The following is a 144,179-nucleotide window of genomic DNA, read 5'->3' on the forward strand; positions in this document are numbered from 1 at the left end:
CACCCTCCCTTGCAGTGGTTCTCTATATGGGGTGATGATGGCCACAGGTACTTCTATGCACGGGTAGCCACCATCACCCAAAAGGAAGAATCCTACAAAGAGAGAGAACATCTTTAGTATACAGTCATTGATGGATTTTGATGTGTTAACAAGAATCTTTGGCCTCACCTGAGGGAGGATACAGAGCCCCTTTGTAGATTGCGCTGTTCTTCAAGACCCTGGTGTCATGGACTGAGCCAGGATACCCAACAAAGGTGTTGAGAAAGAAGCCCTTCCCATCACACACTGCCTGCAATTGTATGGATGGGAAGAGCTTCCTGTTGAGGTCATCCTGGCCCTGAGGTCCTGGGGGGGTCTTTATGCGGACATGGCAGCCATCAATGGCCCCCACACACCTGGAGAATACTGGGCTGTTGGCCAGCCTTGCAAATGCTTGGCCAACCTCCTCCAGTTCTCCAGGGGGGGGCAGTTTGATGACCTCCTGGCGAAGGGCTGCTATCTTCTCTACTCCAGTGTGCACCAGTCTGCAGACGGTAGACTTGGGGACATCAAACGCCCGGGACACCACACTGTACGATAAGCCGTGTGCCAACCAATAAATTGTCATTAAAATATTGACCTCATGTGACCAGCCTTGTGTGGTCTTTGATGGCAGGATCCTCAGCAGGGCCTCCAGAGACTGGCGCCCCAGTCTGTAGTCCTGCATGAGGTCCTCCTGGCCATCAAAGAACACCGCAAGGACTGGCACGTGAGGGTTTAAAATGGCATGGATGGGATCGACATCCATCTGCAAAATAAAGATACCTGTTACCTTCAGCACCTAGCTTTTACTAAACTCCGACAATTAATTGATCTTACATTAAATTGCTGTTGTTGGTGAAACCATTCATACTGCTGCAGACTAGTGTGATGCTTACCTCCATGAAACCAATAGCCTGTTGTAGTGTAGCCCGACGGCGCCTGGACTGTTCCTGGTCTTGTAGGAGCGCATCATGGACCACAGTAAAACATGCAATGTGTGACATCTTGTGTTTGGTAAGGTTGAACCTCTTTCTATCCAAAACTTATATAGGCCTGGCACCTTCTTCCTAGATGAGCTTCATGGGTTTCAGCTGGTAGTTTGTCATTGACCTGATTAGTTTTTAATTCAGCTGGCAAATCGCAGTCATTAAGTAGGCTACTATTTAAAATGTGAATTTGCTACATATCCACACAAAGTGTGCAATCCAGTTAATGTTAATCTAACTGGGTTTTGATAGATAACATATCTCTTTTTCTTCTCACAATTATTTTATTTATATTGTGCACTGTAATCAATATTAACCAAACTAATAGTTCGTTTATACATTTTAAGAATGGCGTTTATGTTTTTTGTGAATTAGTTCTTATTTTATTTTATTTATTTGGGTCTACAACAGATGATACACATGTTTGTGTCAGTAAATGTGTACTAACAGAGGCGGGGGTGTGTGTGAAAATAACGGGGACAGAGCTGGCTGCTGTCAGACGATCAGCTGTGCAGCGTCATCACAAACGGACGTCGCTTCACGTGACGCTCCGGAGGAAAGGACGTCCCATTGCCCTTAAAACTCATTTCCCTGCTTCTCGTGGTTTCCTTGCGTCTCTCCATGCTTCCCTGGTGGGAGGGACTAGTCACAGGGAAACGACGCAAGTGAGGGACGCAAGGAATCCATTTAACCGAAGTGAAACGCAGCCAAGGTCCTCAGCTCGGTGATTTGATGGTTTAGCCGCAATGCACGTTGGGAAATGGTGTTTATGCGATGTGAAATCCGAAAACATTTTTTAAAAATAAAATAATACTTTATTCCGAGTGTGCTTGCTTTTCTCTTTGAAAGTCATCACATAACGGCATTGTAATACACGGTTCGGCTGCATTAAATATGACATATCTGCCGTAGTTAACTCTATTTATAGAGCCCTGATGAGAAGACTTCTGGACAAACAGGAAGCACTGCCGCCAAAACTGAAAACCTGACGTGGATCATAAATATATCAGCAATTAAACAACATCTTACATTTCTTTTCACACAATACGTCTCCTTGCAGTATCAATACTAATTCGGCTGGTGGTTAAAGCACGTTATTGAATTTTATTATTTTATCATTTTTCACAAAAATGAAACCATCAATAGCAAAAACAGAATTAACTGTCATTAGTAAACCACTCAAAAAAAAAGTGGTTTTGTTTTACATATATTTTAAGGATAATAATAGCAATGTAACACTGTCTATGACACTTACTGTATAACACTGATTTGAAAAACATACAGAAAAAACGAATTCACTGCCCTTAATAAAGTATTTAAATATACATTTCAGGTGTGGCTGTTTTGTTTAGATCATTAACATCTGGAGCTCTTTTAATGTCCTTTTTGATTATTGTTACACTAGGTCTTGTCAAAACCTTTATTCCATATTCAATATCCATTACTAAACAAAACAGCAATTCTACTCCACTACAATTCAGAGGTTAACCTGGTATTTTTACTCCACTACATTTATTTGAGTTACTTTGCAGATTCTGATTAATGATGTGAAATATAAACAACCCTTAAATCAGGCTTCAGTGTGCGAAAAAGCACACGTCCCACCGTCCGGGACGTGTTATTTACAATATCGGACAAGTAGATCTTTAAATTGACTTGTCCAACGGACAAGTGACGTTTTTCGCCCTGATTTGTTGACAAATTATTGATAAATTCAGTTTACAAAAGGCAGAACTAATTCGTAAATTGTCCGTGTCGGCCATTGTTGTGGTTTTGCTTGTCGATTCCTAAGGAAATGCATCTCGCCGCTTTTGTACTGTTAGACGGGGGCGGGGCGGGACATGTAGCACAGTGGCAGGCTTGGGAAGCAAAACTCGGTTCCGAGTAAGAACAAATAAGTTAATAACAATTGTCAGCTGATTCGCTGCCCGTTTAACAGCCTCATATTTGTCAAACTTTCTTATGTTCTTTCTCTAACACGTAATGAAGGTTATTAAGCGTTTTAGCTCCTATATTGTTAATATTGACCGCCATTTCCTTTATGAATTAAATCAGCCTCCCTGTCTGTGTCCTTGCGCTGTCCTCACATCCCCGGACCCCCAGACTCGGAGGAGCACAGGAATGTCAGTATTGTTTATGAAGACTCGAGTCACATGACTTGACTCAAGTCAGACTCGAGTCGCATATTTTTTGACTTGAGACTTGCTTGACTAACATTGATAAAAGACTTGACTTGACTTTGACTTGGTATTCATGACTTGAGACTTGACTTAAGCTTGAGACAGATGACTTGAAAGGACTTGACTGTTTAAAATAAAATATTTGCGTTTGTTTTTGTAGTGAGATATTACGTTTAGTTTTTTCGAAAAAGGTTTTGAATTTACCGTTTTTTCTAAATGTTACCAGCTAAAAACCGGTAATTACCGGCTAACGGAAACCCTGGTCGATAGATGTCGATAGATGTCTGGCCGTCGATGAGCGTCCTGTCGCCCTACTCAGATTGGTGTGTCCTGCACTGTCGTGTCTTTTCGGCCGTGCCGACACCTTCCGCCGCCGAATCGGTAGGCTGTCGGCTAAAGGCCGTCGGCAAAAGACATCACTCTGATTGGCTGTTCAGCTTAGCAAATCAGTGCATGAGAAGCGAAACGGAAGTGAGGGACCCCAACAAACTATTAAGAAGGCAAATATGAGATTTCATTTAACTCCAGCTCTCGACACAGGTTCGGGAAAGCCCCATGAGCTTCTCGCTGCAGAGTGAAAATGAAATGCACACGCTATTGTTGTTTGTTTATATCACGCAGTTCTGTTCTTCTTCTCTCGGTGTATCACGCAGTCTGTCTTCCGGTTGTTGCCTCTTTTGAATGACGAATAACACACTACCGCCGCCTGCTGGCAAGGAGAGTTATTGCCACTCACGCATGCGCAGTGCGTACTTGCTACTTGGCCGACGGCTGAAGTCTTTGCGGTGTGTTCCAGTGCGACTGTTGGCCAAGACGTAGGAGACGTGAGGCGGACACAACAATCGGGTCCGTCGGGACGTGTTCTTTGGTGTCAGTTTGGTGTGTCTGGGCCTTTAGACCACGCCAGACAGAAGCAGAGTCATTTGCTGAGAGCTGATGTTGGAGTTTCTCAGAGTATTGTCGTTTAGCATCTCTCACCGCCTTGCCAAAGAGGGTACTTCGACTCTCTAAATGTGCCTTATCGCCACTCCTAAACGCCTCCTCCTTTTGCAATCTTAGGTGTGAACCAGGGCTTGTTGTTGTTGAACTCACCCTGGTGCGTGTTGGTACACAGCTGTCCTCACAGAAGCTGATGTATGAACGTCACAGCCTCTGTATATTCATCCAGACTTTGAGTTGCAGTCCTAAACATTTGTCCCAGTCAGTACAGTCCAAACACGCCTGAAGTTCCTCCATAGCTTTATTGCTCCACTGCCTGAATGTCCTCACTACCAGGTTTACACAGCTTGAGTTTCTGCCTGTATGCAGGAATCAGGTGGACATGGTGTGGTCAGAGTGGCCCAGTGCGGCGCTAAGGACGGCGTGATAGGCTCCCTTGATGTGGTGGTGTAACAGTGATCCAAAATATTCCCCTCTCTGGTGGGGCATTAATAAACTGTTTGTATTTTGGGAGTTCGTGGCTGAGGTTTGCCTTTGTTAAAGTGGAACCTATCATGCTATATTTGAATAATATAGTGTAGGACCATACCTATATAAGGCATATTTATACCTTTTTTTTTTTCAAAATACCAAACAGATCATGCATTTTAGCCATGCCTCATTTGCTCAATTTGACATTTTTTAGCTCTGGATTTGCAAGGGCAGATTCTGTGAGAACAGCACCACCTACAGGCCTGGCATAGTGTACTACAGCGTCTCCAGCACTTTTCGAACGGCAATGGCCGTGGCTGTCTCCTCCTGATTGGTGGAGTTGCCCAATAGCCGTAGCGCCACTGTCCTGACGTCAGGACAGTGTTCAAATCTGGATCAGTTTTATCAGATCCGTGCTGCAGCCCCTTTTTTAGAGATTTGGGTATGGAGGAAAATAGAGAGGGTTGTGTTTTCTGACACTTGGTGAGTTCCCTGGAACACCGGGGACACATATTCATGTATAAAAGACGTACAAAAGTGCATTTTGCATGATAGGTCCCCTTTAAAGTCACCAAGAACAATAACTAGGCAGTCCGGATAGGTCCTCTCCACACACAGTATCTGGTCGGCGAGTGTGCGCTGCGCCTCCTGCACGTTCGCATGCGGTGAGATGTAAACACCGACCAGTATGAATGAAGAAAACTCGCGGGGGGAATAGAAGGGTTTGCAGTTGATAATAAAGGTTTCCAGAGTGGGAGAACAGTGCTGCAGAATCACTGTCACATCGTTGCACCAGCCACTGTCTTTTATTGGTATTTTATCGTATGTTTTATCCTATGTATTACCTGCTGTTGTTTTATGCCTTTTTATGCCTTTTATTCTACATTTTAGTTATACTGTGAATTGTGTACTGTACTGTAAAGCACTTTGTACATTCGTGTTGAGAAGGGTGCTATATAAATAAAGCTTTACTTACTTACTTACTGTTAGTGTAAACACATATTCCTCCACCTTTTTCAATCCACACAGCCAGGTCTCAGTGAAGCACAAAACACAAGATGAAGAAAAGTCTCTCTTTCTACTAACCAGTAGCTGAAGCTCGTCCAGTTTATTGCTTATGGAACGCACGTTGGAGAGAAATATTCCGGGTAGCGGCGTGCGAAGTCCGCGGCTCCGGAGGTGCACAAGTGTCCCGGCCCGTTTCCCTCTCCTGTGGCGTTTCAGTGCTCAGATGCACGTGAGGGTACCTTTTACAAGAATGTCCAATAATTCCACGGAAGAACAGAGAAAAGTGGGAAAGTAATCCGCTGAAGTTGTTTCTCTAATGTTTAGGAGCTCTTCCCTGTTGAAAGAGTTTGGTGCACTGTATGTAAACACTGAATTAACACACAAAACAAGACAAAACAGAGCGCACCAAAACACAGAAGCAGCCATCTGCGTTTTGAATATTCCACTAATTCTGCTATAAAATTGTACTTATTTTGTTTTAATAAACAAATGAAGGGTCCAAATTCAACAACACTCAAATAACTAACCCTACTAAGTGTTTAGAGTGGTGCAGGGAAATGTAAGGGCAATATTACAGGGCAATTAATATACACAAGCTGGAGAGACTTTTTTGGAGATATTTATGTGAGTGTTATATCATTTGTTTTTTATCGAGCATATTTTCTATAATGTTTCAAAACCCAATGGAAATGGCTTTTTATGGAGGGAGCCCTTGTGATGATTACTTCCGTGACTGCAAAATGACATCATCACTGTGCCACACTATCAGTGAGTACATTTTAAAGATGTAAATCTTCAGTAGGCACCAATTAAAATATAAAATTCACCAGCCTTAGCATAATCATTGAAAGTATAAGAACATTTTCAAATTATGTTGACAGCTGCTTTTCAAATGATGTTTGTTGACTGCATCATGACAGCGGTGTGTGTAAAGCCAAACATCCCCACAGATATTTATTCAGAGACGGGGGCGGAGCTCAGCTGCCATGCAGGGATTATGATTACACTTCAGTGCCTTGCTCAAGGACACTGGCATACTGTCAAACCAAACCCATCATAAAAAATCACATGGGAACTGAGCCAGACCGTCACTCAGAAATGGAGGGGGGCTTGTGCCCGGGGCCTCAGAAGCCCTGGCTCCGGCCCTTTATTGGGTGGAGCGGGGGGTTGTGTTTAAACTGCTCCACCATGTCGCTGAGTGGAGTAAAACGTGATTCCTATGATGAGGTTTTTATTTACAAGAGGGAGGAATAATCTGCCTCTCTTATTGTGTCATGCCAGGCTGCAAATAATCCCTGTGTGCGTGTGTGTGGGTGTGTATGTGTGTTTCCCCCCAGAGTGTGTAGGCTACAGATGTTCAGCCCCTCTCTTTCTCTCTCTCTCGTGAGGATGAGTGTGTGTAGCCTCCCTCACACACTCCTCTCCTCCTCGTGCAGCAGAGTCTGATGCCATGACCGAGGACACATCCTCCCTGTGAGCACCATGCGCTGCCGGCTGCTTCCTGCTGGAATGATCCGAGAGAGAGGGGCTTTCAAGGTACCCACCTGTGGATGTGCGCCGTCAAGATGCCTCATCTGATCAAAGCCCTCGTTTTCCTGCTGTGTCTGCTCGTTACCGGGGAGTGCCGTAAGCTAAGGGTGCGCAGATGGACCGGCACCGTGGAGACCCAGAAGCATGGCGCGTAAGTGGAGATAAATAATAACTACAGAATGAACACTCTGAAAAAAACGTAAACGTTGACTTCTATTAAATATATTATGTCGATGAATTACACGTAATTGTATTAGGTTAGTTGAAAGCAATTATATTAAGTTCAACCTAATATATTTAAACTTAATATTATTGCTTTCAACTAACATAAAATGAAAATTAAATGAAGGTCAAGGTTTCAGATTTGTTCAGTGTGTGCAGACATCCAGAAGTAAAAATAATATTTAAACAGAAATGTCATGAGAAAGTGTGTGTTTAAATGGACATTCAATCATTAAGATGCTTGAGAGTGGTGGAGCTTATTGATCACTTGTTACATCATTTGGAATGACTTACATTCCTCATATCAAGCAGAATCACCAAAAGAATGTGATGTCAGTAGAGGAATATTGAGCCAAATCACCTGCAGGTAGTGAAAGATGCATTAAAGATAATATTTAAGGTTTTATCAGGGGGAGTAAAGGCATCTATGGCTCAGGAGTTAGATGGTCGTCCTACAAATAGAAGGTTGTTGGTTTGATCGCCCTGCAGTCACCTTTTCCATGTGTCCTTGGCAGATACTCAACCAAAAATAAATAACCCTCATCCCAAGTTCCACTATGAAGGGTTGTCATGGTCGGTTCTGGGGGGGGTCCAAGCCCTCTAACACTGAGCTTGGACCCCCCCATGGCCCCCCTCCAAAAGAAAAGTCTATGATAATAACATTAGTGTGTTGCAGCAAAGTCAGTGCTGTAACTTGAGCCGCAATACATATTAATGTGTTTTCCATAAAGTAATTTAATAAAATAAAATTACACAAGATCTCTTCCGAACCCAATACCAATCATAAAGATTTTATGTTTTTTTTCCCATGTGCAATACTATACTGAATGTTGAAATCTTGAACACTTATTTTTATCAACCCTGTAAAATTGTTGTAAGTGGAAAAGCTCTATTTAAAATGCAGTTCACTGACCATCTGTGGTCTGCCAGACCTTCACCCAAACTCATTCTCACACTGATGGTGTTGAAGCTGCCTGTAGGACCCTGAGCTGCTCATCAGGAGGACTTCAGGGTTCACAGGCATCCGTCATTCGTTTAAAGTCTAGAACAGGAAGCATTTATGATGTGTTTCCAGACAAAGACCTCTCGTGAATTATGACATTGATGTCAATAGCCTCCAAACCTTGTAGAGTGGAAGTCAGGGTCCAAGAAGAGACCTCTCTTTAATGTTGGGAACACTGAAAGCTCCTCCAATCAGTCAGCTTTGGTGTGTTAGCTGTGACCATGATCTCTCTCTTGAGACCCTAACCTAGTAAGGGTTTTATTTCATAAAGAGCAAAGGTAATGAGACACATACAGTCCTGCTGCCTGAGACTTTTTGAAGCCTGTTTGTTGCTCAGTCTGGTGGATTTTAAGTATTATTTGGAGTATTAGAGAGGTTGCTCTCCCAATCTGTTTAGTTGCATGTAGAGAACAAGAAAAAAGGTTGCTTAATATAAGCAAAATCTGACGTTTAAATCAATGTATCTAGATGGGTATTGATAGAAAGGATAAAATCCCTGTGCAAGCTACTTAAAAAAAAGTAACATCTTGAACAAAAGTTACAATTATTCAATCAATTAATTAATTTGTATACCTTTATCAAAATAAAGTAATGCAAAGCACAAACCCCATGTGTTGGAGATTGAAAAAATGACTTGAGTTTAGAGTTAAAGGTTAGTTTAGAAAAAAATTGAATTTCCGAGTCTGATGCACATCATCCCAAAATACTGCCTATAGAACCCAAAATGGAGGGCAGGCAGGGCCCCACACTTATCTGGTCTCTCTGCTCACTGGAGGAAACGTATATCTGTCTGTTGCTGCTCTGCATGGAGACGCATGTCACACCCATCCGTCCTCAGAGGGGATTTAACCCAGCATGAGGTCCAAACAGCTCCACCACCATCACTGTTAGACTCACTCTACCACCCACTATTATCACAGCACGACAGACCATTCAAGCAGGACACAAATACACTCTGGAGGTGCCTTTCTGCAGTCAGGCTGACTGCTCTGCTCCAATTGAACACAGGCTTGATCTCTACATTTCTAAAGCACATTGCATTTTCTCAACCATGATATAAGGATAAGCTTCAGTTATGTGAAGTCAAATGAAAGTGTGGAATAAAGAGGTTGAAAGAAAAGAGAAGAATGTTTTTACCTTGCTCCCTAATGCTCTAAAAAGGTGAGGCAAAGAAACACGGTGCAAAAAATGATTTGTTTATGTAGTTCTTCTTCAATCGGGTTTCTCTGGTGTTGGTGCATTGCTTTCATCTCTTATCTTATCTTAAATCAAACATTATCAGTTGCCCACCCTCTGATGGTGATTTTCATCTTCCTCTAGCTCCTTGGCAAAGAAGCCTCCGGATGTGACCAAGGCTCGCAAGACAAAGACAGAGCAACTGCTCAAAGTGGACGACCATGACTTCACCATGAGGCCGGCGTTTGGAGGTAGGTTTGGAATGCTCCCCGCTCATTTTCATAGACATTATTATTATTTTCCAGACATTTGGTAATGGTCACAAACAAAAATTCAAGATCCACTAACCAGCTTTTTCTAGAACTCTTTACCACACCTCATCCTCCTTAATGGGGGGGTTTGATTGTAAACTCCATTCACTGATGAAGACCATCATTAGGGCGGTTTAAGGTTCTTGGAATAGCTGCGATTTAAAGTAGACTTTGAAGTCAGGCTTTTTTTTTTAAATAGTATTAACATGAATGTGAGATGCTGTGAGGTAGTTAGACTCAATAAGAATTCTTGAAATAAGATTTTTCATTAGAACATTATTATCAAAACAAGTTCAGTAATGTATGAATAGACATAGGACCGTAAGTCTAAGCAGGATTATTCGTTTTTGCTGATGTACATCTCCATCTGTCTCTTTGAACACAAATCTGTCTGTGAAACAGTTAGGCCCTGATGCCACGTGGGTGTTCAGTTTTTCGCATTATATTACCCTTTATTACATGTTTCTTTATTTTTTTCAAATATACAAGAACATTTCCCTTCATAAAATAGATATCACTGAAAAGAATCATATAGACAAAATGCCATTTTAATTTAATTTCCACATTTTGGCATACCAGTGGGCACCCTTCTTTAGATGCTAGATCTAGACAGATGTATTTTATATCAGTTGAATTTGACTAATTGCAAATATTCTGTTGGCGAAAAAGTTATAATTGTCAGCTCAGAACTGCAAAAGATATATTTTAGTTAATTAAAAAACATTTCTCCAACACATAGTTTGTTATCACTGACACTAATGTCTCCGGGGGTAAATGTTCCTCTCACTAAGCATGTTGGTCACAATTTATTAAGAACCAAATATCAGTAATACACATCAAACATCTTTGATTATGATTCAGGTTTTATTCTGAACTAAAGGGGAACATCAGCCAATTAATTAAAATATTTTGTATTCAATAGATTTCTTAACAATTTTATCAGTTTTTCATAACAGGGCATATGGTTGAGCTTTCTTGAAATAAGTTGTAAAGCCCCACCCCTACACCCCCCTCCAGGTGCATACCCCAATCAATGTACATACAAACATAAGGTGGAGTTTTTATTGGGTACATTCATACACATATACACAGACGTACATGTTTACACATATACACAGACATACATGTCTACAGATTGGTCCTCTTATCAATAGTAATATTGAAAAGATTGTTGTAGCTCTCAAATATCAGTATTAGTATTTGCCTAAACCTTTATTGGTTGGACTTTTTAATAATATTGCTTGTCTGGATCCTACATTTCCCATAATGCATTTCAATGTCTTGTAGCCCAGGTGTATAACATTGATACCCTTACTATAATATCATTAGGGTAGTACTCTGCGTGCCAAGAAAGCTGACCTTTATGTGTAGAAGGGTGGGGTTGGAGCCTTTGGTAACAAAATGGTAGCAGCACAAGCCTCATAACCGCAATGTTGACAGTTCTTCTCCAGTCACCGACCTCTGTCACATGTCATACTTCTCTCCCCACATTTACACTTCAATGTCAAATGCCAAATAGAGGCAAAAACTGGCGTAGTGCTCTTTAAATCTTGTCTGATGTAAAGCCTGGAACTTTAAGCGACCTGAAGGTAGGGTCGGAGGGAAGAGGGTGTAGATATTCTGTTGACCTGAGAGCACCACCTGTCCTCCCTCAAGCTTGAAAAACCAATTGCATGTCTGCCCTCATGTCTCGTAACTGATAAGTATTTGGTGTGCAGAACCTCTGATATGTAGGGCTCTTTGATGTTATACCAATTTTAAAGAATCCATCCCTCTCCTGGAATCTTCAAAGCAGGAGCCATCTTCAGCCGATATCTGTTTTGACTGCAATTAACGGTTACATCTTTTAATTCTGCTGAATCCCAAGTAAAAACTACATCTAAAGCTTCTTTTTTTGCCAGGTGAGCAATGTCAATGTCTCTTCAAAATGTATTCAAGTCACCCAGGGGGGCCACTCCTAACTGCATAACTTGTAATCTTTAAAGGAATGAGAACTAATTATAGTGTTATTTTATCATTGGAATACTCATTTGATATGGGTCTATCTCTTTCGAGCAATCAAAAAGGAGATACAGAAAGTACCTTGTTGGGAGCAGAAGGTGAAGCCGTCATCAAGTGAGCTCCACTTCAGAGGGATTGCGACTTCAGAGAAAGGCAGAGCATGTAGCAGGAGGTCACAGTGGAAATGGGACTAAAAATAGCCCGGGTACAGACACCAAGTCCCAGCAGAGGATCCTGGATCGAGTCGCATTTGTTACGGTTTGTATTTATGTTTCATTTTCCACCTTTGTTTTGAAATGTTTCCTCCTTGTGTCTTCTCTGTTCCTTCTTCCTGTGTTTGCCTTCCTGTCGTTAGTTTCCCTGGTGTGTCTGATTGTCTGATTGTGTTCACCTGTTGCCCTTGTGTTTCTGCCTCCCTTACCCCAGCGGTGTCTTGCCTTGTGATTACCCCTCTCTGTATTTAGTCTTGTCTTCCCCTGTGTGCCTGGTCGGTTCATTGTTGGTTTTTCCTGTCTCCCTCCATGTTGGTCACGGTCAGTTTTGTTTGTATTCGCTATCTATGTTTTTTCATGCCATGTTTCTTGTCATCAGCTTTGTAAATAAAGCTCATTTTTGTTTATAGACCTGTTACCCTTTTTGTAGTCTGCATTTGGGTCCTACCTTTGCCCAACCCTAACAGAATGAACCGACCAGCTTTGGACTCAGCAGACTCGGATCGTTTTGCTCTACAGGCAGAATGTCTTGGGTACTCTCTGGAGTACATTTTTTATACTTGGAATGGCGCCTCTTCTAGACGTGGTAGAGAGGCTGCGTTGAAGGAGGCACGTCAGGAGGTTGCTCGCCAGCCCTGGCTTAGGAGCATGTTGCCTGAGTGGCTACAACTTTTCACAAGTAGTCCTGAGGACTTGTCCGAAGCCTCTAACCCTTTCCTGGGGTATGACCAGGCCTGGGGAGGCCCACAGATCCTCCAAAGAATCTCTAGTACCCCTTTCACACCAACGCAACTCCGGTTCAAGCTCCGTGCTAGAGCTTTTCAGGTTCGGAACCGGTACTTCGGTTTAGCTCCGGCTCTTTTCACACCGCTCAGTGACCGTGTGTTTCAGCGGCATTTACCGACCGCTGCAGTGCTGGCCGGCTGCTCTTCCACGAGTGTATTCTCCCGTTAGCTCCGGGTTAGCTCACACGGCTCTAAAGTATTCACTGTCTGACTGTCACACAAGCAGCTGATACATATCCCCAGTTCCCCTTAAGTGAATGTGTGTCAGTCTGAATTGACGCTGTTTGGTGTCAATCTGAATTGACGCTGTTTGGCATCACAACGCTGTTATGAAAGTTTCTCTGGTATAACATGGGTGATGTTAGCATAGCAACCGAAGCTAAACTGACTACTTGCTAAGCCGTGTTCTACAGGCACTTTTTACCGACGTATTTTTCATTATGATTCTACTTGTGATAGTCGGACATGACAACCTGTGCAGCCCATGTATTGATTCCATCCGATAGCTGCTATAATAACAAACAAAACGTCTGCCTGCTCTCCACAATGACCAATAACAGCGAACGGATGGTCAAAGTAAGGTACAAATAAACAGAATCACACGAAGCCTGGTTAGTGTTGCCTGACTTTATAAAGCGTGTTTTTTTTTTTACAAGTGTGTGGTTGCGTTCTAGTCACTTTGCTCAGCACTACTGCTGGTTACAACTTTTATTTGCCGTACTCGCCTTAACTGTTATCTCAGGTTAATCTCGCCCCCCTCCGACGTAAGCGTGACGTATGCGGTTCTTGCTTCTACACGGACAACTTTTTGGTGCTCGAAACGAACCGGATTCCGGAGCTTAGAGGCTGCTCCGCTGCGGTGTGAACAGGAAAACCCGGTGCTTTTCAAGCACCAGCACCGAACCGGCCCCGAAACACCGTTGGTGTGAATGGGGTATCTGAGACGCAAGACCAAGATTCCAGCCCGTGCTCCAGTGGTTCCAGCTCCAGATCTGGCCCCAGCAGCCGTTGTTCCAGCCCCAGTTCTGGCCCCAGCAGCCATGGTTCCGGCTCCAGTTTCGGCTCCAGTACTGGCTCCCCGGCCCACTCCAGCCCCCCGTGTTTTGTCAGTGGTTCAGCCCACTCCAGCCCCCCGTGTTTTGTCAGTGGTTCGGCCCACTCCAGCTCCTCGTCTCCTGTTGGCTCTCCGGCCGACGCCAGCCCCCCGTGTCCTGTTGGCTCTACGGCCGACGCCTACCCCATGTCCTGTACCGTTGGAGGTCCCGCCGACTACTCTTCTGCCGGGGGTCCTGCCAACCCTATGTCCTGTGCCGTTGGAGGTCCCGCCGACTACTCTTCTGCCGGGGGTCTTGCCAATCCTATGTCCTGTCCCGTTGGGGGTCCCGCCGACTACTCTTCTGCCGGGGGTCCTGCCAACCCTATGTCCTGTGCCGTTGGAGGTCCCGCCGACTACTCTCCTGCCGGGGGTCTTGCCAACTCCATGTCCTGTCCCATTGGGGGTCCCGCCGACTACTCTTCTGCCGGGGGTCCTGCCAACCCTATGTCCTGTGCCGTTGGAGGTCCCGCCGACTACTCTTCTGCCGGGGGTCTTGCCAATCCTATGTCCTGTCCCGTTGGGGGTCCGCCGCGACTACTCTTCTGCCGGGGGTCCTGCCAACCCTATGTCCAGTGCTGTTGGAGGTCCCGCCGACTACTCTCCTGCCGGGGGTCTTGCCAACTCCATGTCTTGTCCCATTGGGGGTCCCACCGACTACTCTTCTGCCGGGGGTCTTGCCAACCCTATGTCCTGTGCCGTTGGGGGTTCCGCTGAGGGTCCTGCCAACTCCACGTCCAGTATCGTTGGGGGTCCTGCTGACAACTGTTCCGCTGTGGGTCCTGCCAACCCCATGTCCTGTCCCGTTGGGGGTCCCGCCGACTACTGCTCCGCCGGGTTTCCTGCCAACACCAGATCCTGTCCTGTTGGGGGTCCCGCCGACACCTGTCCCGCCGGGGGTCCTGCCAGCTCAATGTTCTGTTCTGTTGGGGGTCCCGCCGACACCTGTCCCGCCGGGGGTCCTTCCAACTCTGTGTCCTGTTCCGTTGGGGGTCCAGTCGACACCAGCCCTTGCTCCATCTGGGGTCCCATTGACACCAGCCCATGTCATGTTCAGGATCCCGTCTACGCCTGTCCCGTCAGCTCCAGTTCCTGTCCGGCCGATACTGGGTCCTTCCCGTCCTCCGGAGTTGTCCCGTCAGCACCTTCCTGCCCGGCCTCCGGAGCTGTCCCGTCGGCGCCTTCCTGCCCGGCCTCCGGGGCTGTCCCGTCGGCGCCTTCCTGCCCGGCCTCCGGAGCTGTCCCGTCGGCGCCTTCCTGCCCGTCCTCCGGAGCTGTCCCGTCATGGCCTTCCTGCCCGTCCTCCGGAGTTGTCCCGTCAGCACCTTCCTGCCCGTCCTCCGGAGCTGTCCCGTCAGCGCCTTCCTGCCCGTCCTCCAGAGCTGTCCTGTCGCCGCCTTCTTGTTCGCCCTCGAGCCCGGCCCCCTGAGTGCCGCGGTCTTCGCCCTCGAGCCCGGCCTCCTGAGTTCCCCAGCCGCGGTCTTCGCCCTCGAGCCCGGCCCCCTGACTCTTCCAGCCGCTGCCTTCGCCCTCGAGCCCGGCCTCCTGAGTTCCCCAGCCGCGGTCTTCGCCCTCGAGCCCGGCCCCCTGACTCTTCCAGCCGCTGCCTTCGCCCTCGAGCCCGGCCCCTTGAGTTCCCCAGCCGTGGTCTTCGCCCTCGAGCCTGGCTTCCTGACTCTTCCAGCCACTGCCTTCGCTCTCATGCCCGGGCCCCTGAGTTCGCCCGCTGTGGCCTTCGCCCCTTTTTGGACTCTGCCTTGCCCCCGGGCCGTCCGCCCGGGACCCCTTCCGGGCCCGTCCTCCGGACCCCCTCCACCCACCCTTTTGGTCCTGGTTGTGCGTCCCTCCTCTGGGCCCCCTCCGCCCACCCTTCTAGAGGTTTTGGACTTTTTGGTGTTTTCTTGGGACGTCTGGAATCCGTCCCTTGAGGGGGGGGTTCTGTTACGGTTTTGTATTTATGTTTTCATTTTCCACCTTTGTTTTGAAATGTTTTCTTCCTTGTGTCTTCTCTTATCCTTCTTCCTGTGTTTGCCTTCCTGTCGTTAGTTTCCCTGGTGTGTCTGATTGTCTGATTGTGTTCACCTGTTGCCCTTGTGTTTCTGCCTCCCTTACCCCAGCGGTGTCTTGCCTTGTGATTACCCCTCTCTGTATTTAGTCTTGTCTTCCCCTGTGTGCCTGGTCGGTTCATTGTTGGTTTTTCCTGTCCCCCTCCTGTTGGCTCTCATTCCTAGTGCTACCCTTGCTATCAGCTTTGTAAATAAAGCTCATTTTTTGTTTCTAGACCTGTTGCCTCTTTTTGTAGTCTGCAGTTGGGTCCTACCTTTTCCACGCTACCTAACAGAATGAACCGACCAGGCACACAGGGGAAGACAAGACTAAATACAGAGAGGGGTAATCACAAGGCAAGACACCGCTGGGGTAAGGGAGGCAGAAACACAAGGGCAACAGGTGAACACAATCAGACAATCAGACACACCAGGGAAACTAACGACAGGAAGGCAAACACAGGAAGAAGGAACAGAGAAGACACAAGGAGGAAAACATTTCAAAACAAAGGTGGAAAATGAAAACATAAATACAAAACCGTAACAGCATTAGCACTAAGAGTCCCATACTCCACCCTGTTTCCCAAGATACGCCTGCCTCCTCCAGATGTGTTCAAACCTAAACATTTTCTATATATTGAATTATACTTTAAAATGGTTCTTGTCCACCAAAGAAGAACAGCAGGCTTACTGGCTTATCCGCATCAGAATGACAGGAGCTGGAAATTGAAAATGCTCCAAACACATTCCTCCTCCAATAACTGACAGAGCAAAGAGCATGAATAAAATGTTCTTTTCAAAAGTGGAGACTTTACAGTATGTTTTCAAGTTAAGATAAAGACATAAATATTGTTTATTTCACCTTGGGTTATACTTTTGTAGCTGCAGTTCTCTGAAGTTATTACAGATAATGTTTAACATAGCTTCATTGCTAAATGTGTCAGATAAGACATTGAAATGATCAGACAGCTTTCAAACGAGCCAACAGTTTACCCAGATTATAATAACCACTTTTGTTGGGCCTGGGTAAGGATCTTAATGTTTTCCTTTAATGTTAGTAAAAAGGTAACCTTGGGTTTTTTTCTACACCTGTTGTATTGCCTATGCTTTGTGCCTCATCAGATTTATCTCCACCAATGAATCTGCGTTCCAAAATGTCAGTTATTACTTTAGCTGAGTAAAAATGTTTCATAAGCAAAAGGACAGATGGCTCAAACTTAAATAGAGAGTTAATTAAAACCCTTCCTTCTTTTCCTTCCCTTTCCTTTCTTAGTGGTAGATCTGGTTAGTGGTAGTAACACAACTAACAGTAATTGTGCTTTTAAAAGTAAATGCTGTGTGTGTTTGATGAACATGAAGGTTATCACCGTTCACATTTTTTATCTTTTCATATTTAATGCATAAAATGTTCATGGCATAAAGCTGCATTCATATGATCTCAATTTGCTATTTGCTCACTGTGAGGTTGGGCACAGAGCCTTGCAGTGAAAACAGCTAGCTAACTTTAGTTTCTATGGTTACCTCCCCTGCTAGCTTGCGCGTTACTGTTATCTGCTGCAACGCCGAGGTTTCCTAGGAACTCAACAGCAACACAAGCACAGAGAAATAAAAATTCAGTCAAACAGGTTGCTAGGATGTTTGTGGCTACATGGAGAACAGTGTGCAATAACAGTGGAGAACAGGTGAGAGGGATACAAAGTGAGCGAAAAACCAGATTGCTAGTCAGGGAGAATTTGTGACCCGATAATTGTGATTTAGGTTCAGGGGACCTTGAATCCAACAAAATGTAATTACTGTCTAAGACATTTTGTCCATTAAGAATGAAATATCCCAACATACTCACTAGTAGTACATACCTCCAAAACACTTGGTCCAATATTTCCTTTAAAGGTCTCCTATCATGCAAAATGCACTTTTCGATGTCTTTTATACATAAATATGTGTCCCCAGGAGACTCACGAAGTGTCAGAAAATACAACCCTCTCTTTTCCTTCGTACCCACATCTCTAGAAACGGGGGTACAACGGAGCTGATCCAGATTTGCTGCGGTCATGACGTTATTACTAAAATGTGGGCTGGCTTTACGCCCACGGCCCTATCAGAAACGTTGCTGTATCAGAAACAATGCGCGACGTGCTTTGGAAGTATTATGGTCTTTGTTTACATTAGCAAGCATCGCTAACACTCAGGGCTAACCTGTACTGGAGAGAGCATGTGTAAGAAGCCGGATATAAAAAGGTACTCACCTTGTGGTAAACCTGCGAGAGAAAAAGCATTTGAGCTCCATACTGTTTCAGAAATAATGCTTGATTATTGGAATGGCGTTTAATCATGGCAGCATTTAGCTGAGTTTCTGCTTCTCTCTGCTGCATGCGTGATCCAAAGGGGCGTGGCCAGCAGCAGCTCGGTTACATTTAAAGGGCCAGACCCAGAATCAGCCCCTTTGTAACAGGGCTGAAAAAGAGGGGTCACAATGGGTGATCTGTTTGGTATTTTGAGCAAAACACTTCAGAGACATGTTTTGTATAGATATGGCCCTATAATATATTGATCAAATATAGCATACTAGGTGAGCTTTAATTCAACCAATAACATTTTTCATTGGTCCCACCATGCCTGGTAATGGCTTTTACATTTCAAACCCTCAGTTTGTAATGCAGGCCCTTCATTTCCCCATCAGCAGTTCTGATGAGTACATACTGAGCATACACTGCAAAACTCTCACATATGTACATTGTTGTACACTCACATATTCAACATGTTCTGTATCAAAGTCAGCTGTCTCTCAGGGGTAGAGTGTGGGGAGTGTGTCTAACGTGTGGGGTGTATTATTGCTCTTAATCCCGGGTAAAATAACACATTAAGCCTGTTGTTAATCCACGCTGAAAGGAACGAGAGAGAAAACCCAGCGGACAGATCATTGGATGTATGGCTCCATGTAATTATCTGTTTACTGTGTACCAGAGCCACTGTGTGCTTTTCAGAAAATGTGGTGGCTTAGCAGTGTGGCGGATTTACTGGAGGTCACAAAGCCAGGTGGAGTTTCCTGCTGCCTATTGCTTTAATATATTCTCCACCCAACCCTGAAAAGCATGCAGCTGAATTCAATTACACAGAATAGATATAGCCCATACACCGTTTAAGAGAGTTCTAATGAATACATTTCATCATTTGACCTCAAAGCTAAAGCAATTTCATATGAGCGATTGACATGAGCCTTTTGTTTGCAATGCGGTAGGTATTGGTCTAGAAAATACTGTAGATCAAAGCATGTAGTGATTGAATACACTCTCAGAAAGTAATATCACTATTCTCAGAGCTCTGATACAACTCAGCAAATCCTAGTGACGCATGATGTCAACTACTCTACAAATGAGAGACAATCCCTGCGTGTACATGTCATGAAAGGATAGTAGCTTTGTGAAGACTGCGAAGCATAGATATACTCCGTGACTATATTTTTGTCTGAAACCAACCCGCGTCGAGCCGAGCTCCCAATTCGTGCATTAGCCGTTTCATCTGTATTAAATACAATTAAAATATCCTTTTATTTGAATAACCACAAAAGAAGGCAAGCTAGCAGCTAGTTGCATAGCTGTAAGAAGTTCCTCATACCATCCAAATGCTCCTCTGCAAGGCATGGCAATACATTTGAAAATATAGATTGGGTGGATAGAAAATAAGCCGGGGTTGAATTGGGCTCAGCCCCAACACATAGGACAAGGCTCTGACGTCATCACCCTTGCACATTTTTAATGATGTATGCATGCCTACAGTATATGTTTACAAAAAACAATGTTAAAACCTTTCTCGTTCTTAACATAGACTATATTAAAGGTCACCTATTATGCAAAATCCACTTTTTCATCTCCTTTATACATAAACATGTATAAAAGTAAATAAACACTCCGTGTAAAGAGATTCTGAAAGTTTCAGGAAAAAAGATTCGCTAATTTTTTGTCCTGATCCATTTATATAAAAACCTGTCTGAAAATGAGCTGATCAGATTTTGGCCACTTTATGATGTCATAACGATGTTTTGACAATAACCAACCAAGGTAACCCCCCCCCCCCCTTATCACCTGAATCTCCTCCTAGAGCACCATTGTGTTCTTTGTAACCAAATATCTCTCAGAGGGGCGTGGGGAGGGGCTCCTTATTTTCATCTAAAGTAACAGACAGAGAATCAGCACTTTTGAAACAGGGCTGAAACAGAGGGGATTATGGGATGCTGCAATGATCCGTTTGGTGTTTCAGCCAATCACTTCAGAGACATATTTTGTATATATCTGAGACCTGTGATATATTGATGAAAAACAGTATAATAAGGGACAATTAAGGGTCGTTATGTGTTGACTTCCTTTTTGAACAACATATCTCTGCGTTTGTCGGCTTATAGAGCGTGTGTCTCTGCTCCGATCATTAGCTTTAAACTGCAGCCCCCCGCCCGCCCGCATGTTTCTTAAAACATGCCAAATGTATGTGTGCATAAAGCTGAGTGATAATCAGTCATAATAACACTGAATTTGTTTAAATTGTTTACCCTGAGATTTGCAGCATACTTTTGGCCAAAATCGTGCAGCCCTAAAATGAACTGAGATTTCCACACACATATTTGAAGCTATTCTAGTACGCCTGACCAATACAGAGCAGGGTTTTAAGGATAGTATAATGTCACTACTCATGTAGTTGCTTTTAACTGTTCTTTAGTAAGTGTGCAGAGCAATGTTGATTTAAAATGCCAATTTGAAGGTTGGATATTTGTGAAAATGTTTGTGTATATATTAATAATTTATGATGTAAATGAATTCATGTTTAATGTTACTATTAAAAAGACGGTTCTATTTGTAATACTTCCATTTGTATTGTCTCATTTGGTGGCATCAATGTGTGCATATGATACAGTAGGAGCAGTTGCTTTAGGATTGGGCCTCATACATAGCTCTTAAGGTCAAAATAATGTGATCCTTGACCGTTTGCTTTTGATTCAGGGAGAGAGAAAGAGGCAGACAGCATCTTTTCACATGTGTTGTCTCATTATACTGCAAGACAGCATTGGATGTCATACTAACAGAGATAGGATGTGTAGACAGAACATTGCCCTGCATGGGGGGGAGCAGACTGTGTGATGCAGCTGTGGGACCACTTGAAGGACAGTGTGGCATTGACAAGTGGGCTGTTTCAGAGATATTTTCAACGGAGACGTAATCGTGGCAAGAAAACACAAATGTGTTGCCAATTTCAAAGACATCCCACGCCTTGAAGCCCACCGAGCTGCTCCATCTGCACAGCATGCTGATGTTGAGGCACATGACAGGGCCCAGTGTTTTGCTAGCAGTGCTGTTGGTTGTGTCTCAATGTTGAGATACTTCCCTTAGTAAGGCAAGGCAAGTTTATTTATATAGCTACTTTCAACTCAAGGCAATTCAAAGTGCTTTACAAAAAAAAAATGAAAGACATTAAGAGCATTAAGAAACATATTATAAAATGGCATTTAAAAACACTCGTTTAAAAGCAAAGATACTAAAACATGAATAACAATTCAAACAATAACAAAGCCTGATAGAATACAGCCACTTGAATGTTAGGGAAACAAATAATCAGATCAATTAAAAGCAGCGGCAAAAAGAAAAGTCTTGAGCCTGGATTTAAAAGTAGTAAGAGTTGCAGCGGACCTGCAGGTTTCTGGTAGTTTGTTCCAGATATTTGGAGCATAATAACTGAACTTCTCCAGGTTTAGTTCTGACTCTGGGGACAGAAAGCTGACCAGTCCCAGAAGACCTGAGAGATCTGGATGGTTCATAATTTAGCAGTAGATCAGAAATGTATTTTGGGCCTAAACCATTCAATGCTTTATAAACCAGCAGCAGTATTTTGAAATCATTTATTTGACGCAGCGTCACAAGCACGCGGTTTGATTGTCTAGAGCTTGTACTGGCATATGATTTGATTGGCTGACGCTTCCGTCGAAGCTTGAAAAGTTCAACTTTTCTCAACTTTTGAAGCGAGCAACGGAGGCAAAGCGAAGCGACGGAACCACAATGCAGTTCGGCAAAGCGTGACGTCACCCCATTCAAAGTGAATGGGAAGCAGCGTTGAAGCTCCAACGCACGCCGCCGTGTGGACGGGCCGTGACACACAGGAAGCCAGTGTAAAGACTTCAGAACTGGAGTGATGTTATCCACTTTCTTAGTGTTGGTAAGGACTCGAGCAGCAGCGTTCTGAATCAGCTGCAGCTTTCTGATAGATTTTTTATTGAGACCTGTGAAGACACCATCGAGTCTACTGAAGATAAAAGCATGGACAAGTTTTTCCAAATCCTGATGTGACATTAGTCTTTTAATCCTAGATATGTTCTTTAGGTGATAGTAGGCTGATTTAGTAACTGTTTTAATGTGACTGTTGAAACTCAGGTCAGAGTCCATCACTACACCTAGATTTCTTGCTTTATCTGTTGTTTTGAACATTGCAGACTGAAGCTCAGCACTGACTTTTATACCTTCTGCCTTGGCTCCAAAAACAATTACCTCAGTTTTATCGTTATTTAATTGGAGAAAGTTTCTGACACATCCAGTTCAATGCACTTAGTCAGTGTTTGAATTGGAGCATAGTTTCCTGGTGAAATGGTTATGTATAGGGATGGGTATCGTTAAGGTTTTAACGGTACTACTACTTTTATCGATACCGCTTATCGATCCGGTCTTTTAACGGTACTCTTATTGGTTATTCTGGAGAAAAAAAAGAGGTAAATGAACGAAACAATTGTGAACAAAATTAACATTGGCTTTTTATTTAACCTCTTCTACACCGCACCCCCGATATCGGGGGGAAAAACGTGTCATCTGAGGAAACAGTGTCTGAGGGCATCTTAATATTTAATAAAACTATGAATGTTTTATGTCCATGTAACGGGAAGAAACTCATCTAACTGATCATTTTTATTTTGTTTTAAAAAAAACAACACAATGCTAACGCTGAGCCTCTGAATTAGCAACGAGCGAAAATGCTAACAGATTACTGCACAGAAACTCACTCATAAAACCTTATATTTATTTTTTCTGCATATCCAACCCATCAATTCGCATCGTGAGATGACACAGAATCGATCGGGTACATACATTATCACTCTATGATAAGAACTCGCGACTTTATAAACAAAAACAGACATCAAAACATGTGGCGCTAGGTAGCTAAAAACGCTAACATGGCTTACCTGTGTCGTTGTCTGGTCAAAACTGGTCTTCAATGGCATTAAAACGATAAAAACGCTGCTGAAGTTAATCCAATGTGTCTGTGTCCCTTTGAAATGATTTCTGATAATCCATAAGCAATAAAACTGCTTTTCCGTTTCCAGATGTCAGAGCGAGAGATAGCTTCACTCTCATGCAAAACTACATGCGCAAAGCCCCCACCTTTTTGTGTTAATGTTGGAGTCTATGTGAAAACCCCCCTTCGATTCTATTGGCTCTAACGGTCAGAAAGAGATGTCAATCACCAAAATCGACCAATGGGTTCCAGAGAAACGGAAAAAACGCCCATTTCCACCAAAATCACCCCAGAGGTGGAGTTTTTGACCTCTAAAAAGGTCAAATGTCACTTGTTTTGCATCAATCTCGATACAGGGTACTTATTATATGTTGTACTTTTGATTCCTAAAGCTTTTAGTCTACCTTACCATCATCCAAGGGTAGTTTTCACTATAAGTAAAAAAGAATTTTTGGACGGACACTATAATTTACATTTTCTTTTACTATGTTCAATCTGAATTTACTTTAAAATAAAAACATCTATATTGATTCTGACTTTTCTACATCCAACTCACAGGTGTATCATTGCTTTGAGGAAAAAGATTATGAATTTACCCCTTTTAGAAGTGAAGATATAGTCATTTGTTCTGGGAATGTCATTTTCGAGCCTGAGACCTGAAAAACAGGCAAAGGGTGGTTTGGTCGAAAGCCTGACTGGAACACATCCAAAGAGTTATTTAAATTCAAGAAATTACTCAGTTGTTGAAAAACAACTTTTTCAATGTTTTTTACTTAGAAATGGCAGGTTTGATATGGTCCTGTAATTGTTCATTACTGAAGCGTCTAGATTATTCTTTTTTTTAAGAGCAGTTTAATGACTGCAGTTTTCAGGGCCTGTGGAAATACACCTGAGTGAAGAGACTTGTTTACTATATGAAGTAGATCTGAGGCCATGCACTGAAACACATTTTTGAAAAGCCTATTGGTATAATATCAAGGCCACATGAGGAGGATTTCAGATGTTGTATAATGTACTCTAGGTTTTTATCATTAATCTGATGGAATTGTGTCATGGTGTTTGAATTGATTTTAAGTGGACACAGGGACAACACATTCGCTGTACCTGATACAGAGGCACTGACTGCTTGTCTGATTTTCTGAATGTTGTCAGTGAAGAAGGAGGCAAAATCATTGCAGGCCCTGGTGGATAGAAGCTCAGAGGCTACTGATACTGGGGGGTTTGTTAGTCTGTCGACGGTAGCAAACAAGGCAAGTGTGTTGTTTTAGTTGTTGGCAATTATGTCAGAGAAGAAAGACTGTCGTGCATTTTTCAATTCCAAATTATAAAAGCCAAGTCTCTCTTTATAGATTTAAAAATTAACCTGGAGATTTGTTTTTCGCCACCTACGTTCAGCTTTTTTCTTTTTTTTTTTTTTCTTTTTTCTGTTCTCACGGTCATGGCCTATCTCCATGGAGACACTCCCTTTACCTTGGTGGGAGCAATGGCATCTATAACATTTGAATTGTTTTAAATAAAATGATCTACTAGTTAACTTACGGAGTTATTAGGGAGGGCAAGTGTGGAAGAAAAATTCTGAACAACCATTTCCCTTGTGTTTTCAGATAACACAAGCCCCTCTGTCATGGGGGTTGTCAATATGGATGTTAAAATCACCAACAATGACTAGACGGTCAAAGTCAATACACACTATAGACAGCAGTTCAGTAAAGTCATCAAAAAAGCTTGCACAGTATTTTGGTGGTCTATAGATATTTAGGAACATGGCTCGGGAGGAGCATTTCAGCTGAAGGGCCACATATTCAAAAGAAGCAAAGTTCCCATAAGATGTCTTCTTACATTGAAGGGAACAAAATAGCAACTCCATCCCCTTTCTTATGCATTCTTTCCTGACTCATAAAACTCAAGTTGGGAGGGGTTGATTCGATAAGAACAGCTGCGCTGTTATTTTGGTCTATCCAATAATAATAATACATTTTAATTTAGGCGCCTTTCATGACACCCAAGGACACCGTACAATTTGTTAAAAAAGAAAACGCTAATAGGCAACAGAACATGATAAAAACACAAACAGGAAATCATGGAGGAGACAATCAAGTGGACACAAATGAAACATATAATGGGGAGCACTACAGTGAGTAGGCAGATTTGAACAGGTGGGTTTTTAATTGGGATTTGAATATGGTGATTGTGTACTCCTGAAGAAGGTCAGCCAGATAGGGGGGGGCCAGGTTATGTAGGGCTTTGTAAGTGAGCAGTAGGTTTTTGAAGTTGATACAGGATTGAACCGGGAGCCAGTGGAGTTGGATGAGGATGGGGGTGATGTGTTCTGAGGCCTTGGTGCCGGTGATGATCCGGGCTGCAGAGTTCTGTATGATTTGAAGTTTATTGATGAGTTTGGTGGGAATGCCTGAGAGGATGGCGTTACAGTAGTCGATGCGGGACGTGACAAATGCATTGACCAGGACTTCAGTGTTTGATTGAGAAAGGGATGGGCGGAGTCTGGAGATGTTGCGTATGTGGAAGAAGGCAGTCCGGGTGATGTTATTTATGTGAGGTGAAAATGAGAGGGAGCTGTCCAGGATGACACCAAGGCTCTTAACCTGTTACGCACCGCCCCCTCGGTACCGGGCGGATAAACGCGTCATTTGCAGGAAACATCGTCGAAGGAATCTTAATATTTAATAAACTATGAATGTTTTATATCCATGTAACGGGAAGAAACTCAGCTAACTGATCTTTTTTTTTAAATGAACAAAAAAAAACACAATGCTAACACTCAGCCTCTGAATTACCCACGAGCGAAAAAATGTAACCTATCACTGCACCTAAACTCACTCATAACTCCCTTATTACTTATCCTAGATGCACAGCCAACCCATCGATTAGCATCTCCTGGAGACACAGAATATGGGGGTGCCCACCTCAACACTCAGTGATAAACATTTGCGACGCTATAAACGAAAACGTACATCAAAACATGTGGCGCTACGTAGCTACAAACGCTAACATGGCTTACCTTGGTCTTCAATGGCATTAAAACGATAGAAAACGATGCTGCAGTTAATCCATAGGTTAATCCAATGTGTCTGTGTCCTCTTTGAAATTATTTCTGATAATCCATAAGCAATAAAACTGCTTTTTCGTTTCCAGATGTCAGAGCGAGAGATCGCTTCACTCTGGTGCAAACCTGCATGCGGGAAGCCCCGCAACGAGTGTGTGTGGGGGCATCCCCCTTCGATTCTATTGGCTCTAACGGTCAGAAAGAGGTGTCAACCATCAAAATCGACCAAGGGGGGCCAGAGATATGAAGAAAAAAAACATTTTCACCCAAATCACCTCAGAGGTGGAGTGGTTTTGGCTAAACCTCTCTAAAAATGTCAAATGTCACTTGTTTTGCATCAATCTTGATACAGGGTACTTATTATATGTTGTACTTTGGATTCCTAAAGCTTTTAGTCTACTAACCCATCATCCAAGGGTAGTTTTCACTATAAGTAAAAAAGAATTTTTGGACGGACACTATAATTTACAGTTTTTTACTATGTAAAATCTGAATTTTCTTTAAAATAAAAAACATCTATATTGATTCTGACTTTTACTTCTACATCCAACTCACAGGTTTATCATTACTTTGAGAAAAAAGATTATTAATTTAACCCTTTTAGAAGGGAAGATATGGTCATTTGTCCTGGGAATGGCATTTTCGAGCCTGAGACCTGAAAAACAGGCTCAGAGCTTAACAGGTTAACTTGGCCAGAGAAGGGGATGGAGTAGCCATCAATGATGAGGTTGGAGGCAGGGGAGGATGAGGTTTTGGAGAGGGTGGTTTTGGTGCCAACCAGCAGGGCTTCGGTTTTGCTGCCGTTGAGTTTTAGGATGTTCCAGCTCATCCAGCTCCTGATGTCCTGGAGGCAGTTGGTGAGAGAGGTTGGGGGAGGGCAGTGTTGGGTTTGCTGGAAATGTAGACCTGGGTATCATCTACGTAACAGTGGAAATGGACATTATGATGACGGAGGATAGTGCCAAGGGGGAGTAGGTAGATAATAAACAGGAGTGGACCCAATACTGACCCCTGAGGAACACCATGTGGAGCAGCTTGACCGGTGGGTGCTGAGACGGACATATTGTTTTCTGTCTGTGAGGTAGGATGAAAACCATGAGAGTGCAGTACCAGTGATCCCAATGTCTGTCAGACTTTTGATAAGCAGTGGGTGCGAGATGGTGTCAAAGGCAGCTGTGAGGTCAAGGAGGATTAGGATGGTGAGCAGTCCAGAGTCAGCTGCACGGAGGAGGTCGTTGGTGATTTTTACCAGCGCTGTTTCGGTGCTGTGCTTTGAGCGGAAACCCGATTGGAAGGGTTCATGAAGGTTGTTTTTGTCCAGGTGTTGTTGAAGTTGGCCAGCAACCTCTCTTTCAAGGGTTTTTTAGATGAAGGAGAGGTTAGAGATGGGCCTGTAGTTATTCAGGTCATCTCGGTCAGCTCCAGGTTTTTTGAGTGTTGGTGTTATTGCAGCAGTTTTGAGGTTTGGCAGTACAGTTCCAGTTGCGAGGGACGAGTTAATGATTCTTGTGATCAAGGGGCAAGTAGAGGGCACACAGGCTTTAACGAGGGCAGTGGGGAGTGGGTCGAGCTGACAGGTAGTAGGTTTGGATTTACGGATGAGCTCAGTGATGGAGAAATCAGTAGCTGGTGAAAAATTGGACAGGGTGGGGATTAGCTGGTGACTGGTGGAGCTCAGCCACTGTGGGTCGTCTTTGGAGGTGCTGGATGCAGCCAGTTGCAGGTGGATGGTGTTGATTTTGCTATTGAAGACATTCAGAAAGTCATTGCAGTCATCAGATGAGATGTCTGTGGGGAGGGTTGTGGGAGGTTGAAGTAGGTGTCTGATGGTTGAGAAGAGGTTTCTCGTGTTACCTTTTCCAGAACTGATGAGGTTGGAGTAGTAGGAGGACTTAGCGGTGGTGAGGGCGATCTTGTAAAGGCAGAGATGTTCTTTGTAGAGCTGTATGTGGATTGAGAGTCCAGTCTTTTTGCACAGACGTTCAAGACGCCAGCCAGTGGTTTTTAGCTGGTGGAGGGCAGCAGTGTACCTGGGAGCAGTGTGCACAAATGAGACTATGCGAGACTTCAGGGGAGCCAGCGCATCCAGGGAAGATGCGAGACAGTTGTTGTAGTGACTCACCAGTTCAGCAGGGGTTGAGGAGGAGGATGGGGGTGGACTGGGCACAGAGGTAATAAGGGAGTTAAGGTGCTCTTGTTTTAGATAGGGGGACATTTACCTCAAAAAGCACAGATTTATGGTCAGAGATGGAGAACTCAGCATCAGTGAGGTTAAAAGGAGTGATACCGGTGCAACAGACTAGGTCTAATATGTGACCTTTGTTGTGGGTTGGAAAATGTACATATTGTGTAATACCAAGACACTCCAGGAGCGAGATTAAGTCCTTTGCAAAACCATTAGAGGGGTTATCAATATGAATATTAAAATCACTGAGGAGGATGACAGTGGGGGACACAGCACATATTGTTGTTAATAAGGCTGAGAATTCAGTGAGGAAAGCAGCTGAGGGGTTCGGTGGTCTGTAGATAGTCACAATAATGGTATGTTTAGAGCCTGTGAGTTTTATTGCCAGGCACTCAAAAGAGGAGTGATGAGGGACGGTGACAGTGGTGAGTTTCATGTATTTGCGGTAAAAGACAGCAAGGCCACCACCCCTTCCAGTCACACGGGGTTCACAGACATAAGCAAAGCCAGGAGGGAGCGCTTCATTTAGCTGTGAGAAATCGTTTAGCTGTTGCCAGGTCTCAGTGAGGCATAGCAAGTAAAGTTTGTGGTCAAGAATAAACTCATGAACAAGCAGTGCCTTGCTAGTAAGGGATCTGATATTGTGAAGAGCCAGTTTTAAACAGCCAAGAGGTGCATAGCTGTGTGCTTTGTGCAGGGGGAGTAGCACAGTGTGATTGACAGGTCGAGTGGCGTAGCGGAGGGGGGGGGGCTCGGTAGACTATCCAAGTTTCCGTTAAAAACATAAATCGAGATTGTGCTCAGTGATAAAATTATTGATTAAAAATGTTTTTCCTGCCAAAGACCTGACATTTAATAAAGCTAGTTTAAGTTTGTTACGTTCAGATTGGGTTTGGGTTAGGATTATTTGCAAATATTTATGCAGTGTGTGAGTTTTGACTGGGTAGTGTTTTCAAATCACACACAACTTCTGTGCTCTCACTGGAAGTGGCGATTGCCGCTGTTAGTTAACTAGCTAGCAAGCAACGTTATCATTAGCGGTAGCACATCTTTACCAACTGCTAAATAAACCCAATATAATAAATGCTGGCTTCTTATTGACAACTGTATAGTGTTATGTTTATTAAATAATGGAACAAAAGATGGATACTTTTATTTGTACAGTGCTGTGTTCATCAGAGCAACCGCATTAGCAGCTGGTCCTGGTACGTCGCCAAGATGGTGGTCTTTCAGTGTCCAGCGTTCCACACTCAACCTTTTTTTTGTCATACTTTGCATTGGGGTGCACTTATGTACTCAAAACAGCAAATGTAAGAGTACACAATTTGAGACACAGCGAATGTCTTGTCAGTAAAGGAGAGAATCAGTCAGTGGGCAATCAGAAACTTAAGAGGCTTAAGAGGGTGCTCCTGCAAAGAGAAATGGACAGTGTGCTGGAGGATTGCCCAGAACTCAAAACCATGCAGCTGCAGAAGTTGCAGGTAAAGCCGGCGTCCTGACATCACCTCTCACTGCTGTTCTACTAGCTTCTGTAGCACAATGCTAACAAAGAGCAGACTGGATCTTCTGTTCCAGAAATTGAGAAACGTCATTTAAAATACAAAATGACCTAACCTAGCAGTTTGTTGTGTGGTTCACTCCACATGTCTTGGTAATGGTGATTGTTTTTTTTCCCATGAGCCCTAGACCAGAAATGTGCCAAGTGGTATGAGTAGCCATTCTACCTCTGCTCTTTATAACAACTTTATTTGCCGAATTGTCAGGTGTTGTGTAGAATAGATAGAATAGAATAGGGAGGGATGAAACCCTCTTTAATGGTCACACATGCAGAGCACCACAGCACACACAGTGAAATTTGGCCTCTGCTTTTAACCCATCCTAGTACAAGGAGTCTAGTACTAGGAGCAGTGGGCAGCTATTGTACAGCGCCCGGGGAGCAATGGGAGTGGGGGGGGAAGGGGGGTGTGTTTCCCGCTTTCTGTCCCCAAGTGTCCCAACAATTGTTTAATTCAGCTTTAACCATAATTGAATAAAAACCAAAGAGAGGGGAGGGGTCTCCTACGGCATGAAAACTGGCAGCAAACTTGATCTAGAGAAATACTGTCTTTTAAAAACAGTTAAATTCGGGTCAAACCCTTTTCCCTTCATTTATTAACAGAACTATGCGTCTTTTCCAGCAACTCCCTGCTGCACCCTGATCCTGGGAGCTTTGCCACAGAGCAGTTTCTAATCTCTTATTCTTGATGAGAAAGGTTCAAGGGGCATTGATTAATCACTGCAAATGCACGGGAAACCATAACTATTTTTATTTTCCGTTAAGAGGCTCTTAAAAACTCATTGCGAATGAAGTGATTGAACGCCATCCCCCGCAAGTCTTAAAATAACATGGCAGGATATCCAGCAAACATCAGGCCTGTGACTGCTGCTGCCATAGTTTGATGTCAGGAGATTCAATTAGAAGATCGTATCAGGCTTTCCACATCAAAGGAAACTGTAATAATTCATTCTTTATGAGGCTGCTTTATTATTTAAAACCAAAGTAAATGCTTTCACTCTTAAATGTGAGAATAATCAAATAGCACAAGGAGATATTTAGCTTATTAAATGTAATGCACAGCAAAAAGGACATTTTATTTATCCCCGATCACCAAAGCGACATGCTGTATCATCTGTGTGCTCTGGGGAATGTCACAATAATAACAGGAGTTCTCATTCATAACATTCGTTTCATGCGCCTCCCTGCGTATGCCTCAGAAGCATCAATCTCATTACGGCAATCCTGATTGGCTGGTGATCTTGACGACTACGTCAGGGAATCCAATAGGAGCCTGCCTGATAGATAGAAATCAACACGTAATGAAATAAGACCCCACGGTTTGATGGTTGATAGGTGTGTGGGCTGTCTTTCATTCACACAGAACAATGGGGGCTATCCACCCTTATCCACAATGTAATGTAATTCACACAGCCTCTTTCCTCTTCTCTATGTGAGGAGCAGCAGGTTCAGCTTTCAGAACGAAGTAACAAAAAACAAAAATGGCATTCATTTCTTTCGATATGTCGTGTAGTAATATATATATATTTTTTCTTCTCTAGAGAGTATTTTATGTTAGTTTTCAAAAAATCTCCTGGGGGACAATCCCCCCAGACGCCCCTGCAGGGATTGGGTTTTCAGCATGTCAACTCTTTCACCTGTGGGGAAATTGCAGGATTGGCTCAGTGGGGCTTCCTCAGAAGGTGATAAACACTATTCAGAGTGCAAGGGCTTCCTCCACCAGGTCTCTCTATGACTGTAAGTGGAGAGTGTTTGAGGAGTGGTGCCTCCAAGAGGGACACGTCTCTTTTCAATGTCCTGTCGTGTGATTTTGTCATTTCTGCAGGACTTGATTGATAAACACAGAGCTTTCTCTACTATTAAAGTGTACCTGGCTGCTATTGCTGCATGCCATGTGAGTTTTGAGGGAAAGACGGCTAGCCAACATCCCTTGGTCTGCCGTTTTATGAAAGGGGCTCGCAGGCTCCTCCCTGTTTCCAGGTCACTGGTGCCCCCATGGGACTTGGCAGTGGTTTTAGATGGGCTCACTCGACCTCCATTTGAACCCCTGGAAGAAGTTGACATGAAACACCTGTCACTGAAGACAGTGTTGTTGCTGGCTCTGGCATCCGCCACGCGAGTCAGTGACATTCATGCGCTCTCTGTACATCCTTCATGCACTCAGTTTGCCCCGGGGCAAGCAAGAGTGTTGCTGAAGCCTAACCCTGCTTTTGTGCCCAAGGTGGTTGGCTCATGCACCCCCATTGACCTTGCGGCATTTTCTTCACCGTTATGTTCTTCTGAAGAACAGCCGTCGAATTTGCCCTGTCCAGTTCGTGCCTTGCGCATCTATATGGACAGGTCTAAAGAGTTTCGATGCAGTGACCAACTCTTTGTATCCTGGGCTAACCCTCATAAGGGCAAGCCCGTTACCAGGCAGCGACTCTCCCACTGGATTGTGGGAGCGATAGCTCTGGCTTATACGAGTCAGGGTTTGCAGGCACCAACAGGCCTGCGTGCTCATTCTACTCGTGGCCTGGCTACGTCCTGGGCTTTGTTTAAGGGTGTTTCCATCCAGGACATTTGTGCAGCAACAAGCTGGTCTTCACCGCTCACTTTTGTCCGTTTTTACAGATTGGATGTCTCTGCTCCAAGCGTGGCCCATGCAGTGCTGGGCTCAGGGTTCGCGTTGGGACAGAGTTCTACCTATTGAGTACTGGTGATATTCGAGATAAGCATGTCTAGCAATACGGGAGTCTCAATATCCCATAGTGAGACATCGAAACGAATGTTATGAATGAGAAACTATAGGTTACTAGCGTAACCCCGGTTCTCAGAGTAACATGAGTGAGATATCTCACCAGACAGCCCTTCTTGCTGAGGCGAAGCGAGAAGAGGTCCTTATTTTGAATGATGCTGCGTCGTAGCGCAAGCTACTTAAAGGGTGGGTGGATTCCCTGACGTAGTCATCAAGATCACCAGCCAATCAGGATTGGCATAATGAGATTGATGCTTCTGAGGCATACGCGGGGAGGCACATCCCATAGTGAGACATCTCACTCATGATACTCTGAGAACCGGGGTTACGCTAGTAACCTATAGTTTCTGTTTCCTTTTTCTGTAGCTAAAGCTTTAAGCAGTACTCACTGATGGCACCCGGATACCATCTGGAGATATTGGCTTGATTTGAGGTGACTGGACTGTAGCTTTAGCTGCTAGCTTCACTACAGCTTGCCTGCAGGGTTAGCCTAGCTGTGCATGGCAGCCCCTCTCCAGCAGAGATGAGCAGATTAAGCTGGCAGCGGTTCCTCCTGTTTACAGATGAGATTAGCACAGGCACCAATCTGTTACGCCATCAGGCAGCTGTTACCCCACAAATGACACTTTGTCCCAGCTGAAGCACAGGCAGAAAGGGAGAGGGGTCCAAAGCTGGCTGTAAAAGTGCATCCGGCAATTTGAAATTATGGATTAAAAGAAAAACTCTGATATTTATCCATTTGGGTGTTACTGTAACAGGCCCCGCTATTCAGGGCGCGATGACAGATAATATTCTTGCAAAACAGGAGAAATTATGAACAACCACATCTTTTGCTGCTCATTTGCCGGATCTTGCCAGAATTTATTATTCATTTGGCACACACACAATTGTTAATGCCCTTAAACATTTGACACAACACACACACAATTGTTAATGCCCTTTTCTGTCTTCAATATAAACACATGTTTATATATATTCATGTCTTCAATATATTTGAAATAAACACCATGACTTAACATAAGAATTTCTCTATTCAGATATTGATTTTGTAATCAAACCCTTTTAAATACCTTCCCAGGCAAAGCATCAGAATCTATCTAATCTGTGCTAGCATTAGCATCTAACAAGCATTTATGTATTAACTCTGACCATAGAACACATACAGATAATACAAAACACAGACACAAAATACTTAGGATATAAACCCGGAAAATATGTAAGTAAACAATTAAATTAACTTGCATTCACTTTGATCAGGGAGCTCAGTTATGCTACATTAAAATAGCGACCGCCATTACACTAACATGCACACACAGCAACCACGTCCAAACAACACTTCAAACACTAGGGGCCTTTCTCATTTCACTAATTTCCCCTCCTCACATTACATTACATTGCATTTAGCTGACGCTTTTATCCAAAGCGACTTACAATAAGTGCATTCGACCAAGAAGATACAAACTAGAAGAAAACAGAATCATATAAGTACATCAGGTTTCATAGAGCCAAAACATTTAGATAAGCCAGTCCTTTGTTAGTATATAAGTGCTTTGTTAGTAATTTTATTGCTCGAAGTGGAGTCGAAAGAGATTAGTTTTTAGTCTGCGCCGGAAGATGTGTAGGCTTTCTGCTGTCCTGATGTCAATGGGGAGCTCATTCCACCATTTTGGAGCCAGGATAGCAAACCAACGTATTTTTGCTGATGGGAACTTGGGTCCCCCTCGTAGTGCGGGTGCAGCGAGCCGTTTGGCCGATGCAGAGCGGAGTGCACGTGCTGGGGTGTATGGTTTAACCATGTCCTGGATGTAGGAAGGGCCAGATCCATTCACAACATGGTACGCCAGTACCAGTGTCTTGAAGTGGATTTTTTTCCCAAAAAAATCTTAAGGCCGTTAGCACAGAACTCTAGCTATACCGATCGATATACTTATTGGATCTGCACAAACAAGCTTAGATAACATCCTGAGATTCCACAGATTATAGAAGTATAAGGATCATCACTGAGCGATCAGAACTCGTGACAGGGGAAGCAAATACAGACAACACACGACGTAGCGTTAGGTAGCAAAACACGGAGATATGCTCACCTTAGCTGTTATTCTGATCAAAAGTCGTGTTCAATGGCATTAAAACGAGAAAAAACGCGGTTGAAGGTTAATCCATAGGTTAATCCAATGTGTCTGTCACTGAAAAAATGATTGATAATCCATAATTCCATTTGTATGCAAAAATCGGAGAAGAACAATTAGCTGCTAATGGTAGCCATCAGAGGTTAGCGCAGCTTCCGGTTTTTCTACGCGTCACTATCACTCCTTATTTGGTAACCTGTGTGTGTATGTGGAACTTTCCCTCGATTCCATTGGCTCTAACGGTCAGAAAGAGATGTCAATCATCAAAATCGACCAAGGGGGGCCAGAGATATGGAAAATCCACCCAAATGACCCCAGAAGTGTTTTTTTTGTGCTAAATCTCTCTTAAAAGGTCAAATGTCAATTGTTTTGCATCAATCTTGATACAGGGTACTTATTATATGTTGTACTTTGGATTCCTAAAGCTTTTAGTCTACTAACCCATCATCCAAGGGTAGTTTTCACTATAAGTAAAAAAGAATTTTTGGACGGACACTATAATTTACAGTTTTTTTACCATGTTCAATCTGAATTTTCTTTAAAATAAAAAACATCTATATTGATTCTGACTTTTCTACATCCAACTCACAGGTTTATCATTACTTTGAGACAGTGGCGGTTCTAGAACATTTTACATGGGGTGGCAAAGGGGGGGCAAGAGGTCATGCCAGGGTGGCATGGGAGGGCGGACAGTACGTGATATTATATAACCTATTTATTGTTAAATCATGCCCTAACACAAGTGTTCTTAATGCACAAGAGAAACAAGGTGTTCAGACAAATATAGTATAAAACAGCAGAAAATACTCATGATACCCTAGAATTCTGTTTATTGTAAGTACAGTAAAAGTACGTAGTTATAATTAAGTACACAAATGACATCACCCATCTCTTAAGAGAGCTAAAGGTGACCTGTGCAGCAACACATTTCAATAAATATTTGTCAATACTAAGAGCCGCTAGATTGTGCTGCTGTATTGAACTCTGCATGCAAGGAGAATAAAACACATCATGTGGTCCAGCTGGAGTTTCATCTGCCTCCTGATCCCTGCCTCTGTCCTTCTTTCTGACACTTCATCTTTATTCCTCACATACATTTCTTCTTCTTCACTAATATAATGTCTTCATCTCCTCCTGGCTTCCTCCTGCTCTGACCCTCCTGGTCTCTTCATCTCCCCCTGGCTTCCTCCTGCTCTGACCCTCCTGGTCTCTTCAGGGAACTCTCTTTTCCTTTTCCTCTCTCTGTTCATCCTGATCACTTCTCAGATATGTCTTTTTGTTGTTGTTGAGTCACTCCAGCTACTCTGGCCTGCAAGAGTCTACTTGTGAAAAGCACTGGTACAAATGCTTGTATAACTTCACACATTAGGGCCATGTAGCTAATGAGTAACATATAATAAATATAAAATCAGAAAGTATTTATCAAACGCACACAGGCAGCTGTGTTCAGACCCAGTTTGACGGCAAAGGATGTATCCTGGTTTCATTGATCTGGCCTCATTGCTGTGATGTGTAATTTACGTGGATCTAATAGTACCGCATAGTTGATCAAATAAAAGTGATTGATCTCCCAGCTAGCGCTGTCTGCATAGTATTTTGTAACGTAACTCCCCAAACAGCGACCGTCTGTTAAACGCTATCGATTCAAAAAGCAGCGTTTTATTAATATTTAGTTTCAAACTCTCGTCTTTAGTAAAAACAAAACTAGTCGAAGGGGAAATGCTCCCAGGGGAAGCTGATCCTCCTTCAGGTGCTGGGACAGCTCGCTCCCTCTCTGCAGCGGTGTGAGCCGCGGTCTGTGTGAACGCCGCTCCGCAGTTTAATGCAGGGCCGTAGGTGCGTTTTTAACGGGCCCAAGATGATATTTAAAATGATTCACTTTTAATTAATGAACTGCTTGTTTCGTTGCTGGAGAAGCTTGTGGACATAGTGTAGTTTTGTTTCTACAAGTACAGTTTTAGGGAAACAAAAGTTAGGGGGGCAGCTGTAGATCCGCCCCTGCTTTGAGAAAAAAGATTATTAATTTTGCCCTTTTAGAAGTGTAGTTATGGTCATTTGTTCTGGAAATGTCATTTTCGAGCCTGAGACCTGAAAAACAGGCTTGGGGCTTAACAGGTAACAGTTAGAAAATTAGAAAATTTAAATTTAAAAAGCCATGTTAAAAAGAAATGTTTTTAGACCTGATTTAAATGATTCTAAAGTGCTAGCCATTCTCAGATGTTCTTTGAGTTTGTTCCATGCTTTAGGAGCATAGATGCAGAAGGCTGCTTTCCCACGCTTTGAACAGTGAGCTGGCCTGCGCCTGAAGATCTAAAGGGTCTGCTGGGTTCGTACCGCTGAAGGAGGTCCTTGATATATTTGGGTCCTAGTCCGTTTAGTGCTTTATATGTGTGCAATAAAATCTTAATCTTAATCTTAGGTATATAGGTATATATATATATTTACACACTGCTCTGCTTTCTGCACGGACCTCACAGCTGTTCTCACTGTAAACATCGCGTCGCGATGTACACACAATATGTACACACAACTGACCTGCAAAACAGGAGAAATTATGAACAACCAAATTCTTTGGGTTAGTCCGGCCGTGCGTCACAACTCTTTTAAACATCACTGTTGCCGGAAATGCATCCGCGGAAGAGCCGTGGAGGACCGTGGAGGACCCATCAGTGTATCCTCGATTATAACTCCTCCAGAGAGCCTCCTCGGCGCTCGATCCTCGGTCCTCGATGTCCATTTAGAGAAATGAGATGTCCTTCAACATGGCGCGCCGAAAACCATTTCCGGGTCACTACCGGAGGACCGAGGAGTCGAGGAGGGGAAATTAGTGAAATGAGAAAGGCCCTAGGACATCGCGACATAACACTAGCGTGGATATTTATAACACTTGTGACAATATGTACACACAACTGACCTGCAAAACAGGAGAAATTATGAACAACCAAATTCTTTGCTGCTCATTTGGCGGATCTTGCCAGAATGGCAAGCCAACGGCAGCTCCGTCACCACATCAGTCCGTTTATGGCAGGTGCAAATCATAACAAACCCCTTTACGGCAGTGTTACCCTGCCATCTACTACCCCCTGCTGTCCATAGTTAAACAGGTTTTTAAAATGATATTAAATACAAACATAAGATTGTGATCACATACTTTGTGTGGGTCACATTACTCTTACTATGACAATAGGTTTTGATATCATTTATCTTGTATTGTTCAGTGTATCCCCATGTATTGTGTTCAAAATTCTCAGGGACCACTTCCTTTGCTTTTCGAGCTCAGAGATAAAGAACCCGGTGGCACGACTCAGAGACAGGTGCAAAAATAGAAATCCTTCCAAAGAAATCCAGGCTGGTAAACAAAGTACTTAAGGTCCAGGCAGAATCTGGGAAATATGGGCTATGATCAAAAATTGGATGAGGATAAGTACAGGCAGGCCAGCATCTTAAGGTTGAAAAGCAAAGACAATCTGCCAGCAACCTGTTGGAAGGGGCTGATTCATATACTAGAGAGCAGGTGAAGTTATTTACTGACTGGAGGGTAGGCAAATGGGAGTGGCAGGGTCTGAAAAGACAGCAGATAGATGACAAAAACAAGCAAACAGAGTAAGAATGATAAAAAGAAAGAAAGAAGGAAAACCATGAGATTTGCAGATCAAAGTGTTTTTTTTATGGTATTGATGTTTTCTAAAAAGTAGGCCATAAGTAAAATATAAGCCTTTAGCCAGCATGAACCTGTCTTTATTGGAACTATGCTCTGAAAGGGATTGACAGGGTTATTACTGTTCTCTACTACTGGCAGTGGCGACTGGTCATTAGGGGCAGGTGGGGCACAGCCCCACCTAGTGTCAGCAGAAAGTATTACAAATAATGATTACAAAAATGCAAAAAAAAAAAAAAAAAAATATATAAAATATATTTTAAGATCATGTTTAATCATCTGATTCGTCTGTACATTGCTGTTTTAGTCTGTGTTCTTCTAATTAGTGTGTCTACAGTCACAGTGTGTGCCTATTGAGCTGTTTAGAGCCATGTGGGACAAAACCTGATTATGCCCCTTCCTCTCGCTGTGAAGTCAACGTGACTGTAAAACTTCACTGCGCATGCTCAGAGTATTTTGTAATGTAATGTGTGTGACAAAAAAATAATGACCAGAGGGGCACGGAGCTACCATCCCCACCATACGTCATCTCAAATCATTCAGAGCTGATTGGCTGTAAGTACGTGTGCCGCGAAAAGTGTGCTGTGTGAAGAGGAGACGAGAGAGCTGCAGTGGCGCGTCCTAAAACCAGGAAGTAAGCACAAAAAAGCAATGAGATTTCTCCAGAGGATTTTAGAAAATAGCTCAAAATAAGATCTGTGGGAAACGTACCTGTTAGATAAATGCACGTTTTGATTAGCCGGATAACATCCACATGTCTACCCTACTTTTATAATTTTTTTATCATAAATCTATGGATTAGATTTATGATAGACTTTTGAAACTACAAGAAGATAAGGAGGACTTTTACAAAAAAGTAATAGAAATGTTTGTCCAGAAGGATAGGAAAATGGACTTCATCTTCAAGTCAAGGTAAGACCGCCATTTTATTGAAAATGGGATCTTACTAAGAGAGAACAATTCAATATTTAAATGATAAAATTACATTTTTTGGGTATCCTTTTGTTGAACTGTCTGTTTAAAATTAATCGAAGCATCAGACAAAAAAAGCTTTTGAAAATAATATTATATTTTGGTTTAGGTCAAAATATAATATTTCTAAACCTGAAGAGTCAGTGCCAGTGCCTCACCAGCCATGAACCTCACTGCACATCACTGCAGAAGCTTATATATAGACATCTAAGTTGTTTGTGCCCCACCACTTTTGTACATATAAAAACGCCACTGACTACTGGTAATGGTTTGTCACATTTGTGATGCACTAAACAATGCCTGCAATCTCCAATCTCTCAGTTACGTAATACTTCTTAAAATATATCCATGTGCATGTGGTTGCTATCATAAATTCTGTATGGATGGCTTTTGCTGCCATGGCAATGCTGGTTCTTATAACCCAAGGGTAAGTGGCAGGGCAGTTAGAACTCATTAACCTTGAGCAATAAGCAGTGGTACACCAGATAACCACCTTGTGAAGTTATGTTAAATTACTTTCCATTTAGCTGATGCTTTCATCCAAAGTGACTTATTAATGCAATTAAACATGAGGAAACAGACTCACTGTGGCATTGAATAGTGAGCTGTTAAAGAGATATTTTCAGCAACATAATCATTGCAAGAAAACCCAAATGTGTCCCAATTTCAAAGACCCCCACATCCAGAAGCCCACCGAGCTGCTCAAGCTGTACAGCATGCCGAGGCTGAGGCACATGACAGGGTCCAGTGTTTTATTTAGCATTAATAATGTTTCGGTATTTCAATTTGCTTCCTTTCCTTAGGTCACTTCCCTGATGTTCACTGTAAACTCCTATGCAGTGTGTGAACTTTGACATGGTTGTGTTTCCTCAAAAAATACACTGCTGTTGTGCCATTACAGGAAGTGGCAATCACCACCATTAGCTAGCTAACTAGCTAACATCGTAATCGTTCAAAGTAGCAAATAATTACAAACTGCTCAATTTACCCAATTAAATGAATGGTGGCTACTCTCAGACACCAGTATAGTATAGCAACCCAGTCTCACGGTATTTCGTGTTATAGTCACAAAATGTATCTATTGATTCGTGTTCACCAACAAAATGTCCCCATTTTTTTCGTGTCACACAGAACGATTTTAAAAGCAATGTAAATAATAACAAATTAGAAGGAAAAAAAGATTTAAAAAAATACAGATTTCAGTATTCTGACACAGAACGATTTTAGAAGCAATTTCTATTGGTAATATGTTTCGTGCCTGCAGCAAATAATAACAAATTAGAAGGAAAAAAAGATTTAAAGAAATACATATTTCAGTATTCTGAGGCTCTGAGCCCCATTTCTTTTCCTTGCGGACGGCAAAAAAAGTCAGACATTATACAATTTAAAATAAAAACAATAATCGTGGATTGATATTGAGTAAGCAAATGTTTTTATGAACCACACAGCTTCCGGTCTTCCAAGACCTGACTGGACAAAAAGACGTGGTGCAGGCACGAAACATACTACCAATAGAAATACATTGCTTTTAAAATCGTTCTGTGTTACACGAAAAAAATACATAACATTTATTTCGTGACTATTACACGAAATGCCGTGAGACTGGGTTGAGTATAGTTATGTTGCGTTATTTAATTGTGAAAAAACACACATGTGTACAGTAACTTTGTACAGTGCTGTTTACCAGAGCAACTGCAATAGCAGCTGCTCCCCCCACTAAAGTTACATAGCCAAGATGGTGGTTGTTGTCCAGAGTCTTCAGCGTTCCACACTCACCTTTTTGACCGTTATGATTGCACCATAAGGGTGTATATACTACATTACAGCAATTACAAATACAGAAGTATGCAAATTGAGACATAGAACATATCTGGACAGTTAAAGGAGAACTCCAGTCAGCAGGGAATCAGAACAGTGTGGTGGAGGGTTGTCCAGGATCCTTTACATTTAGCTGATGCTTTTATCTGAAAGCGACTTACCACAAATGCATTTAAACATGAAGGAACAATCAAAACATTAGGAATACTGCAAGAACATTAGCTTTCAATAAGGCAAACTATTGTATGTGCTACATACAGAAATGGGATTCTTTGACCAAGATGCAGTCGAAGCAAGAGCGTTTTTAGTCAAAGATTGAAGGTATGTAGACTTTCTGCTGTCCTGATATCACTGGGGAGCTCGTTCCACCATTTTGGAGCCAAGATAGCAAACAGGCGTGTATTTGTACAGTCTGTGAAGAGCATCCATTCATAACTCCCAGGCAATTCTGAATGACTCAGTGCATTTGGAAGAGATATGGCCTTTATATTTTCTGTGGACCTATTTGCTCTGGAAGCTAACTGATGTGGCATGAAGGTGGGAGTGATACATATGATGAAATACATTAAATCTCTGAATATCGGATTTAGTGACTGGATTCACATTATGCCATGGCTCCCAGGATTCCAGCTCCAAAGAGATTTTAAGCAATTCATGAGATTTGCTTGGATAAGATATGGCAGACCTTTATTTAACCCCAGGGAAGCTTTTGTGCTGCAGTAGCAGTACGAAGTAGGGAAGAATGCAAACACAGTTTAAGTGCCTCGTGTTGCAAAGGAGTCGGTTTACACACATTTTAAACATCGTTCACTTGCCTGAAGTGGTTTGGCTGCTGATCATTTCAGGATTTCTGCGTCAAAAGATTAGATCTTGTCTCTTTTTAAGAAAGGTGTCCCTGTTACTCTTTATAATCCACAAAATACTTTTTTTGATTATGTTTTAACAAGTTGGCACAAAAATCTGTCTTTTGAAGTTCTTATTTCCTGTGTGTTTATGTGTTGCTAATGTACAACAGAAACACATACGAAGGTCTCCCTCTGTGTAAAGGCACAGAGATTCACACATTTTGAAGAGAGGCTTCCAGGATTTACACACGATTGATGTAAGGATGGGTGATCTACACAGTGTTCATGATCAGTATATCACAAGCTAAATAAAATAAACTCTCCATTCCATTATTGCCATCTACTACCGACTTCTCTCTGGCCGTACACGATGAATCCACCTGGTTAATATTTAAACTTACCCCTCATTTTTGGTGCAGGGCTGGTTTCTCTCCTCTGCTTCTTGGGAAATTGTTTTTACTCATGGCGTCCCCTGGCCCCCCTGAAGGAATCAAACTTTTGATTTGCTAATGACTTTACAATTTAGAAATTCTAACTAACTTCCCCTTACTTTAATAATATTTTGTGGACCTAATATTATTATTTGCTTAACAGAACACAGCTTTGACTATACACACTGTCTTATCTAACTCCCCATATTTCAGACCTGACACTCATTCACCTGTTTCCACTTCCCCTCATCAGCCCTGTACGTAATGCATGTTTTGTCAACAACTCTTTATAGCATAGCTGTCTAAGCCATCTGAACCTGTACGCCATAAGCCCTGTACCCTGAAATCTGCACCTGCTTGCCTACAGACTCCTCCAGATGTGTCTCCGGTGTGTAGGGCCTCTCTGGCTCTGACCCTTGCCTGAGGGCTTCTGGTGGACAGGTAGAGAATAGCAATGAACGGGTTTGAAGTAGAGGGAATGTTGCTGGAGGGGAGGAAAGAGAGGTGGAATGTAACATAAGAAATAGATTTGAACCAACAGCAGCACTTTAGAGCAGATGTCCACCTGCCATATATCTCTGAAGTAGTTTATAAACCCAAAGCAGCTCTGTTTACTCTGTTTTCACGTGGCTGCATCTTTTTCTGCTTTGGTCTAGTTGGTTACAGTGCTGCTGGACATTTTTACATTTGGATTTAAAACCAATAATTTATTCAAAATGACTTAATCGATCCAATTGAACGTATATCGGATAGTCATTCTTACTTTACTTTATTGTATAGATTATAACTTATATCATGGTATCTGATAATGATGATGTCACATCGTACATACTGTATATGCACAGTTTCAATTTTGGTAATAAATAATTTGATATGGTAAATCTCTACTGCAGATTTGAATTAGATTTTACTTCTCAACTATATTGTGTGGTTGATATCAGTGTATTTTTATACATATGTAAATCAATAATGACATTTCAGATCTGCATGTATTCATGGATCATTCACCTGAACCTAGCTAAAACGGCATAAACACTTCACCTCTACCAGTGCCTGAGATGAATGTACGTGTGATCACCGACCCTGAAGCATACTGGTTTTAGATAAATGAACAAACGTAGACTTGAATGAATTGGGACCCCCATGATGCCTGGTCACCCAAACTACTGATTGACTACGTGTTCATGATAACACCTGCAACCCGTGCATCACTACTTCCAATTCATTCTATTCTATCTATCCGGGGCAAGGTCATGCCAGAGAGTCCCGACCTCCTCTCCCTAGCAACATTATCCAGCTCTTCCTGGAGATCCCAAAGATGTCCTGAAGCCACATGAGGTGCATAATCTCTCCACCTACTCCAGCCCATTGGACGTGATGTCAAAAACTTTAAACGAAAGCGCCCAGGAGACATTTTTGATCAGTTGCCAGAAACCCTTCAACTGGCTCCTTTCAACAGGATGAGCAGCGGCTCTGCTCCCTCTGGATGTCTGAGCTTCCTGAAGCTAAGCGCGCCCTCGGTTCAGAGGAAACTGTTTTTGGCTTCTTGTATCCGAAATCTCTCAAATTCTTTTAGTGAATACCCAGAGCTCATGACAATAGATGATGGTTAGAACGTAGCGCTTGGTGATGTTCAGGATTATAAAGCTGGACAACTGTCTCTGCTAGCAAGTTAGTCTGTTCATAATTGTGTTTTGTCAGTATATTTGAAGTGACTAGGTTTGCTATGTTAGCAAGTTAGCCTAAAGCAGATATGCAATAATATCAGAAAGAATCATGTGATCACATTGTTAAAATAAGCCAATAAAACATTTTAGGTAAATGTACAGTGACAGTTAGCCAATTTTATAATCCCCAAACGTAAACAGGTGTTCCGGTTTTATTTGCATCGTTTTTGAAAGTGCACCGCGCTTTCCTAATGGAAATGTGCCCGTAAGAGGCACTGCAAGGCTGGACATTATCTTGAAGCCGTTGTACACTGGTTGATCACTGTGAGAGCAGAAGACCATTTTTCTCTTTAGTGACAAGAAGTGCAACACTTGGTGGCATTGTCCCAGTAAGTGAATATTAATCCCAGAGGCAGAGATCCCTCCACAGCCCCTCATTTGAGGAGCTTTGATGGCCGTAATCTAGCATTTAGCGTCTCTGGTAATCTCTTTGGATTACAGTATAGATAAGTGATGCAAAGTGGTTCAAACCGCCTCTAAATCTTCCCTCAACTTTAGCTCCATCTATGCAGTGTGTACATGCCGACTGCAGATATGTGACAGGGTCAGGGTGTGTAATGGGTGTAATGCCATTCCTGTCCTTATGTAGAGGTCAGAGGTCATGACAGAGATGGTAAATGGATATTAATCATTTACATGAATCCTGTTACAGTAAAGCAGAATGAAATGCAGTTAGTAAAACACCATCAAAGCTTAAGCTCTAAATACATATTTTGTTATTCAGCAAACATTTTGAATCTGTGGTCCTGGATCCTGAGTCCTGGATCCTGAGTCCTGGATCCTGAGTCCTGCATCCTGAGTCCTGGATCCTGAGTCCTGGATCCTGAGTCCTGGATCCTGAGTCCTGGATCCTGAGTCCTGCATCCTGAGTCCTGGATCCTGAGCCCTGCATCCTGAGTCCTGGATCCTGAGTCCTGGATCCTGAGTCCTGGATCCTGAGCCCTGGATTTCGAGTCGTGGCTGAACCTGTCTCTGTGGTCCTGCCTGACTCTCTGTGGGGTTTCTTTGGAAGTGTTTCCTTGTACGATGTGAGGGTCTAAGGACAGAGGGTGTCGTGTTGTCATACTGATATTCTGTACAAACTGTGAAGTCCACTGAGACAAATGTAACATGTGTGATATTGGGCTATATAAATAAACATTGATTGATTGATTGATTGATTGATTGAATCTCTCATATATACAAAAACACAATGACGGAATGTATCCCCTGCTGTAGGACAAAAGCAGAGACTAAATGTCCTTGCATATATTTGAGTAAATAGGAATTCATTTCAATCCTTCACCTCCTCATATTAATGTACAGAAAGTAAGACAAATGTTCGAGACATTTGACTTATTGGCTTCCCATATCAAAATAGTAAACCAGGAGAGAAGATGCAGAATAGTCAGAGAAAGATGTTAGAATAGGTACAATTCATGTACTGTAAACGCATGGGGTGGTTTCTATCTCTATCGGAATATCAATTTGACCCACCGTGTATAAACATAATGCAACAAAATATGTCCAAGCAGTATTTGCAGCACAGTTATACATATTATTTATAAAAACTGTTGTTTGAATAATACATCTTTGCAACAGATGTCACTTGAATGTCCTCATTTATATTAAACGGAAATCAGATCCTTTGTTTGGGTAACTTTTTCCACTTCCTGTGGATTTGTGTAATGTGTTGTGATCCCTGGTTCTTACACTGCATTAGTGAGACAGCTGCCAATCCCTGGGCTCCACACAAGTCACATCACTCTGGCCAAATTTCACTATGAGTTCATATGGGACCAACTCAAATTGGTGTCACCATTTTATCTAAATCCGATTCATTGAGTTTAGGTCCCGAAACCTAACAGTCATAATTTATGCAATACAGACTAATACAATCTTGTGCATAACCCTGCTATGTGCAATATACACTCTTTTGAATTCTACTTTTGTTAATCTGAATTCTACTTCACTCAGCAAAAATCATTACATACAATCTCAACGTTATGTTCACTTTTAAAATGCTGTTCCTTATTTTAACCATAGAGTATAGTGTATTTATTTGTCTTTATAATTTGCTAACGTGTGCTTGTCTCTATATTTAATACTGTATGTTGGCTTACTTTAAAAAAATTGGATTGCCTTTTATCTGCCTGTCACTTTTGCTGTGACGCTCTAAAATGTCCCCGATGCGGAACTAATAGAGAATTTCTGATTATAATTAAAGAAAGAAATGCAATTAAGTATAGACTCTAGACCAGGGGTTTTCAAAGTGTGGGAAGGTGAGCCTCCCCTCAGAGAACATAAGAACAGCCGCGCCCCCCCTCCCAATTATTATTGCTATTATTATTATTATTATTATTGTTGTTGTTGCTATAATGCAGGGGTATTCAATTGCATTTCAAAGAGGTCCAGTAAGAGAAAATGAAGACTGTTTCTCTCCTCTTGTCTCGTATCTGTGTGTGTGTTTGAATCTATCGTGCTGACTCACTGACTGCACCCATTTGATTGGCTGAGTAGCATCACCTCCTTAAAACATTAAACAATAACTTTTTTAAACCTTTTTATCTTTATGTTTTAAACATATTGTATAAAACTTCCCCACTACTTGGACTATTCCTTGCACCCCAGAATAAGCCCGAATGGTCTCAACCATATTGCATCAGTAACGTGCACTTTGTTGTTATAACAAGATCGCAAGGACAGTGGTAGCGATCGGACAATTGAGTGTTGTTCAGTTTGTGTGTTGTGGAACATGCGTGTCCGTGCATGAAAATATACCACACACCCAATTACAATTGCATGTTCAATTCACTACCCTGGAAGTTAATAAAGTTGTTACAGTTGGAACAGCCTGTGGACAGCCGTTCTTCCTTGCATGCCAGTCGCCGACACCTTCTTACAGAGGACAGGAACATTTAGCTGTAGCACGACCCGTATATTTTTCGCACGCCGTGTTCTCAACACATATTTTTTAAACATTTTTTACAGTTTCAACATCGTGGATACATCCTTATATGCTCCCGGCAACACACTGAACGTTAACTGTGCCTCCTTATTACACTCACCCCTACTTTAGTGGGAACAATGAGTCTGCGTCTTTGATGCACACAGGAATAAACGATCATCCTCTGGCTGCAGCCTTGACCGGTGTTGTGCCAAATTATGCCCCCCTGTCATGCCCCCCTTAAAAATATGCTGACAAAGACTATGTAACATTTGTAAACATATATTTTGATTATTATGTGACAAATATGTAAAATTAAACAATACATTTTAAAGCACGTGTATACAGACAGGACGTAACAATAATAACAAAAAAAAAAGATTTAAAAAAATTTTTGAAAAGGAAGTGACGAATGAATTTCGACACCACTACCATCAAATACGGAGCGAAAAGTTTAACCACAACAATCAAGACTATATGAGCTACCACTAAACAACTCACAGTCTGAAAATTACCATTAATAAAAACCCTGAACGTTTACTTTTCGTTTTAAACATCGTTTTAAGGTGTAAACGTGTCATTTAGAAATGCGCGTTCCCGTGACAAGGGGGGCATTTCATGACGGGGGTGCATAATTTGGCACAACACCGGCACTTGCTTTTGATCAAAGTCAATGCGGAAAACCCGCACTCACACAGGTAGGTGGAGGTGAAGGGAATGAGCACTTTTACAGCCCTTTTGGCGAGGTGGGGGAACTCGGTCTCCACAGACAGCCAAAAGTGTGCAAGTGTCACTTTACTTGTCTTTTTCTCGTTGTTTTTTTTCTCACGCTGCGCCTCCCCTGAAGCTCTCTGGCGCCCCCCAGGGGAGGCGCGCCTCACACTTTGAAAACCGCTGCTCTAGACGTATATCTATGTACAAAATCACAAATATTTGAACTATGTAAAGAAATTACTCAAATAATTAAAAACAATGATATGATATGCAGATACTTTGCATTGCTTTAGATAAGGGTTGGACAAGTCAATGTCAGACATTCAAGCATCAAAAATGTCTGCAGGAAAAGAAGAGGCAAGGCTCAAAGCTTAAGCTCTGAATACATATTTTATTATTCAGCAAACATTTTGAATCTGTGGTCCTGGATCCTGAGTCCTGGATCCTGAGTCCTGCATCCTGAGTCCTGGATCCTGAGTCCTGCATCCTGAGTCCTGGATCCTGAGCCCTGCATCCTGAGTCCTGGATCCTGAGTCCTGCATCCTGAGTCCTGGATCCTGAGTCCTGCATCCTGAGTCCTGGATTTCGAGTCGTGGCTGAACCTGTCTCTGTGGTCCTGCCTGACTCTCTGTGGGGTTTCTTTGGAAGTGTTTCCTTGTATGATGTGAGGGTCCAAGGACAGAGGGTGTTGTATTGTCATACTGATATTCTGTACAAACTGTGAAGTCCACTGAGACAAATGTAACATGTGTGATATTGGGCTATATAAATAAACATTGATTGATTGATTGAGTCTCTCATATATACAAAAACACAATGACGGAATGTTTCCCCTGCTGTTTAAAACATTTTAATTCAGGAATTAGGAATCATATTGATAAAGAAAAGTAAAGGTGGTTCTATTATTAGATAATATCACTGAATGTCTGGAGTGTAGCTTAGTCTCTTGGAAATTGGCATGGGAACCAGAGGTTTGTCGGTTCAAGTCCCAGAATGAAACCCCACACTTCTCCCTAGCTGCTGTATATATAGCTGCCTATCCTAAAATAGGACAGAAGCAGAGACTAAATGTCCCTGCATATATTTGAGTAAATAGGAATTAATTGCAATCCTTCACCTCCTCATATTAATGTAAATTAATGTTAATGTTGAAAAATGTTAGAGACATTTGACTTATTGGCTTCCCATATCAAAATAGAAGATTGCAGAATAGTCAGAGAAAGATGTTCAGGTTCTTTCAACGATTGAAGTATAGGCAATACCAAAGAGCAACTGAATATCAGGCAGACTTTCATATCCTATTGAAGATTTATTGAAAAGAGCCATAACCAGGTTTTATTGGAAGGAAATTAAATGTCTAAAGCACTCCACTGTGATCTGAGTGGGAGAAGGTGGCCCACTGTTCTAATCTTCTTTATGCTCTTTGTGTTGCAGGACCTGCCATCCCTGTGGGAGTGGACGTTCAGGTGGAGAGCTTAGACAGCATCTCTGAGGTTGATATGGTAAGAAAGCCTGTGTTTATTAAAACCTTTCTAGAACTATTTATGTATTTTACTTTTTATATCTTTATGTTGCTTTGTTGGAGGAGCTTGGGATTGCCAACACCTACACTGAAGCTTTTGTGCATAATATGCCGATTAAACCTTTGGATATTTGAGAGCTGTATACAATGTGACAGAACTTTAAAGATGATGCAGGTCATAGTATGAGACCTGCGATACACTTGTATTAATTGACATGAATCCCATTGAGAGTTATTCATTAAATAATACTTTATGTAATATATGTATAACTTGTGGGACAGCATTATCTCCTTTCCTTTCCTAAAGGATGGTCCAGTGTATACTATGCTAGAGGAGATAGCAAAGGAAGCATTTAGGCTCCTTTCCTATCATAAAGGATTCTAACAGCTCCTAGCATGGCTGGCACCTAGAGACTTCCCGGTCATTTCACTCCGTTGAAAAAGATATTCGACCACAATCCTGGAGGTTCCCACCTGAGGATGTGTGTATGCAGTTCGATTGACGTCAGTTAACTGGAGCCATAACAGGCTTTAATTAATGAGTCACATCTCAAAATCAATGTAACAACCGGTCATTATGTGTCTTTGTTGCTGTGGTCTTTACCGTTTTCCAATGCTTTCAAGGCTAGATGTCTTGCAGATAGAATGGTGATGACACTTCAGTTAATTACATGTTCTATCTTGAAGTGACTTCTACTAACAGCAACAGATATTTTTATTTTCCCATAAGCCTTTGAGATCGACAGGGCTGTGACGCTTCCAGTAGATTTTTGTCTCCTGGGCTGTTGTACTTTTAGAATCTACGTCCAGTGGATGTGTAGGATCTATAGTTTGATAGATATTACGAAGATTATTTGAGGTCTCGCCAGGAGAACGTGTATACTACGTCTTTCCCCCTATTAATTTCTATTGACGGCAGCGTCCATGTAAAGTTGGCGTCAACCCTCACGGGGTGAAAACAGTATTTCCGGTCTCGAAGTTTTCATAATAAAACCGGAAGTATTCACCTCACTGTCAAATGATTTTACAGTGATATCTGCAGTACTCATCCACTAAAAAACATCAGTTTATCCTTGTTAATTAAACAACATGGATTGGTTTAAATGGTGTACAATGCTTTTGTGTTTTTCCCCTTCGATTCGGAGAAACAAATAGTTTTTTCGGAGTTTAGGATGGCCGAAGACACTACACTACCCATAATCCTCAGCTATCGTTTGGGACTATGTTGGAGTGGCAGTGCGCCAAGGTTACGCCGAGCATCAAACAGCTCTTTGAAATGGAATGACGCCCATCCACGGCACACTATCCAAAACAGGACTCGAACGTGTCCACCCCCCCCCCCTACACATGCTGGCTATTGTGTTTCGCAACATGTTCTATGGCACGTCTCTACTAGGAATTGTAGTTTTAAAAGACGTTTTCTTATTTCCCATAATTAGAAGTTATTCAACTGTGTACATCCCTGGAGGTTTAGGGGATGGGAAACACATTGGCGTTATCAAATTTAAAACATATAATTAATACATGGGTGAAAATTGCTTGTGTCCATAATGGGCAGCATTAATATATACCCACATGACAGACGGCCAGGAGGGTCCAGCACACAGGTCTGCGCGGCTGGACTTCCCGGCGGTGATGACCCTGGCGGCTGAGCGTGTAGGCTTACCGCTCCCCCCACCGCTGCCACCGAGGCCTGTAAGCCGCCTTCGGCAGGGGTTTTAAGGCCCGGGGTTTTAACCTCTTAAGCACGGTGATCCCCCCATTGGACCCCTCCCACTTTTTTTTTTTGAGACAATGTCTCAGGGCTTCTTAACATTTATGAAACTATTAATGTGTAGCACCAGATCAACCTCTCTAAAAAGGTCAAATTTCACTTGTTTTGCATCAATCTTGATACAGGGTACTTATTATATGTTATAGTTTGAATTTCTAAAGCTTTTAGTCTACTAACCCATCATTCAAGGGTGGTTTTCACTATAAGTAATGGGCTTTTTTAGGCGGAGATTAGAATTTACATGTTTTTACTATGTTCCATATGAATTTACTTTAAAATAAAAACATCTATATTGATTCTGACACTTCTACATCCAACTCACAGATGTAACCTTGCTTTGAGAAAAAAGATAATTAATTTACCCCTTTTAGAAGTGAAGATATAGTCTTTGTTGTGTTAGTGGCATTTTCGAGCCTGAAACCTGAAAAACAGGCTCAGGGCTTAACCTGTTACGCACGGCCCCCCCCGGTACCGGGCGGATAAACGCGTCATTTGCAGGAAACAACGTCTAAGGAATCTTAATATTTAACCTGTTACGCACCTTCCGCCCAGTACCGGGCGGATAAACGCGTCATTTGCAGGAAACAACGTCTAAGGAATCTTAATATTGAATAAAACTATGAATGTGTTATATCCATGTAACGGGAAGAAACTCAGCTAACTGATCTTTTTAATTTAAAAAAAAAAAAAAAACGCACAATGCTAGCACTCAGCCTCTGAATTAGCCACGAGCTAAAAAATGTAACCTTAACACCCAGAAGTGGGGGTTTTTGGCTAAATCTCTCTAAAAAGGTCAAATTTCACTTGTTTTGCATCAATCTTGATACAGGGTACTTATTATATGTTGTACTTTGGATTCCTAAAGCTTTTAGTCTACTAACCCATCATCCAAGGGTAGTTTTCACTATCTGTAAAAAATAATTTTTGGACGGACACTATAATTTACAGTTTTTTACTATGTAAAATCTGAATTTTCTTTAAAATAAAAAACATTTATATTCATTCTGACACTTCTACATCCAACTCACAGATGTAACCTTGCTTTGATAAAAGAAATTATTCATATAACCCTTTTAGAAGTTAAGTTGTAGTCATTTGTTTTGGGCATGTCATTTTCGAGCCTGAAACATGAAAAACAGGCTCGGTGCTTAACAGGTTAATAAAACTATGAATGTTTTATATCCATGTAACGGGAAGAAACTCAGCTAACTGATCTTTTTAATTTTTTTTTCCAAAAAAACCCCACAATGCTAGCACTCAGCCTCTGAATTAGCCACGAGCTAAAAAATGTAACCTAAAACGGCACTTAAACTCACAATAACTCCCTTATTACTTATCCTAGATGCACAGCCAACCACTCGTTTTTGGTGTCCTGGAGACACTGAATCTGTGTAAAAAACCTCAACACTCAGTGATAAACATTTGCGACGCTATAAACGAAAGCGTACATCATAACATGTGGAGCTAAGTAGCTAGAAACGCTAACATGGCTTACCTTGGTCAAAACTGGTCTTCAATGGCATTAAAACGATAAAAAAACGATGCTGCAGTTAATCCATAGGTTCATCCAATGTATCTGTGTCCTCTTTGAAATTATTTCTGATAATCCATAAGCAATAAAACTGCTTTTTAGTTTCCAAATGTCAGAGGGAGAGATCGGTCCACTCTGATGCAAAATTATATGCGCGCAGCCCCCACCTTTTCTCTTTACAATGAGTGTGTATGTGGGCCTCCCCCTTCGATTCTATTGGCTCTAACGGTCAGAAGGAGGTGTCAACCATCAAAATCGAGCAAGGGGGGCCAGAGATATGAAAAAAAAAACATTTTCACCCAAATCACCTCAGAGGTGGGGTGGTTTTGGCTAAACCTCTCTAAGAAGGTCAAATGTCACTTGTTTTGCATCAATCTTGATACAGGGTACTTATTTTATGTTGTACTTTGGATTCCTAAAGCTTTTAGTCTACTAACCCATCATCCAAGGGTAGTTTTCACTATCTGTAAAAAATAATTTTTGGACGGACACTATAATTTACAGTTTTTTACTATGTAAAATCTGAATTTTCTTTAAAATAAAAAACATTTATATTGATTCTGACACTTCTACATCCAACTCACAGATGTAACCTTGCTTTGATAAAATAAATTATTCATATAACCCTTTTAGAAGTTAGGTTGTAGTCATTTGTTTTGGGCATGTCATTTTCGAGCCTGAAACATGAAAAACAGGCTTGGTGCTTAACAGGTTAAGAGGTTAAAAACGGCAGTTGACATTAGCCACCTTTAGCTTAGCATTGCTTAATGTGATGTTTATGTAGTTTGTTTCTAGCCTAACGTTAGCTTTTTCACTTTTGCCGTTGCATTAATGCTTCAAACATCCAAAAAGTGGTGTTAATATATGGAGATTATACTTATGATCAAAACCTGTAAGTATAAGTGTTTGCCAGATATCTTTTCCTCCAAAATTCCCAAAATCGAAAAATGCCATAGCTTTTTGTCCCCTGAGCCTTTGCACTGCTTACAATTCCTCCAAAATATGTCATCCCTGCACAACTCTATGGAAGAGGACAGATAATTAAAATCGGAAAACAAACAAAGACAGGAAGTAAAAACAGATATGACAAAGATTGAGAAACTTCAAAATAAAAGAGACATAATGAGTCTTTAAGTCATTGTTTTGACAAAATAATACCAGGTTCACAGATAAAGATGTCACATTTAATCCCGCTTTCCTTAAACCCCACCAGGACTTCACGATGACCCTGTACCTCAGGCATTACTGGAAAGACGAGCGCCTGTCGTTCACCAGCAGCACCAATAAGAGCATGACGTTCGATGGCCGTCTGGTGAAGAAGATCTGGGTCCCTGATGTCTTCTTCGTCCACTCCAAGAGGTCCTTTATCCACGACACCACCACGGAGAACATCATGCTGCGGGTCTTTCCTGACGGACATGTCCTCTACAGCTTGAGGTGTGTAGCATTTCACCGTCTGAATGTTGGTCACAGGAACCCAGAGAAGCATATTAATAATATAGGAATACCTCCCTCATAGGAAATTATATGATTAAATGGTTGCTCTTGGCTGTTAAATTCCAAGTATTAATAATACCCAAGAAAACATAAAGTTTTGTCCTTTATCGGCTTAAAACTAAAAGCATAGTTTGCAGTAAGCTGTGCTGTATTGTTAGCTTGATTTTCATTAAGTAGGCTTAACATGCAAAACCACTATTTGATCTTGAAACAAAGAGCAGATAACACTCCATGACGCCAAATATCAACTTTAAGATGATTTCAAAATTCCCCATGATTTAGACCACATATGAGTCAGAAAAACATGACAGGACTATCTTTGTGGTAAAAGTCCTTCATTTTGTCTTCATTTTGCGGCCTTATTATCTCCTTCTGTTTAATATAAAGTGGGTCGCTCCGCTAAGCCTAAAGGAATTTCCTAGTCTCTGCTTATTAGAGATTCTTCATGTCAATGCTACTTCAGGGTCTCTCTCAGGAATAACATTCTGGAATAAAACACTTCATTGGAATAGTTTCATTTGGAAACAATGTTGACACAAAGTGATTTTCCTTCAGACTGAGGCCCTGTTGTGATGCTGCCACAGGGACCTTGTGTCTGTAAAGTGGTAATTTCAGAAGGAATTTCCATCCTCAAAGAGACCCTGGTAATTTAAGGACTCGCCAAGACATTGTTTGTTTCACTATTGGACATTCAATACAATAATTCTGGTTTGCAAGGATGTGATGTTTTATGTATGTGTGTTTGTACTGTAGGTAGCAAAGGCTCACATGAAGTCTTATTCAGAGCGACAAAAATGTTATGTTTGCATGTCATACTTAATGTAAAGTCTTCTATTAGCAACAGTTACATACAGTTATATAGCACAAAAAAACACATTTCTCTCTTTTCTAATATATCAACAAGACTGCTAACTGCAAAACCCTTAACAAAATAGGGCAGTGCAGGAATGAGTCCTAAAACCCAGAAATTAGTTAGCATTTACCACTTTCCGTTCTTTAAATGTGTTTTTGGTTTGATGCCTGAAATAAGGTCTGTGACAATAGCTTAAGAAGATTTCATATTTTGTTGTGAGGCATAAAATACGTCAATAAGTGTCTGAAGTCTATGTAAATATTTCTCTATATTTGTTAATTTTAATTTTAAAATGCTTTTTATAATAGTTCTATTTTTGCTACTTTATTTCTCTTACTGTGTTTATGTATGCCACATAGGCATCAATGCAAATTCCTTGCATGTGTAAACCTACTTGATATTCTGTTCTCTATAATTAACAAGTTTAAAACTGATCTGAAATACAGAGGTTAAGAGGAAATAAAATGTCCCTGCAGAAAAAGAGTCCAAGCTCATAAACAAATAAAGATGGACTCCCCTGGAGGAGTGATGATGCACACAAAGAAATACTTCAAATATTAACAATAGAAACAGTTAAATAATTGAGCTTTTTTTAAATACAAAAAGTAAAAATGGATCCTGAGTTTATAACATGAGGTGGGTTCAGGCGGGAGTGGGAACCCGATCACAGTTTGCTGTAAATAGACAGACTCTTCCTACGTGTTGAGAGAAGAACATGGTGTGACCTGTGGTTTCTGCCCTGTCCAGATGAATGTGTCATTCAGTGCCAAAGATTCAAAGATAACATAAAGTAGATGTTTTTACCCAGGTCACAGAAAACAATAAAAAGACTCACAAAAGATAATCATGGAGGTCTTTTCCAGTCACTGTTTGATTAGATTGAGACACTGCGTGACATCATGACGTAACAACCTGTTGACTGTGTGTCTCTGTGTGTCTCTGTGTCTCATCTGGACAGAGTGACAGTGACAGCAGCTTGTAACATGGACTTCAGCCGCTTCCCTCTGGACTCTCAGACCTGCTCCCTGGAGCTGGAGAGCTGTGAGTCCCTCTCTGCTTCGCAAATCATAAAGGCTTCTTCCTGTGAGGGACCCGACCAAAACAAGAGGTCACATGGTTTTACTTCCATTCAGGGGGGGACCAAATCACTACCACATCACTAGACCGTGGTGGAAAGTAACTAAGTACATTTGCTCAAGTACTGTTCTTAATTTGAAGTACTAGTCATGTTTTACTACTTTATACTTCTACTCTACATTTTGGAGCAAATTTCGTACTTTTCACTCCAATACATGTAGTTTATTTATTATTTATTTACTAGTTACTTTATCAATTATTATTTGTACACACAATACTTAGGAAAAAAGGTTTAAAATATGTATATTTGCTATAGATTTAACCATCCAACATTATATTTAAGTAGGTAATACCATACAGTAGGTGGGTTAAGAGAAAATGAAGTGGCAGCAATTTACTTTTTTATAAAAAAATATTTCACAGTTCCAAATTCTTAAAGGTGGGGTAGGTAAGTTTGAGAAACCGGCTCGAGATACACTTTTTGTTATATTCCATGGAATGCTCTTAACATCCCGATAGCAATGAATATCTTAAGTGCTTTGACAAAAAATCCATAAAAGAATGTCATCTGTGGAAGCCGTAATACTGTAAAAAGCACAACCAATCATTTTAGCCGGCCCGGCTAAAATAACTGGATGGCCTACCTGCCTGTCAGCCTTCCATCTGTGCACAAACTTATCTCGTGCCCTCATTGGTCATGTGCGCGTTCGTGTGTGTTGGAGGAGGGGCTCTCTAAGGAAGTGGCAGATTTTTTCCGGTTGTGTATTTTCAAATTCTAGCGATCTCGAGCCGGTTTCTCAAATTTACCTACCCCACCTTTAAATGTGAAGATTTTCTGCTTTAGCTTCAAAATATTTACATTTTTTAAAGGTTTTGTTCTGCAATGCAAAAGATAAAGTATAGGATCATGACAGGAAACATGTCAACTCATGCTTTAATATTCTGTTTAATTTATCTTGTTATATCCGTAGAAACAAAGAATAAATAATCTGTTATTTTTTAACTTCATGTAGAGGTAGGACCCTTTGAATGTTTATAGGGATTAACGCAAACTGTCAGTACAGATATTTGAAATGAGGACAGACAGTAAACCAGAAAAAAAAACACAAAATGAGGACAGGGAACTAGCACGCTACACCCAAACACACAGACACACACACATATACATTCCTATATTACCAACAGTGGACTGTCATGCTACTACAACACGTGTTAACTGCTTTTATTTATTAAGCAGAAATACAGTTAAAGGCAGACTGCCACTATATAAATGGGTGAAGTAAGTAATTCATTGTAAATCAATGTAATCTGGAAAACACAAGCTTCTCTAAACTTGAACAGATGGCATACCATGCTGCAGGTTTATTAAAATGCATGGCCAATGAAAACAAACAAAACAAGTGAATAAAAGTCTGCCGGCACATTGTATGCCATCAGCTATTCTGGGCATATTTCACTGATTCTTAGACTGGTCAAAAACATATTTTCATCTAGTCAATGCATGTCTTGACTCTAAAAACAGACGGACCACCAACAGATTACAATGGAGAGCTGTTCCTATGTACCTGCAGGTTAACTACTTAAAGAAGCCCTGTCCTGCTTCCAGTGGCGGCTCCAGGGTATGGCTGGGGTAGGCTACAGCCATACCAAGAAATGGCTTAGCCCCACCTTAGCCCCACCATGAAAAATTATGTTAAAGTATGCAAACAAAAGTCTGCCAACTCGTGCCAACTCGCGCCGAGTAAATTGCACAGACAGCAGCAAGTAAGATTGATTTGGATCTGGAAATGCCGAAGACTAGAAACGGTTTTGAAAACTTTTGTCACGTATAGTGATCGTCTTCTCAATAAAACATCTTTGCTAATGTCTTCTGGCCAATCAGAATCACGATAACGGCGTGGTGTTGTTGCAGGAAGTCCCGACGGAGAATAATTTTGCTGTAGAACTACTCTTTATACATCCATGGATACAACATTACGTGTTGATTTCTATCAACACGTAATGAAATAAGACCCCACGGTTTGATGGTTGATAGGTGTGTGGGCTGTCTTTCATTTTGACACACAGAACAATGGGGGCTATCCACCCTTATCCACAATGTAAAGTAATTCACACAGCCTCTTTCCTCTTCTCTCTGTGAGGAGAATCCGTGTATCTACCTTCCATTTGCTTTTCTTTATTACACAAGTAAGCGGAAGAGCGTCTGAGAGGCCTTTTTGCTTTTTGCTTTTTACCTTACTAAATGGTCAAATGGTCATAGGAGCGAGGGGCGGTGATTTCAAAACAAAAGCACTCGTTTGCTTGGAACTGTGATAATATTATAAACAAGGTGAATTTAGCGATCACAACGAAAACAGCCAAGACACATTTTGAGCCCAGAAAACTAATGTTATTACGGGCACTTTTTTTCAAATCAGTAGCTCTTCATTTTTCTTCCTGCTATATTCAATGAGTGATACAAATATTATTTATCACAAGTTCTTCATAAAACTGACACTCTTGGACTCGGTACTAGTTTGACTGCTACCAGAAATAAAATAAAGTACTTTTACTGTGTACTTTGTGAGTAATCCTCTGTCAGAGTCCCCTCCATAGTACATAATGCATGTTTTCTGCTGGCTTTGATGAATGATAAAAATAAAATGTTACCATTAGTTCTTAATGAAATTGATAATGTTTTACTTTGTATTACTTAGCCTACTACTAACAATACATTGAAGTACTTTTACTGTGTATTTTTTAGAAATACTCTGTCAAAGTCCCCTGCTGAGAACAAAATCAAGCCACTTCTGCTAAGTTTGATGAGGGAATTATTTTGTGTTGGTTAGGGTTAGGGTTAGGGTTAGTTCTTCGTGAGATTGATCCTGTTGGACTCAGTACTAGTGAAACTATACCCCCACAAGTAGCTACTATGAAGTACTTACTGTGTACTTTTCCAGTAATCCTCTGTCAATGTCCCCTCCTGAGTACAAGAATGCATGTTTTTTTTTTTAATAAGCATTAAAAAAACATTTCTTCCTGAGACTGATATTGTTGGACAGAGTATTTTAAGAGGATATGGTAGACATGATATCAGCAATACTTCTAGTCAGTCCTCCGGCAGCAGCATTTTCACACCTTGGAAAGTCTTTAGAGTCTGGCCTGGAATGGATAGCTGGTCACAACTATCCTTCAGCAAAGTAACACACTCTGTCACATGGTTGCCCTCTTATGATGCTGCTGTCTTTTAATATATGATTATTTCTCAGCCGCTAGTTCGTTCCTCGCAGATTCTTCAGTCTCATCAGCCTCATCCTTCCATCAGTCCCAGTCAACGCCTCCAGCACACTTCCATTTATTTTCTCTCACCTTGTAATTACACAATCAAACAATCTATAATTTAGCTCTGGCCTTCACTCACAAAAAAACATTTTGTTGAATTGGACACATTTTTCGAAGCTCTGTTGACTGACATGCAATGACTGGGACTGATGTAAGAATCTGAGAGGAATGAACTAGAAGCAGAGAAATAATCATATTTAAAAGACAGCAGCTTCATAAGAGGCCAACAAGAGTCACAAGGGTTTGTTACTTTGCTGAAGGATAGTTGTGACCAGCCCAAGGGGTGCAAATGCTGCTGCTGGAGTACTGACTGGAAGTATTGCTGATATCATGTCTACCATATCCTCTTAAAATACTCTTTCCAACAATATAAGTCTCATGAAGAAAGGTGTTTTAACGCTGATTCAAAATAGCAAAGAAACATGCATTCTTGTACTCAGGAGGGGACATTGACAGAGGATTACTCAAAAAGTACACAGTAAAAGTACTTCATTGTATTTGTGGGAGTAGTTTCACTATTACTGAGTCCAACAGTGTCAATCTCAAGAAGAACTAATGGCAGAAAAAATAATAACAAACTCGAGAGACGGCTGAGTTGACCGCAGTGCAGAATCGCTGCATACAGTAGTTTAAATCTCCTAACAATGTTGTCCATTTTAGACACAGGCTTATTATATTTATAGCCCGTAATAACATTCATTTTCTGGACTCAATATGTGTCTGGGCCGATTTCGTTGTGATCGCTAAATTCCCCTTGTTTCCCCTTGTTTATAATATTATCACCGTTCCAAGCACACGAGTGCTTTTGTTTTGAAATCACTTCCGTGAGTTTCGCCCCACCCCTCGCTCCAATGACCATTAGACCATTTAGCAAAAACGCCTCTCAGACGCTCTTCCGTTTACTTGTTTAATAAAGAAAAACAAATGGACGGTAGATACACGGATTGAGGAGCAGCAGGTTCAGCTTTCAGAACAAAGTAACAAAAAACTAAAATGGCAGTAATTTGTTTTCAATATGTCGTGTAGTAATAGATTTTTTTTTTTCTTCTCAAGAGAGTACCAGAATGTGTATTTTATGTTAGTATTTCAAAAAATCTCCTGGGGGATAATCCCCCCAGACCCCCCTGCAGAGGTTGGGTTTTCAGCATGTCAACTCTTTCACCTGTGGGGAAATTGCAGGATTGGCTCCAGGTCGCCCTTTTTATTTACTACAAGACAAATGTGCCTTTTTCTTTCATACAGTTCAATTTGGATGACCATCATCAGTTTAAACTTGTTTAAAAAGCATACTGTAGTTCTGTGAAGGGATATCATCTGCCTTGCATGGCACAAACAATGTTGAGGATGTGGGTTTATTCCCATGGACTACATTTACTGAAAATGTATGCACTGTACTTCACTTTACTTAAGTGGATGCTGAGAAGCATATATTAGTGCACTTTTTTGGGTATTATATCTTTGGGTCGCGATTTATTGACGAAGGAAAAAAGTGGGTCCTGAGGCTTGACCAGTTGAGAACCACTGGTTTAACTCACACCTGTTGCTCTCTATGTAATTTTGCTGATTAATCTAAACTAATCTAAACCTCACGCGTGGCGTTTCACTGTCAAGGGGGGCGATATAGCGTGTATGTAATTACATTGCAAATAATGACTTGAGCCCCACCACTGTATGGGTTAGGCCTACCATAGATTACCCAACAAAGATACTCTGGAGCCGCCACTGCCTGCTTCCCTGTAAAGTGTTATATAGGTTTTTGTGCATGTAAATGGTCTGCAAACAAGGCTAAAATCCCTGTGTTCCCTCCAGAGGGAGTTTCTCTCCCACACATGAAAATGAGCATAATAGTGTCCCAACACAAAAAAAAGGACATTCAGATATCAAAATGGTTATAAAGTCTCATGTTTAAATATATTGATATGTTTAAATTAATAGAAGGGAATGAGCTCATAAATGACATAGCAGTTGGAACTGAAAAATAGTTTACTTCTGAAAGGCTGTTTCATAAAAATGGACAACAATTTGTTATGAGCCATTTATTAGGAGCTTTGTTGGAGATGCGTTATTGCGTCTAAGAGTGAATCTGATTGGTTGCTGTGGTGTCCAGATGCCTACACAGATGAAGATCTGATGCTGTACTGGAAGAGCGGGGACGAGTCTCTGAGCACCGACGACAGGATCTCTCTGTCTCAGTTCCTCATCCAGAAGTTCCACACCACGTCTCGCCTGGCCTTCTACAGCAGCACGGGTACACACACACACACACACACACACACACACACACACACACACACACACACACACACACACACACACACACACACACACACACACACACACACATATATTTCCAGTCTCTCTTAAACACAGTCATTATTTTCTATTTTCTTGATTTTCATAGTTTTGAATTGGCTTGTAAATATTAACTTTCTTTGAACTCTTTTTGGTCTCCATCGTCTCCTGAAAGAAAATATCTTATTTTTAGCTTACACGCACACAAACACAAAGACATGCATAAAAAGCTCAGACATGAGGTTATGTCTTCATTTGTGAATGGTTCTTGTTAGACGTTGTTCTTGCGTGCAATATCAGGATATTATACTAATTATTGTGTCCCAAATAACCATGTCAGAATCAGAATACCTTTATTCTTCCAACAGAGGGGAAATGTACATTACAGCAAAAGTATAGAGGCAAAAGAGAAAAATATTAATTAAGAGGCATGCATAAAATATAAACAAAAGAAATTACACAATTAAAGTTACACATCAAGGTGGTAACAATAAGTAACAGTATTTTAAAAATAACATAAAATAAGTGAACAAATAAAGGTCTACAGTCAACAAACATAAATATTGCGGATATTTTGACACCATGGTCATCCCTCTATGTTACCACTGGGGCACACACGAAAATGATAGGACCCAAATGCACGACTCCTGACAAAAGATGGTTCAAAAAAGGAATTTACTTAAGGTGATAAGCAAGGCAATACAAACACTCATGTAAAGCAAGGACTCCAATAAATGACTTTACAAATAACTAACTTAAATTCACTGTAGCTCAGATAACAACTGGCTGACAAGTATCATAAGGGTCGAAACGATCTGGCACCTGGCACAGAGAAAACACAGAATAAATAGATAGTTACGTCTGTAACTACGGTTCTATGAGTCCCGGATGACCGCCAGAGGCAGTGCTTAGCACTGGATATGTCCATCGCGCGCATGCGCAGCTCGAGTACCAAATAACAACAAAGTCACCTGTGACCCACGTGACACCGGCTACATATGCCGGTGTCGTCAGAGGATCTGTTCCCAGAATCTTCTCGCGAGCACACAAGAATTCTGAGAGACAAGATACTCTGGCGGTCATCCGGGACTCATAGAACCGTAGTTACAGACGTAACTATCGTTCTATTTCGTCCCTACTGACCGCCAGAGGCGGTGCTTAGCACTGGATGACTTATACCAACAATGTCATGAAGAATCCAAGACCTTGCTCACCACTGGAAGCAGCGGAGCTCGGCAAAAGGACCACGCCCAAAGATGGGGAGTGGCGACATTAACCCGATAAAACCTGGAGAATGTGCCAGAAGACGCCCACGACGCCGCGGCGCAGATGGTCTCCAGGGGCGCAAGATGTTGAGATGCTCCTTGTAGAGTGGAATCTCAGCCCTGCTGGCAGGGGGCGGCCACTGGCCCCATAGGCATGTGAGATGGTATCGACAACCCAGTGGGGCAGCCGCTGTTTAGAGGGCCAAACCTCTTTTAGTGCCGCTATGGCAAACAAAGAGCTGCTCCGACTGCCGTATACAGGCAGTAGCATCGATATACGCGCCCTTAGGGCACCCACAGGGCAAAGCAACTTTGACGTGCCGTTCTCCTGAATGTCAAAGTGTGCCAGCTGGGCAGGCTGATTGAAGTGGGTTTGTGGAAGCACCTTGGGCTGGAATGCCACATTTGCCCAAAGGGCAACACCTGAGAGTCCCACCTCGGGCATGTATCGCTTATGGAGAGGACATGCAACTCCCCAACTCGCTTCCCTGAGGCTATGGAAAGCAGAAATGCTGCCTTCGTGGGCAGCCACTTAGGCCCCAGCTGGGCCAGGGGCTCGAAGGGAGGAGATGACAGGGCATCCGGCAGCAGGGTTAGGTCCCAAGCCGGAGCCCTCGGGGTGCTAGGGGGATGCTGCCGTAAAGCCCCTCTCAGGAAGAGGGACACGGACCTGTGGCACCCCACCGTGGCGCCGTCGACCCAAACATGTTGGGGAGAAATAGCAGCCACATACACTCTCAGAGTGGAGTGAGAACGTCCACTATCTAGAAGGGACTGCTGTCTGGGCAACAGTGTACATGTTGTCCCAAGGAACAAGCACATGCTTGCCCCCCAGTTGGGGTAGAAAGTGTGTGAGTGCAAGCTGCACAGCCCGAAGCTCTAGCACATTGACATGGCGTGCACCCTCCTGGGCAGAACACTGACCCTGAACAGTCCTGCCCTGCCGCACTGCACCCCACCCTGAGAGACCTGCACCTACGGTGACAGTCTCCTGGCGGGATGGGCTGGCACCCATGGGCACGCCCATCAGGAGATAGGCCCTGCCCCTCCAGCGTGACAGAGAGTGGAGGCAACGCTGCGACACCCTGACTTCCCTGTGCCTGTGCCACTTGGCGCCCAAGTGAAGGCTGTTCAGCCACATCTGCATGGGGCGCAACGACAGCAGGCCTAAGGGCACAACGGCTGAGGCAGCCGCCAGTCTGCCCAAGGGCCGGAGGAACTGAATATCAGGCACCATCTTGCCCGGCCTGAAGATGGGAAGAAGGTGGGAAATGTCGTCCACACGACGAGGTGTCAGGTAGGCCCTCATGGCGACCGAGTCTAGGACCATCCCCAGGTAAGTGACCTGTTGGGAAGGGTCCAGACAACTCTTTCTGGTGCTCACTGTTAGGCCCAACCGGGCTACGTGAGAGAAGAGGCGCGCCGTATCCTGGGCCACTTGAGACCGGGATGGCGCGCAGACTGGCTGGGGGGCGCCGGTAAGGCTCTGAGGCACGAGGCCACCTAGAAGGCCGGCGACCGGGGGCACAAAAGCCCCCGGGAGGCAGATGAGTGGGCCGCTGGGACCTGCGCAGACCACCACTGTAAGCTGGTGGCTGAGTGTGGCTGGTAGAGGGGCCCCTGGGCCTGCTGGGAGTGGGCACAGGCCTATGAAGACCCGAAAGCTGCTGCCTTGTCCGCCTAGCTTGGGCAGCACGCTCCCCAAACAGCTCCCCTGGCTCGACTGGCACACAGTGGTGACTGAGCAGGCCAAACTGGTGACGAGTCTGCACCAATAAGGCCATAACTCGTCCCAATTCCCTAGACATTAGGGCAAAGGCTTGCAGTGATGCATCACTGAGGCCCAGCAAAGAAGGCTCAGCCGGAGCCTGCTGCAGAGAGGTAGAGACTGCCAGCATCAGATGGGACAGGGAGTTCCCGTTATGACCCGTGCGTGTCGCTGTGTCGTAGGCCCTACAGATCAGCTCGCCCTGGTGTCTCTCCAGCATGCATGGAGCTCCCTCAGGTACTCCTCTGAAGGAGAAACAGTGAGAGTGACAGGGGCAGGGTTATGCCTGAAGAAGGCGCTAGCCTGAGCCGAGTCGACCTGCGGAACCTGAAGCTGCAAGCGTGCCAGGGCCGCACGAATAGTGGCCGCCATGGAGGCATCCTCCATGCCCTGCAGAGCTCTGAGCAGAGGAGTGGAAAGCTTCCTCTGGGGTGAGCGGGGCCCCGTACTCCACCCCTTCATAGAAGAGGTTTAGCCGAAGCCGCTAGTGACATGGCATCCTCAAGCAGAGGTGTGGCAACCGAAGGAGGGTCAGACGGCAAGCTAGTAGCCCCCACACCGGGGCTGAAGGGCCAACAGGAGCGACTTCGTCTGCTCCATGACGGCAGCTAACCGATCCACCTTAGAGGACAGCCTGTTTCTAGTCCTCTACCTGGGGGGTGAACCCATAGCCATCACTCCATCAAGTCGCCGGGAACGGCCAGACTGAGCTGGAGGAAGTTGTGACGAGGAGAGGTGCCACCTCTGCGACTCTAGCCACTCTGAGTGCCCGAGGCATGAAGCTACAGTGCATGCAGGCGCTCTGAGACCCTCCCTCAAATGCTCGAGGCCAAGGCAGAGGGGGGCAGCGGTCATGGCCGTCCTCGGGCTCAAGAGAAGCCATACAGGCGCTACATGAATGAGCCATTCTGTAGGTAGCCAGATGCAGTGTAGCCGGGAGCGGGTGCGAGAACACAGCCTTCCCCAGCTACCTGCTTAACGGAAAGAGTAGAGCAATGCTCCTACTGGCCGAACAGAAAGAGGGATGTAACTACACCCACGTTACCAGCAGAGGGAGCGGGAGCGAGAGCACTGCCCTCACCTAGCTGGGTTAAATAAGGAAGTTTAACAGGGCATAGAGAACAGCACAGAGCCGTAGTTACAGTAGTAAGCATGGCCAGTGCTTACACGGCATAGAACCGTAGTTACAGTAGTAACTATGGCCAGTACTTACACGGCTTAGCGGTGTTTAAAAGTGTCAGCCAACAGCTGCACACTAGATAATATAATATAGGGAGGGATGAAATCCTCTTTAATGGCCACACATGCAGAGCCCACTGTACACACAGTGAAGATTGTTCTCTGCATCTACCCCTCCTAGTGCTAGGAGTCTAGTACTAGGAGCAGTAAATAGCCTACAACGATATAGTTAGGCTGAGCCTAGACCCATAGGCCATGGTTGCAGTAGTCACCATGGCCAGTGTTTACATGGCATAGGACCGTAGTTACAGTAGTAACTATGGCCAGTACTTACCTTACTCTCTACATCTAAGCAAAAAACGGGCAATTATGGCACCCTGGGCTTTCCCTACTAAATTGAACGAGAGACGCAGCTAAAGCTGGGAACTCAAAAAGCTAATGATAGCTCGGGCACAACGCCACAAGCAGAACTTCAAAAGAGCATAATAAGGACAACTTTATGGGAGAGGAAGTGGGAACACTGTCGTCACCAGAAAGTCTAAGCCAAACAATAAACAAGACAGCAATCAGGAGAACTTAGCTGGGAGAGGGTGCGGGAACACAGCCATCACCACAAGTTGACACAAACCTGTCCGTCGAGGCTCTGCACGGCGCACAGCCGGCCACAGCTCCTGGAGGACGCGTTAATAACCCGTGGCTCCGACTGGACCAGTCGCGAAACTGCACGCGGCCAGCTGTATGCAGAGAAAATCCCTCAGATCAAACGTTCAAATTCAACGCTGTAGGCTACAAGAATGTAGCCACGGTACTCTTCGCGCAGCGAGAAGATGAAAGGAACAGATCCTCTGACGACACCGGCTGATATAGCCGGTGTCACGTGGGTCACAGGTGACTTTGTTGTTATTTGGTACTCGAGCTGCGCATGTGCACGATGGACATATCTAGTGCTAAGCACCGCCTCTGGCGGTCAGTAGGGACGAAATAGAAACACACACAAGGGGCTCTACAGGTGCAAACAATAAGGGCGGGGCAGGTAATCAGGTCAGTGAAACATAATACATAATACATCTGACGAGACACAACACTCTAGCTCCAAACTCAGGACAAATGATAGATCTGAGGAGGATATTTACCAAGAATATTTGGGGAAAATTGAAACATTGAGTATGAGTCAAGAGAGAAGCCCTTTAGCAGCCATAGTAATGATACTTTGAGCAAAGTAAGAAATGAGGCGACGTTGATAGAGACAAAGTGTTGGGGGGATATATGAGTCAACAGAAGCAGTCATTGAAAACCATCCCACAATACTCTACTCTACTTTAGTCTTTTTTTTTTACTGTTGACATAATTAATATTACAAAGTAGATAAAAGTGCATTGATTTAACAGTGGTTCAGTTACTAAGCAGAAATCATTGTATTTTAGATCAGGGATTTAAAATAATTTAAACCATGTAAATAGAGACAGAGAGAAGAGAGAGGAACACTGAACTTTGAAGTTTGAAAGTGATTTACATAAGATTATTCAAAATGAATATGAAAGAGGCAGGAATATCAATGACAGACAGGAAAACAAATCAATAAAATATCCTTTAAATAAGAAATGGTAATCAAGTCTTGAAAGTTGTTTTAAACTTAAATTAGACGATCCAATTTCCAATATCACATCATAACTAAAAACATAGTATTTTATATGGAAATGAGGACAGCCAATGGAAGGATAGCAACTGTCCCTACAGCGTTTGGAATCATCTTCAAACACAGAGCAGCTCCCCTGCTGAGGTGGGACGAGATGATTGACAGCAGCAGTGAAGACAAAGAATTAAGGATTCATTTCACACCACTTTCAAATTATACAATCTTCAAAGTAGGACCATGATTTCTCCATGTGCATGAACCCATTCACACAGAAATCTATGTGTGTTTTGGTGCCGTTACATTCATTTAATGTCATCAGAATCACAATCGGTTTTATTACCAAGTAGGTTTACACATATGAATTTGCCTTGGTGTAAATGGTGCATACAAAGACACAGAAAGAAGAATACATGGCAAGAAAAGTACTATTATATAAGCTATTTTAAAAATATATATTTAAGACAATTGTAAAAAATGTATTTTATTTATTTTTTACAGAAAATCTAATAATGTGAGCAACTGAGTAGGGTACAATAGAATAAAATAAGACACATACTATATTCAAAGTCAAGAGCTGTGCAGATTTAAAAAGAGGTAGTGTGGAGCAATAGTAATTACATTATTCTCAAGGTAACGAAAAGGATACTCTGTGTTTTAATAAGCACATTGACCCTGTCTTGTGTTACCAGTTTGTTAATTTTGGAGTCTGCTTGATCTTGAACTTTTTGTGTTTCAGGCTGGTACAATCGCCTGTACATCAACTTCACGCTGCGCCGCTACATCTTCTTCTTCCTGCTGCAGACGTATTTCCCCGCCACGCTCATGGTGATGCTCTCATGGGTGTCCTTCTGGATCGACCGCCGCGCCGTGCCGGCCAGAGTCTCCCTGGGTAAGAAATGTGTTTTTAAAAACTTGTGTCAAATGTCCTTTGAAGAGATTTGGGTGCCCCCGGTCAGATGGGACTGTGGGATGATGGAAGCTGGCTGTGACATGGCTCCACACATTTGGAACAAACACATGTGTGAAGCCTCCCATGCTCCAACACTCATATTTTCTGTATTGGGCTGTGTTTGTACTACTTGATTTTGACTTGACCAAGGAAAACAGAAGATAACTAATACAAACAAATACATGTAAGCAGTCATATTGTATGCCACTATCTCTTCTGCCAAACTGTCCTCGGGTCTGCATATTTTAGTGATTCTTAATTGAGTCTTCTAATCAGAACCAAGCCCCCAGGAAGTGCATTGGACCGCAAAACTAATGTTTGTAGTGGTCAAACGGTGGTACTACAGCTTCCTGTCAGTCCGTGGCCTCATTGTGCCCTAAAATACCTTTTCCCATTGACTTACATTGGGAAAGACAAGTCTATAAATCAGCAGATCTTAGCTAAATAAACCAGTATGATCACTCTTAAAGCCCTTATTTAAAATCTTTAGGGTTTAAAATAACTCAAATTGAATCCAGACTGAATCCAGAGTTATTTTCCTTCTCCATTTATGAGCCGAGACTAGGGCTGTGCATCTTCACTGGTCTCACGATTCGATTCGATTACGATTATCCTGTCACCGATTCGATTCGATTCGATATCCCGATGCATCACGATGCATCACGATTCATACCAATGCGTTGCATCCTCAATTTTCTATATTACTGCACATGGCTTATTTTTCATCAATGAATACATGCAGTAAATACATATGAACTCTCTTTTTATTATTTAGAAAGTGCTTCAGAAATCAATAACATAAATGTCTTGACATTAATTTATAAACCATAATAAATTAATTGTATAGGTCTAGCCTCCCTATATCTGTGTGTGAAGTTGTTCCATCCTCAAAAACAAAAAACTAATGCTTCTGCAGTCTAGCTGCAGCTTCTCGCAACGGTCTTCTGTTAAAAAATGTGGCATCACAAACATGACTTGAGTCTGAACACAGCAGACAACAGGAGTATAACAGCATTATAAAAACAAAAATACTGCATGTGGGTGCACAATTACATTCTTTGTCTTACTGTTACATAAATCCCATGATTGTAGGAGATTAAGTTAGCTTCATTATATCTCAATCAGTGATTAAGTGAATAATAAAGTTTCTAATAGGTTAATCAGCCTGTCACTCATTATTTTCAGGGGGGGGGCGGGGGTTTGGAGGAACGGAGAGGAGACGGTGATCGCGGAAGCTTTTTCCTCCTGCCTTCACAAACTTTACACACGTATATATCGTCTGAAAATAATGGAAGAGGACATTCATACTCTGCAATCCAAGACTTCACTAAATCCACCAAAAACCTGACATGATTGTAACGCGAGTATTTAAAAAAAAAACATAAATCCCTGTGTGCACGGCCCGTTTTTGGTTGCGTTTCCACTAGGCGTAGTACCGGCTAGCGGGTACTATTTCACAGTTTTTCTGGCCCCATAAAATCGAGGTTCTTTCCGGGCCAACAACCAGGCTGATTCGGGCTGAGTATGCTAAACTAGAGAGAGAGAATCGCTGGCAAGGGGGCTACAACTACAACAAAATGAACATATTTGACCGTGATTTAATTGTAATACACGTTTCAAAATGATGCCGAAGTAACAACATACTGATACCGGTTAGTAAAAACCATGAATTAATGCTTTGACAAGTCTGCAGACAGACGGCAGGCGAAAAACCTTTTAAAATGCGTGTTTTCTAAATGGAGATCGGCTAAGCTAACGCAGTATATGCTCCGACCGTCCACACTCACAACAACGGCCTATACAGACATAAATAAACCAGCGACTGTATTCGCCATGACACAGGCAGTCTGTGGTTTGTACTTGTTTAACTTTTGTCTAGTTTCTGAACAGATATGAGGAGCTGTGAGCTTGAGTGCTAACAGCTAACGGCTGATGTTGTTTTTCTGTGGTTCGCATTGAAGATGACGTCACGGCTCCGCCTACACTGCGTTACTATAGTTACTGCCCCAGCTACTAAACTGTAATGGAAACGCAGCATAAAGTGAGCCTGGCCTAACAAGGCCTAACTATACCGTACTAAGCCGAGCGAGGCCCTGCAATGGAAATGCGCCATTAGAGTCCAAAAGCTACAGCTGCCATTACAAGAGGAAAACGGATGATTGTTAGAGCTGATCCTCTTACCTCAGAGAGACACACATAGGGCCATCTCAATGAATGTGCCAGATCCATCTATCGACTGGGAGTCTGTCTAAACATTCAAACATGATTGGGTCAATACTTATATACTATATAATATATACAATACTGGAATTAAAGACTAGTTAAGTAATGTTACTTTTGACCTGCAAATCTAGAAGAAGAAGCTTCCCAGGGCTATTCATTACAGGGCTGTTGGACCACATTGCATTATATTGTGTTGTGTTGTTATTGCTTTGAACCCTATAGTTGAGTTGCCCCACATCGAGTCAGCTCCATGATTATACTGTACTACACTCTGAAATCTCAACCTGCAGTTAGTGAGGACTTTTTGTCTTTGTGTCCAGGCATCACCACGGTGCTGACCATGTCCACCATCATCACTGGAGTGAATGCGTCCATGCCCCGGGTGTCCTACATCAAGGCGGTGGACATCTACCTGTGGGTCAGCTTCGTCTTTGTCTTCCTGTCTGTGTTGGAATACGCCGTCGTCAACTACCTGTCCACCGTCCAGGACCGGAGAGAGCGCAAGATGAGAATGAGAGCACGATCTCAGGTTGGTTTCCGCTCTACGCTGTTTGAGAAAGACTTCAGAATGCCATTAAGTATTTAAATAAAAGAGGCATCCCTCTCTATTCAGGAGCCAGACGAGTCTCTGTAGCTGTTCAGAGGTTCCCCGCTCTAAATGCACTCGTGTGGCTTAGTCATTTCCACTTCAGAGAGCATCTGTCAGGCTGTCTACTGTAGGTACAAAAAGAATAAGCTAGAAACAAAGAGAAAGAACAATGAGAGTTTGTATGCGAACAACATGCTTTAAAGGTGGGGTAGGTAATTTTGGAGAAACCAGCACGAGTGTGCTAGAATTTGAAAATACACAGCCGGGAAAAATCTGCCACTTCCTTACAGAGCCCCTCCTCCAACACACACGAACGCGCACATGACCAATGAGGGCACAAGATAAGTTTGTGCACAGATGGAAGGCTGACAGGCAGGTAGGCCATCCAGTTATTTTAGCCGGGCCGGCTAAAATGATTGGTCGTGCTTTTTACAGTACTACGGCTTCCACAGATGACATTTTTGTATGGATTTTTTGTCAAAGCACTTAAAATATTCATTGCTATCGGGATGTTAAGAGCATTCCATGGAATATAACAAAAAGTGTCTTTCGAGCCGGTTTCTCAAACTTACCTACCCCACCTTTAAGAAAGTTGATCAAGTCATCATAAAAACATCTCATGCCTAAAATATGTTCAATAGAAAGGTTTAAATCAGCTAGCCAGAAATTTTATATTTTTTCAATTGATTCCAATGAGAACCGAGTGCATGCCATCGGAAGCGGAATCTTCCAGCGCCTAGCATGAAGTCGAGGATCTCATTATTTTGACCTTAAGAGACCCAATCCTAGAGCTACGTTTAAGTGTAATTGGAATGTCAACGCGGAAGTGAGTGCACACACGGAATTGAGTGCTGCTACAAAACCTGAGGGATAACTGCCTCAAAACCTGACAGATATCGAAAATAAACATAACAAAAGAGCAAAACTGAAAAGGGGCTTTAAAAATGGCACCCAAGAAAAGTGCAAACCTCCCTGACGAGGTGGAGGAGATTAAGAAATCTCTCGACTTCTTGTCAGCCGAAATCAAAACAGTCGCGGCCCAGCAAAATAAAATCATGGAGCTGATGGGAGAAATACAATCTCTGAAAATACAAAACATTGAAAAGGACAACAAGATCACTTTTCTGGAGAATCGAGTGGCCGACCTCGAACAATACACCAGGATGAACGATCTGATTATCAGTGGTCTGAAGACCAGACATCGGAGCTATGCCAGGGCGGCAGCGGCCTCAGAGGACACCGCCGTCAAAAAATAGGCTTTATTTGACCACGGCACAGGCAAGGTGCAGACGAGGAGCTCAGAGAAGGGAGACGAGGAGCAGGACAGACCGGGGGGAGGCTGGACGTGGCAGGAAAAAAGCAGGGTTAGGAAGGAATATCCTCTCACTAGGAGCATCAAAAAAGTTACTAGGAAAAATGCTAGTAGGCCTGGACGATAGTTTACCACTGAAGAATAAACGAAGAACTGGCAAAGTCTGAGGATGGGAACCAGGGTTTTAAGCAGGTGCAGGTGAGTAGTGGCAATCAGTGAGATGAACAACAGCAGCGGAGGTGAGTTGGCGGGAATCAGAATGTAGGTCAGCCACGCCCAGCCAGGAAGACAGACAAACAGACAAACAGAAGGAGGAAGTACTGCAGATCCTCACAATCACCGAGCTGGATCAGTTTGAGGAATGAAACATCAAAATCAACATAAGGTAACTGAATAGCTACACACTGAAATGAACACACTAAGAACACCCATGATAAGCTTGGACAAAAACCACTCACCTGCTGAATATGAAAAACTGGACTTGAAATGTTTCAAATACACGGAACATAAATCACAAGACATTGAAAAGGATATTGACCCTGAAAATAATTTCTACAATAACATCCATAACCAATGTGAATACTACACAGAAGATCAACTCAAAAGAAATGGAATAATGGATGGATCAATATCAATATTACATTTTAATAGCAGAAGCCTCATTTCAAATGTATCAAAGATCAAACACTGTTTAATAGGGATGTAACGATATATCGAATATCGCGATATCGCGGTAAATAAATGTCTCAATACCGTCGTGAGACTGACAAAATCTACCGCGATTTTAAAAAGAAAATGTTTTTTTTTTTTTAAACCTTTATTTAACCAGGTGGTCCCATTGTAGTGTTGCATGGTGTACCGATACTTGAAAGGTACCGCGATACCCTGCCGTTAAAAACGTTACGATTCCTCCGTTTCATTAGTATCGGTACTTTAAGAATGACGGGGAAAAGTACTCCGGTGAGAAAGCGCTGTTTTAATAAGAGCCGTGTGTGTTCAGCGCTCTGCTTCCACTCCCTGCAGCCGTGCCTGCAGTCCCTCCCCTCTCAAGCACGCTCTAAGTGCCTCCCTTCTCTCATGCACGCGCTAGCTGCCAGAGCATGTGAGAAAACAAGAAGCATGGCTGCAAGTGGGAGTGCAACTGCCTCTGCGCCTCGGCTTGTTGACAAAAAAGACGCCAGAAGCGAAATTTGGAAGTATTTGAGCTATATCTCTGAGAGTGAGGGCAAGCCTACGGACACCACGAGGCCTGTCTGTAAGACATGTTTTAGATCCCTGCAAACCAAGGGAGCCAACACATCAAACTTGGCTAAGCACCTCGCCGACCGGCATCCAAACCGGTGTATTTCCAAATAAAATGAAAACTGCTAAAGTCATACCAATACATACATCTGGAGATAAACATGTACTGTCAAACTATAGACCAATTTCATTGCTCTCACAGTTTTCTAAAATACTGGAAAAGATCTACCATACAAGACTAAATGACTTCATCACCAAACATAACATACTCTATGAACAACAATATGGTTTCAGAGCAAACAGAACCACATCATTTGCAGTTATAGAATTTATGGAACACATTACTAAGGCAATAGAAAAGAAAGAATATGCAATAGGGATATTTCTGGACCTTAAAAAAGCATTTGACACGGTTGACCATGAATTATTAATAAAAAAACTACAGAGATATGGCATTAGAGGTGTTGCACTATCATGGCTATCCAGCTACCTACATAGCAGGGAACAGTATGTTGAACTACAAAGCCATAAATCACAACTACTGCAGGTTACATGTGGGGTGCCTCAGGGCTCAGTCTTGGGGCCATTACTATTTATTCTCTATATTAACAATATATGTGAAGTATCAAAAACTATTAAAACCATTCTTTTTGCAGATGACACAAGTCTACTCTGCTGTGGGGACAATTTAGAACAGCTATTGGTCACAATGGAAAAGGAACTGAGCAGGATGAAGATCTGGTTTGACCAAAATAAATTAACATTGAACGCAAGCAAAACCAAACTCATAATATTTGGGAATCTATCGACCAATACAGAGAAGAAACTCACTATAAATGGCGTCCAATTAGAAAGAGTATCGGAAATAAAATTCCTTGGAGTAATCATAGACAATAAATTAAGTTGGAAACCACATATAAGCTATATCAAAGCCAAAATATCCAAATCAATAGCAATTCTGAATAAAGCCAAATACCTAATTAATCAAGCTTCCTTGTTTATGCTGTACTGCTCCTTCATACTTCCATACATGATGTATTGTGTGGAAGTTTGGGGGAACACATATAAAACAAATACACATCCTATCTTCATCCTGCAAAAAAGAGCCATACAGTACGAGTTATACATAAAACTACGTACAGAGAACCAACAAATACATTATTTATCAAACTAAAAACACTAAAACTACAAGACCTGGTTGACTATAAAACTATTCAAAATATGTTCATTACCTCATAATATCCAGGGACTTTTCACACGGAGAGAAAGCATGCACATGTTGAGAGGAAACTGCATTTTCAAAAAATCACCCGTACAAACAAATGCCAAACTTCATTGCATCTCATCAAAAGGTGTCGTCTGTGGAATAACTGTACTGATGCACTGAAATATTGTACAAGTCTATCTAAACTGAAAGTATTATTTAGGAGCCAAATCATTAATGATTATGAACAGTACCTGTAAAATCCCATTTGTTATTTCTTGTAAAAGTAATTTATTTCTGATTGTTTTGTATAAAACAAAAAACAAACAAATTAACAAGACAAACATGTCGCTGATGACGATGACCTAATATTTTAGGAAAATGTATGCTAGAGGGGGTAGGTTTTTAAGCTTCTTCTTGCCCCTGTTGAACATGACAGAGACTATTTGAGAATTTTTTTTTTTCTTTTTTTTTTTTCTTTTTTTGTACTTTGTTATAATTATGAGTGAGAAAAAAAAAAGAATATATATATATTATTATTATTGTTGTATGTTTTGTTTCTGACATGTTCAATAAATTGACTAAAAAAATAAAAAATAAAAAGCTACTCCTCCTGTATCTGTATCAAATGCACACATTGATGCCGCCAAATGAGACAATAAAAATAGAAAGTATTTTTAATAGTAACATTAAACTGGGATTAATTTACATCTTAAATATTAATATATGCACACAAAATGAATCCAACCTTCAAATTGACATTTTAAATCAACATTTCTCTGCACACTTACTAAAGAACAGTTAAAAACAACTACTTGAGTAGTGACATTATCCTATCCTTAAAACCCTGCTTTGTATTGGTCCGGCGTAGTAGTATAGCTTCAAATATGTGTGTGGAAATCTCAGTTCATTTGTAGGGCTGCAAGATTATGGCCAAAAGGTTTGCTGTTTTCATTCAAACCTTTATTTAACCAGGTGGTCCCAATGAGATCATCGATCTCTTTTTCAAGGGAGACTTGTCAAATCTCACAGTAAACTATTTAATCACCACCACATTCAGTGTTATTATGACTGATTATCACTCAGCTTTACGGTACGTCCACGTTCACGTCGCGTTGAAGCTTGCCGGTGGGCGTGTCTGGCGTGCGACCAACAACCAATCACATTAATCTCCCGCCCCGGGCACACAAACATGCGGTTTGATTGGCTAGAGCTTGTACTGGCATATGATTTGATTGGCTGGCGCTTCCGTCAACGCTTGAAAAGTTGAACTTTTCTCAACTTTTGAAGCGAGCAACGGAGGCAAAGCGACGCGACGGAACCACAATGCAGTTCGGCAAAGCGTGACGTCACCCCATTCAAAGTGAATGGTAAGCGTCTCCGTTGAAGCATGCAACGCTGCCGTGTGGACATACCGTTATGCACACATACATTTGGCATGGTTTAAGAAACGGGCTCTGTATTAGAGGACGGGTGGGGGGGTTTGGCGGCACCGCTGCAGACTCTTTGCACGTAGGAGCCCTCAGCGGAGCCCGGTAAGGGGGGCTGCAGTTTAAAGCTCACGATTGGAGCAGATACACACGCTCACTAAGCCAACAAACTATAGCCGGTCACAGAAATCTGTTCAAAAATAAAGTCAAGACATATCGACCCTTAATATAGTCTATGTTAAGAACGAGAAACGTTTTAAATTTCGTTTTTGGTAAACATATGATATAGGTTTGCATACATGGTTAAAAATGTGCGAGGGTGATGACGTCAGAGCCTTGTACTATGTGCCGGAGCCAGAGTTGCGAAGTAGTGGAATACAAATACTTTGTTGCTGTACATAAGTAAATGTTTCTGGTATCAGTACTTTACTCCACTACTTATTTTTATGACGACTTTTTATTTTTACTTCTTACATTTTTAACACAAATAACTAGTTTGGTTACTTTAGTTTTAATCTGTGTTTGGTGGCGTGATCATTATTTATTATAGTCATTGCGTGCCTATTGATTTTAACACGATCCGTGTATCCATCATTTCCTGGTCTTCTCTAAAGAAGAGGGACCAATGAAAACTTTGTCATTTTGCCGTTGTTCAGCATCGAAACATTCATTAGCTAACAATTACATTATTCTTCTATTAATATAAAGGGAGGTCAGGTACTCTTTAAAACAGTTGGTAGTTATGGGTACTTTTTACTTAAGTACATTTCGAAGCCGATACTTCTTTACTTTTAATTGAGTAAAGAAGTTTAGTCAGTACTTCTACTTTTACCTGAGTATTTTTAAACACGAGTATCTGTACTTGAGAAAAGGATGTGTGTACTTTTGCCATATCTGACCCTGACAGCCCCAGCCCAATTCCACCCCTGGATGTCAGGATAGATGTTGAATATGAAACCATCAGTGAATCGATCTGTGTCCACTCTCTGAATCACTGTTTGATGTCTGTTCTTACTCTCAGGGAATGAATGGACTCATTACACTGACTGCACACTAAACTCTCCTGACACGGCATGTCTCTGCTTATTGCTCTTTTAATTTGATCAAGTAACTCCCAAGATTGATGTCAGGCCTTATGAATTATTCGTGAGCAGCAACATTAACTTTTCATTGGTAATGATTCTGAGACTTCCAAAAACTCAATGAATGTTTCCTACAATGAACACATTATGTTGTTTCATACACTCATCACATACACTGTTCTGCAAAAAATACTAATTTGAACAATAAATATGGATTAACCCGCCGCTGAAATTAGTCCCAAACAAATAGTTAGGGTTAGGGTTGGGACAGTCATATGGCACATTGTGGAGATGTCAGAAAAGCATATATAAACAGTGAAAATGGTTGAAAGAAGTCAAAATGTAAAAGGTTTAGGGAATACTTCATAACAAAAAAAAATGATCACTGATCAACAGTAGCACTATAACACTTCCTCTGCACCACTTATACCAAAGCAAATTCCTCATATGTGTAAACCTTGTTCATAAAACCGCTTCAGATTCTGAGGTCAAATCTAACGTTTTTTATGGGAATCGTGTTAGTATTACTATTACTTTTTCGAGCATTGGTCAAGAAGTGTTAAAACATCGGCCAGGTCGAAAACTCACTAATTTATTACAACATCAATGAGAATTCTCCCTCTGGAGTGTTAATATGTTGACTAAAGTGTAAGGCAAGATGACAAACCTTATGGTATAGTAATGTAGTTGTTGCTCTTGACTAAAGTGCCTTAGCTAGGGCTGTGCAATTAATCGTATTTTAATCGCAATTACGATTTTGGCCTGCCACATTTACGAAAACAACATAATCGAAAAAAACGATTATTTTGCTTTGCTACTGTAGGTTGTGACAGTGCACTGCAACATATTTGATCTAATTTATTTTAGTCTAATTTATTTTAATTTATCATATTTATATATGTTTAGTAGCTGGTGGAAGTGCGCTCCAAAATATTTGTTGATCTTGTTTATTGGTATTTATTATTTTGATATTATTTATTTAAATATAAATGTATCATTTATTTTATTTATTTTTGTATTGGTTTTTCAGTTGAATTATACGTTCAGGGAAATCAACAGTTAAAAAGATACTGTTCAAATTATTATTTGTATTTGTTTTAAAGTTCAATAAATGGATGTTTTCAAAGTCAATGAATAATCGTATTTAATAATCGTGGTATCAATTATTGACCAAAATAATCGTGATTATGATTTTTGCCATAATCGAGCAGCCCTAGCCTTAGCAACAAAAAAATGAACAATCACTATCGTAGAGTGGTGCAGTGATGAGCGTCGCTTGGGCTTTCTCGACAAGAACCAATGGGACTATTTGGGAATATTGCAGAAAAACCGATATGTGGGAATCACATGTTTCTGATACTTCCATGTTTTGTTCAGCAGGATAATCTCCACATATTAACACTACTTTATGATTTTTGAAGCGTTAATGCAATCGCCCGAAGTACAAAGCTAACGCTAGGCTTTAAACAAACAAAATTTGAGTCACATTACTTCACTTTACCACCGCTAAGCTAAATGTTTGGCATGATGATGTTTAGTAGTCTCATTTAGCAACCACTGTTTTTAAGTCACATAGAAGCTACGGACATTCACCAGTGTGGTATATAACCTGATGTATTTTATGTTGTCGAACAAAAAGTGAACATGTTTTGAGCTTGTGTTAACCACAGAAATTCTTTCAGGAATAAAAAAAACATTTATGAGACCAAAGAAGTGGTGAAATGCTAACTCATTTCCGGTTTTTAGGACTCATTCCTTTAACTCTCTAGTAGTGCCCATAAAAAAACACGACAAAAAAATCATTATCACAGATAACATACCACAGGTAAGGACACATGAGGACATTTAAATTCTTATTTAAACACTTTAGGCTCAGGTGGCCTGATAGTCTCCATTAATGTTGGTGTTATCCCTTGATATTCCTTTAGTGGATAAACTGTATTTTCTTTCCTGCCAGTCACTCCCCTGCACCTGTGGGATCTCCGGGACGCGGACCATGACCATGCTGGACGGTACCTACAGCGAGGCGGACACCAACAGCCTGGCCGGCTACACTGAGGAGCCCATGGTGCCGGAGGAGGAGCAGGAAGAGCTGCACGAGGTTCCCGAGAAACCCGAACACATGGTGGTGCATCTCTCAGTGAGCAGCGAGTCCACCACCACCAAGAAGAAGAAGAGCCTGCGGAAGCTTAACATCATCCAGAACACGCACGCCATTGACAAATACTCACGGATGATTTTCCCTGGGTCATACATCTTCTTCAACCTTATCTATTGGTCTGTGTACTGCTGAGAGAAACTCAGAGTCTGGACATAGGGCAGGAGGAAGAACTCAGACAGTAAAAGCTGCTCAGAATGGGATTATTGGGGAGTGTTGTGTGTCTGAAGTGCACGTTCTGCAAAGATTCATCATGGACACTTTGGGATTCATTGAACACTCTTGATATGTTTTCTCATGCAGCAATTGAATGTTCACTATATAACTTAAAACAAAGAAAAATGATCATTTCAATGACGTTTTTACACTACTTAGCTAATTATTTTCAAGCTTCATGAACTTTCGACTGCTGTTTAAAAGCTCTTCGTCCTCATTTCTTCTGTTCATGAGATGATGCCAACTTTGTATTTGACTCCTAACATGGAGAGATAAGATGATGTGATTTTGTAAGCTACTTAGTTGATGGATCTGTGAATTAATATGTATTTGTAATGATTGCCAAGGCGGGAATCACCATGATCAAATGGTTTTTAAGGCCCATTCTTTATCAGTCATGATTTAATTTCAAGTAGTGATTCAAATTTCATTTTTAATATGTCAAGATAACAGATTTGGAATATATTCTCCAAGCCTGTCATTCAGTTATCAATTAATTCTGACGAATCAATCAGACTGAGAGGTTAGCACTGTTAGCACCTCCCTGACCCTGTATTTAGCTGTACTTTTAGCTAACATGCTAACATTCTAATAATGTTTAGCAGGTACTGTTTACCATGTTCACCATCTTAGTTTAGCATACAAACATACATACATACAGCTGAGGCTGATGGGAATGTTTTGCTGGAGTTTGGTCATAAACCAAAGTTCAGGAGGAATTGAATCTTAATGATCATGGCGCCCCCCCCCCCCCCCCACCGAATCTTCCCTAGAGCTCCACTGCTAGCGTTGAAAACTGTTTTCTAATCATGACTTTATTCTATCTTTATCAATGGCTAACAGGCTTCCGTACTTCTTTTTCACCGAGGCAGTTCCAGGACCAATTTGGAGGCGGTGCCAATTCGCCAACTAGTTGCGCTCAAAGAACCAAGAGCCAGCCATAAGTCAGAGGCTGGGTTGGAGCAATATAGTCCATGGAGAGAGTAGAAAGTTGGCGGCAAGATTGCAAAGTGGCAAAAACTCAACCACAAACATATATACATAAAAGTCACACAACATTAAACATGCATACGTGTGACTTATTATTTTGTATTCCTCAAAGATTGAGTTGCAACCCGTATGCTATCGTTGTGGCTACCTTCTCTAATGTATGTTTGTAGGGATTCCATTCTTCCAAACACGACAAAAATAATACAACTATTATTTAGTTTGTTGGCTCTCAATCTTGTTATCGATTGTCAGACTGGCTTTGGTGGCTAGGCTAACATCATCCATGTAATATACTGTAAGAGAAACTTCAAATAAGACAATCCCATATTGAAGTCGCTATGTTGCCAAACATTGTCATAGAACTCAATTCAGTGAAAAAGGGGTACGAGTGGATTTAATGAATTAGTGATTTCTCTCCGCCTTTATATATAAATCAGGTCCATCCTAATGAAATATAAGATAAGAAAATATCTTCAAAAGAAAAATGATTTATTCCATGTTTTCCAAACACTATGTGAATGTAATGAAATAAACAGCTGGTGGGCGCTTATTTTTCAAGTGCGTTAAATCCATTGCAAAGAAGTTGGCTAAACACCAGAATTTGCCATGCAGAAAACCATGTAGCACATTTGTGTTTGTTTCATGTATTCATGTGAAGAATGTTAACAGTCTCCACATCGCTCACATAGTTGGACAAAAGTGAACGGAGTAAAAATAAATATCTTAACATAAAGACCTAAGGGTAATTATCTTCAGCACCACAACACCACCTGATATCTTGAGAGAATATAACATTTAATTATTATGAGATATACTTGTTGTACTTGCCAGTTATGGCCGTGCCATTATCTCAACTGCTCAACTCAACATTCTCTGCTCTGATGTGTTAAGACCAGCATGGCTTTACTGTAGAACTGGCCTCTTGGTAAACTAGCTTATTAAGTTAGTTTGCACACACTGATTACTTAGAGAACTATCTTATTTGTTGCTAATTCCCTTAGCATGTGATGGGAATGTGCAGATTTATCTTGTTTTTGAAATAAAACGTAAGTCCATATTTGGGACAACTACCAGGCAGACCATTGAGTTTCCCCAAACTAATTTAGAAATGAAATGCCTGTTGATATGTTGATTGCACTTTGCGTGAAAACACGCTTACCCGCTTGAAACAGCTTGTAATTGATCTAAACCTCCATTGTAAAACTTCTACAATCTAAAGAAATCTCATAAAAATAACCACCACTAAAACAATATGACCTGAACTCATAGGCGGCGCGTGAGGCTCAGGTTTGGGAAGGCTAAATAACTTTTTTTACCTGACGCTGCCCGCCTTCGGCGTCTATAGATAAGAGATCAACTCAGTGAAAGTGAAAGCACCGCCTGCTGACCAATCAGAGCTCAGTGTGCGGAGTTTAAAGCTATCAAGTAATATTACAGGATGAAGGAAATACAGTTTAAACTGCCATATGCAGGGAAGACGCCGACGTGTCGCACCTATCATTCATATCACATCATCAATCACATCATCGATCATATAATATCTTAATAGGCTATATCATATATTTCCTTATCTGAGTCAGCTTCTTGAGCCGTATCTGGCCGTGCAACACTTACATTGTCACATACTGTATGCAGAAGTATTATTTTAATTTGACGAAACACTCAACTCGAATGTAATTAAAGTCAGATCCACTCGTGTCTTAGACGGGGCAGTGATATCATAAACTGTTAATGTACGCATTCAAACACTCGGTAGTTTTTTTTTTTTTTTTTACCAGCTGTTCTGTATTCACCTTGCAGGTGAAACGATGTGGCTTTTATCCTGGATTATGTGTTTAAGTCATGGATGTTTAAAGTGTAACTTCTTCATATTTGTCTAATATTATAGTTTACTTTTCATTAATGAAGTATGACGCTGCGCTGACAGTACGCTTGTCCATGTTTGTGATTGGTCAAATGTTGCAAACCCCGCCCCTTTCACGTGAACGCGCGCTCAGACGGAAAGAGAAACCCTGGGTTGATTTACCGAGTTGATAACCAGTGTCGTAGGACCGCTTAGAGAGATCTCGTTTGTTAGGGTTAGTTAAGATGACTCAAACATATCCAGGGTCTGTTGAACTGGTTTCGTAGTACAGGGCACTGGTGGCTGCATAGGAGTGCTAATGTCAAAGACACAAACATTATACATTATATTTGAATTTTACCAGGATGCAGTGACAAATATATTTGGGAAGGCTTAGCCTTCCCTAGCCTACAGTACCCGCCCCGCCCCTGCCTGAACTGTCTCAATAACAGTTGTTAGAAGACACAACATTGTAAAAAAAGAGGCATCAGCATTTCAGAAAAAACACATTTAAGAAAACACATAACAAATGTAATAAATGGCTCATTGTATTTTTTTACCATTTGTCATTAGCCTACTTGTCGAATACAGCTGGTCATGACAACACACATTGTGTTATGTGGTTCCACTTGTTCCTCTGTGCTGTCAGATACTGTGATGAGATATGGACGGGTTGGTCTACATTTTGTAAGAATACCTTAAAAAGCCTGTGGCTGTAGCAGGTCATCTGTGAGGGCCGCACTGAGGTGGAAAACAAGCTCACCCTGGCCATGTGTATCTGGTATCTGCTATCAGAAAGAAAACATTTCAGCAGCATAATAAGCTTTTCTGTATCATTACAGAGGTAATATGTGTACGTAATGTTTTATTATCTGCCATATTAAACTCTTTATTATTCATTTATAGAGTCGTGCAGTGATGACATATTTGTTAGCGAAGCCAGAATTTAGCATCGCAAAGGCCCCCTTGACAAAAAGCAATGGGATTTTTCAAATGGATTTTTCCATCCATTTGAAATATTGCAGAAAACAAACTTAAATGTTTTGTTTAGCAGGATAATCTCCACATATCAACACCACTTTTAAGACTTTTGAAGCTTAATAAAAAGCTAACGTTAGGCTATTAAGGAACTAAATCACGGTCACATGGCTGTGCGTCACCCCCGCTAAGCTAAAGGCGGCTATTGTGTGGTAGTCCTATTTAGTCACTGTTTTTAAAACAGCTTCCAACATTCACAAGTGGGATGTCTACTGACATACCAACCCAGTCTCACATCTAAACGTGTAATAACTACGTTGGTCCACAACTTGGGACGTAGTATTTCTACAAAAAAGCCTCTGAAATTGTAGGATCCCTACGTTTTTTTTCACCATTCATTTCCAATGGCTGGCGTCTATGTCACGTGATCTTCAACTTTCTCTCCGCAGAAATAAAAAAACATGGCCGACCTTCGTTTTATTCTCGGTAGAAAATGCCTATTTTAAAGTGGACCTATCATGCTATATTTGAATAATATAGTGTAGGACCATACCTATATAAGGCATATTTATACTTTTCTTTTTTCAAAATACCAAACAGATCATGCATTTTAGCCATGCCTCATTTTGCTCAATTTGACAATTTCTAGCTCTATTTGTGCAGGGGCAGATTCAGTGAGAACAGCACCATCTACTGGCCTGGCATATGTACAACAGCGTCTCCAGCACTTTCGAACGGCAATGGCCGTGGCTGTCTCCTCCTGATTGGTGGAGTTGGCCCAATAGCCGAAGCGCCACCGTCCTGACGTCAGGACAGTGTTCAAATCTGGATCAGTTTTTATCAGACCCGTTGCAGCCCCTTTTTTAGAGATTTGGGTATGGAGGAAAATAGAGAGGGTTGTGTTTTCTGACACTTGGTGAGTTCCTTGGAACACCGGGGACACATATTCATGTATAAAAGACGTACAAAAGTGCATTTTGCATGATAGGTCCCCTTTAAGGTTAGTTTGGCCATTAAAATGCGTTTTGATGTCATTTGATGCGAGAAATATGAGTTGTTATTTCAGATTATGTGTGCAGTGGATGTACATGATCTTTAGTTTGCTAGTTATTACGAAGAATACTTCAGGAAATTGTGTAAATACAACGTTTTCATTGTTACCAAGGTGGTTGCTAGGGACGCTGCTATCGATATTATGTCTGTTATGTTGTGTAACTGTTTAATGGTGTTATCTTTATTGCTACCCCCTTCCCCGTCAATTTATAGTGTTGGTCCACAGCGCAAACGTATTAGTTTATAACAAAATCCGCATCTAAAATTGTGGCATAGATACGTTATTTTCCCCTGTGCAATTCTCCAACCCAGTCTCACATCTCACATCTCACATCGTCATAAACACCGGAAACAGACGTATGCAAGATCCTCAGCTCGGTGATTGGACGGTTTAGCCGCAATGCACGTTGGGAAATGGTGTTTATTATCTGAAAACAGGAAGAACTGCCGCCAAAACTGAAAACGTGACGTGGATCTTAAATATATCAGCAGTTAAACAACATCTTAAATTTCTCTTCACACAATACGTCTCCTTGCAGTATCAACACTAATTCGGCTGACTTTTATATTTGATCCAATTGGTAGATAGGCTGTATTTACACCATAACGTGCACAGCTGATAGAAAGGGACACCTACTGGTTAAAGCACGTTATTGAATTTTATTATTTGTATTATTAGATATTAATAGGATCCCTATCAAATATATTCATTACTCGTTATTCTCTACTAATAGTTCATTAAAGACTGTATATAATGACTATTTTGCACATCCCTTTCAAGATTTCAAGATTTTCTAAGGTTTATTGACATATAGTATCATATTATACACAACTACGGTGTAGTTATGCAATGAATGAAAAACTTGGGTCACAGGTTCCTCAACAGTGCATTACAAGACATCTATCAATATGTGTGTATACCTCCACCATTAAACTGTCATTTTCTGCACATTTCTTATACTATCTACATACATCTTATAAGAGTAATACATATGTATACTATCAGTTAAAATAAGTGCTTCAACATAGTTAACATTGCTGGAGGTATAAACACATATTGATAGAGGTCTTGTAATGCACTGTTGAGGAACCTGTGACCCAAGTTTTTCATTCATTGCATAACTACACCGTAGTTGTGTATAATATGATATGTCAATAAACCTTAGAAAATCTTGAAATCTTGAAAGGGATGTGCAAAATAGTCATTATATACAGTCTTTAATGAACTATTAGTAGAGAATAACGAGTAATGAACATTATAGGGATCCTATTAATATCTAATAATACAAATAATAAAATTCAATAACGTGCTTTAACCAGTAGGTGTCCCTTTCTATCAGCTGTGCACCGTTATGGTGTAAATACAGCCTATCTACCAATTGGATCAAATATAAAAGTCAGCCGAATTAGTGTTGATAGTGCAAGGAGACGTATTGTGTCAAAATAAATCTAAGATGTTGTTTAACTGCTGATATATTTATGATCCATGTCACGTTTTCAGTTTTGGCGGCAGTTCTTCCTGTTTTCAGATAATAAACACCATTTCCCAACGTGCATTGGGGCTAAACCGTCCAATCACCGAGCTGAGGATCTTGCATACTGTACGTCTGTTTCCGGTGTTTATGACGATGTGAGATGTGAGATGTGAGACTGGGTTGGAGAATTGCACAGGGGAAAATAACGTATCTATGCCACAATTTTAGATGCGGATTTTGTTAAACTAATACGTTTGCGCTGTGGACCAACACTATAAATTGACGGGGAAGGGGGTAGCAATAAAGATAACACCATTAAACAGTTACACAACATAACAGACATAATATCGATAGCAGCATCCCTAGCAACCACCTTGGTAACAATGAAAACGTTGTATTTACACAATTTCCTGAAGTATTCTTCGTAATAACTAGCAAACTAAAGATCATGTACATCCACTGCACACATAATCTGAAATAACAACTCATATTTCTCGCATCAAATGACATCAAAACGCATTTTAATGGCCAAACTAACCTTAAAATAGGCATTTTCTACCGAGAATAAAACGAAGGTCGGCCATGTTTTTTTATTTCTACGGAGAGAAAGTTGAAGATCACGTGACATAGACGCCAGCCATTGGAAATGAATGGTGAAAAAAAACGTAGGGATCCTACAATTTCAGAGCCGTTTTTGTAGAAATACTACGTCCCAAGTTGTGGACCAACGTAGTTATTACACGTTTAGATGTGCGACTTGGTTGGACATACAGATGTAGCACTCTAGAATGGACTCCACCCAACGGATTCCAGCCAAAAACCCAGCGGATCCCAGTGGCTGGAAATGTAAAGCCCTCCCACTATTTCCTGAGAGGGCGTTCCCAGATTTTCAATTTCAGGATTTAATCATGAGATGGCGCTTCATTCACAAATACACAAAGACAACATAATAATTCATTTGACTTTCAGATGATAATACTTTTCACTTGGGCAATTGACAATTTTGAATGCAGGACATTTACTTCTAACACGTATTTTTACCTATAGTAAATAATCGGAATACTTCTTCCACCTCTGATTTTGGACCCCGTCACTGTTTTTAAAACTTTAATTAAATGTTTGATATTTCCAGAGACCCTTTCAGACCGGCAATGCTGCCCTGCATGTGTTGATCACCTTAAGGGGGGCTGTCGAGCCTACAGTATTTCATTTGTATTAAAGCCAGACCATTTTTAAATATAACTGTCTGATTTTGTCATTGGACAACATTTGTGAATAAACTCAATTTGTGATTGTCATGGCAATAATATTAAACATTTTCACAGCCTCAGCTTGCAATGTTTTAATTGTTTTATGCCATTTATCAAGACCTATACCGGCAATGGAGAAGAGGGGGGATGGGAGAGTTGTCACATTCCGATGGGCCATTATTTGAAACAAAGAGAGTCCACAACAACACTTGCACTCCAAGCTTAGGTAATTAGGCCCCAAGCCTGTTTTTCAGGTCTCAGGCTCGAAAAGGACATTTCCAGAACAAATGACCATAACTACACTTCTAAAAGGGGAAAATTAATTAATTATCTTTGCATAAAAATTGAATTATGGATTATCAATAATTTTTTCAAAGTGACAGACACATTGGATTAACCTATGGATTAACCTTCAGCCGCGTTTTTTCTCGTTTTAATGCCATTGAACACGACTTTTGATCAGAATAACAGCTAAGGTGAGCATATCTCCGTGTTGTGCTACCTAAAGCTACGTCGTGTGTTGTCTGTATTTGCTTCCCCTGTCACGAGTTCTGATCGCTCAGTGATGATCCTTATATTTCTATGATCCTTATATTTCTATAATGGACTCTCAGGATGTTCTCTAAGCTTGTTTGTGCAGATCCAATAAGTATATCGATCAGTATAGCTAGAGTTCTGTGCTAACGGCATTAAGATTTTTTTCGCACAGGGCTAATTCAGAGGCACAGCGTTAGCCTTGTGTTTTTTTTTGCTAAAAAACAAAAAAATCATCAGTTAGCTGAGTTTCTTCCCGTTACATACATGAAACATTCATAGTTTATTAAATCTTAAGAAGCCCTCAGACACTGTTGCTTGCAGATGTTGTGGTTTCGGCCCCTTCGGCGGGTCCGTAGGGCTTAAGAGGAGGGGGGATGGGAGAGTTTTGTCACATTCCGTGGATAGGAGAATTCAAAAGGATTTAGGAGAAGAGACTGCGGTGCTTTGCTTTATATTAAACACTAATAATACAGTAAACTATTAACAATAGTATAATATTATAGTAAATATCCTTGTTTGCCCGTGGTGAGATGACGAGGCTCCATTCAAAATAAACCTCTTTTTAGTGAATTACTGAGTTTAGGCAAGTTAATAAAGTTTGAATGAAGTTGACTACAGCATATTCATATTTGTTAGTGCTTTCATGTTAATTCGGCGAACATAAACATAAATGATCGTGAAGATGATGATTAAATTATGATTACAAATGTATTATGTGATACAAATGGTGAAAATATTGTAAGCTTGTGTTAACCACAGATCCTATTTCAGGCCTCTAGCCAAAAATACGTTACAAAAACTGTTGACCTTGAGACGAGGGAACCGGGAGAAATGCTAACTAATTTCAGGGTTTTAGGATTCATGCAATGCACTGCAATTGATCTTGAGCACTTACAGTATTGGATTGAGATGAATCACACAATTTGAAAACAGGTTGCAACACTGAAGAAAAAAAGATAGCATCTATCTACCTCCGTTTCTTAAGTGTCATGCTTTCTAAAATGTCATGTTTTTTTGTTTTTTTAAATGTTGTGGTGTTTTCTGTAATGTTGTGCTGTAAAAAAATATTTCATTTATTTCTGTCCATCAATTTTGTATTACCACGTACTTTCTGCAGGGTAAGGCCCGACTGTGTTCACATGTTTGACATTCTGTTTTGCATTTCAAGGCCTTTCTACCAAAGTGAAATGTAAAAAGGAACATCTTTGAAACCATTTCTGTAAATTGTAAAATACCATACATTTTCTGACATTTCTTTGTAAAGTAAAAAAACTTCGAGATTATGTACAGATTTTTTAGATCCAAATAACATTTGAAAAAGAAAAATATAATTATAATAATAATGTATTCATTATATATATTAATTAAGAGTGACATTTGTAAAATATTGGTTGTGCTGTATTGGAATTTTTTATTTACTTAATGAAATTATTTGTTTATTATTTAAGGCATCAATCCAAATACAGTATATGTTATTTATTCAAATACATCCATGACTTGTTACATTAAAGGTCCCATGTCATGCTTTTCCGGTTATTACCCGTCCCCTTGTGTGTTATGTAGCTTTTTCTGCATGTAAACGGTCTGCAAAGTCACAAACCTTCAAAGTACACCCTGTAGCGAATACATCTCTAACACAGAAAAGACCTGTCTATGCTGCCCCAGAACGCCTCGTTGGAGATTTCTCTTTTTCTTCCTGGGTACAGTGACGTGCCCATACCCAAATGGACCCATTTGTCCAATCCGTGGAGCTCCTCACACACACACACTCTCTCAGCGGCGAAACTGTGACGCGCTGGGGGGGGGGGTGCTAGTGGAGCCTCGCAGATGGGGGTGCTGCAATGTTTCGCGCCACGCAGCAACCAGGAAACAACACCAGTAATAGAGCTCACACTGTCCCCTCCTCACAGCAGCGAGCCGCGCAACATCCCGCCAACACGGCACCCAGACCCCACGCAGCATTCTCATCTGTTTGTCATTACTGGTGTCATTTGCTAACAAACGCCATTGTAACACACATAATCACTGATGTTCCGCTGTAACGGTGGGGGACTCAACAGAACAGAGTTGGCGAGCTGACCAATCAGAGCACACTGGGCTCACAGGGAGGGGGGGCAGGAGCTCCAACAAGCCGTTTAGGACAGAGTGAATACACATACTATACAGAGAAACCAATGTGAGTTTGGAAAATTGCACAATGTAAATCTATTCTAGTAGACCTCAACAATGGAATTATGATCAGTAGAAACGGCCATGACATGGGACCTTTAAATAACAGCATCTGATCAGTTGTGAACATTGCTTAACTGGACATTTGATTGATAATATTTGATGTCCATAGTAAAGGTTTATTCATACTGCCACAAAATGTACATTTTGAACAAAACCATTTTTAGAAGCTGTTTCTATGATATACAAGCCTGTGGTTCAACTGTTCTGTAGGCCTATCACTGTAAGCATTCATGAGTTGCTACTTACATTGAAGAATGTTACAATGTATTAATCAGGAGGTATTAAATGTTATATGATGAACTGATCATGCCTTTCATTAAGACACAATTCACTTTATTGATAGTACTTACTGCCAGTACAGTTTTACAGTGCCATGTTTACAACCTACAATTGGGGTCCAAATAAGACAGTCACAATAAATCATTAAAGTGGACCTATCATGCTATATTTAAATGATATATTGTAGGGCCATACCTATATAAGGTATATTTATACGTTTCTGTTTTCAAAATACCAAACAGATCATGCATTTTAGCCATGCCTCATTTCGCTCTATGTGCTGTTTGCTGTCTACGGGTCTGATTCTGCTGACCACGCCCCCCTGCAGGAGAGGTGAGCCGTGCTCTGATCAGCTGCTGGGCTGTCAGAAGAGGGGGAGAAAAAGAGATCTCCGTTTATTATTCTTATATTATTATATAGAGTCGTTATTCATTTGTTTTAAAGCTCAATAAATAACAAAGAAGACCTTTGACCGGCACTTTTCTAATTTTGTCCGGAAGATTTAAACTAACCGGAGAGAATTACAGTGCTTGCCTCGACGGGGAGGGATTGCATTGCACCATGGTAACTATGGGCGGGAAGTCTTCTTCGCTGCTTTTGTGGCAGACTACAGCGCCACTTACAGGCCTGGCATATGTACTACAGCGTCTCCAGCGCTTTCGAGCGGCAATGGCCGGCCGTGGCCCAACCCCACATTCCCCTGATAGGTGGAGAGTTGGCCCAATAGCCGTAGCGCCACCGTCCTGACGTCAGGACAGTGTTCAAATCTGGATCAGTTTTTATCAGATCCGTTGCAGCCCCTTTTTTAGAGATTTGGGTATGGAGGAAAATAGAGAGGGTTGTGTTTTCTGACACTTGGTGAGTTCCCTGGAACACCGGGGACACATATTCATGTATAAAAGACGTACAAAAGTGCATTTTGCATGATAGGTCCCCTTTAAAGTAACAGTAAAGCCTTCAATATTGCCACACATATAAAGAATGCATTTTGTAATCAACCAAGCTGCTGAGAGCTGTATATATTTAAAAAAGGAAACATTACTATCGTAGTTGTAGTTTGGCAAATGTATTGTATTCTTTGTTTTAGAATATACTAAATTATTCTTTCAATTGTGTCTACTCATCTATCCTTGGTGGAACGCTGACTGAACAAGATCTCGGAATTGAGAACTTCAGTTCTTCATTCTCCATCTTCCAGGCAAGACACACATCTTGCTCCGCTTCTCACATTGGCTCCATACTGAGGCGTGGTGCAAAACTATGATGTACAGTCAACATGAAAAATGACAGAAACTAAAGCTTGAATCTAGAGTACAAGGTCATCTTTACCTTCCATCTATCAGCACTAAAGATAAAGACAAAGCACCAATCTAAAAATAGAGCTAAGCTATACTGCCCCATTCCCAGACCCATTTCCAGAAAGTGTCCAAGGACCAAGTTTGAGAGTGAATTTGAGCTAACAACAAACATTTGGTTCCGGAGTTGGGTAAGATCCTTTCAGGCTGCAGAGTGTACCCTTAAAAAGCTCTTTGGTCTTTGTCAGGCAGGGCATATAAGAGTGTTCCATGAGGTAAACGCCAGAGTCCACCAAGATTGGACAGAGAACAGCTGCCTGGTCAATACAGTTACAGAGGTCCTCTACCTGGACCAGGTATGCAATGGCAGTCCTACTTAAGGTCGTTAAAGTATGGCTTTACCATGACCGTAACAGCATCTACACTGATGCCATCTTGGATTATGGGTCAGAGTGCTTAATTTTTCTTACAGCTGATGCTCAAAGGCTTGGTCTACATGTGCCTCCTGATGTCCTCAAGAAGTTCTTAAGAACAATTCAGAGACGACTAGACTCTCCATTTAGCAACTGTGCCCTCACTCCCTGTATTGAACTCAACATGAAATAGAAATACTTTCTATTACATTTCATAATATATGTCTCACTGTCTTTGTGTCTTTTCTCTTTTTAAGAGCACACGTAGCAAGCCCCAGCTAGTGTCAGCAGAAAGTAATTAAAATAATAATTCCAAAAATATGAAAAAAATATATATCTTAAAATATATTTTAAGATCATGTTTAGTCATCTGTTTAGTCTGTACATTGCTGTTTTAGTCTGCGTTCTTGTAATTAGTGTCTACACTGTGCCTATTGAGCTGTGTTGAGCGATGTGGGGCAAGTCCCTTTCTCTGCTGTCAAAATGAATGGGTGCTGTAAAAACTACACTGCGCATTCTCAGAGTCTTTTTCTATTCAATGTGTGCGGCAAAAAAAAATGATCACCAGTGGGGCAGTGTGCTGGCATCCCCACCAAACGTCATCTCATAATTCAGAGAGCTGATTGGCTGTAAGTACGTGTGCCGCGAAAAGTGTAGTTGTGAAGAGGAGACGAGAGAGAGCAGCGTAGCGATTAAAATCAGTAAAACGGAAAGAAAATGAATGAAGTTGACAATCTACTTCAGCTTTGGTAAGTTCATTTTATGTCATATATTTTGTTGATCTTCTGTGTTTTGCCTATAGGCTATTGCTCTGCTGGATCGATTGATATTGTGACCTCGGTATTGTTAACATGGCCCACCAGTGCAGAAATACCCGGATGTTGACAAGCAAGCCTCTATCACGACTTTTGGTTCACTATAACACACATTTGTGTGGAGAATTCGAAGATTTTTTTCAATTCTTGTCGAGCAAATGTATATGTACTACATATGTTACTTAAGAAGTTTTAGATTGGCCAGTGTCCATGTGAAGTTATCACCATCTCTCGGCGTGAAAACAGTATTTCCCGTGTCGGCGTTTTCATATAGTAACTTGGTTGCTAGGGACGCAGCTCTCGCTGCCGGAAATGAGTATTCTCGTCACTGTCCAACACATTCTCACTACCAACTTGTCCTATTATGTCAGGAATCAGGATCCCTTGGCGTCACTATCAACGCAGTGGGGGGCCCTTTAGCGTCGATTTTGAACTATCAGGGAGTCCCATTGACTTGCATAGAGCAACACCCCCTCCCCCTCTCTCTATCCTATCGGAACCATGGATAGCCAGCTATTTGTTTACGTGTTTAAAAAAGCACCAGAAGCTTATATATAAACACCTACGTTTTTCGTGTCCCACCACTTTTGTACATAAAAACGCCACTGGTCCTGATACAGTCGCCTAGGAAGAAGAATCATGGTGGTTTCAGGAGAAACCTCCACCTGTAAGTGGAAACATCACTGTGATAGTCCAGCAGGCCCACCTCATACCTGAAGACCACCCCTATAGACCAAACGACCTCCAGATAGTTACTTGTGGCACGGACTCTGGCTTGGTACTTCCATGTAGCCTGTGAACTACTTGTTTACTTGCGGTACCGAGGTGGGCCGGCGGTACCGAAGTGGGCCGGTCGAGAGTCCCGGGATGATTTTTAGTCCCAGTCCGCCCCTGGTCACTTGTTGGAAGATTTACGGTTCTTTGTGGAAAGATGCGTGTTTGTGGACAACGGCCTCCAAAGCCTCCACACAGCCGAATAAACAAGTCTGATTATTGACAATGTCTTAATGCTGCTGTCCACAGATGGGTGCCATCCACAACAGTGGTCAGAGTGAGTGGCTGATTGCGGCAGGCAGAGGAAGCAGATCCTACTATAGTACACCCCAGGGTGTTGGACCACAGTCATACGGCTACCAAACTACTCATCCAGAATTTTGAATACCGGCTGCGTCACCCTAGTCTGGAGAGAGTGTTTGCTGAACACTCTCATCCTGGATTCTTAGGGTTCTATCTGTTCGCCTCTTTCAGCATACATGCACCGAATGCTATCAATGAAAAAATACTAGACCAGTAGTACCCACTATGGTGGACCTACCAGCAGTACAATTGATCTGGTTTGGACCTGCCTTCCAATCCACAGGGATGGACTGCTTTGGACCATTTCAGGTCTAGGTGGGGAGACGCAGTGAGAAAAAAGGGGACATTGTTCATGGTTCTGACAACTAGGGCAGAACACTTAGACACAAGGACTGCCATCGATGCCGGCTTCATCCTGATGGCCCAAGGGATAGTATTTGTGGTGGAGCTTGTGAGAGTACAGAGGCATCTGCTAGCCTTTTCCCCTGGCATACAGAAACAAAAAAAAAGCTTTCTGACTTAACTTCATGAAGACCAACAATTTGGCACAGCTTGGGAGGTAGAAATCCGCTCAGTCAAGATGGCTATGTATAGTTCTGTGATTTCCCAGGCAGCAGATCCGGTAACAAAGAAAAGTCGTCTTGATGCCAGACAGCCACACGGATCATTACCACATGTTGTGTAGAGACAGAGCCCCTCTGAGCCCTTCAGTCAGAGTCGCTGGCACCATTCATAAGAACTTGCTGACCACCTGTTGCTGTGAGGCTGCTGCTCCTCCAGACATGTGCTGGTTGTATTTTGCTGCTTTTCCACTTTAGCCTGCTTCCTCAGATGTGTTGTAATCCCCACCTTTATGTGGACTTAAGCTTTCCTTTTTATAATAACAACCTGCCTGCTGCTGTTCTGCTTTTTGGTCCACCTCCCTGCATCATAGTGACAGACACATGGTGCACTTATGGCGCGTTTCCACTACACGGCCTCGCTCGGCCCCGCTCGGTATGGCTGGGCCTCGTTAGGACTGGCTCACTTTATGGCGCATTTCCATTACAGTTTAGGAACTGGGGCAGTATCTAGAGTAACGCAGTGTAGGCGGAGCCGTGACGTGATCTTCAGAGGACCCCAGAAAAACAACACAGCCGTTAGCTGTTAGCACTCAGAGCTCACAGCTCCTCATATATGTTCAGAAACTAGACAAAAGTTAAACAAGTACAAACCACAGACTGCCTGTGTCATGGTGAATACAGTCGCTGCTTTATTTATGTCTGTATAGGCCGTTGTTGTGAGTGTGGACGGTCGGAGCATATACTGCGTTAGCTTAGCCAATCTCCATTTAGAAAACAAGCATTTTAAAAGGTTTTTCCCCTGCCGTCTGTCTGCAGACTTGACAAAGCATTAATTCATGGTTTTTACTAACCGGTATCAGTATGTTGTTACTTCGGCATCATTTTGAAACGTGTATTACAATTAAATCACGGTCAAATATGTCCATCTTGTTGTAGTTGTATCCCCCTTGCCAGCGACGCTCTCTCTAGTTTAGCATACTCAGCCCGACTCAGCCTCGTTGTCTCTGGCCCTGGACCCACGATTTTATGAGGCCAGAAAAACTGTGAATTAGGACCCGCCGGCCGGTACTAGGCCAAGTGGAAACGCAACCAAAGACGGGCCGCTGACGTCACAGCCCTCTTAAACCGGGCTGCGCGCTGTAGTGGAAACGCGCCATTAGTAGGAGAAAAAGAGATGCCAAATTGGCAAATAAATAAAGTCACCACGTACCCTGGGATGGAAGCTTACCAATTATGATGCTGCTTTAGATCATGAAACAGAAAAGCTTCATACAGTATCATACAGGGGACACCTTACTTCTTCCTTCTCTCTGTCTGTACCTGTGCACTCTCATGTTCCGATTAACCCAGCTTCCCCCAAATTTCTTTTTGGTGTCTATCTACGCCGGGATCCTGAGTCGTGGCTAATCCTGTTGCTGTGGTCCTGTGTCCTGGATCCTGCATCCTGAGTCCTGGATCCTGAGTCCTGGATTTCGAGTCGTGGCTGAACCTGTCTCTGTGGTCCTGCCTGACTCTCATCATACTACTTCCCTGATGGCTCCCACAGGATTGTTGACATCCTCGTGGATTCATCTTCTTATTATAGACACATTTCCAAACATTTGGACTACCTATGTTGTAAATGTATTATCTTTTCAATTTACACACGGCATCTATTGCACGTCTGTCCGTCCTGGGAGAGGGATCCCTCCTCTGATGCTCTCCCTGAGGTTTCTCCCATGTTCCCCTTTAAACTGTGGGGTTTCTTTGGAAGTTTTTCCTTGTACGATGTGAGGGTCTAAGGACAGAGGGTGTCATATTGTCATACTGATATTCTGTACAAACTGTGAAGACCACTGAGACAAATGTAACATTTGTGATATATAAATAAACATTGATTGACATTGATTGAGTATCTCAGGGCCCTTATTGTGGAAATGCAAAAAAGCAGGAACAGGTACGCCTTCGAAATAAAAATACTTCTGGTCGAGCTGAATGGAAAAACAACTCTAATTCTGATTTGTAAGTCAGTAGCAACAGACATCACACCTCTACATGCTAGGATTAATTCCTAAATTAAATGTTCTGGTGTTTAAGAGGAAGTGGTTACACAATTTGATCAGATTTAAAAAAAAATATTGTATATTTATTCAAAGTTATAAAGACCAACATCCTTTCACGACATACTATATAAACATTAATGCAATAAATGGTCCCTATAGTTCGTTTAAGAAAGTTAAAAGAGATCAATTATTAGTTATCCTTTTGTTGTCCTCTCTCCCAGCATTTATAAATATATATTACATTACATTACATGTCATTTGTTAGACGCTTTTATCCAAAGCGACTTACATACATTCAGTACTGTGGACAATCCCCACAGGAACAATTTGGGGTGAAGTGTCTCAGGGACACAACGACATGCTGACTGCAGTGGGACTCGAACTTGCTACCCCCTGATATATATATATATATATATATTAGGGCTGTCAGTCGATTAAAATATTTAATTAAATATTTTAATCGACTGACAGCCCTAATATATATATATATATATATATATATATATTGTAGTAGTTTATTTAAAACCAACACAACCTTATATAATTAATTACTCTAAATGCCAGCTAACTAATGCCAGGCTGATACTGAAAATTAGCAAGACATTTCTATTCAGTTCCAACTTGAATATACATTAACTTTCCCAAAATGTTGGATGCATTCCAGCTGCACTTTGAATCAGTTGTCTGTCAGTACAGTTCTTAATGTCAATAGATAGAAGAGGAAGGAGGAAGGAAAGTGTAAAAGAGTCAGTTCACCTATATTGCTAACGGTTACTTGTGAACATTTTGAGTTACCGTTAATACAGATGATCCACAGTACATACTTTATTTTTTTATAGATATCTCATTACCAAAGCGATCTGCATTGCTATATTCTTCTTCTCATAGGGTTAAGTGAGAAAATATATTGTTTTGTAATTAGGGTGAATCAATCTCTACACCAGTTAAACATGTAAATAAAAGCTGGTTACATGCTGCATAGTAAAACTGATCTGGTTGTTAATATTTGCTTTATAGACAAGAATGAGTCAATTTTTGTTTTGTTAGCAGACATAAATTCTGTAAATCAAATAAATGTAACCTAATTATAAATTTCAGCAGTTACATTTTGACTTAATACATTCATAGACAGCTGCCAAGTACTGCACTATTCCACATCATCACTTTATTTTATTTTATAACTATTATTCACTATTATTCTTTTTGTATTGCTCTTGCTCTTATTGTTATTATGTTATTATGTTGCATTGTTGGAGAAGCCTGTGACATAAGATTTTCAACTACATAATTACTCTGTAGCTATGTCAGATTGACAATAAAGAACCTTGAACCTTGAAGTCCTATCAATGTGGTACAGTAGCCTCTCTGCCAATAGGAACCCAGTTGTGAGAGGCGGCCTGCAGTTTGAATCTGTGACGTGAGACGCTCTGAGCCAACAGCTGCAGGGATTTGTGTCTTCCTCTGGTTCAATCTGGTCTGCTGGTGAGTTCATGTGCTGCTGGAAACATGCAAACACACTATGAGCGGAACTTGGGTTGCGATCGAATAGTACATTTTGCTTAGGAACCTTCCTAACGGAGTGAAATGACCCGGAAGTACCTCAGTGGCAGCCATGATAAGAACCGTTCGAATTCTCTAGATGATAGGAAAGGAGGTTTCAAACTTCCTTTATAACCTCCTTTAGCTTAGGAACCACTGGACCTTCCTTTACGAAAGAAAAGGAGGAAATGCTGCCCCATAGCAGCATTTGTTTCACACCATCAGAGCACGGTGCAGAGTCTATAGATGTGTTTACAGTAGTCCGTCGTTCTTATTCTACATCATGTAGTCCGCTGTATAGAAAACTGTAGTTTCCCCACAGCAGACGCACATTCATGACGTCCGCTGGCGCATCATAAACACGTCGGATAGTGAAAGTGCAGTCGGATTCTCAAAGCACTGCAGTCTCTTCTCCTAAATCCTTTTGAATTCTCCTATCCACTATCCCTTAACCCCGTGACGTTTCACACAGAGGTCAAGGAATAGACGATAGGGATAGACGATAGGAGCTGATTTTTGGACTATTCGACCGCAACCTTGGTATGAGTTTGAAGAAACCTGTCAGAAATTCAGAAATACAGTATGAGCTAAAATACGATTTAAAGAGATTACAAATATCTGAAATGCCTGTTTGGTTAAAAATGCATTAAATAAATAATTAAATATGCTCACAGATAACTGAAATATGTCTATATTAACCTTTTCAGGAGAAAGCTAAATTGTATTATGAGTAAATAAATTACCAATTCTGTAAACCCCCACGGACACTGGTTGCTCTTACAACCTGAAGGCATCACTTAAAGTTTTTAGAAGAACATTCCTTATTAAATATACAATAGCTGTTTAGTTATACACATATATTATTAATTGTAAAAGCAAACACATCATAACTAAGAAGAATGTACATTTTACATATTTTCTAACCTAAAACAACTTTTGAATCTTTAATAAAAAAAAAGGTTTTATGGGAGAAAAAAAATGTGAAATCCCCTGATCATTGGAAAATATCACACTTCAGTGTATCTTTGAATTTATGCATATCTTTTTATTTATTATTCTTTTTATCTATTTTTGTATCATATAAAAATGTAACACACTCAAATTATATAAGATTATTTTCATCCTGTATCCGCACTTGTTTCATTCTTTCTTTAGCTTCAGTTTCATTGTTCAGTTGTTTTTCTATTACATTGAAACGCATTGTATTGTCTAAAGTCAATGTACCTGTACACTTTAGTAGTAAACCAAAATTGAATATCTGTTGTAATATCGGTTGGTCTTATAGTTTACAAGGAGTCTGTGAAGGCAGCATGGCAGGCGTGTTGACGGTTGACTCCAGTAGCCCCGCCCCCTGTGCCCTCAGCTCTACTTCCTGCTGCTAACACAACTTCTCTGTGCAGAATACAGCAGGACAGCAATCACACTAACGGCTGCTAACACCTGATGAACACAAAGCCGTAAGTGTTTCTAACCTTATAAAGCCGTACTTGACCAATACATGTACACTGGTCCAGCTAGCTTAATGTTTTGTAGGCCTAACTCTAACTACAAACGTAGGAAACCCCTCCAGTCTCCCTTGTTTACGTCAGTTCTGCCTTAGATTATCCTACTGCACTAAAATGAGCCGCGGAGATGTACGTTTTTTACCCATATATAAACCGTAAACTAGTGCGTTAGCAACTAGTAACGTAGAATCATCACCTCCAAGTTAGCATAGCATATAGGTCATTAATACCAGACTTTTGTTATGTGTTAAAAAGTCACTGTATACATAAGCGTCCTTGAATTAAAAATAAGCACGGTAACCGGAGTTAGTATGACAACAAATAGTGAGTATTACCGCAGTCAGTGGCACGTGTGAGTCAACTGGATTAGTGTTAATGTGCGAGTTAATAACTGCACGAGCTGTTAAACTAAGGGAGGCGGGGCTTCACTGTCTCTCAACAGACTGCAGCAGTTTATCATTCATCAAACAAATTTAACTGTTTCCAAATGGACGGGGATATTATGACGCTTGTTTAAATTGTTCCTCTGTTAAAACCGAGAAAGTAGCCAATAGAGTAATAAAGTGCTAAAGAGACCGAGAAAAATATAAACTGGTACTAATACCATAGAAATGTAGCTGCTAAGCTAACCCCATCACATCTATAATACTCAAAGGTGGGAAAGGTAAGTACAAGTAGTAGTAACTTGTAGTGTAGGAATACTCAAGGTTTACTTGAGTAAAAGTACAAAAGTATTGGCATTAGAATATAGTTAAATGACCAAAAGTAAAAGTAGTCATTGTGCAGATTGGTCCATTTCAGAATAATATATATTATATGTTTTATAATTACTGATCATTAAAGTGTTATCAAAGCTGGTAAAGGTGCAGCTAGTTTTAATGACTTTGTATACTGCAGGGTAGCTTGTGAATTTACTCCAGGTGGAACTAAAGTTTGATTTAAAGGTCCCATGACACGCTTTTCCGGTTATTACCCGTCCCCTTGTGTGTTATGTAGCTTTTTCTGCATGTAAACGGTCTGCAAAGTCACAAACCCTCAAAGTACACCCTGTAGCGAGTACAACTCTAACACAGAAAATACCTGTCTCTGCTGCCCCAGAACGCCACGTTGGACATTTTTATTTTTCCATTTTTTTCTTCCTGGTCGTAGTGACGTAACGGTCCGCGGACTTCCTCACACATACACACTCACTCAGCATTATCTTTTCTCAGCCGCAGCTCCGTGGATTTCTCAGCCTGAACTCAGCCTGAACACACACACAAACTCACAGCCAGGGTACGAGTGTGTGTGTGTGTGTGCTCAGGCTGAGTTTCGCGGTGTCTCGCTGTCTCGCAGACCCCCACGCAACCAGGAAACGACACCAGTAATCCAGCTCACACTGTCCGCAGCAGTGAGCCCCGCAACGTCCCGCCAACACGGCACCCAGACCCCACGCAGCATTCTCATCTGTTTGTCATTACTGGTGTCATTTTCTGGTTGCTAACGCCATTGTAACACATAATCACTGATGTTCCGCTGTAACGGTGGTGGACTAATCGGAACAGAGTGGGCGAGCTGACCAATCAGAGCACAGTGGGCTCATAGGGAGGGGGGGCAGGAGCTCCAACAAGGCGTGTAGGACAGAGAGTGAATACACATACTATACAGAGATGCTGTATGAGAAACCAATGTGAGTTTGGAACATTGAACAATGTAAATCTATTCTAGTAGACCTCAACAATGGAATTATGATCAGTAGAAATGGGCATGACATGGGACCTTTAAGACTTGATTATATTTCACATCATTCATCCAAATCTGCAAAGTAACTAAAGGTTTCATTCTAAATGTAGTGGAGTAGAAGCAAAAAATGGAATTACTCAAGTCAAAGTACCTCAAAATTGTACTTAAGCACAGTACTCAAGTACATCTACTTAGTTACTTCTCTGATAATACTGAATGTTTCTTGTTTTTTTAGGTCATTGTGGATTTAATGTGTATTGTCTCCTCAAATTAAATAGTTTTGACAAATTTGGATTCCAAGATAGAAAGTGATAATTGTCGAGTTGTCAGATAAAATAATGAAAACAGATGTAAACATTAGAAACATTTATTTAAAAGAAGAAAACAAACTGTATTCAGACTCTTCACAAGTTATAGCATACATGTTTTTGTTCATTTTTATTGAGGACCGGGGCTAAATATAACTAAGTTTCAAGAGTCGGAGGGAACACCAGCAGCAGATGTTGGGCAGAAGGAATGTTGTGGTGGGGGAAGTGAGTCATGAGGACAATGTCTCATGGCTTCAGCGTTTTGTTTTCCCTCGAAGAAGGAAAGTGGTGCCTCTGTGCTGCTGTCTTGTGCCAGCACTGTACTCCTCCCTTCAGTTTACTGCAGACTCTTGAATACCTCCGTCAGTTGTGTTCTCTCTGAGTGTTTCCTCCTGAGGGCACACTGACTATCTGCCCAAAGCTGGCTCCTGATTTATTGGAATGTGCCATTAACTTCTTCTTGAAAATGCACATTAGACTGGGGACAACATATTTTAATGTTTCCAAAAGTGAAGGAAATATAACGAGTATGTTCAGTTGGACGCGAAAAAACATTATTTGAAAGACAATCATGGGACTAATTTTAAGAAAATAATATTGTTGATGCCAATACATTTCAGTCCCTACAAAGAAACAAGCTTTCCCATGATGCCACCAATTTGAACCTTATGTTATACCATGCCTTCATTGTAAATGGCTGTTCAAACTTCAAGCTCCCAGTTTGTAAAAAAATATTTCTGTTAAAAATGGTAAAATATGTTTTTACTTTCCTTCAAAATGAAATTGTTGGAGTGGAGTATTTGAACAGAGAGCCGTTTGCATGTAACAGGAAGCGAAAGGAACAGGAAGCGAAAGGATTGCCTGTAACACTAACCTGGGAATGATTATCAACTTCATATATATTTTATATATACAGCTCTGGAAGGAATTAAGAGCCCACTGCAGCATTATCAGCTTCTCTGGTTTTACTATTTATAGGTATCTGTAAAATGAAAATGTTTTTATTTTATTCTATAAACTACTGACAACATTTCTCTGTGTTGGAATTCGACAGACACTGGAATGGAATGGCTGCAATAGATTGAGATTGAAGAACATTTTCGAGTGGTCCCTTTTTTCTCTCGCTCGCTCACTCAGTCGCTATTGCGCACATTTATCCCACTTGCTCTCATTTATTTTTGCCATGAAAGGCCTTCTGATATAGAGGCCCAGTCAAAACAAATGTTTTACTATATCTATTCATAACAACTTTCCTTGAGCTAGATGGATAACATCATGGGGTTGAGGAACGATGTGGAGGGGAATTCATCAGGACTTACGAAAGATAAGATCAGACTGCACATAAACTGCCAAACTGTGGATGTTTTTTTACATGAGTCTGCTGTGGTGAAACTACCATTTTCCATACATGGACTACAAGAAATGCTTCTAGAAACCCTGAGCTTTCCTTTGAGTTTTATTCAAAGCGACTTGCATGCACTTCAGTTCCATAGACATGCCGACTGGTGCAATTTGGGGTTAGATATCTTGCCTAAGGACACTTTGACATGTTTTCAGGAGGTGGGATCAAACAGCTGACAGCGTACCAACCCCCTACAGCTATAGAATCGTGAACAACAGTGAAAAATAGAACTCTATTAGCAAGTTTGGAAAATAAATAAAAAAGGGAAGTGACAGCAAATAGTTGTCACATTCAAAATGGTTGCTTGTGCTCACCCTACTGTCCACTTAAATAATTGACATGAATCCCAATTACATAACTTTATCAAAACAATTGCATCAATAACACTTTATGCGATATATGCATTACTTGTGAATCTTACAAATCTACTACTTTGCATATCGGTATTCAAACATGTTGAACTAAAAAGAGCTTATGAACCTCCACATTAACAACACTGAATGTTGACTTTATTTGATCATTTTAGAAGTAGTTAGCGTAACATCCATAGTTTGCCTTTTGGTTACACATATTGGTGAAAGTTCAAAACATAAAAGCCCTTTAGCAGGTTTATGCATCATAGGCACTGTAACTTCCATGATCTGCGTTTGTGAGTCATGATCAGATGTTTTCGTAAAAAATCGCTTGGTGTCACTTTGAATGTTCAGGCTGCAAGGAATTGTGGGACAAGATTATCTCCTTTCCTTTTGTTGAGGATGGTCCAGTGTATCCTATGCTAGAGGATATAATAAAGGAAGCATTGAGGCTCCTCCTCTAGAGGAAAGCTCTTGCCATGGCTGGTACTTAGAAACTTCCGGGTCATTTTACTCCATGAGGAACCTTTCTGAGAGACTACTGGACCTGAGTCTGACCTGTGTTTTTGTTTCAGGCCTGGGACTGGTCATGACACAGCAGGAGTTCAAGGAGAGCCTGGAGGCGGCCCTCTCCTGGATGCAGGTTGTCCAGGAGAGGCTGAAGGCCAACGACAACACCCAGGGGCCCCGTGACGCCCTGGAGGGCCGACTCAGGGAGACAGAGGTGAGATACTTCACCTTCTGTTGGACCCTTTGGTGACCCCTGACCCTACTTCAGTCTTTCATTAGACTCCAGAGTGGGACAACTGCTCTTTAAATGGAGTACAGTGTCTGAAGAAACTTCCAATTTCTCTTGACATGTTACTATATATAGAAATAAAATGTAAGAAATCACAGAGAAAAATTAATATTCCAGAAAACCTCCATGGGATACATCCTCATAAGAAGGGGAATAAAACACACTACTGGATTAATGGCAGACCTTCAGAAACAAAGTGCATTTACTACTGGGTCCATACAATCTCGATTTATAGTAATCCGTTTGAAAAGAAGAATCAAAATACCAAACAGCAACAAAGCGAGACTATGCAAATTCCATTTAAGTGCAGACTGTTGAGGCCAATAAAGTAAAAATAACACGGCTCTCTGAGAATGTTCACATGTGGGTCTATATTAGGGGTGGGGAACCTTATTCCTCTCAAGGGCCATTTACATTTTTTCAACATCCTCCGAGGGCCGTACAAATTATTGACCTCTGCTTAAAAATACTAAAATCACAGCCCATTCATTTGGCCTTTCTTTCATGCTGTGCAAAGAAAAAGCAACCTCTTAATCCAGATATCTTACCATGACTTGCGTATGCATGCACGTGCACGGTGTGGCATGACCACCAAAACAGAAAGATATGGACACAAGATGTGTGCAAATGTATTTAGTTTCATATCCATGTGGACATGATTTAAGTGGGGGGGGACCTAACCTCCGCTAGGGGGGTCCGGGGGGCATACTCCCCCGGGAAGATTTTTTTTTAAATGTTGAAGTTAAAAGCATCAATCTGGTGCACTTTGAGAGCAACATTAGGAGATCTATGGATACATCTCTCAACACCAGTGACGTGCGGTGAGGTTCATGGCTGGTGAGGCACTGACTCACTGAGTCAGATTTACAAATATTATATTTTGACCTTAATCGAAATATTCGGTTATTTTCAAAAGCTTTTTTAGTCTGATGCTTCGATTCATTTTAAACAGACCGTTCAACAAAAGGATACCCAAAATCTAAATATTGGATTGTTCTTTCTTAGTAAGATCCCATTTTCATTACAAATGTGGTCTTACCTTGACTTGAAGATGAAGTCCATGCTATCCTTCTGGACAACAATCTCCATTACTTTTTTGTAAAAGTCCTCCTTATCTTCCTGTAGTTTCAAAAGTCTAGTTTGTTGTTACGTCTACCGTCTCTGCGTAGAATTACAGTAGCAACAAGAACCTGTGGGCTCACGTGCGCCCCCTTCAGTGCGGCAGAGGTTATGGCTGCCTCCCCTGGTGCATTTTCATTGCCGTTGAGACCAGCGAGCCTAAATATCATATATACGTGAAATAAGTTATTTAGAGACTATGGATGGCGAGGATAAATGTAATAAAGGGATCTACATACATTACATTGGTGACCTACAGTGAGATGGTAACAGGCATGCGCTTAGGGCCCGCTTTCCAGCCAGTTTCTGTGGGGTGACGCATTCTGAGGTGAGGCAGATCTCATCTGTGCCTCACCTCACCCCACAGTAACTGGCTTGAGCGCGCTCACAAAATAAGTGGCCGCGCTAAATTAGTGCCCGTGCTCCAGCAAGTTACTGTGGGCTTACGAGAGGCAGAGCACGTGCCTGCCTCACTTCTCATCGCTCCGTAGCGGAGCTCGGCAAATTTGCTGATTTTGACTATAAAAAGCGATTGGAATCATACATAAATCACATTTACAACACAGATCAGTGGAGACATTTTATTATTATTACTATTTCGTTTTTCTTTAGTTGTTTTTCCGTTACATTGGAGTATGACAGGTGAGGCCCTGCCTCCCCTGCCTCCACTGACTGCACGTCGCTGCTCAACACCCATATGAAACAGAACTGTAAGCAGATTTTCTTTTTCTTTATGGATATTTTACAAATCTTTTGATATCTTTCAAACTCTATTCTTGTTTATTAATAACAACTTTTTTTTTACTGTCATATAGTATTTTATACCCGTTTACTTTATTCTCTTATTTTTTTATAACTATAATGATCATATAAAGATGTGCCTTTACCTCACTGGTTGTAGAAAAAGCTTCTTATATTCGTTAGCATAGCTAGCTAACCAGATGCTAATAACAACAAAGTTATTGACTGTATGATCAGTATGACAGAGGAACAGATCGCCACTGGGCTTTCAACTAAAGACACAGCCACGCAGAAACTGCTGCATGTGTACGGCTCCTTATGGGTACTGCAAGTCCCGGAGTGGCGTTCTGGTGCTCTCCGTCAGAACTACACCCCTGTCAGACGAGACATATACCACGTGATGACACGTTAGGCTCGTGTTGTGTTCAAGGACCCTGACCGTGGCCAGGAAAAACAGGCACTCGCTTGTTTAATTCTTTTGCGGTCTAGATTTCTTTAATTTTTTTCTTTTTTGCGTGTGTTTATAAATTACCTCGAGGGCCGTACAAAATAGTCTTGCGGGCCGTTTACGGCCCGGGGGCCGGAGGTTCCCCACCCCTGGTCTATATTAAAGTAAGCCAATGTTGTGTTAACTTAGCAAATCTTTGTAGTGGCATAATGGTGGTTTTACAACCTCCATGTCAGTCCGTCATGTCATTGGGCTCAACATTTTTTTTTGATTGACGTAAATCCACATGCCAGGAAGATCACTTTAATAACCCAAATTTGCATCCTACGGGCGTAAAAGATGTGAAACGTGCCAAAAGAAAAAACATATCTATGGGCCCATATGATCTGGGTACTTTTTTTCTCAACAGTCAGGCAATTCTACCTTCATGCGCCACTAAGCAACTTTCATAGGAATAAACAGGACCATAGTGCAGACTCAATATCACTGCTATAGGCACAAGGGCTATTTCAGTGAGCATGCTTATTTAAGTAGAAACATAACATATTGACGTCTTTGACATAACTGTAGCCTTTTCACATTCTGGTGATATTCTTAGTTACATTATTAACCTTTGAACCCCTTCTAGTTAATTCACAGGCATGTTACCATTTGAGGGTCGTGCTTATTTATTAAAGATACTTCTAATGTTGTTTACATTTGACATTGACTGTAACGCTGCTCCCTGTGCTCTGATGAACAGAAAATCCACCACTCGGTGCATGAGGGCCGTCTGAAGATGGACAAGGCGCTTGTGGCAGCTGAGAACCTTTTGAAGAGCGAAGATGAAGAGCTGAGGAACCACACCCACGCTAAGCTCAAAGACCTGAAAAGCCTGTGGGAGGAGACCTCCACCTACATCATCCACTGTCACAGGTGCTGCACACTACAGCTTACAGGAGATCTGCAATAATATCAGGAAGAATCATGTGACATGACGGGTGAACTTTAGGATTTTAGCCTTTACAGACCATTAACATGCACACAAATCTATATAACCCCGAATAGGGGTCCTTTAAGTGTAAAATCCGACCCCTCCTCCTCCACTGCATATACATATGTAGTCTGTGGTGAACCATACCCAGATACCCAGCCTCACTCTTCTTCATGTGTCTCCCCTCCCAGTCGTATAGAATGGGTGTGGCTGCACTGGGGCGAGTACCTGAAGGCCTACGAGGAGTTTGAGCTGTGGCTGACCAGGCAGCAGCGCAGCCTGGATGTGGGGGTGGAGCTGCAGCTGGGGGTGAAGGAGAAGCTTTGGCAGGTGGACCAGCAGAGGGTGGGGCTGAGCGACATCCAGGGCCAGGCGGCGCTGCTGGAGAGGCTACTGGACGAGGCCTCCGCACTCCACAACAGAACCCAGGACCCCAGCGTGGATCCCCAGGCCCAGGAGGGGCTGCAGGAAGACTACAACGATGTCAGAGACAGGGCGGAGGTGAGCTGCTGCTGCTGTGCTCTGACTACTGAGCTGGTCACCTACAGCCTGCTGCATACTGACAGAAGGTCGTGTAGAGTGGTGTAGGAATGACACATTATTGTAGGCCAACCCAGAAGTTTGCATAACAAGGGTTCCCTCGACAAAAAGCTATGGGACTTTTATGGGCACTTTTTTTTATAAAGTGTAAATGCAACGGCAGAAGTAAAAAGCTAACATTTCCAAAATGAAAGGCTATAAGCAAACTACATTATGGTCACATGACTTCACGTCACCACCGCTAAGCTAAAGGCGGCTAATGTTCATCGTGATGACGTTTAGTAGTCTCATTGAGTCACCGCTGTTTTTAAGACACATAGAAGCTTCAGACATTCACCAGTGGGGTATGTACTGATGTATTTTATGTCGTAGAACAAACGAGAACATCTCTCATAACTCATGTTAACCACAGTGATCTAACCAAAAACACATTCATAAAACCATTGAGTTTTAGACGAGGGAAATGGAAGTGCTAAAATGCTAACTAACTAATTTCCTGGTTAAGAACTTATTCCTGCACCACTCTATGCTCCCTGCTCCCAGGTTTCTATCCGTCAGTTAGTTAGAGTTCATTTGATTGATTAATAGTTATGAATCATCAACACAGATATTGCACAGGATGTATAGTACATGGGTTTGTGATTTATGTGAAAGTGCAAACAAGCAAGCCGGTAGAATAAGACTTTAAGCACAGGAGAAGAGAGCACAAACAATCAAATGATGAAAATCTAAATGATCCATGCACTGAAAACAATTTAATCCTAAAACTAAAGATAATTTCTTTGTTTGGTTAAGGAACAGCTTCTGTGTAACAGGAAGAACATAGCTGAAGAAACAACGCCAACTGCTTGAAATGGCGAATATCATTTTGTTATGCACACACACACACACACACACACACACACACACACACACACACACACACACACACACACACACACACACACACACACACACACACACACATACACATACATTTTGGAAATATTCGATGCAAAATTAAAGAAAAAACATGACATTTCAACAGATTTTATTTAAACATTTTTTAGAACAGAACAAGTTTTAATTATTTTATTGAACAATTATTTGTTTAATTGAAGAACAAAAACAGGAATGTTGAGTTAAATATTACTCATCTGTGCATGTGATGGAGTGCCTGTAGGGGGTGTGGTCTCAATAGCTATGCAGTAAGCAGTGTGCTATGGTATGGATATTCAAGTGCACTTGAAAGGCATCTGTTTGTTTTAGTCAAGATTATGCTAAAATATACTTTCCCCAACTATATTTAAGTTCCCTATGAAGAGCCAACCTTCAATTTTGAAAATTCCCAGTTTATTCCCGTTTATTCCCGTTTATTCCCATAAATTCCCGTTTATTCCTGTTAATTCCCTTGGAAAGTTTCCATCTTTGAAAATTCCCGGAATTTTGCAACCCTACTTACTACACAACAACTTGAATAAATCAAATATCTTATGCAACACATTGATATAAACTTGATTTAATTTATTTATAAATTATAGTTTTTAATTGCGCTAAGAAATAGGCAGCGGCGACAGCTACTTAACTTAATATGATATGCACTGATGGAGGTTTTCTGTAACTGTCTGTTCACATTTTCTTTTCCATGAACCAGTCTTTAAACACTGCCAGAACCCATACTGTGGGTGTTTCTCAATCTCGAGTAAAGCTGCTGCAGAGCCACTATTTCAAGCATACTACGTCATCGAGTGCCGCCGAAGTACTGTTCCAATCTCCAGCATACTTGGAAATCTACCGAGCCCGGCGTACTCCGTTTGGAGAAATATCGAGTCTGCACATGAGTAGACTCCGCGGTCTTAAAATCCCCACAATGCTTTGCGCACGGACCAATTTCCCCAAATCTGTGGCGGAAGATGTAAGGTGGGGCCTCTCATATGACGCACACCTGCACACTTGCTAGCGTGTTCCACACTTCGTTTTCCGAATGCCAGGAAGTATTCTTGCCTCGCTTCTGAAGCAAGATGCTCGGCAGACATGTGCTACCAAGCAAGCGTACTCGCGATTGAGAAACACCCCGTGTTCCTGTTAGTGTTTACTTCATGTCTGTCCTCTTCTGCTGTTCCATTTAGTGTTTACTTCATGTCTGTCCTCTTCTGCTGTTCCATTTAGTGTTTACTTCATGTCTGTCCTCTTCTGCTGTTCCCTTTAGTGTTTACTTCTTGTCTGTCTTCTTCTGCTGTTCTCTTAAGTATTCCCTTCCTGTATGTCTCCTTCTGCTGTTCCCTTAAGTGTTCACTTCCTATCTGTCTTCTTCTGCTGTTCCCTTCCTATCTGTCTTCTTCTGCTGTTCTCTTAAGTATTCCCTTCCTGTATGTCTCCTTCTGCTGCCACAAAAGCAGCGAAGAATACTTCCCGCGCATGGTTGCCATGGTTGCCCTTCTGTTTATTCTCCGCTGTTCTCCCTCCCCGAGGCAAGCGTTATAAATCTCTCCGGTAGTCCACCAGCAGATGACACACACTCACCTCTCCGCCTCTTCCAAGGGACGAGAGGACCGTGCGGCAGAGTTTCAGTTAGATTTTTTTTCGCCGGTCAACATGTCCGTTAAAGTTTAAATCTTCCGGACAAAATTAGAAAAGTGCCGGTCAAAGGTCTTCTTTGTTATTTATTGAGCTTTAAAACAAATGAATAACGACTCTATAATAATATAAGAATAATAAACGGAGCCTCTCTTTTCCTCCCCCTCTTCTGACAGCCCAGCAGCTGATCTCTGAGCAGGAGAGGTGGGGAGAGGCGGGGCTATTGCTTCAACGTTATCAGGAAATTATCGTATAGGCGTAAACACGGAGCCGTTTGCCCCCCCAGAGCGTTTCGTTTGCAGATCTACCCACCTTGGGACCCGTTATCGTTATCGTTTTCTGCCTTTCCATGTCGGCCTCGTGTGGCCGAACCGTCTATCTGATAGTGAACTGTAGCAGATACGACCGTTATCGTCCTCGTGTGGCCGGAGCTTCAGTGAGAGATACTGAGGGATTAGTTCACACCAAGCGGCAAACTCTGGGGCAGAGCCGGGACGCCAATACGGAAGTGCCACAAACTGCATTTCATATATTGGCCGATAGGCGCTGACTGCAGAAAGGAGCAATTTCCATAGACCCCATGTTAAAATGCCCAATTTCACAGCAGAAAAAAACATGTTTCTACCCATGGATCCAATAAATATTATTATAGATATAGTTAGATTCCACCTTCATGATTATGAATCTGTGAGTGAATTGTTTTATAACGCAACCCTTTTATATTAGGTCTTAAAGTTTTTGCATAAATTAGGGCGTGGTCACTTTGATGGACAGGTACGTGCCTCACTGTCAGCTAACAGCAACTTGTCCACTCTGCTAGGGTACAACGTTAGCTAGTTGTAGTTACTGTACTTGACCCTTTAGCCGTGTTCGTGGTGATTGTGCCTTTTAGGGAATATTGTTACAAATACCAGACAATTAAAATGTCGTGCTGTGCGCTTGAATGTACTAACAGACCTTCCAAGAAGTCTAAAATGATAATATTATACATGTTAACCCCGTTAGCAGGTGTGCTTGTTAGCTTAGCTTGTTATGTAGCTTATTAGCCAGCTAAGGACGTAACCCTTTATACATGTATACATATATATATACAGTTTCGTTTATGATTCAGCCTTGGGTAAGACTTTTATAGTATATGGCTATGACGCCCATAATTCTAAACGGGAGCAAATGTTAAAAGGGGACCCAATTATCCCAGTGGTGGAGCCGCAGAGGGCTAGCTCCAGCCGGCGTCCCGGAGCCCCCTGCGGCTCCGTTAGCTCCGGGCGGTGGAGTCCGGTGTTATAACTGGAGATCAAGGAATGCAGCGAAACGTGCATGTTGAACAAGGCTTATTAAGCTGAACATCGCCACAATTGTTCTGCAATGTATCGGTACTTCTTTTATTTTATTAACGTGATGACAAGCATTAAGAATAACAAAACATAGCTAGTTCTCTTGCAGAGTGTCTCGTTTGATTATGAATGTAACGTTTATATAGTGGAACTACACTGTTTTATCAAAACAAAAGTGCCACGCAGTAACTTGGTATGCATGTATTTCATGTTAGCTTAGCTGCTTAGCCTGAGCTAGCTCTGTTTACTTCCAGTTCGGAGGCAGCAGGTCCCGCCTCGGCTCCGCCTCTTTGCCCTTATTTGGAGCAGGCGGGAGTTAGACTCTGACGTCGCTGTCGAGCCGTTAGTGGCCGACTCCGCCTACTAAGGGCTTCTCTGCAACTCTGCAGAATCCTATGGGTGACGTCACGGACCCTACGTCCATTTATATATACAGTCTATGGTTCACACCAACAAATGCATGTCGGCTGCTTTTCTCTTCCGTGAGCCGCATAATGAGACTGCTCTTCCTCTTCCCTTTTCAGACAGCCTTTCTAGTGTCACTCACATTTTACCACACACCCACAAACATTGTTATCTGCATCACACATTTACATAAACACACCAGTCTGATGGCAAATATCTAATTCTGAAGTATGGTTTTAAATAATGCTATGTTTTATGGGATAATCTTCACCACCGTCTAAAAATGCAATGTGCTCTCAAGAATCTTGTAGTTGAAAAACCAGACGATAGATTCCAGTCTCTCAGAATACTAATTCACACTTTTCGCTCTGATACGCAAATGTGTGTATGTGGTGTCATGTTTGCTGTGAGATGTGGGTTGATTTGAACAAAGCTTTGTTGAAATTTCCCCTGCTGTGCTAGGAGCGTCTGTCGCTGCTTCAGAAGATGGCTGAGGAGCACCAGACATACCAAGGCTGCGTTCACAGGTTCCAGTCCTGGCTGCTGTCAAAAACCAAAGAGCTAACTGATCTGATGGAGAGGGAGGAGACAGCGGAGAACAAGCTCAAAGCCTTACAAGTGAGACGCACTCAGATGAATTAAGAAGCATGTATCTAAACCTGTCCTTTAAACGGGAGAAGGGAAAATATGGTATTTGGAGTTGAATGAATATTCTGAGCTGGGTAACATGTGTTTTTAAACTCCAAAAGTACCAAGAAATAGAGTGGTGCAGTGATGATGTATTTGTGTAGCCAGACCTATAAGTTATTAGAGCAAGGGTCCCCTCGACAAGAAGCAATGGGATTTTTCCATGGATTCTAGAATATTGCACGTTTCTGATACTTTTTAAACGTTTTTTTAGCAGGATACTCTCCACATATCAATACCACTTTATGACTTTTGAAGCTAAAAAAGTAAAAGGCTAACATTAGGAACTACTTCACAGTCACATGATTGTTGTCACCTTCGATATGGTGGCTAATGTTCGACCTGATGATGTTTAGTAGTCTCATTCAGTCCCTTGTTAGCAACCAATGTTTTATGACTCAATAAAAGTGGGGTATTTACTGACATGTTTTATGTAGTGAAGCAAATACTTAAAATCTCTTCAGCTTGTGTTAACCACATAACTTATTTGAGGCATCAAACCAAAAGTACATTCAAAAATCGATTAACTTTGAGAACAGGAAGGGTTAAAATGCTGACCTCATTTACAGGTTTTGTACTCTTTAAAAAAAGTAAATATAATTATCGTCATGGTGGATCAAGACATACAAAGAGCATAAATGGATCATAAGTCCAATAAGTGTTGGTTATTTAGCATTAGGGATGACAGCAGAACTTGTTAAGACACATGTATAACACTACATCATTCTAAATATTAAAATAGGAATCCTATCTTATCCAAATGTTACAGTGTATATCTCAAATGATTTGTGTCTTTGTTTTAGTGTGATTACAAACCATTAACACAGGAAACAATGTACACTTTTTACCGTCATTATTATTTTTGACAACTAAAATTCATAAATGTATAGATTACATTTCCTTTAATAATATATTTAAAGTATAATTTTAGGTGGCACAGATTACACATTTTTAAAAATGTCCGTGTACCGAATACAATCCTCAAATAATAATAATTTTTAAAAAGGAACATTTTCCAATTCCATTTTCTAAATGACTGTGAACATAGTTGTGCCTGATCCTTCCAGTTTCTGGCTGACGTGTGTGAGCATGCAGAGTCACTCTGTTCGGCAATTATAACTGTGGATATTATAATACATGAAAAAATCATTGAACATGCACGTGAATAAATTATAGCGAAATGACCATGTGAGGTAGTTCCACTTTTTTGGCAACTAGCCTTCATTTAATTGTTAGGATTTCAGTATTCACAAATATTTAATGTTAAAAAAAGAATCCATGAAACGGTTGTAGGATATTTTTTCCATCTCAACCTTCTAATCCAACACCACTCATCTTTATCTCCTGCTGCTGTGCCAGGGTCTGGACGACAGCGTGGCGGGAGAGGAGAAGACCCTGCAGCACATCGAGGGGCTGTCGGAGGCGCTGAGGGGCACCACCTCCCCCTCTGGGGCGGAGGTGGTGGTGGAGGAGGCGGAGGAGCTGAGGCTGGGCTGGCAGAGGCTGAGGCAGGGTCTGTGTGAGGGTGAGGAGGGGCTGCGCTCCAGCCTGGACTCCCACAGTCAGTACACAGCCCGCTGCCAGAGGCTGGGGGAGGACATCGGACACCTCAGGGTGCTGCTGCAGGGCCTGGACCAGGAGCTGGGGGAGGGCCGAGACCCCCCCGACCACACCGAGGACCAGATGGTGGGCCAGTGGAGGAAATACACGGTACGTCTTCTTAACATATCTACAGTATTATTGAGGTAAAGAGGCCCTATTCTGCTTTTGAAAATTAATAGAATATCAATCTGACTATTATAACATTAGCGTTAAGAAAGCTTACTTAAATATCTGCCACAACATAAGTAACCGGATCAGAGTAACATTAAGTACAGTCCGCGGCACTGTGAGTGCAGACGTCGATGTGTCCCATTATCATTCATATCAAATCACATCATAATGTATCATATATTTCCTTATCTGAGTCAGCTGAGCCGTATCTGGCCGTGCAACACTCACAGTGTCACATACTGTATGCAGAAGTATTATTTTAAGCAACACATTAAGTTGACGAAACACTCGAGTCAAATGTAATTAAAGTCATATCCACTCGTGTCTTGGACGGGGCAGTGATATCATAAACCTGTTAATGTACGCATTCAAACACTTTTTCTTTTACCAGCTGTATTCACCTTGCAGGTGCAGCTATGTGGCTTTTATCCTGGATAAAGTGTTTAAGTCATGGATGTTTAAAGTTTAACTTCTTCATATTTGTCTAACGTGATAGTGTACTTTTCATTCATGAAGTATGACGCTGCGCTGTCAGTACGCTTGTCCATGTTTGTGATTGGTCAAATGTTGCTAACCCCGCCCCTTTCATGTGAGCGCGCTCTCAGCTGGACAGAGAAACCCTGAGTTGATAACCAGCGTCGTAGGACCGCTTTGCGAGATCTCGTTTGTTAGGGTTAGTTAAGCAAGAATCCTTCCTAGCCTCGGAAAACGAAGAATGGTGGAACAGGCTAACAAGTGTGCAGGTGTGCGTCATATGCGAGGCCCCGCCTTAAATGGAGCGCGATTTCCGCCAAAGATTTGGGAAATTGGTCCGTGCGCAAAGCATTGTGGGGATTTTAAGACCGCGGAGGATACACATGTGCAGCCTCGAAATGTTCCCCCACGAAGGATGCTGGCCTCGGTAGAATTCCAAGGATCCTGGACATTGGAACAATCCTTCGGCTGGACCCGATGACGTAGCATCCTTGAAATAGTGGCTCTGGAGGAGCCTTCCTCGACATTGAGAAACACCCACTTGGTCAGGGAATATAAACCGTACATTCCCTTACATTTATGGTGTTATCATAACTTATTTTTTTCTATTTGAAAGTTGATTGATTCCTTCTCTCGATGCCTTTCCTCCCTAAAATAACATCATTATTTCTCTCGTCCCTCTGAGAGGTGATACAGTGGACCTGACTTGATGACTCTGGACTGGATTCTTTTTCTGCATCACAGTATTTTTTACACACAACATGAAAACAGACTCTTGCTGCCCTGTCAGTGGAGCTGCTGAATGCATCAGAGAGGTGTATCCAGTCTGATTATTAATTATTTGTGGGTCTCTCACACCCTCCTCTTCGTCTGGCAGGTCACCCCTAGCTGGGGATTGATTAGCAGCATTGTGAGGTACAAAGTGGGGATGAACCTGACAAGCTTTGCCCCTACAGACTTTAGCTTTGAAATGATTTTACACCCGTTTGCTGCATGTGGCAGATGAAAGGCAGGACTGGCAATTGTAGTGAACAGGTGGAGCTGTGGAGCGGCTGCTGGGTGTGACTGGAGTGCTAAAGATCTGCATCCGTCTGTGTTCTAGACAGACTGTCACCTCACTGAGACACCGCCTGTTTAACGCGTGGAATGGATTCAAAACAACTCCAGTTTATCTACATTGCAAATAAGCCATTGTGGCTTAAATATTTAACTACTGACTATTTGCATTGACAGGAAATTGGAGAAAGGCCAAGTAAGATTTGTGGGCTTTTAATAAATACATTTGTTTACTAATTCACAGTAAATGTCAACTGCTGAAAAGAAGCCTTTCTAGAGTTTTAATAAGAATCTTTGTCTCTGTTGAAATCTGTCCTGTCACATCCAAGAGGCCCTCCCAAGGTTCTGAGCTGAATGCCAATGAGTGGTTTGACCTTCAGTTTGTTTTACACATACAAATTAGAATTATAAAAAGAATGTTTCACTAAAATGAAAATGGGTTTTGTGACGGTTGTTCCGTTTCAGAATGAAATGAATAAAAGATAAATGGAAAATAAGAAGTAACAATAATAACATAATAATTCTACCTAAAAAGATAAAGTAAGTTTGCAGTAAAAATACTAAATAAAAATGAAATAAAGCTATTCTTGTAAACATAAGAAGTTAAAGTAAAATGTCCAATAAAAGATACAAAATAGAATAAAAAATAATGAAAACATTTATATAAAAGTAAGAAGTAAAAGTAAAAAAGCACCTTGTACTAGATTATATAACATGTATATATATAAAAATATATACAGTAATGTATTAGCATTAATATTATTATATGTACGTATGTGTATATGAAAACAACAGTTGCAGTGCATTTATTTCCATGGGTTCAATTTGACACCAACACACTGGTTAGTTAAACCAAGTGTATATATATCTAGATGCATCAATGGTTAACTTTTGATAACGTTTGAAGTGAGGGTTTTTACATTAGTGCAGCTTTACCATAAACTCTCCACAGATGTGTCCAAACAAGCTATTCATGGCTGCTGTTTTGTTGAAGGAGGTTGTGCTTCAACAATGCTATTCACAGTGCAGTGCTAAAACCAAAGGCCAGTAAACATATTTCAAAAACTAAATGTAAAGGGGTAGCACGTCCAAGTTTTTAAAGTTAGGTGGACAAAATAGAAATATTGCACTGGTTTATGAGATCCCATCACAATAAACATAGTGTTAAGCTCATGGTCTTCTTCAGAGTATAATTATGGCTGCGTCTCATTTAGTCATGCCAATTAGCAGCCGGCCTTTAGAAACTGATGGTGCTCTCCTTCATTCCCCGAAGCACTCAGCACTGAAGTACTAGTGTGGTAGGACACAGCATTGGTGTGAAAAGGGTCTATTAGAAGAACTCAGGACAGACTGCAAAGAAGACAGGCTTTCACCTGTTTATTCTGAAAACAGTTGAACTACTGGAACTGTGGCATCATGCTTGTTTCATGCAGTTTTGGCAGAATGGGAAGATCATGAAAACCTCCTGTTATTTCCAAGTGGATTTGTTCAGTGTGTGTGGGAGAGCAACTCAACACAGGGACTTTCATCTTTGCAGACCAACTTTGGAGTAAAACCATAAACAAAACAGCCTGAACAAGCTGACCCAGACACCAATCTATACGGACCCGGACCTAGAGTCAATCAATTATTAAAGGTCACCTATTATGCAAAATCCACTGCTTCATGTCTCTTCTACACCAACATGTGTCCCCTCTGTGGAAAGAGACTCTCTCTTTACACAGAGGGGACACATGTCTCTTCTACACCAACATGTGTCCCCTCTGTGGAAAGAGACTCTCTCTTTACACAGAGGGGACACATGTCTCTTCTACACCAACATGTGTCCCCTCTGTGGAAAGAGACTCTCTCTTTCCACAGAGGGGACACATGTCTCTTCTACATGAACATGTGTCCCCTCTTCTTCATGTCTCTTCTACATCAACATGTGTCCCCTCTGTGGAAAGAGACTCTCTCTTTACACAGAGGGGACACATGTCTCTTCTACATGAACATGTGTCCCCTCTTCTTCATGTCTCTTCTACATCAACATGTGTCCCCTCTTCTTCATGTCTCTTCTACATCAACATGTGTCCCCTCTTCTTCATGTCTCTTCTACATAAACATGTGTCCCCTCTTCTTCATGTCTCTTCTACATAAACATGTGTCCCCTCTTCTTCATGTCTCTTCTACATCAACATGTGTCCCCTCTTCTTCATGTCTCTTCTACATCAACATGTGTCCCCTCTTCTTCATGTCTCTTCTACATCAACATGTGTCCCCTCTTCTTCATGTCTCTTCTACATCAACATGTGTCCCCTCTTCTTCATGTCTCTTCTACATCAACATGTGTCCCCTCTTCTTCATGTCTCTTCTACATCAACATGTGTCCCCTCTTCTTCATGTCTCTTCTTCATCAACATGTGTCCCCTCTTCTTCATGTCTCTTCTACATCAACATGTGTCCCCTCTTCTTCATGTCTCTTCTTCATCAACATGTGTCCCCTCTTCTTCATGTCTCTTCTACATCAACATGTGTCCCCTCTTCTTCATGTCTCTTCTTCATCAACATGTGTCCCCTCTTCTTCATGTCTCTTCTACATCAACATGTGTCCCCTCTTCTTCATGTCTCTTCTTCATCAACATGTGTCCCCTCTTCTTCATGTCTCTTCTACATCAACATGTGTCCCCCTCTTCTTCATGTCTCTTCTACATCAACATGTGTCCCCTCTTCTTCATGTCTCTTCTTCATCAACATGTGTCCCCTCTTCTTCATGTCTCTTCTACATCAACATGTGTCCCCTCTTCTTCATGTCTCTTCTTCATCAACATGTGTCCCCTCTTCTTCATGTCTCTTCTACATCAACATGTGTCCCCTCTTCTTCATGTCTCTTCTTCATCAACATGTGTCCCCTCTTCTTCATGTCTCTTCTACATCAACATGTGTCCCCTCTTCTTCATGTCTCTTCTACATCAACATGTGTCCCCTCTTCTTCATGTCTCTTCTACATCAACATGTGTCCCCTCTTCTTCATGTCTCTTCTACATCAACATGTGTCCCCTCTTCTTCATGTCTCTTCTACATCAACATGTGTCCCCTCTTCTTCATGTCTCTTCTACATCAACATGTGTCCCCTCTTCTTCATGTCTCTTCTTCATCAACATGTGTCCCCTCTTCTTCATGTCTCTTCTTCATCAACATGTGTCCCGCTCTTCTTCATGTCTCTTCTACATCAACATGTGTCCCCTCTTCTTCATGTCTCTTCTACATCAACATGTGTCCCCTCTTCTTCATGTCTCTTCTACATCAACATGTGTCCCCTCTTCTTCATGTCTCTTCTACATCAACATGTGTCCCCTCTTCTTCATGTCTCTTCAACATCAACATGTGTCCCCTCTTCTTCATGTCTCTTCTACATCAACATGTGTCCCCTCTTCTTCATGTCTCTTCTACATCAACATGTGTCCCCTCTTCTTCATGTCTCTTCTACATCAACATGTGTCCCCTCTTCTTCATGTCTCTTCTACATCAACATGTGTCCCCTCTTCTTCATGTCTCTTCTACATCAACATGTGTCCCCTCTTCTTCATGTCTCTTCTTCATCAACATGTGTCCCCTCTTCTTCATGTCTCTTCTTCATCAACATGTGTCCCCTCTTCTTCATGTCTCTTCTACATCAACATGTGTCCCCTCTTCTTCATGTCTCTTCTACATCAACATGTGTCCCCTCTTCTTCATGTCTCTTCTACATCAACATGTGTCCCCTCTTCTTCATGTCTCTTCTACATCAACATGTGTCCCCTCTTCTTCATGTCTCTTCAACATCAACATGTGTCCCCTCTTCTTCATGTCTCTTCTACATCAACATGTGTCCCCTCTTCTTCATGTCTCTTCTACATCAACATGTGTCCCCTCTTCTTCATGTCTCTTCTACATCAACATGTGTCCCCTCTTCTTCATGTCTCTTCAACATCAACATGTGTCCCCTCTTCTTCATGTCTCTTCTACATCAACATGTGTCCCCTCTTCTTCATGTCTCTTCTACATCAACATGTGTCCCCTCTTCTTCATGTCTCTTCTACATCAACATGTGTCCCCTCTTCTTCATGTCTCTTCTACATCAACATGTGTCCCCTCTTCTTCATGTCTCTTCTACATCAACATGTGTCCCCTCTTCTTCATGTCTCTTCTACATCAACATGTGTCCCCTCTTCTTCATGTCTCTTCTACATAAACATGTGTCCCCTCTTCTTCATGTCTCTTCTACATCAACATGTGTCCCCTCTTCTTCATGTCTCTTCTACATCAACATGTGTCCCCTCTTCTTCATGTCTCTTCAACATCAACATGTGTCCCCTCTTCTTCATGTCTCTTCTACATCAACATGTGTCCCCTCTTCTTCATGTCTCTTCTACATCAACATGTGTCCCCTCTTCTTCATGTCTCTTCTACATCAACATGTGTCCCCTCTTCTTCATGTCTCTTCTACATCAACATGTGTCCCCTCTTCTTCATGTCTCTTCTACATCAACATGTGTCCCCTCTTCTTCATGTCTCTTCTTCATCAACATGTGTCCCCTCTTCTTCATGTCTCTTCTACATCAACATGTGTCCCCTCTTCTTCATGTCTCTTCTACATCAACATGTGTCCCCTCTTCTTCATGTCTCTTCTTCATCAACATGTGTCCCCTCTGTGTAAAGAGATTCTGAAAGTTTCAGGAACAAAGATTCTCTCTCTTTTTGTCCTGATCCATTTATATAGAAACCTGTCTGAAAATGAGCTGATCAGATTTTGGCCACGTGATGATGTCAGAAAGATGTTTTGTCTTGTGTAACCATTAGCCAATCACCAACCAAGGTAACCCCCCCCCCCCCCCCCCCCCCCCCCCTTATCACCTGAACCTCCTAGAGCACCATTGAGTTCTTTTTAATCAAATATCTCTCAGAGGGGCGTGGGGAGGGGCTCCTTATTTTCATCTAAAGTAACAGACAGAGAATCAGCACTTCTTTGATGTTTAATGGTCTGAATTAATAGATGTTCACATGGTGTTTAATGGAATACACAACGCCTGAACTACGAGTGTACGACTGGTGTCTGTGCTAACATTATCACAGCATCCTGTTATCTGGAGCTCACGCTGCTGGTGTTCCTGTGTCTCCTGCAGGGGGTGAGGAACACTCTGGCAGGGGAGGAGTCCCAGGTGGAACTACTGAAGGCTCAGCTCAAAGAGCTGTTCAGGTTCTCAGAGGACTCACGCCACCTTTCTCATGATGTCCTGGCTGTTGTCAAAGAACATCAGAGGTTTGTGACAGGAAGTCTCTAGCTGTTTAAAAAAAACCTGAAAGTAAAAAGTTACTTGTTTATGTTACAGTGTGCCACTAACTTTAGGATTGTTTTGCAATGTGTGAACGTGAATTATCAGTAAACAGGCTCAGACATCAAGGATTTGAATACATGTAGTTGATACCTGGCAAAGTCAATTTGAATTGAATTCCTCTGCTGACGAAATAAATACAATTTATAAGTAATTTATGCGGGGGACTGTGGCTATGAAGTAGTGTGGTCGTTTACCAAATTGCTTCAGATGGCAAACGGTGTGTGTGCATTCGTTTTATTTTTGTTTCCTAAATGAAAAAAAATTCTGTATGCAATTTTCCAAGCTGGACTACTCCCTGTGTGATTTGCAACTATTGAAAACTAAATAATGATGCTTTCAAAGTTGATTAAACTAAGACCCAGTTGAAAAAGGGTGCCTTTCTGATATTAACAGTGAGTGTCAGTAAAGAAGACCACAAGCCAATATAAACAAAGGTCTATAAAATGAAAAAAACAAACTATTAGGAAATCTTATCAACTAAGAACTACTTCCTACTTGATAATGATAACAAGGAGTACTTGGGTCAAATCCAGTCAAAATGTGTCTCCAGTATCGGTCCCTGTTCTCTGTTGTAAGTGTGCTGTTTGCTCACGTTGCAGTGTGAAGAGCAGAGCCACCAGGCTGTGTTCAGAGTCCGAGTCGGGGCTGAGGAACATCCTGCAGGACCCTCTGCTGGTGTTCGCTCAGTGGAGCCACATGGTGTTCCAGGTTCTGGAGAACTCGGCTGAGGTTACTGACTTCTCCAACAACGCCATGATGGTCCAGAACATAGAGGTAAACACATTTCCTTAAAGTGGCCATATTTAATTATTTCTAACTGTAATGTATCAAATGTGAGAGGTGGCCATCATAGTAATTGACTTACAGAGAATCATCCCTTTTTTATTTGTATATTTTTGATAATTGTGTGGTCGTTCTTAGGCCACGGTGTCACAGAAGGTTTATTGAAAGTAATTCACAGAGTCCAAGTCCACATTGGATCTTGCACGGTCCACTACCAACGTGATAAAACCAAACTATAACACTGCATTCAGTAAAGACAGTACACAACTAGACTGAAACCTTTACAGGTTATTATCACAATAACACGTTAGCCCGTTAGCACGTTAACACGATCAAAAACGTTTAACCATCCACGGTTGCACTGAAACCTTCTTTATGGTATGAATCCCCGTCGTAAACAATAACAAACCGTAGCATTATCCTTAAGCATAAATAAATACAAAACTACAAAACAGTGGTATTTATTTAAATGAAATGCAAAGATTATACAAACTGTCTAGCCAACATTAACATTATTCCCAGACATAACAATTAATGAAGTGGCTTTTCTATTCTCCTTAGTGTTTGGTGAATACAATACACATACACACCGAATAGAAATACAGGGAAAGTACTACCTAACCTAATTATAGAAGAACAATTATAGTACAGGAAAATCACAATACAAATTTGAACAAATGCTATCATAAATCCATATTCAGGTCTGTTTTTGGTTCAGGCGGTTATTACAAACAGAACCATGCGGAGTAAATCAAACAGGCAAACACACCAGAGTTAATACAAGTTCAACAGTTCTGTTGTGAAAGTGAACACATCGTCTGTTCACACTGCGATCCTAATTACAAATCAGAAATGTTTACCAGAACACCGCTCCATGCCAGGGGTTGCCACTCATCTTTCATTTTCTGTCATAAACATATTTTATGAAACTGTGAGAGTTTGCTACCAGACAGAGAAGGCTGAACATCACTATCACTAATGCTAATCTATTAGGCTTCTTAGTGTGTTTTGAATGAGTTTTCAGCTCCATGTTAGTGCTCTGGATTCCACCAGAGAGTAAAGTCAGAAACATGTTCAGCCTCCTCCCAAAGCTTCCTGTCTCTACTGTTACACATGACATACAACAGTGGGGATGAACAATGTCAATCCCACTGTCAGGATGCTGTGTGTCTCCAAGGGTCCCCAAGCTAAAGCTAAAAGGAAACAGAAGCAGCGGGGGGTGGCAGGTCAGAAATAATATCCCTGCTTTCCCCTGATGCACATACCTGTTCACCCTTTGGAAAAAAGATCAAATGGATTCAGATCCATCCGACTTCCAGTCAACAGTAAAATCAAGTTCAAAGCTTGTGTTAGAGTAGCTTCACTATCGCAGCACGTTACAAATCTCTATGAAGTTCAGTTTGACATTCAGTATGGAGACATTTTCTGAAGTCTGTGTATTGGAAAGAATCTGGCATTACGTCATGATGTGACGAGTAAAGGGGTCAATTAGTAAACACTAATTGTATGTATTTCTCAACTATGCTAGGCAATACATATGTTTATCATTTTGGGGAAAAAGACAAATCCTAGTATACTGAATAAACAAAACACATTTCTTTGGTAAGGAATCGTCTTTTTAATATCACATCATGATCATTTTAACATCTTTTTCAATTGTAATGAGAATAATGCTTCAATAATGATCAGTCCCTCCACTGTGCAGAATCTTTTTGCAAATGCAATATCAGTCAAAATGATTTGAAATACGTAATGATTTCTAAATCGTGCAGCACTTATGTAAACTATTAATATCAGATTGTGTTTTAAAATGAAAAATCAATGCAGCATCACAAAACAATACTTAACAGGGTTCTTACGGTCATTAAAAACCTGGAAAAGTCATGGAAATTCAAAATGCTAATTCAGGCCCTGGAAAAGTTATAGAAAACAATATCTTTCCCAAAGCTTTGGAAAAGTCATGGAAATATAACTAAAGTTGCATCAAATATAATTTATATTTTATCTAATCGCCGAAATAGTAATACTATAATGATAATAAATACTGTATCGTATAGTAATGAAATGTAAAATGGCATTTAACTGTCGAGATATTTTGCTGGTGAGAGATTTGACTTGCGTTAGCGTGTAGAAGCTAGTAAGCCTATTTGATTTGTTTTAGATAGGCACAACATGTTTCATATGCAGACCTTATTTTCCTGTTCCATGTTAAAATAAACCATTTTCAGTGGTACCGCTGAGAAAGAGTCATTTTTTTGGTCATGGAAAATGAGGTAAAGGTCATGGAGAAGTCATGGAAAAGTCATTGAAAATCATTGGTGAAAAAGTGTATGAACCCTGACTTAAGTGTATCAAAGACCAAAGAGTAACTATGTGGATTTGATTATAAAATTAAAGTAAGTGCATTAATATTATCACAATATGATTAAATGAATCTACCTCAGACACACAATTGAATACAATTTAAATATATATATATATATATATATATTGCACAATTATGTTATTTCACAACAATGTTGCTGCAGTTTTAGGTTGGTAAGTGGCAACCAGTGCACAAATCTAATTGAAAAAGGGAAGTATGAGAGGATACCTTTGCCTTGAGATTGCAACGATTGAAAAGATGGATAATGTATGTTGCACCAGTACGACCATTATTTCAATCAGAGAGACGGTTTTGATGTAATAATACATATTTATTGCGCAGATGCACAAATGAATGCAATGGTAATTTTGGCGATTAGGCCCCGTTGTGCAGGAAGTATCATTCGGGAAGGTAGAACCAATCCGATGAAACCCCCCTGGGGTCTAGACACTGGTGGTGGTGAATGGATAGTTGGGTCGGTCTGAAGAGGAGGGGTTTAGCTTGACCCTGGATTCAGAGGGACAGGAGGTGATAAGGGGTGGAGGAGGGTTGCGCCGATTCACCTGGAATGAGAGCTGTCAGAGGGGGAAGAGCAGATTTAAAAGGTTTGACAGAGTGCTATGATAGGCTCTTGGGAATAGAGCGAAGTGATTGGTTAAGCTGAAGAGTGACGCCCCCGGTCACTTATTGAGAGGAGAGAGAGTAGTAACATGGGAATAGAAATACATGAATGAGTAGAGACGGTCTTCCTGGTTGAACTTGCGCTGAGCTCCATTTGTCCAGGGTGGATTTTTTTTGTCTTTTTATTATTGTTTTTTCTAAGCCCCCCTTGTTTGAATATCATAAAGGTACACCCCCATAACCTTGTTCATGTTCATACTTTATTTTATAGCATTTTTGAGTCCTTGATGTGTGCTTTCATTGTAAATGACAGAAGGCTAAAATAGAATATTGATAAGTATTGTCAATGATTGTATAAACTTGAAAAACAGAATTAAAGAGCATTTCAAAAAAAGCAAAAGGGAAGTATATAGTGCAGGTAGGTAGTGTTACTGCATTGCAGGGTGGTGTGTGTATGCTGATTGTGTCTCTGTGGTAGCGCCTGCTGCGGGACAGTGGCCAGCTGCAGGAGCGTCTCAGCCTGCTGCAGGTGAAGGGGGGGCTGCTGGACTCTGTGTTCGGTCCTGAGAGAGCTGACGGGCTGCAGGGAGAGCTCACTGCTGCCGTCAGGAACCGAGAGCTGCTGCACGCCCAGCTGCTGAGCAGGGAGAGCCGGCTGCAGGTACACACACACCTCTAACATTCATGTGTACTGTCCACACCATGGAGGAAACTCAAGGTATCCTTCAGGCAGGAAGAACATAACACAATGATCATTCCTGCACCACTCTTGAATTTGTAGTCTTTAGACACAGCCTATGCTAACTCACTTGAGGACATTCATCAGACTCCACACTGCTCCCTTAAGGAGAGAAAAAAGGCTTCTTTTGTCATAGGAAAACTTAAGTCTCAGGCTCCTCCAACAATGCAACATACAATATACTTAACATAAAAGTAAAAGACATGAAATAGTGCAAAACACATACTTGTTCAATGAAGTTGCAGGAGTAGGAAAACATTTGCATATAAAGAAGAAAAGGATCAAATGGAATGTAAAAGGAAATAGAATAGAATACATGCTGTCTAATATAGCAAAGTGTATATATGAAGACAAAACAGATGTATGTAACAGTGTATTATTAGTGTGATTATCAATTGTGTGGATGTGTTCTTTAGCAGCCACCTCTCGCCACACAGTGTCAGTTAAAAATTCCTACAGAGGTGACGTCTACCCATCAGACGGGCTGCCGGTAGATCTGAAATAACTCTGCACCCCTGTAGTTCCACACATTCCATATGTCTTTGTCATTCCCATTGCTAAAGGAATGAAACACACTCGCGTACACAAGCTCAGTAAACACCTCCTGGTTATTGTTATCCCTGCAAGTCAAAATAGTGGTTTAACATGTGATGAAGCCAGAGGTGGGAAGTAATTAAGTACTTTTACTCAAGTACTGTACTTAAGTTAAAAATGTAACTAGTTTTAAATGTTTTACAAAAAGTAAATCAGATCTTTGTTTGTCTATAGCAGTAAAATGCTACTTATTTTATCTAGAAATGTCACATATATAATTGCACATACACACATAAAAGGAATTTTTCTGCACAATGATTACTTTTTTTTTATACTTCAAGTACATTATGCTGATAATACTTTTGTTGTTTTACTTAAGTAAGATTTTGAATGCAGGACTTTAACCTGTAATGAAGTATTTTGATAATAATGTATTGGTACTTTTACTCAAGTAAAGCATCTGAATACTTCTTCCACCACTGGATGACTGACTGTAAACTAGAAGACTGACCCTCTCTGTGCAGGCTTCATCTCATCATGGAGGAGGAAAATACAATGACCAATCCAGGCTGAATACAATACGCTCAATTCTCATTTCTTCAACTCTCAGGGCTTAATCTCCAGAACCAAGGACTTTGGTGCCGCCTATGAGTCGCTCCGCTCAAAGCTGTCCGCTCTCCGGCACCAGCTGGTGGCGGCCGACAGCCTGCAGCCCGACATCCTGGCTAAGAAGAGCCAGGCGGACCGCTTCATGGTGAGAGTAATCCAAGACCGGCCCAGTCTCAGACAGCCAGCGCTTCTGTTAGAACACAAGACGCTCGCCATGGTTACAGTAGATTACCACAGCAAAACATGTGTTCCTGCATTGGAGGCTTCACCTTTTACAAAACGAGACCCAAGAGTGTGATGAAAAGATGTTTACACAGTTGGATCCATTGAAAACAAATTGCTTTTTGATTTATTACATTCACTAATATCAGTTTCAGTCAACAGCTATTTATTAGGGTGGGCTGTGATGTGCTTTACTTCCTTCAGGTAGGTTTCCATTGATTTACGTTGACAAATGAAACATGAGTAAGTTAATAACTGTGAACACTGTTTGCTTTGATTGTTGTCAGAATGATTGATTTATTATTCGAGATCCTGCAGCGATAACGTACGTGATTAGATATCTCTGACACAATGTGGAAACATGAGTTGCCTGAAATGAAAATGAATAGTTGTGTGTTATCAGATCAATCAAAAACACTTTATTAATCCCAGAGGGAAATTAGGTTGTTATGACCGCTGCACTAAGGCTGACCAGGTGCACTAAGGCTGACCAGGTGCCAACAAGCCACATGTGGGACAAAGAGGATGTTTGTGCAGGACAACGTGGGACATGTTACTGCAATGATAAGAGCTAGTTTAGATTTAAATATATTGTCTATTTAACCCTTAAAAATAAACATTTCTATTGACACTATTAGCTTGTAAATATAATAACACATTTGACTATGGGTTAATTGTTTGCACAAACTATGAAAGTGAAGGAATTAAATATATATGGTTTGAATAGATTTTTTCCCAACAAACCATCATCCGTAAACATTTCCGTATTTATTTGCAATCTCTGAGTCTGAAAAAATGATTACTATTTTAGCGTAGTCTGCCGAGCTGTGTGATTAGGATTGCTCTACAGTGCAGTAAACGTTTTGTATTTCAGCCGCTGTTACCACGTCTGTTTGGTTATCCTCTTTTGGTTTCAGGAGGAATGTATCCATAGACATTTTTCTTTATGAGCCTGGCATTTTTTGTGAGTTTTGCATGTAGTGTCGCTTCAAATCATAATCACCTCAATGCGGGATTGAAAACAAATCTGTCAAAGGTCACAAAAAACTCTGAGGGAATCGCCCTCCACCGGCTACACCTATGGTAAATACATACCTTTGTTGATTGGCATTTGACACAGCTAATGGTGACAACCCTCTTCTGCTTTCGAAACATCCTTGGATAAAAGCCAAGGTTAAAACGGGCGACTGTCAATCCAAAGCGGGACATTGTCTAAATGTGTGTGACAAATGATAAAAATGCTGTGCTGTCCTGCACATACTTATATAAACGTAAGTTGAAGTAAAAACATTTTACAAAAGTCTTGTAGCCACTGGGACACAGCGTCTAAGACAGGACGTCCTCAACAGCACAATCTCTGAAGACTCAGGCTCAATAAAATGTATTTGTGTCCCCAGGTGATCCAGAAGGACCTGGAGGACTGTGAGGCCCAGCTCACGGCACTGGAGACTCTGGTGTCGTCCAGTCAAAGCAACAGGACCCAGTTTGAGAGGCTCTATGCCGACTGGAAACATCTGCACACAGCAGCACGGGTGAGAGAGGGCCATGTGAGGCTTTATTGTACAGCACTCCCCATACACATGACAGCTCAACATGCTTTAACAACATGGCACACAACACATGTAGCATATATATATATATATATATGATATAGCAGTGGCGAACCGTGTCTATCACAACTGGGCCTTCTGAAGACACACACACACACAAGATCTGATTGGTTGCTTTCTTTTCTAACACAAAACCACTGAAATGTGTAGTGCATGGTCCGAGAAGGACAAACAAATCAACGTAACACTGTAATATTACAGATCAACAACACAGATACCATTCTCATTTATTCCTTTTCCTGGCAGCATACTTCTGAATTAGCTTCAGCTTTTAAATGGTCTTTTTGGGAAGACCTGTAGAAAGAGCCTTACAGTAGTCCAACCTACTTAAACAGTAACAAACAAGCTGTTTTGGTAACCCTTTTTGCATGTGATTTTAATGAAAGTAAAAAAAGGTGACTAAGGTACAAAATGACAGGTAATGCATACAATGAGACAGTCAAACACAAACCACTGACTGTGTACTAAAAATCTTCTCAGAGAGTTGGTAATTATACTGCAGGTAAAGAGGCTATTTGTCATTTGTCAAGCTATTCTGATGCAGGGCTGAGAGACAGACATGCTTTATGTGTCTCACTCGATCAAAAGAGGAATAAAAAGCCATACAAAAATAAACAGAAACATTGGCCCAACCTTAAACATTCATAGCAGTATTGTCTGAGAAATGTGCACCGGTAATTTCTGAATCATTTCACGCATGGTTAAAGCTGCAGAATTGTCTTTTATATGAATAATGCATCAAATGACTGTGTAATACGGGTAATTGGTTGCTCATTGGGATGAAATTATAAATGATGATCGTTTTGACTGGTTGCAAATATCGCACCTTAAGCAAATTTTAAGAAGAAAAGTTGTTGAGGTAGAGCACAGAGAGAACAGCCTAACTGTGCACACTGCAGCTCTCAGCTCCGAGCAAGTTAGCCAATTATTTTGAAGCTCAAAGGCCCTTACAGGCCAGAGATAATAAACACACCAATTTATTCTCTGCAACCATACATTCCTTCAATGGGAAACTTGAAAGAAACTTCGCTATCAGAAACAATGCACGACGTGTTTTGGACGTAATATGGTCTTTGTTTACATTAGCAAGCATCGCTAACACTCAGAGCTAACCTGTACTGGAGAGAGTATGTGTAAAGAAGCAGGAAATAAAAAGGAACTCACCTTGTGGTAAACCTGAGAGAGAAAAAGCATTTGAGCTCCATACTGTTTCAGAAATCATCCTTGATGTGGTTTGGAACATGATATGGCATTTAATCACGGCAGCATTTAGCTGTATCTCGTAGAATTCTGAGCAGGCACAAGCTCCCCCTCCTCTTTTCTTTTTTCAAGCTAAGGACCTAGAATCAGCCATTCTCTAACAGGGCTGCAATAAAGGGACAGAGGGATTTCTAAAATGCGTGATCTGTTTGGTATTTTGAGCAAAACACATCATAGACATGTTTTTTATATATTTGTATATATCTGAGACCCATAATATATGCCTAAAAATAGCATAATAGGAGACCTTTAAAATGTTTCTTTCTGCCACTGAGTGATGTTTCTGTGCAGCTGAAGGTGTCAGAGAGTGAGGAGAGCATCTCAGACCACGAGAGCTTCCACAACAGCCTGCTGAACATGGAGAAGTGGCTGATGATCATGAAGCAGAAGCTGGAGTCCTTCCACAGCCAATCAGGAGAGTGGAGCATCGAGGGCCGCCAGCACGAAGCTGAGGTTTGTGTCTGTGTGTGTCTGTGTGTGTGTGTGTGTGTCCATTAGTGTTAACAAAACACCTCTCTGAATGAATAACACTTTTTGTTTCAAATTGAAAAAGAACCTAAAGGCACGGCCACGGACACACCAGGCCGATTATCGGCGTCGGTGGGCGTCAGGCCGACGATGAGCGTCGACACACCCTACTCAGATTGGTGTGTCCCGCACCGTCGGGTCTTTTCAGCTGGGCCGACGCCTTTTCGGCAGTCGGCCAAAGGCAGTCGGCAAAATAAATCACTCTGATTGGCTGTTCAGCTATCGAATCAGTGCATGAGAAGCGAAACGGAAGTGAGGTACCCAAACAAACGATTAAGAAGGCAAATCTGAGATTTCATTTAACTCCAGCTCTCGACACAGGTTGGGGAAAGCCCCATGAGCTTCTCGCTGTAGAGTGAAAATGGAACGCACACGCTATTTGTTGTTTGTTTATATCACGCAGTCTGTTCTTCTTCTCTCGGTGTATCACGCAGTCTGTCTTCCGGTTGTTGCCTCTTTTGATTGACGAATACACACTACCGCCGCCTGCTGGTAAGGAGAGTTATTGCCACTCACGCATGCGCAGTTCGTACGTGCTTCTTGGCCGTGGACCATTCCGTGGCGTGCGTGGGCACGCGTGTCCATTTGGACCAATCCATGGACTTAACATAACGGCTCCGCGGGCGTAACATAACGGCTCCGCGGATTGGTCCATTTGGGTATGGGCACGTCACTGTACCCAGGAAGAAAAAGAGAAATGTCCAACGAGGCGTTCTGGGGCAGCATAGACAGGTCTTTTCTGTGTTAGAGTTTTACTCGCTACAGGGTGTACTTTCAGGGTTTTCACTCTGCACACCGTTTACATGCATAACAACCTTCATAACACACAAGGGGACGGGTAATAACCGGAAAAGCATATGATGGGACCTTTAATGAAAACCGCTGAATTTTAATAACACTATTTGAAATAGGAAAGCAACTAAATCTTATAAAGAAAGAGGTTTGTTCTACCTTGATTATGAGTCTCTGGGACACACGACGTTGAAGCTATTAAAAAAGGATTGACACAAATATATAATAAACAGCTGCATTGTTTTATAATATTCATTAAAGAAAAACAAAACGAAATGTTCAGATTATACACACAAATGCAATACTTATCATTCCATTACACATGTCTGCAATTTCACCTGGTAAAACAATCTTCCTGGGGCTAACATAAATGAGGACTATACATCCCTGCTCTGAAGACATGTGTTGAATCGCTTAGCATATGAAAACAATACATTGTTCTAACTCTATGCTGTGTCTCAAATTGTGCACTTCTGCCCTTACATTTGCTGGTTTGAGTAGTTAAGTATTCACACACTGCATAAGTGTTTCCAGTGCACAACATGGTACTGTGCTAAGTAAATCATCTGAATTGAGACAGTTGTATTCTAGTTCTAGCTCTCTTTAGTTAGCACACATGTTTCTTTGTTCATGAGAGCCTTGTGAACTTTTTGTTTTGCTTGTAGTGAGAAATTCCAGACCTGCAGGTGTTGTTACGATGGATAAAGTCATCAGTTTCATATCATTGACTGATGTATTGTTCTGTCAACCAGTAGTGATCTTAAGAGTTGGCCCCAGCATTCTTAATGGTAATCCTAAGTGAATGTTTTATCCTTACGATGTTCATTATCACACTGGTTGATATCCTTCACCTTTGCATTACTCCAACTCCTCCAACAATACCTGGTCTTAGAGAAGTGTATGTGAAGCCTGTGGCGCTGACACCCCTCAGCCCTCAGGTTCACTCAGCAGATGGAGCGGCTCAGACTGGATCAAACCAGCCGCCTCCAGCAAATCCACAGCACGCCCCCCCAGGAAACACAAGCTCCCCTGCTTTCAAATTGGTCTGTTGCCCTGTCTCAAGTGGCCAATTACCATCTACGTGGTCACTTTCTGAAGCCCCCGGCTAAGGGAAATAAAAAGAAAGCGGCATGGGATGGCAGCCCTGTCACTGCTTATCTGAGTAGTGGAGGAATACAGATGTGCCCAAGAAAAGCTGGACATGACACCCACAGAAAGTCAATCATAGAGTGTCGCTAAAGCCTTAGCTAAAGGAAGGCCTGAACTCCCACAGGAATCAAAATCAACCCTTCAACACTGAGATGTAGTCGGCCATGTCAGTGGACATAATCCCTTTATTTTCTAACAAGGTTTTTATTGTGAAATATGTGCTAGATTTGAGGAAATACCTTCATTAAAGTGTTTGTTTACTACAATGGATGGATAGGATTGGACATAGGGATAGAAGAGTTAAGGAAGCAAGGAGAGGAACATTATACAGGCAAGGAGAGCATAGAGGAAAGAGATAAGACAAGTTTATAAAAACCTACAAACTCAGGAAGGGATGGGACCCTAATTACCCTAAATTACCAAGACTTGTTTGTACTGTTTTAAACCTGATAAAACAACGTGTTTACTAAAGTCCTTCATGTGTCACAGAGAGCGCTGGGAGAGTTCCCGGAGAAGGAGCTCCAGCTGCAGCAAATGGAGGTCCAGGGTCAGGGGGTCCTGGAGAGGACGTCAGAGGAGGGGCGGGTCCACATCCTGCGGGACACCAAGCGCCAATGGGAGTCCTGGCTGGCCCTGTACAACATGAGCCTCAATCTACACAGGTACCTGGAACATAGGGTGTTAGTGCGCTGATTAGCAGACACTTACATACTAGAATATCTTTTTGTTTTGTTTTGCAAAATATGGCATTAGTTACAATACACGCACGTTCAACACCTCACCAATGAAATGCATTATTAAATATGAATCTTAATTCATTGATTCAGCATGATATTAATAAGCTCAACAGGTCTGTACCGACTAAAACTCTCACTAAATAAAGCGGCGAGGCTTAGTTAGGCTCACATTAAACAGTAAAACTCACATTTTTAGACTGACTTTTAATGTGCGATAATTGACCTTGTGTTAATTGTTCTAGCTCGATTCAAATGAATTTATCTTTTGTCTCTGCAGTGTTTTTGAGCACCTGTAAAAGAGCATTATGAAATAAATATCTTACATTTATTATTATTATTATTATTTAAAAAAAGGACAACTTTAGAATAATTTTAGGCATTTGACATTCTTTTTATTCTTTACTTTTAAATTGTAAACGCATTACAAAGAACACAAAACAAACCACATAAAGTTCACACATTTGACATTTTCACCAGGCGTTTCATATTCTTGTGTCTTCAATATCACCTGTTCCTGTTATCTGGAAGAATTGGGACAGGACATGTTGAATGTACAGTTAAAGACTTGATGTGTTCCCTTGTGAACCCCTCGGTGTTCAAATCAGGTCCAGTGATCCAGCATCTCCATTTGAGTTTCCAGTTGATGCTGCAATAAGAACCTCCCTCAGTCATGAAATAACATCTCTTCCCCCCCCCCCCCCCACCCCAGGTTGCTGAACAGCTCCAGACAACAGACAGACTCTGCCTCTTGGAGTGTTGGAGGTCCGTCTGCAGACCCCTCCCTCACATCACCGCTCGGAGTGGGGGGGGGAGCCATGGCTAGCTTTGGGTCTGGAAGAGGAGTAAACCTGGAGGGAGAGACAGGAGGGCGGGGGGGAGCAGTGGAGGGGGGGCTGATCCAGAGCCATCACGGTGAAGGTCATCTCATCCTGACTGCACAAGACAACACACTTCTCAACTCACCCAGGACAGGAGAGGACAGAGGAGACCTGGGGGACACCGTGGACTCTTCTGCCTGGAGCATTTACAGCAGAGCAGGACCGAAAGGCTCCACAGACCCCCCCCCTGATGGAAGCACCGGCAGTGAGGGATCAGCAGGGGCCGCAGACAGAGGGGGGGCAGCTTTAACCATAAAGGTCAGCCATGGTGAAGCCACTCTTTTGCCTTTATTTAAACACAGCTTGGAAAGTTCACTAGTTTACAACAGAAGCCAAGAGACACTTAGACCAGGACACTGCTCAAACTGAGAGGCAGGTGAATGGATGGGGGGGCACTGGCTAGTGGAAACCCCCATCAAGCTAGCTTCAACATTCATTGGGAGCTAACATCAAGACTAGTGTATGGGTTAGGCCACGGTACGTTGCATGTTCCATGTCAGCTTTTTTACCACTCAATATGAAACAACGTGTTATTTTATAATCCTTCATTTGAAGTAGATCCTTCAGCTCAGGCCTTCCATTGTTCATCACTTCCTGTTTTGATAAAAAATCCATTTTGAGAAATCTTCCAGGTCAAAAATGTTTTACAGGTGCAGCCAGATAGTTCAGTGGTTAGAGCTGCTGGCCCATATGAAGGGTCCGCTGCTACTCCTGAGCCCGCGGGACATTTCTGCCAATATGACATCTCCTATATCTCCCCCTTTCACCACTATATCTCCTATATCTCCCCCTTTCACCACTATATCTCCTATATCTCCCCCTTTCACCACTATATCTCCTATATCTCCCCCTTTCACCACTATATCTCCTATATCTCCCCCTTTCACCACTATATCTCCTATATCTCCCCCTTCACCACTATATCTCCTATATCTGCCCCTTTCACCACTATATCTCCTATATCTCCCCCTTTCACCACTATATCTCCTATATCTGCCCCTTTCACCACTATATCTCCTATATCTCCCCTTTCACCACTATATCTCCTATTATCATGCCCTTTCACCACTATATCTCCTATATCTCCCCCTTTCACCACTATATCTCCTATATCTCCCCCTTTCACCACTATATCTCCTATATCTCCCCCTTTCACCACTATATCTCCTATATCTGCCCCTTTCACCACTATATCTCCTATATCTCCCCCTTTCACCACTATATCTCCTATATCTCCCCCTTTCACCACTATATCTCCTATATCTCCCCTTTCACCACTATATCTCCTATATCTCCCCTTTCACCACTATATCTCCTATATCTGCCCCTTTCACCACTATATCTCCTATATCTCCCCCTTCCACCACCCTATCTCCAGTGGGGGAGATCTGGCCCAAAAAGGATCTTAAAGAGAGAAAAAAAGGAAGTTATAGAGCTAGCTGACCTGGACGGAGTTCAAGCATCAATGACTTGTACTAAAGACACGCCCCCTCAGTGAGACAGACACTTGTATACAATAAGTTACCTGGACTATGGAAGACATGTATTGAATTTTTATTTTTTATTTGACCTTTATTTAACCAGGATAGGTCTCATTGAGATTAAAAATCTCTTTTTCAAGAGAGTCCTGGCCCAAGAATGGTAACAGCACAGTTTTACAGTTACAGACAATTAAAAAACACACAATCACAACACAGTCATACACCAAGTTTAGCCAAAGCATTTACAGACACAGCGGCCTGCTTCAAGGTCAGTTAAAGTTGTTGTCAATAAAGACATGTATTGAAGAAGTTTGTGACAATACCGGATAGTGACTTATTGCCCGTGCTGCATTAAGTATCCAGCAGAGGGGGGTGGGGGGTGCTGCCTCACCTCTCCTACATCTGTTCATGTAGCAGAGCTCTGCAATTGAGTTGATTGTGTCTATAACAAATCATTGGTGAAGCTCTGCCTCCTCTGACTGCAGCTAATCCATCCAGTTTTCAAGCAGACAGATACGTGATCATTTGGACAGTTAGGCATCACAAGCAAACAAGACTTTAAACGGCAATCTAAACGATGTAGAATCAGTCAAGAGGAGGGAAGGAATCCAAAGCTTACTATTCATTTCAGTGATGCAGCTGTTTGCTGCAGTTTTGTATGTATTACTGTATCTTTGCAGAATGGCTCCTCACTTGCTTTGTCTCGATGGTGCAGGGAATCAATTCCCCCGAAGATTAGATTTAGAAAGAAAAAAAAAAGCCATTTCCCAAATACATTAATCACCTCCACTAATGTATTAAAACAATGCACGTTTTGATCACAAGGACTACTCTCAAGACACATCCAAGTCTAAATCTAAATGTCTGCCACTTTCCAGTAAAGCACTGCGGAGGAGACGAGTGTGTCCAGTAGGGCTGTGCAATTAATCGTATTTTAATCTCGATTACGATTTTGGCTTGCAACGATTACGAAAACAACGTAATCGAAATAAAACGATTATTATTTTTATAAAAAATAAAAAAAATGTAATTTTTTTTTTTTTTTTTTTTTTTTTTTCAGTTGAATTATACTTAAAGTTCAGGGTAATCAACTGTTAAAAACATACTGTTCACATTTTTGTTTCAATAAATGGATGTTTTCAAAGTAAATGGATAATCGTTTTTAATAATCGTGATATCAATTATTGACCAAAATAATCGTGATTAGGATTTTTGCCATAATCGCACAGCCCTAGTGTCCAGAATACGTGTAGGAATACGCTCTGAATGGCTGTTATCACTTGTATCATATTGCATTTATCTAGCAGAAGAATTGAAAATGAAATGACATATGGGAGGGAAAACAAAGAAGCCTAGAAACGTGGGGACAGGTCATTGCTGAGACAATCCCCCATGATGGATTTGTTAACAGTCCTGCCACTCCAAACACAATCAGGCACAGAATAACGCCTACCTGTTGATGGGGGCTCGGTGCAAGAGTTTCATGAGGTGTGTTTGGGTTCATAGGGAGGCGGAGGGCAGTACCAGTCCAGAAGCAGGGAGTTTGAGGCCTGGCTGTCCAATCAGAATGCTCTCCTCTCAGGGGTCTCCAGCAGCAAGGCAGCAGCACTCGGCACCAAGGAGCTGAAGACCAGACAGGACACGCTCAGAGTGAGGCTCTTATTATACTAAAGCTTGACTTTATACATGTTGATAATGTCTAAATGTATAAATGCTGCTGGTTGTTACTTTAATAAACGTTATTAATGTGTAAAGTAACTAAGTACAATTTTGAGGTACTTTTACTTTACTTGAGTATTTAAATGTTTTGCTACTTTTTATTTCTAACCCACTATAATTCAGGTGAAATGAGGTAAATGTTCCTCAAGTAAAAGTATAAAAGTATTATCATCAAAATATAGTTAAAGTAGCGACAGTAAAAGTAGTAATTGTGCAGATTGGTCCATTTCAGAATAATATATGATATGTTTTATAATGATTGATCATGAAAGTGTTCTCAAAGCTGGTAAAGGTGCAGCTAGTTTGAATGACTTTGTATACTGCAGGGTAGCTTGTGAATTTACTCCAGGTGGAACTAAAGTCTGATTTAACACTTGATTAGATTTCACATCATTCATCCACATCTGTGAAGTAACTAAAGGGATTAAATACATGTTGTGGAGGAAAAGTACACCATGTACCTCTGAATTGTAGAGGGGTAGAAGTACAAAGTAGCAAAGAATTCAAATACTCAAGTACAGTACCTGGAAATTGTACTTAATTACAGCACTTGAGTAAATCTTTCCACCACTGGGTATTTAACGCACCTACCATCAGTTAACCAGGTGTACCCTGTTGCTGGATGTACCACGTGTTCATATATAAGCAGTAGCCTCACATGGAGCTGAAAGCACTTTCACATTTACCCTTGTTGTAAAGATGTGTTGCCTTGAGTTCAGATGTTTCCTGGTGTAGCGTGGCTAACACTCTGTGTGTCCTCTGCAGGCTCTGAGAGCAGAACTGTCCTGGGGTCAGGAGCACTTCCAGCTGCTGCTGCAGGAGAGTCAGAGTGCTGCGGCTGGTCCTGGACCAGCTGAGGATGTGGGTCTGGAGGAGCTGCGCTACCGCTGGATGCTCTACAAGTCCAAAGTGAAGGATGTGGGGGAGCTCAGGACCAGAGCCAAGGTGAACACTGCCTGCACTGCATCGCACTGAAGGGCTCTCCAGGCTCTCTGTGTATGAATGCAACAACTTCAATTAGAATAATTACAGGCTGTGCCCATTTAAAAAAATATATATTCAAATGAAAATGTCGGGATTTTTTGAGGATCTGAACCAAACAAAGTTTGTAAACCAAGACTTAGAGATAATCAGGTATAGTTGAATATGACAATTTCTAAAACATGTAATGCCAAGAGAGCATTTTATTTACCCGCAGTGGATATTTATTGCAAGCAGTAAGTAAGCGGTCAAATGTTTAAAAATGAAGAAATTGAAGATTGTAGATTGTTAAAAAAGATATCATACCCTTCTTTGGATGATCGGGCTGGATTATATAAATGAACACATTATATTATTTATTTGATTGATTGAAGACATTGTATTGTTGAATTGACTTTACCAGGAGAGAGCTGCGCACTTGTTTTAAGGGAAATGTTTTTTCCCCTTTCAATGCACTGCTGGTGTTTCACCACAAGATGACAGTGTAACATCATTTAGTTTCCCTGTCACACTTCTGTTCAACCAAATAATATAAATCTATCCCCAACTTCTATATATGTTTCAGAAAAAAACCCTGGGCTTAGCATCATGAGAATGTCAGTTGTCAGTTAGACAGTATGGTTTAGATTTATGATTAGCGGTTAGAGTATGTAATTCTAGCATTTTAATTCATTACAATATTTTGTATCTCTGCAGAGAGTCCAAGCCCAACAAGAGGAGCCGGCCGTCGCAGCAAAGGTGCAAAAGGTAACATAAATATATATATATTTAAATCAACATACTGGGGCAGCTCCATTGTGGCATAATGCTCCACCATGGAGCATGTGATCAGAGAGGAGAGTCGGCTCTGATGCACTGCAATCACAAAGTGCTGCACTTTAACTGTGGTGTTACATTTCAAACGATGTGTGACGGGACCAAAGCTCAGAAATGAATGAGGTTTTGCCTGATAAACGATATCCTATTTTCTGCAATTTTCCCAACAGCAATGGAAAAGCCCCTTTGCTTTTTGTCGAGCCCTTGTATGTTTGGAGGCCAACCCGGAAGTTAGCATCACATCATCCGTGCACCATTCTATTGACCTAAAGACCGAAGACCTCCACCAGTGTTACAGGATCCTGAGTGAACAACTTTCTTTTAATGCAGGATTAGTGATCCGCACACATTCAGAAAGTTCCGGTCCTTCTTTAACACCTGAACCATCCTGCCCTAATATTCTGTCGAGAGCCACAGACCTGACGTGACCACCCAGCACTGGCACCAAGTCAAGCATACCAAAGCCCCCCCCCCCACTCCACCATTCATTTAGTAAGCAGAGGCTGGTGAGCAGATTAAAGCCCCCCCTCACTCTGGCCCTTCTATTGACCCCTTAGCTAAAAGAGCCCTCCAAACATTCCTCTATCTTTTCACACGCTTGTTACTCCTTCTTTATCAGCCTCTTTCTTCAGTGGGGGGGGGGGGGGGGGGGGGTAGTATTGTTTTATGACCAAGTGGTTTGTGAGTCGCTGCTCTACCTTTACTGTTCTGGTCCCATGGAAGAGAAACAGCGTTCAGCAGCTACTCATGACTTCACCGGATGAATGGATGTGCGGGACTCTTTGAATCCAGACATTGTGTTTCTTCTTAAAGACTGCCAGCAGCTTTGTGAGCATGTCAGCTCAGCGTTCACATCCTGTCTGCTTTGATACCTTCTTTTGGACTTCCTGTCTTTAAGCTGTCAGACCTCTGATAGGCCTGCAGTCAGGAGTGAGTTTATCAGCCCTTTAACAGACATCTGCCAGTCCTCTCAGTCTGGGTTTCCACCAGATCAGAATACAGATCTATACTGAATCCTAAGAGCAGGGGTGTCCATACTACGGCCCGGGGGCCTACTGTGGCCCGTTGTCCATTTTGAAATGGCCCTCAGCCAATTCTAAAAGAATTATGGAATATGGCCCGCACATGAAACATGTGCTTGTCTTACAGTATATTGTACTTCTTTAAAATATATCTAAAATATATATTACACAGTAGTATTCATTTGTTAATAAACCCACTTTTCAAATACATTCAGCCATTTAAAGTTGAGAACATTTTCTAACAAATCTTAGTTGATAGAGTTATTGAGCCCAATAACTTATTTACATAGTAATCTTGAAATATACCCTTCATATTTCCCCTCATTATAATCAATTTGAGGCTTCTGTTTTAAAGAATGAGCTGCCAACACTGTTTGTAACAGAATAAGTGAAACCCTATTTGAAGCATATTCAAGTATCAAGCATCATTGACCTACTGCTGCTGCTGGTGTTTATTTGTATCTTGGTACGCGGATCGTCCTCCTGAAAAACATTGTCAAACAAATATATAAATATATAGCAAAAATACATAATAAAAGGCAAGTAGGCGATGTTAATGAGTCATAAAACAGTGTGGATTTCCTGTCAATGTCTCATTTTCATATAACATTTTTAAAAACGCCGGGTCGAAGCTCTGCCCATCACCCGGCAAGCAATAAAGAAAAACACACTTCATGGACAAAGGGACTTATTAAAACATTTAGAGTTTGTTGAAGTCAGAAAACAGTAAGATACGTTAATGTGAACAGCCGTGCTCAGCTCTTTGAGCCTGGACTCAGAGTTAAGATTCTAATCAGGATGCTAACATGCTCACAATGCTAACATGCACAGGTTTAGTAGCCATAATGTTTACCATCTTCACCATTTGACATAAGCATGTTGGCATTGTAGTTAACATAACAAAGACCAATGAAACCTGAGCTGTAGGTGTTGGGCAGTTGAAATGTTGACCTGATGACCAAAGTGATGACCATTCATCCTGAGGGGAAGTTCTGAGTGGATTCAAATGGTGATCCATAAAGTGTTGTCAAGAGTTATCAGTCGAGACCAAACCTGTCAACTAACTAACCCTGCCAGAGACATTTTTCTATAATAGCAAAAAAAAGAGCTTTTGAAGGCATCTCACCACAAATAAATAAATCAAAGACAATAAAAACTTTATAAAGAGGCTGCTTGCTGTACACACGTACTCCTGTCACCTTTAACAGTCCAGGAAACCCCTGAAATCGATGCTAATGCTATCATTTTGACAAGCACACTAGTTCTACATTATGCTTACAAAATGAATATAACTTTAAGCTATTCTTCAGCCATTTTTCCACCAAAGGAAGTCACCGCTGACACGACCCTGAGCAGGTTCTAGCAGAACTCGGGACACATGATAAATGAATTGGCTAACTGAATGCACAGTGTAAAAAGTCCTGCTTGACTTTGACTGTGATAGACCTGCAGGAGATGTTGAGCACTTCTCAGTGAAGTGAGGTATTGGGTGTTCTGACTCCAAGAACAACATACCTTTGGTGTGTGTCAGTCATGTGCAGGTATGATTAGCTAGTTTCGCTTCCTCTTCCATCAATCATTAGCCTTTACACAAACACACGTCTCTCTCCCCTCCATTGTCCCTCTGAGTGTGTGTTCACAGTGTTAGGTTTGTGTTCATGTTTCTTTCTCTAGCAACCAGCTTGCTCCTGTCTGCGAGAGGCGTTGTTTAGCTCAAATGAGCTAAAGGGTTTGACCTTAAAGCCACATTATGTTGTAATCAGTGTTTTGGTTATTTAGTACCAACAGTTTCAGAGTGCAATATTCTTAAGCCTTTGTTGCTATGGACTGCTGTAACGTACCATGTGCAACTGTTATGATTCAATAACTTAAAGAGGCCGATTATGCTTTTTTAGTTTTCCCTCTCCTGTAGTGTGTTCTACACGACAGTTTCCCCCCGCCTTCCAGAACCTTATGACATCACCATGTAACACTCACACTCGCACACTGTAGTTGATAGGCTAAGGGGTGAAAAGAGGTGCTGCAGCACGGGCAGTATGAGAAAAATAAAGCATGGAGACATGTCCCAGTAGAGATACAACATATGAAAATAAACGTAATATGTCCTCTTTATGAATGACTAAACTAACGAGTAGTCAAATTCACTTACACGGCCAAGACGTAAAAAAGCTAGCTAATGTTAATTGCATTTTTAAAATTACACAAAGCAAGCTTCTCCCTTGGAAGATATATATATGGAACTTCACTTGTACTTATTATTATCGTCTAATAATGGTACATGTGGGAGTAGTGGGAGGAGCTCTTCGAGCGTACAGGAAGCACACCTACAATTCATATAATTGAAAATGCCACAAAGCACAGTTTACTTCCTATGTCTTATTACAGTAGTTACTTTATATAACAAATGATGTTCACACAACAATCGAACACTCTAACAGATGAGAGATCTGTCTCCGCTGTCTTCATGTTGAACGCTGGGCCTGCAGGCTCTCAGTGACGCAGAGAGAAGGTGAAGGATGAGCGTAGGCAGGGAACATGATTCACAGAATAACAAGTGAGAGAAGCAGCTGTGTTCATCATGTTCCTCACTGCTGCTTCTGATTCTCCACATTTCCTTACGTGCTTTCTCAGTGTGCATCTGCCAGTGTGTTGGTTTCAGAATGTCATATTTCCCAGAGTTTCCGAGCTTATGAACCATCATAATTCTGAAGAATTTGCAGCAGAAATGTAAAAAAAAAGCAGTCCAGACAGTGTTTAAGGCCAGCAGAAAGAAAAAGTTCAGTTTTGAGAAAGTGACTTTGTAGTTTCATTCATAAGACGCAGAGAAACAGAAGCCAAGTCATTAGTAGAAGCCAGCAGACCAGAGATGTACATGATGTAAATACAACGCAATGCCAAAGTTATTAATCACAGTGCTGAGAGTTCACTTTATCTCCTGTCATAAAGCAGCACACACTGCAGTACGTCATCCTTATCAAACCTAACAAGCAGCAGGATGTGAAGAATGTTTGCTGATGGCCAAATGGTTCATTTTTGATAATAATAATAGTGTTTTAAATGGAGGCCATTATGGTAAATAAAGTCATTATGGTAATTAATGACATTCATACCTGCAGTTTCACATATTTAAAAAATAAAACAATATGGGCTGAGGGATTAAAACATGTGTCAGTTTGGTCTGTTTGCTTTTTTCATTACTTAGAATATAAATACTTACTAAGTGTATGTTGAAAGACAACATATTCTTCCTACTTCCAGGTTCCTATCAGT

General features: G+C 41.5%; 3 protein-coding genes across 3 annotated transcripts in view; 2 read left to right on the forward strand and 1 right to left on the reverse strand.

Moving 5' to 3' along the window:
* The window catches only part of LOC117486668 (protein ALP1-like), a 1,126-nt gene extending 339 nt beyond the window's left edge, over positions 1–787 (reverse strand). The window contains exons 1-2 of the mRNA XM_034135175.1: positions 169–787; positions 1–92 (exon numbers count right to left, since the gene is read on the reverse strand). The exon at positions 1–92 is cut by the window's left edge and continues 339 nt beyond it. Coding sequence (XP_033991066.1) covers positions 1–92; positions 169–787 — 711 coding nt within the window. The remainder of the gene's footprint in view (positions 93–168) is intronic.
* A 6,310-nt stretch (positions 788–7,097) lies between these two features.
* gabrr2a (gamma-aminobutyric acid type A receptor subunit rho2a) lies at positions 7,098–80,498 on the forward strand. The gene is made up of 9 exons (XM_034135270.1): positions 7,098–7,286; positions 9,681–9,787; positions 49,445–49,512; positions 54,051–54,274; positions 56,146–56,228; positions 61,693–61,833; positions 68,462–68,614; positions 71,218–71,426; positions 79,714–80,498. The coding sequence occupies exons 1-9, from the start codon at positions 7,156–7,158 to the stop codon at positions 80,047–80,049; spliced, it is 1,452 nt and encodes a 483-aa protein (XP_033991161.1). The 5' UTR covers positions 7,098–7,155; the 3' UTR covers positions 80,050–80,498.
* Positions 80,499–99,855: 19,357 nt separating this feature from the next.
* syne3 (spectrin repeat containing, nuclear envelope family member 3) overlaps positions 99,856–144,179 on the forward strand; it is a 50,605-nt gene continuing 6,281 nt past the window's right edge. The window contains exons 1-17 of the mRNA XM_034135180.1: positions 99,856–99,968; positions 104,377–104,525; positions 107,651–107,823; positions 108,073–108,382; positions 113,179–113,334; positions 114,763–115,113; positions 121,851–121,987; positions 122,663–122,837; positions 126,311–126,493; positions 127,716–127,859; positions 129,334–129,468; positions 131,098–131,259; positions 133,765–133,937; positions 134,722–135,148; positions 137,878–138,021; positions 138,856–139,035; positions 139,768–139,818. Of these exons, the coding sequence (XP_033991071.1) occupies positions 104,391–104,525; positions 107,651–107,823; positions 108,073–108,382; positions 113,179–113,334; positions 114,763–115,113; positions 121,851–121,987; positions 122,663–122,837; positions 126,311–126,493; positions 127,716–127,859; positions 129,334–129,468; positions 131,098–131,259; positions 133,765–133,937; positions 134,722–135,148; positions 137,878–138,021; positions 138,856–139,035; positions 139,768–139,818 (3,036 nt within the window). The 5' untranslated portion in view covers positions 99,856–99,968; positions 104,377–104,390. The remainder of the gene's footprint in view (positions 99,969–104,376; positions 104,526–107,650; positions 107,824–108,072; positions 108,383–113,178; positions 113,335–114,762; positions 115,114–121,850; positions 121,988–122,662; positions 122,838–126,310; positions 126,494–127,715; positions 127,860–129,333; positions 129,469–131,097; positions 131,260–133,764; positions 133,938–134,721; positions 135,149–137,877; positions 138,022–138,855; positions 139,036–139,767; positions 139,819–144,179) is intronic.

This window comes from Trematomus bernacchii, unplaced genomic scaffold, assembly GCF_902827165.1.
Source record: "Trematomus bernacchii unplaced genomic scaffold, fTreBer1.1, whole genome shotgun sequence".
NCBI lineage: Eukaryota > Metazoa > Chordata > Actinopteri > Perciformes > Nototheniidae > Trematomus > Trematomus bernacchii.

Coding starts and splice junctions, on each gene's coding strand:
- gabrr2a (XM_034135270.1), top strand. CDS start 7,156: ATGTGCGCCGTCAAGATGCCTCATCTGATCAAAGCCCTCGTTTTCCTG. Junction 61,834..68,461: donor GGCCTTCTACAGCAGCACGG/GTACACACACAC, acceptor TTTGTGTTTCAG/GCTGGTACAATCGCCTGTAC. Junction 71,427..79,713: donor GAATGAGAGCACGATCTCAG/GTTGGTTTCCGC, acceptor CTTTCCTGCCAG/TCACTCCCCTGCACCTGTGG.